This window comes from Medicago truncatula, chromosome 7 (assembly GCF_003473485.1).
Source record: "Medicago truncatula cultivar Jemalong A17 chromosome 7, MtrunA17r5.0-ANR, whole genome shotgun sequence".
NCBI lineage: Eukaryota > Viridiplantae > Streptophyta > Magnoliopsida > Fabales > Fabaceae > Medicago > Medicago truncatula.
Window position 1 is genome coordinate 23,206,813 of NC_053048.1, and position 144,179 is coordinate 23,350,991.

Consider the following 144,179-nt stretch of genomic DNA (forward strand, 5'->3'; position numbering starts at 1 on the left):
AAAAAAACAAAAAAAACTTGAAAAAGTTTCTTTCAAAACCGCGAAAAGAAATGTAGATCTACGTTGATTCGAGCTTTGCATGCAAAATTCAGTGCCATATTCGTGTTCAGAACAAAAAAGGATATCTAAAAATGTAAAAATTCTCGAAATCGGAGAAGTTTGTTCAACTCCGGCGGCGGCGCCGCCGCCCTTGGGCGGCCGGCCACCACGCCGGAGGAACAAACTTCACCGGAGAAGATGAAGATCATCTTCCATTTCCGGTTTCCGGCGAGAGAGAGGGAGGAGAGAAGTGAGAGAAGAGAGAGAAAGGAGAGGAAGAAATGAAAAAAACAGGTCCATAAGCCTTTTTATAAACAACTGAACCGGTCCGGTTTATTTCTGGTTCTTTCCCTTCATTCTGAGCCTTTAGATCTAGGGTTTGGTTTCCTAGATCAATCCAACGCTCCCTGTGCATCCGGATCCATGGGTTTTGGGCTTGGGTTTTCAGTTTGTTTATTTCTGCATTTTTTTTCTTATTTCATGTTATTTGCACCCTGTTTTCTTGCTATCCGAACCCTCTGCTTGTCCAATTTTCTTGCAAAAAAATCCTAAAAATTCCTATATGTTTCTTGATGTATTTTTGATACTTTTGTGATGTTTTCATGTGTTAAAAAATAATAAAAATGTATGTAATATTTTCTTGTTGATTTGTTCATTTTTTGATTAAACTTGTGAATTTTCTTGCTATAATCCGTTCATGGGGTTTTGGCATGATATGAGTGATTAATATGCAATTTCATGTTGAATATGCTACTGATTGTGTGATTGTTTTACTGTTTTAGTGTGATTTGTTAATTTCTTTTGTTACAAGTTATGTGTATTTTTTACATTTTGGTTATTGTTGTCATTTTTACCGTTTCGGCTCGTAATTCTTTGCTTACTTTTCTTACCATTTTATGCCTTATATTACTAACCATTTCATTTCTTGTTTCATTCACCTCATGAGCATCTTACCTCTTTCATCTCAATTTCTCATAGTTTAGGCATTATTTTTCTTTTAATTTCTATGTTAAAATGTCATGTAATATTTTAGGTAGTTTAAATTTCTTGCAAGACCATAGAATGTAAACTAGGGCCAATGTAACGGACAATGAACTCTCTAATGATGTACACCGACACGAGCACCGACACGCACACACGTTGTATGTTTACCGCTTTAGATGTATGCTTAGGAAACGCGATACTTAGAAAAATGTCAATTTTCCAAAAAATAAGCAAATTCTATCACTTGAAAATTTTTCCGAATAAACCTTGGAGTCAAAACTCCATTGCATTTTCTTTTATTTTCTTAATCAAACTCAAATGAACTCTAATTCCAACTTAGACATTTTCTTTTTAATAATTGAACCAACTCTTCACTACTTTTTCTCATGCCTTTACGGCTTCTTTCTCTTCTTCAAAACCATTTTCCAAAAAAAAAACTAAAATCAATCAAACACGCAAAAAAACATTTTTTGAAAGAGAACTACATGGCTTTTTGATCCCTTAAAAGGGTATGTAGGCAAGAGGTCAAAACCTCTCCAAGTCCAATAAAATAAAACTTCAAACATTTTCCTCCCTCCATTCTTAACATAATCAACTTCTTTTTAATAAATAGCATTAAAAATAAAGCGTAGACATAAAACTAAGAAAACGGCTCCTACAGAGTACTATAGTCATTGCGGGTGCCTAACACCTTCCCGTAACGAAAACGACCCCCGAACTTAGAATTTCTAAGGGTTTTCTCAATTTTGCTCTTCCCAAGAAAAAATAGAGAATATCAAAGATTGAAAGGTTCAAGCCTAATTAATGACTTGATACCCCAAAATCGTGATAACACCTACAATTCAATCTTAATCAATCATGTAGTCAAGGACTTAAGCCACTTACAAACTATTAGAAATTAGTTCAAAGAATAGCTTAAGTTCGTATGAGAAATTCCAAGACAAAACAACATTTAGCTCAAAACCCGTTTTCACCGATTCAACTCCGCCCAAAATATTTCTTAAACCATCAACACATTCACATTCCCAAATACATAAATGCATACTCAATTATTCACTCTAAGTACTTCATTAGACCCGATATCAAGTTTGGAAAAGTTCCACGGCTCAAAGAAAAAGTTATGATAAGTTTTCACAAAAATCCACATGACCCATGTGTAGTAATTTAATTATATCTCAAGTTCTAAAAATCATTTGGACATCAAACCAAAGCCATTAGAAAGATAACATAATTTTCTACAACTTTCATGTTTACCAAAAAGTCCAAATCAAAACAGAAATATGCGAAAAAGATGCAAGAACGCGAAACAGGGGGTGTTGTCACTGTGCAACTCGTCCCGCGAGTGAATCACTCGCCATGGCGAGTTGACATAGTAGCCACTCGCCCCCAACTCGCCTCCAGCTCGCCATGGCGAGTTATGACAATATGCAAAAGTTCTGTTACGGGAAAAAAAATCCATTTTTCACCCCAAAATTTCAATTTTGACTTACCAATGTCGAAATTGATCCCAAAGTTCGTCTAAACGCTTCTAAACATGAAAAGGCACTCAAATCCATATAAAAACTTGAATTAAACTTCATTTTAAACAAAATCACCATTTGACCCATTTTCACAAAACAACAACAACATCTCATTTCTCATCATCAATCCATAATTATGTATACCCAAGTCATAATTCACTCACAATAGCATCAGTTAACAGCAACGACATCAATGGAATATGAATTACATCTCATTTCAATCAAAACATATCAAATTTCATCAATTAAGTATAATTTCATAACTTAACATTTATACATACTTTGAAACATGTAATTTCACCCACAAACATATCATAATCATCAATTCATGCACAAGAAAATAGCATCACAGCAAGAGCACGAATTTAGCAAGAATTGTTCATCAACCCATTTTCATACAACATGAGAAAATGCAAAAATTATACATGATTATGATAATAACTAACCCCCTTACCTTAGGTTATGATCAATTCAAACTTGAGCTTCAACTTAACTCCTAATTCTCCAATCTTCAAGTTTTCCCCCTTTGCTAACCCTTGTTCTTCTCTTCACCTCTTTCTCTCTCTACCTCTCTCTCTAGGAAAATTTTTTGTGAAGTGAATGAATGATATTTTCTATGACAACCCTAATGTTATCTCCCTTAATGGGCTCAATCTTAGACCCTGATGGGCTTAACCCATTCTAACACAATTCTAAAAAGTTTATATACACTCAACGGTAATTACCAACACAGTAAAATATGACCAACGGTCACTAAACGGTAAAAACTAATCACTACACTGATAACTTAGTAAAATAAGGGTTCTTACTAAATATTAAAAAAAAAAAAAAATCTCACCAAAATTACCACTTTACCCTTACCCGCCAAATGACCAAAATACCCTTATAATATGATAATCTATGTAAATGCACCCAATGACAATTAAATACATACAAGCTCAAATAATCGCACACAAACACATAATAAAAGTAATTAAAATAAATCTAGCTAAAAATCGGACTGTTACACACCATATTGAGCAATCTCCATAAATTTTGAATATACTTCCCAACAATAGTCCACATTCAAGAAACCAATCTTCGCCTTGTTTGTCCAATGCGGCATAATCAGGCATTCTGGAATGTGTTCAGCACATTCTTCGTTCAACACAAAAAAATATGGGAGCATAGAACACCTCGAGATTCAAATTTCTTGCACAAACACTGAACTGCTGAAATCCACTCAACGTATAGAATTTCATAAACACCTTCCTCAAGATATTTTGTCAAGTTCATTATTCTCAAGTCATATTTCACTTGTTTTTCCTCTATACTCAGTGCAACACCTTTCATAATCTCTTCTTTCACTTCTTGAAATATCTCTACCGTATAGATTTCAGCAGCCTCACTTTTAAGACAACGCAGATGATTTGTAAGCACGGGAAATGAAAGCTTGGATTTAAAGATCTCTTATTATTTATGTAGCCTCTCATTGCCTCATCAAAATTATGCAGAAATACAAAGATGCTTCCTTTCTTCCTAACAGAACTCTTTATGATTTTATTAATAGACTCACATTGAGACGTAGTTCTTATACCACCAAAGAAATCGTCACGCAGGTATGCAGTTGCCCACAGTTCCTTGTTCTCATATGTTTTGGTAACCCAGGGGTTGTTCTCAAGGCCATTTTCCCTCACCAAGTCTCCCCAAAACTCTTTGAATTCCTCTTCCGTAAAATTAGAGTACATTGCTTTTTTAAAACCATCCAAAAAATAACCTGAATTCTTCATTATCAATAGCATTCTTGTTCATATGCCAAGCACATAGACGATGACGCGTACTTGGGAAAACTTCCTTTATCGCCTCCCTCATAGAACACTCACCATCTATTACAACTGCTTTTGGAATTTTTTTCGCATACAATCTAGAAAACTGGTCAACACCCAATTATAAGTTTATATTGTTTTATCCATCACCAATGCAGCACCAAATATAACAGTCTGTGAGTGGTGGTTGCAGCCAGAAAAAATCACCAACAGATATTTGTATTTTTTTCTTTTTGTACGTTGTGTCAAATGCAACCACAACGCCAAAACAGAAATAACTTGATTTGCTTGTGCCATCTTCCCAAAATAGACATTTCAAACGTCCGTCATCAGTGGAAGAATATACACCAAAGGAATGTGGATCAGTTGAGGACTTAACATTCAGATAGTTTAAAGCAGCATAAACATCACCATCCTTAATAACAACATGCATCTTTTTGTCAAAACAATTGTACAAATATTTCTTAGTGAACCCAACACTAGGATATCCACCCTTCTGAGCCACCAGGTATCCCATTATATGACAAGTTCTTATTCCGTGTGACTGAAGACCGTCAATTTGTGCTTTATCTACCTCGGATATTTTCCGAGAAACAGGGTGTAAATGCACAACACTGGATGGAGTAAGTTCATGGTTGTGACCTTCTTCAAAAATAAACACAACATATCTGCCCTTTTTGGGTCTGTAGTGAACACGGAGCCTAACTGGACACTTTGTATGAGTGAGAAATCAGTGATCTCTTTGCCTATCTGACCTTGATAAATGCTTCTTCTCTCTGAACCCCTGCTTGTTGCATACATACTGCCTCATTACAATACCATCGTTAACATCGCGCCTAATATCACTCTTCCTAACAGCAAAACATTTACACTTACCGTATTTAAAATAAAAATCGTAAGCTTTATCAACACTCGCAAATTCGATTTCCCTTATTCCTTCAGCAGTTAATGAATTTATCTTTACCATTTCCTCACCAACAACTGCATCATCATTTTCATCTAAATTCTTATTACCTTCACTTCCATGACCTTCACTTTCATCACCAGCACTATAATCACCAGAACAACCACCATCATCACTTTCATTGTCTCCACTTTCATCAAAACAATCAGCACCTGTATTCCCTTTAGAATTCTGAGAAAAATTACCATGGCTCCTGTAACACCCCAAATTTCTATTTAATTAATTTTGTAAGGTTAAATAGGTGGAGTCGTGTTTATTATGATTATAATGTTGATTAGTGACGTACTATGTGGGCTAATAGGATGAAGATAAGAATTAAGTAAATATAATACAAAGTCGGGGGTGTAGAATATAAGTTTTAAATAAAGGAGAAGAAAGTTATAACATGTGATTGACCCAAGTATAAATAGAAACATTAGGAGTTAGAAGAGTCACTTTTGTTGAACGTGAAAAAAAAAAAAAAAAAGAGGAGCATAGGAGAAGAAACCCTAGTTGCAACGGGATCAAACCAAGCTAGAAATTTCAGAAGAAATCGAGGTAAGGGGGAGAATCTCTTCATCTCTTTGTTGTAGGGTTGTAAAGAGGTTAGAGTATGAGTGTTGTTATGATGGTGATGAGGACGTTGTTGAGGTTAATTAATTCTTAAGTTATGATTGTTGTTATGAGGAAGAGTTCCACTTAAAAATTATGATGAATGAATGTAGAATTGTTGTTGAAAGAGTAATATCAAGGGAACCTAGTTTAGAGATTAGAGTTCGGAATTAGACCCTGAAATAGTGTAAAATTGGATACTTTGAGAGGGAATTAACACTCAAAGAGTAGGTAAACCTAGAGTGATGATTAGGGACAATTTGGGTGTGTTGGGATTGAGTTAAGTGATTCAAAAGTGATTAATTGGGGAAAAATGAATTTCTGAGTGTTTTGATTCGACAAAAATTGGGCCCCGATTTTGTCAGAACAACTTAACAAACAAAAACGGTTGTTTTTAACCATTTTTCGTTCCGAACTGGATTTCGGTCGAAACATGAAAGTTTTCGGTATGTGTGTTAGCTTTCCGATGGCTTTGGTTTCACCTCAACCAGACCTCTACAACTTGAGTTATGGTCAAATTACCATACCTGGGTCATGCTTTGTTTTTCGTGAAGCTTCAGCATAATCTTTTCAATGAGCCTTAAAGGAGTGGGTTTAAGAAGGTTGTTAAAGAGAAAGGTAAGAGTAAGGGTCCTAAACTATATAACTTAATGAAGGAGTGGGTTTAAGCGTAATTAAAAGTGATTAACTCAGGATAATAACAAGCTTAAGTAGGAACCGAGGATAGTAACCTATGAGAATCTAATGGTGTCAAGATGGCTTGAAAATAGAAAGTGAAAGATAAATATGGGAGATGCTATAAGGAATATTAATCGAGAGGTTAATACTTAAATTAGTAGGGATAATGGGATATACTATTAGAATGAAAGACGTGGTAATGGAGAGAACAAATGACGAGAGAAGATTCTAAAATTGCAGTAATGACTAACGAAGGAATATGATGTGTACATATGCTCGTATAAGATGTCGATTAATGGTGAGAAGTTATTGTCGTGTGATGAGGATCTATATTGAGATAATAATTGTTGAATGGTGAGGATGAATGATATCATAATTAATGATGTTTTGTGAATGACGAGTAATGACGATGACATGTCTTGTTTAGGGTGACGAGTAAATGATGAAGTGGGTTATGTTATGAGTAGGGGTTAAAGCATTGGGTATGTTAGGGGATGATAATAACATTGAGAAAAGATATCAAGTTGATTAAGGGTAATAAGACGAGAAATTACTAGAGCAAATAGTGTGGGTATGTGGTGAGTCTAAAAACACACGATTTAGTAAAAAGGGTATAAGACGATGATAACATGGGATGTGAAGTAGGTTCTTTTCCGAATAACTAATGAGGTGAAATATGATCTCCTTAAACCAATAATGAGTCTAAGAATACCTTTGAGTGAAAGAGTGAATGAACCAAGGTAGTTAAAGAACTTAAGATGAGTGTTAGACAATAACGTATAAGGTGTAAAAATGAATAAAGAATATGATCGTAAACGATGAGAATGTCGTTAAGACGAAATATAAGGGAAGGTAAGGTGTTGTATATTAAGGACTGAAAACATAATGGGAATGATGATAACGATGAATAAGAAGAGGATCGATTAGAAGGGAGCAAGATGCATAGGAAAGACGATAAGAGGTAGTAGTTGTAATGAGTGACGAATATAATAACGACCGGTATCAAGAGAATGAAACCTCAAATTATAATTAAGTATTAGGTTAGATAATAACTTTAAAATTAAATTGAAGTTAAGATTAGGGGGACGGACGATGCATAGATGACGACGAACGTGAGAACAAGTAATAAGATATAAAGTCGTTTTATTGAGGTGAATAAGTAGGAAAGAGTTAATAACAATTGTGAGGAAAAACCTAGGTATATAGAGAGGAGACTTTGTATATAATGATAGCGAATAAAAAAACAACTTGAGACCAAGAATGAGGAATACAGTTACGTCATATGCACATTCATATTACAAAATAATAACGAATACCAACGGAAAAATGAGGAGATTACGATTGTAACCCCTGGTTATGGGTGGCCATAATCCTTACTATAAAATGTACTACTATTCAACATTTTACCCACTTGCATTACTATTGAACGACATCTAAGTAAACTATGTCTTGTAAGGCTTGAATGCATCAACCTCTGATTCAAAATCTTCACAAATCTCCAAGATCATTCTTACAAATGGAAAATAAGTAAATAAATAATAGTAAAAAAAGCTTAATAGCATTTTTTTACCACTTAAATTATAAAAAGTTGCAGTTCTAACCCCCTAACAAAGAAAAATAACAATATTACCCCCTAACTTTACAAAACGTTCAAGTGGCTGAGGAGACGCCACGTGTCTCAATACAGGGGGCCAAAATCAAAACTTTTTCAGAAATAAAGGGCAAAAATAACATATTTCTCTTAAGACAAAAGGGCAAAAGATCATATTTCTCTAAAGATAGAGGGTCAAAAGAGCATATTTTCCTAAAGGTAGGGGATAAAAAAAATTGTTAGGAGGTCAAAATCACAACTTTTTAAAAGTTAAGAGGTGGAAAATGCATTTAAGCGCAGTAAAGATGTCTTATAGACTTAATAAAACAACAAGAAACAAGTAAAATAATTATAAATAAGATTTATCGGTCATCTCTTTCACCCTATTTTTGTTTCTTAGTTTCATCACTTGTTCTTTACCCTTCATAACCCTTTGTTTCTTCAATGTTTCTTTGTTCATCATTTTCTTGATCTTCTCCAAAGTATGCCTAAGCGGCTAAGCCTAAACTTTGATAACACTTTGGACTCTCGATGGCTAAATCTCAGGTTATAGTTCATAAGTTCCATAACCTATAGTACAAACATCAATTCCACAAAGGTTTCTTATTTCATTAACCCTCTTCAATAGACCCTTATTCCTTTTCTTTTATGTTGCTTTCCTTACAACATTATTCACATTGAATGAAAGTTTTACCATTTTTATAATCATTTTTGTGACTAGAAAAAAGTTTCAACTTGACTTCAAATATGAATGATACTGCAAAGGAAGCAACCTACAAGAAAAGGAAGAACGATATATTGAAGAAGGTTAATGAAATAAGCACCCTTTGCGAAATTGAAGCTTGTGATATAGTTTATACACCTTATAGAAAACCATAACCTGAGATTTAGCCATCACTTTGGAAAGTCCAGAGGAAAAAACCTTACGGAGTTGAAGCATGTGCTATATAAAAATCTGTTGCAAGAAAATAAGATAAATGACCAATATATTATAAAAACAAGATAATAGATAAAATTAAATTAGTCTTATTTATATCTCTTCAACTTCTATCTCAGTGTATTTTATCTTCTTTATGGATGCTCATAGGTGGGGTCGGGACAATTTTGGTCAAATTCATTACACAATCCAATTAAATTCATTAGTTTGAATTGGGGGAACAAAACTTTTTTTTTTACCACAAACTCAAACCAACCCAACCCGATGATGATTGAGTTGATTTGATTAAGGTTATCATGTCCATGAAAAAGAATTGTTCATTACGGTAATAAAACAAATATAAATGTACAACATTAAAAGAAAAAAATAAAGGCTATACCTCTTAAAAAATCTGCTACGATGGAAGAGGACTTATAATTTTTATTAGAATTACATTCACTCTCTATGCTCCTCTTTTTATAGTATAGTGGCGAGAAGATGAGCACTGACGTTCTCGTCTATCCTCATTTTAAAATTATAACTTTATTAGTCAAATTACGGTCACTCTTTATGGTACTTTAATTAAGTCTCATTTTTCGGTCAAAAAAATTAAATATTTCACTTTCTGGTCAAAAAGATTAAAGATTTCAGTTTCAATAATCAAATTATATTGTTAAGTAAAAATTTGTAACACAAAAAACTACAACTAAAAAGAGAGTTAGTTTGTGGATTCTCTAATGGTGTTGATTTAGATTTAAAATTGAAAAAGAATTGAGTTGTGAAGGGTAAATCCATCCAAAAAAATAATAATATAACATTTCCATTAAATTAGTGGTAATCTTAACTTAAATATTCATTACAATAAATTTGAAAAACTTATAAAAATGTTTAATACTTCATCTATTGCATAATTAGTGTCCATTTGTAATTTTTTTTCTATTCTTTCTAGTGAGCTGTCACTTATAATTCTACTTTACTCTCGGTCATCTACACTAAAGAGGAGTGATTTATGGTCAATTTATTTACCTACATTCACCCCCTCAAAATCATTTTTCCACCTTGCCTTTTATTTAAATAAGTGATTTTCAGATATATTTAACTTTTCCTTTTGTGATTTCATCGTCTTAGTGCGACATTATTTTATCATCTTTATGGGGACTTGTTTTGATTTCCCGTCTTGTTACGATGTATGTTCAGTTCAGATTTGTCAGATCAACTTCAATCAAGTGCACTGATTGTTGGATTAGGCAAGTGTATCAAATCGTTTACCAAGTAATAAAGTGATAAGTAGAGTATCGTATCCGCAAGGATTTTTGTTTTGTCTAAATAGTCTGCGTTACTTATTTTAAGTTGACGATATAAAATAAAATAGATAAGGGTTTGAGATTGCAATTTTATCTGTTTGCAATAGAAAAAGTTACCTGTTTTTGGTTGCATAAAAGTAAACAACGGTTAGGACTCTTTGAATCCCCCCTGTTTATATTGTTGGATAATAAATAAAATTAACGTCGTGTTTAGTTATCTTAAGTAGACTATGCAAGTGATGAGGTCGTTGGAACGTTCTAAACTAGACAGGTGTCAAGATGCACCTGCTGATCGCATGGTGATCCTTACGTGTTGGGTCTATACTATCTCGTTTGATCTAGGAATATCCCTCCGATGGCTAATTGTACCTATTGATCGTACGGTGATCCTTACGTGCGGAGTCTTGCTAATTCAAAGGTAATTGAAAACATAGACTTAAATTGGAGTTCCAAGATTTCCAATGGCAATCAAGGTAAATCTTCCTGTAGGTCGGCCCATTTTTGAATATTAGGACACTCATAGCACACTCTTCTTCCCCCTAAGTAGTCCTATAAACGGGAAGCCCTATCAGAGTATACCTTACCTATAGGTCGAGGACAGTGGTCTTACTTAGTTCCGCTTAGTGCTTGTTTCCCTAATTAATAAACTAATTACATCCTAGGTTCAACATATTTTACTCAATATTAGTAATGTCACCTCCTAAATACTTACTATTAGGGTCAACCTTCTTTCGGTATCTTTCAGCATATTTTACTCAATATTATTTACTAATCCCTTACTTCTTAGACAGGTAGTTATTAGTATAAGGACATAAATATCAAGATATAAGCATTCAAATAGTAATAACATTATTAAGTTTTGTCACTAGCTAAGTACCTAATCTAGGGTTGTATTTCTCGAGAATAAATTAATCCTAAATAAAACATAATAGTGAACAGAAAATAAACTTAAACAAAATGATATTAAATTAAATAATTATCCAACCAAAATAAACAGAGGTTTATCTTAGAACCTTAGCCTATAGATATCTAGTTAAACATGACAACTAAGACAAAAAGACTTAAAGATAAAAATATACCCTAGAAAAGAAAGGAGAAGATAGAACTTTTCATTGGCTTCCTAGAATCGGTTGTTGGAACAAAATTAGTTTAATACTGCCTCTTTGAGTTTTGATGATAAGAAGGTATTAAAAGTTAAATTGGATAAGCTAATATTTAGTCAAGTGTGAACGACCATAAGCTAATATTTATAAGTCTTAAAACAAAGTATTTGTTCTGGAAGTACAAATTAGAGCAAAGGAATTTACAAGGGAAGCTTAGTTGCAAGTCAGAGTCTAAAGGCATCAGAGTGTGAAGACAATCCAGAAGCTAACTGTCAGAGACTGAAGATCACCTAGAGTCTGAATTTCATCAAAGTCTGAAGTGAAGAACCTGAAGTTAGTTATTATGGATATTTTAAGTAACCAATGTGCAGAAGGAATAGAAGACTGGAGCAACAAATTTTTCTGAAGAATTAGAAGGCATTGGATGCTTATCCACATAGGAAGGACATTGAAGGACAATAGTACAATTGTACAACCACTACTCCAACATTTTTTGTGCATAGTACAAGATATGGTTGTGCCTCTACTGGTTAATTCTCTATACAAAGAATAATTTTCAAATTATTCCCTCCTAGGACATTAATCATATCAAGCAACAAATCAATGATGATTGATCAAGCTTTTACAACGACTCTTTGATGTGATGGCACCTCTACAACATCTCTTTCATACCTCTATATAAAGGAATGGAGACTTGAATATTAGTAGAGACTCTACAACATTTAAACTGTGTCAAAACTCTGCTGAAATTGTTGTGCATCACACACTTAGAATTTCTTATAAACTTTCATATCCTATAAATTTTTAAGTCTTAAAGTCTGAATTATTTTGTATTGAGAACATCACTGATTGTATATCAAGTGTTCAACCCAAACTTATTTCTTTGTGATTTGATTGTTGGGACGTCTCTTGCTTTTGGGCTTAAGCATAGGAAATCTCTTGCATGGGTGCTTGTGTATTTGAAGTATCTTGCTTGTGTACTTGAGCATAATCAGATTGGATTATAGTGAAAATATCCTTGGAAGTACAAAGGGGACTGGACTACTTCCAGATTGTGGAAGGAACCAGGATAATTGCTCTGTATCTCTCTCTCTCTCTCTCTCTCTCTCTCTCTCTCTCTCTCTCTCTTATCTTTTATTGTAAGATCGATGGTTCTTAATATTGACAATATATCTGATGATGAATTACCAGATATTTTTTCAACCACTCAAGGTATATCATAGTAAAATTAGGTATCAACACATGGACTAAGTAATGTTATATGTTGTGATGCTTGGTTTTAAATTTGAACTCAAAATGTTAGAGATTTTCCCTACTTACAAACTAATTTTTTATCATATGCATTTTTTTTTATTACATTAGGGGATCTATCAACAACACAAAATCACTCATGTACGAAATGGCCGAGTCTGAATGTATAAGTTTCAATTTCTATTATTTTAGATATGGTTATTATTTACATATTATTTTACTTTTGTTTTAAAAAAACAAAAGCGATTAGTAACATCGAATTTTCTCAATTGTACGGTATTGTTTGATGTTGGAGACCCTGTTATGTGTTGTCGTTGGTGTGGTGCAAAGATGTGGTTGGATGAATGTGTTGAAAGAAGCGGAAGTGAAGGTAAGGTTGAATTTTCTTTATGTTGCATGAAGGGAAAAGTGCACCTTCCCCTCCTTCAGAAAGCTCCAGAACTTTTATATAATTTGTTTTGCAGCGATCATCCAAAGAGTAAATACTATTTGGATAATATTAGAGCTTACAATAGCATGTTGTTGTTCACATAAATAGCGGGTAAGATCGATCACACAATAAATGATGGAGGTGGACCTACAAATTTTGTTCTTAGTCAAAACTATCATCGCATGGGTATAGTATGATGCTGAAGTCAGATTCTACGCTGAAATTTTCACAACTCTATATATGTGACATGCAAAATGAGTTTAAGAATCGATATAAGCATTTAGGGCATGACATTGTTTAAATTTATTTATGTATTTTTCGTTATATATCAAACAAATATTTTTACCGTGAATATATATATATATATATATATATATATATATATATATATATATATATATATATTTCATTATACAGTGCCCGCTGACTTTATGTTACGACAAGTGAGGGATCATGCGGAAAGTGGTGGTACATCAAGTATGTCTCCTTATATAGAAGGAGGAGACAGTTCCGCTGTCTTTGTGTTTCACAATAACGATAAATAAAAGTCAAGGCCAATCGTCCTCTCATGTTGGAATCTTTCTTCCCAAACCGGTATTCACTCAAGAGTCACTTCGAAAAAGGGATTGAAAATACTTATGCTGGATGAAGAAGACCATTGTGCACTGAGACCACTAATATTGTAACGCCCCGGATTTTGGTCCAAGACATTACGCCTAAATCATTTTCCTTTTCTGAAAAACACTACTATTTATTTACTTCATCTATATTATATTCTAGCAAAACCTATACAAAATTCTTAACATAATGTAATTAAAACTCTTAAACTAATATCCTTCAAAAATTTCTACTAAAGTTACAATTCAATCAAAAACCCAATTTCGTCCCCCGTATACACTTCCAGCAAAAACTTCAAAGCATATATCATCTCTTCTTTGGTACCTAAAATGTTAGTGCAAGGGTCAATTTCCTTATCCAAATTGGTTCATACTCAAAGCACAAGAACAATGCCACAAAATAGATAGTATCAAAACTTCTCAATCAAAAAGAAATAAGAAAAATACATTTAAGTCTTAAGGTAAAGTTCATACACATTTCTTTTGTATATATAACAGTTTAATCACTTATCAACACACAAATGTATAACAGACCCAATGCAATGCAATGATATGCAAAATGCATGCTCTTAAATACTACATGATCCGGATATATCCCGCCACACAGGCACCACACGGAAATATAATTGCAATTCCCGCCACTAAGGCATCCACAGAGAATATAATTGCAAATCCCGCCACTAAGGCACCACACAGATGCATATGCCATGCACGAACATGAAAATGCACACTAAAACCCGCCACTAAGGCACAATAATGCAATATGATGTTATCCCCACAAAGAAATATATTATTAACCCGCCACGAAGGCAAACTCATAGACAAATACAGTCAGATATTAACACATCATCATCCACATGGACCAAACTGAAATATTTTCATTTATTTAGTTTATCAGCAAAGTCTAACACTTCTTTACAATACCACAAAAACATATATGAATAGAAAAAATGCCATTCCACAAAACATTATCATACAGATATCATATAAAATATAATTAAACTAATAACTTTTATAAAAGGTTAAATTTTACCATATGAATTCATATTTTAGTTGTTTTGTTCTTTTCAACATACAAGAATCTCTACCTCTAATTCATAACATAATCCTAGTACTTAGTAAGAACGTATGGGGAAAAAGCCCTTACCCGAGACACTTTTCTTCCTCACAAGACATTCCTAAGGTTGTATTGAACCGAAAGCACGAGCAAGTTTCTTGACCCCAAACTCACCAATAAAACGAGTTGGACTAGAGTGGGAGACTTGGAATGAAACCTGGTAATAGTACTTTGAGACAAGACCAACTCTGAAAGACTATGTACAAAGATGAGGTGGTTCCAAGAACAAGAAGGTGGGTGATGTTGATGCTTGGCGTGAAAAGGTTTTTTTAGTAGTGGTTCCTTTGGAAATTCTTAGGCTTAGGCACGGTGGTTTGGAAATAGCTGCTAGATGAGATTTAAAAATGACAAGGCTACTGCAATAGAAGGAATTGATTCAACCAACAATTGTATAATAGGAGAACGTAGTCAAGAAATCAATTCTTATATGAAACGATCTATTGAACAGGGAGTAGAGGAAGCATACTTGTTTTTCTTCAACCACAAAATTAATTAGTAGCTTTATAGAGCTTATTATTCCACTAAACCAACCCCATTAACCGAACGTGGGATGTAGAGAAGAAATCAATTCCTAAATAGTGGAAGTTGTTATTACTTCTCTCAAGTAATGCCACTACACCCAAGTAATTAGGAGATATTTTGAAGCATTTTGATTAGGAAATTAGACCAAGAAAAACGTGTGGTATGACCATATCAAAATAGAAAATCAATTAATAAAATAATTAATTTAATCCAAATTACTAACTATAAAATAGATTACAAATAAAAATAAAAAAATAAATGATTTGAATAAAAATAAATTATGTAAGGAATGATAGCCTATTTTTGTCATACCAAATTGATTAATAAAAATGAAATAGATGAAATCAGATTCAATTAATAAACCAAAGTAAAGAATGTCAAGATTTTGTAAAGTTTCTCGCACATAAAATAAATTAATGAACAATCAAATGGCAAGTCAAGAAAATTATTTTAAAAAAATACATATATAAAATATCGGGATGTTACAAATATTATGTACCGTGATGTTTTTCGCAACGTTTAACTGGTAGTTTCAGCTGATATAGGTTTTTTTATGCGTCGAACATACATATTATAATTTATGGAGTATTATTTTAACCCATTTTTGACGATATTTTGTTGGTCTTAAATAGTTGATGTCTTTATCATTATTTGTTATACTTATTTTTTTTACGATTGAATAATTACAAATTCAAGTTAAATGTTAAGTTGAATCCAGTTTATGCATGAAATAAATCATGGAGTTTGAAAGAAACTATATATAAGGGTATCTGGTACGGAGATCAATTCACAAAAAATATAGAATATTTTTTTTGAATGGAAAAGTTTATTAAGTTTTTGTGAGCTTAACTCAATTGGTATAGATGATTCATTATATATGCAGTGGTTATTTGAGACCCAACACCCCAATTATAGGAAGAACACACAAAAATATACTCATATCTCCATAATCAATTTTGCTTTGTTTTTGCATCCATATATTATCGATATACATATTAAAAATAACTGCTTAATTTTATTTAGCGTGTGAGATCTTCCAGCATTAAAGATTACTATTTAAGTGTTACATGCGTTAAATTATTGTTGTTTTGCGATTTGAAAATCCAAATAAATATACACGTTAGAATTAATATACAATGTTTAATTAATAAAACAATAACGATACGTGCTTTTGATATATTATGTATAAAAGTAATGAATTTTTCATTTAATTAATGTTTAATTATATTTTTGTTTATGTTTTTAAAAAATATAAAACAAACATAAATGTGTCTCATTGCAAATTACACACAAAAGATTATCGATATATAAGAACGGGTCAATTTTTTTTGTCAAATAACCTTTTTAAAATGAATAAATAAGGTGTCTGGAATTCGAACCCCAACTTTTATATATAACAATATATCGTCTCTATCACTTGAGCTATGCTAACAGAACTGGTCAAATTTTAAAGTAAAGCAAATTGAAAACTATTAAACCAAAGTGAATTAATGTAATATTATTTTCACTATTATTTCAATAAAACCCATCTACAAAAGTTAGTTCAAGTAGTAATTTGGAGACAATGATGACTCATTCTTGTAACAACAGCAAATCTTATCTTCATGATTGTTATGAAATAAACAATCACCACCTCTATTGAAGCCCTCTTCTATGCAAGATTTATAGCAGACTCCATCACCCTTTGCACATGTTGTTTCTCCACAGTTTGTCATTCCTTGAGGCTCTTGAAAAGTCTCAGTTGCTACAATCAAAAGAAAGTTAATCAATATCATTGATCTTAGACATATTATCCTTGTGAGTATAGCTCAATTGATAAGGACGTTGCAGTATACAAGGATCGGGATTCGAACCCTCAAAATTTCACTTATTCGTTTTAAGGGTGACTTTTATCCACCAAACTAGTTCAAAATAAATGTGTACTACTATTTTGCAAAAACTTGAAGAAAACATGAATATATTGATGAAACGTAATCAATTTCTATGTTGTTTTAGTAAATTTCATATTGAAAAGAAAACTAAAAATATAAAACTAGAATTATTTCATTACCTGCTGGAACCAAAACTAAAGCAATGCACAAAATGCAGAAAAGAAAAAGTTGATGAAAACGAGAAGCCATTGTGTATAATTTCACCTTATAGAGTTGTTAAGATCCAGGACTTGCTTGTGTATTATATAGATTTTTTGAAACCTCAGTCCATAAATATAAGTTTCTTTTTACAAAATATTAAAGTAAATTAACTTTTGATAAATATATCCACAGTTACCGAAAATCAAACATTTTTCACGCATATAAATCTTTTTCGAAGAACTGTGTATCCCAAATATAATACTGATTCCATTTATAAAAAGAATTTCAAATGTGTTGACTCTTGACATTTCATATTACAATAAGGCAATTTCTATGGTACATTCGAAAAATTTGAGTGTACCGGTACACCTATATTTAAATTAATAGTTTAATGAGTTATATTTTTTTAGGAAAAAATATTTTCTATCATTTACAATTATAATAACAATATTTTATTTCTCAAAAATGTTGGCGAAGCAAAATTCAACTTTTTTTTAATTTTTTATTACTTATAATAGTGAATATTTATTATTTTTTCAATAAAATGTAAAATAATTAGTATGATTCTTATAAACAAATGAAATGATATTTTTTCTTATGAAATAATATTTTATAAAATATAAAAGTCAACAAATAGCTCTTTTTTACATAAAAATGATCGTTAACTTATTAATTTATGAAACAGGTGTACCGGTACACCTTAATTTAAGGGTGTACCGGTACACCTTAATTTAAGGGTGTACCGTAAAAACTCCCTTACAATAATATTGATTTTACTTGTTTTAAATATATAATAAATGACTTTTTCTAGATTACCTTTGAAGAATGGTGGGTAATTTACCCACTAACAAATGAAAATGAGCAATTTGTTGGTGGGGTCAAGATAGTTCATGGATACCACTTAAAAATGTGCTTATGTGGCTAATATGTATTGGTTGGGATAAATTACCCACCATTCTTCCATGGGTACCCTAATTATCCACCTTAAAAAACATATAAACGTAAAATAAAACTAGCTAGTTGCAGTTGTTGTTAATAATTGCTTTATTACTATTTTAATTTTAATTTTTTCTTTTTAAATAGTCAATGTTGATAGTGTATATTGTGAGTATTATGTTAGTAATGGAGATCGAAACATCAACCTCCTTATGTTTTCGTTCATTCAATCTCGTATCGAACTAAACCTATGAAGCCTGGATACGAGATACGATACTGCACCGATACGGAAGAATTTCAAAAATCAAGATACAATACAACTGAGATACGTTAATAAAAAATATTATATAAATAAATGTACAATATAATTATACCATTTTTTTAATATGAAAATATATTAACAAACAACATAAATCAGTCATAGGCTCGTAGCACATCAACATAAATATAAATAATATTGACGATTAAGAGAGTGATTATTAGCCAATTACATACACAATATATCCCAAAAAGAGCATCATCAGTGTTATACTATATCCAAAATGAACATTGTTAGTGTTATACTATATCGATCTAAAAAAGAAACACTATATTAAAAAAAGAACACATCAATACTCAAGAGTTAAGTTATTTTAGTTAATATTAATTGGGAAGTATCGGGGCAGATACCGGTGTAGGATAATGATCGGATACTCTCCTGATACGTATCGGAAAGTATCGGTATAGGATACGTAGGGGATACGGTACATCATCCGTTTTGAAGTATCGGGGCTTCATAAAACTAAACCCATGGCAACTCTATGAATTTCTCATTGTTAAATTTATCTAATGATATTTGATATAATAATTATTCATGAGCTTATTAACAATATTAATTCCTCCTCCTTAAAAAAAACAATATTAATAAAATTTCTTTAAAAAAAACAATAGTAATAAAATAAAGGGTTAAATATGTTTTTAATCATTACATTTTACGCCCTTCGAAAAATAATCTATACATTTTATTGATCACATGACCAAATAAAAAGTGTTTGGTCACACACAAATCAAGAAATATTTTTTTAATAATAAAGACTAAATTGATAAAACAATAATTGAATATTTTAAGGATGTGTATCCAAACGCTATTGATTTGGTCTTGTGACAATAGAAGAATATCTCTTTATTAAATGTGTTTAGTCCGTGAATTTCCACCCACTCACTAAAGTCAAGACGGAATGTTGATGTGACATTTTTTTTTTGTCCTTTTAAATAAATTGGGCCAAACGAAATTGGTAAAATAATCCGATCCATGGATCCAACCCATTTATTTATTTACTTATTTATTTATTTCTTCCCCTCCTGTTATGTATCCCAGTAATTTACAAATTTATGAAGAAAAGTATATAGAAATTGCAAGCATGTATGTATGTATGAATGAATATGATGATGACAATTTGTGAAACAAAACATAGTAACTTGTGAACAAAGGGTATAACACACACAATTCCAAATCCAAATAACAAAACAAAAAGAGAATATAAAGAAAGAAGAAGATCCCAACAAGTGCATTGTGTGAAGTGATGATTTCCAATTCCACACTCCACTAATCAATGTAACTTAGCCAAACCCATAACTTTTTCTATAAGTCTTCGCTTTCGCTTTGATTTCCAATTCCACATTCCACTAATCAATGTAACTTATGCTTTCATCGGATCTAATGGGCAACCGATGGTGGAGGAAGATGGAAGAAGAAAGGGGTATTTTTGTTTTTTCACATGGATCTAAAGTCGTTAAGGGCAAAATGGTCACATCACCATTCTGTTTGGTGAGTGGATGGAAATTTGATAACAAGGACTAATTATATGGTAACGGAGAAAAAATATGAGGATTTTAAAAATATTTAATGAAATATAGAGACTATTCTTCAAAGTGGCGCAAAATATAGGATTAAAAACATATTTAACCCTAAAATTAAACTAATTATATTTTTGTTATGTTCTTAGTTATGATTGTTGTCTTTTTTTGAGGAAATTATGATTATTGTCTTGTTGTTAATAGTGTCGGTATGAGTGGTGGATTGACCCTCTTCTGAAAAAATTCATTTAATTCTTGGCTAAATTAATTTAATGGTCCCTCAACTAATTCTCAGTTTTTGTTTTGGTCCCATAAGTTTAAAAATCATCATTTTGATCCCTCAACGTTTGCTCCGTTATTCAAAAAAGTCTTTGGCTGTTAACTTTAACCTCAAATGTCTATGGTGAAACAACCTTAAAAGTTGTCTACCATAGATCCTATTAATTATTTTAATTTTAACCATTTGATTTTTTTTAAAAGGAGGACCATTAGATTACGCAAGTGTATTTTATCTTACAGTGAGTCAACAACAACTAATTAATTCCCCATTCCTTCATATTCTTCCTCACTTTTTTCATCATCTTCAACATCACATTCATCATCTTCATCAATTTTTTCCAGAAAAATTCAAAAACATCAACCATCATCAACAACAACAACATCATCATCATCACCATTGATTTCTATTAATAATAAACCCACAAAAAATTCAAACAACCAACAAACAAAAAAAAATCCACAAAAAAATGGTTTATCTCTCATCTTCTTCCTCATATCTATATCAGCGTTGCCAAAAAAAAAATTCAGAATTCCTTCATCACCAACAATTCCTTCATCTCCATGAATCTTCATATCTTCTTCTCCCAAATTCATAAATTCATCACACACCACCATCATAAATTCATGAAAAAAAAAATCATAAATTCATAAAACCCATAAACCCATTAAAAAAAATTGGTTCCTTTTAGAATCAAGATTTGTATTTACGATTAACCCATAAAAAATATTATTATTAATTTTGGTTGTTATTAACTATTGTTCATCGATCTACAACCCTTTCACAAAACCAATTCATGTTTTCTCTCTCAACAAACAGTATATAATTTCTCTTATCACTCACTATCGTTGTTTCCTTCCTGCTTCTTCCCTTCCTTCTCTCTGTCGAGCACAAAATCATCAATAACATCCTCTTTCATCGTCCTTTATTTAATTTACAAGGGTCATATAATGTTTAAAATCCATTGTCCCTTATATGTATTTTCATCATCCTTTATTTTTCCCTGTTGGAGTTCTAAGAATTGATGATGATGTTTTTGTTGTTGAATTGATTTGATGATGATGTCAGGGTTGTTATTTGAGGAGGCAGGGTAACAGGGGAAAAAGAGAGTGATGCATCCATTGTTCTTGTGTATCACGAGGTATAACAGCAAAACTTTGAATAGCAACAATAATACATGTTAGTGGAGATGTAAATCTCTTCCTTATTGTTGTTAATGTTTTGATGGGTTGAATCTGGATTTTAGGTGGTTGTTGGTAGGGATGAGGAACAATGGGTTTTGATGGAGAATAATTAATGGTGTTGTTCATAAAATGGTTTTGAATTTATGTTAGATATGCAATTTCGAATGGATCTGCAATTGTTCTAGTGATGTTTATAGATGAAAATTTGAGATTTAAGTGAAGTATTCAATCAATTCTAGCATTTTTTTGGTCTGACTGTTAAAAAAATCAGGGTTTATGTGAACATAATGATGAAGATGATGAAGATCAAGAAGAGGAAAGATTGAAGGAGCTGAATTTTTTAGACTTTATGGGATCAAAACGAAAATTGAGAATTAGTTGAGGGACCATTTGATTAATTTAGCCTTTAATTGTTCTATTCTTAATTATTCTCGTTAATATACCATATTGTTGTCTTGAAGAAAGAAATTGGATGAAGATTGGTTCGAGGGAGTTGAGTGTGATTTTGTGTTTGAAACAAAACCGGGGGTTGTTGTTGTTGTTGTGTAATAAGAACAAAACACAACGATATTTAAGTGCCACTGGAAAAAGAGCGAACAACAATTAATTGTTGTTAAAGATAGAATGACAGTTAACTTTCGATGAAGATATTAAGGTCATTTTGAGGTGCCTGTGAGCAATTTCGTAAGCCTAAATAGAAATTTTTGGCCCATATTTTTTGGTTGTTCACCTCTTGAGAGATACCTTATCGGGCCTTTATGTCTTAGGATTGGCCCTAAAGAATTCATAGTGAACCAAACTATATTTTCTCTTGAAAATTACTCTTCTCCCTTTTAAAATTGCTCATTCCCTTAGTTCAACGTGGGTTAATTCACGTTCGATATTTTTCAATGTTATAGATTTGTTAATATCCAGGATTTTCATGTGCATTATATAGATTTTTTTTAGGGAACATTATACATATTTTTTGAAACCTCGGTCCATAAATATAAGTTTCTTTTTGCAAAATTTTATTATCTTTTTTTTATAAGATCTTTTTCAAATATCAAAGTACATTAATTAACTTTTGATAAATATATCCACAATTACAAAAAGATCAAACATTTTTCACGCTTATAAATCTTTTTAGAAGAATTGTGTGTCCCAAAGTTATGAAATTTTCCAGATGGTAATCGATTACCACTCCTAAAAAATTAGTTTTTCTTCGTTTTAAAGGCTTGCTTTACATGGACAGTTATATTTAACTTAGAAAATGATTTGTAATGAATTCAAAAGAATTTCTTGAGCATTCAAAATTATATATATGTTGAAAATAAAAAATCAAAGATAAAGACATACTTACAATGATTTACACCATAGTTACAAAGTTTCACACCAAATTTACAATGATTTACAAAAATTTCTTTATCTTCATCTTGTTGCATCTTGTGCCTCCAACGTCTTTCTTTTTTGCGATGTGTAATACCCAGTCAAGTCCAAGAAGGAAATATTCTTCACACTATTGTCTAACTTTGAGTCAAATTTTCCAAGGTTATCCTTATGATTAAGGATATAACAATAACATCCAAAAATATGGAAATAAAATAAATTTAGTTTTTTGAATTTCTCATTCTAAAGTGTTTCTGATGTCTTTATAGAAATTCCTTTTTATTGAAGAATTTAATTCATGAGATTGATATGGATCAACTTCTGATCTCATATTCCTTAGTCAATCTTGTTCTTTAATTTTATTGTTCCCTTTAGAATGCTTCTCATCTCATTCTGAAGTAGTTCTGATCATTTTGAAGTTCTTATTAGCCCTCGGTGTTGTTAAGATTCATGTTTCTTGATATTAGAGCATTTATAATATATTGTTTTAAAAACACACAAAGAAACTAGTAAGATTACAACACATATCAAAATCGTATAGTTCTCTTTAATTCAATATAGTTTGTTATCATTAAAAAAACAACTTAAGTAGGATTTTGTGTTTTATCTAAACAACATATTGTCACCATTATTAATAGTCATTCTAATATGACCCGTCAATTTAATTTCTTTATGAAAAATGTTAATCAGTGCTTTAAGGAATCAAATATGGTAGTATTTACATTGCAAGTTGTGCAATCAATACATCAAAAGTTTAAAAAGTGTATTTTTCAACTTAATTTTTTTTCTTTTGACTTCCTAAATAAGTGCCCTGAGGGAACTAGTTAGCATGACCATTTCGTTATTCATAGATGTTTTTGTTGGTGGAGTTTCTTCATTTCTAACTTTGACTTGGATTTGAGTTGTCCTGTGATGAGATAAAACCGCAAGTGCACGGTCTTACCGAAGTAGTATGAAAAGAGTATCGTTCCGACAAGGAGTAGTTTAATTCAATTAACCTTTGAAAATGATTAGAGGAGAAAAGAATTGTAAGTTGGGGTTTTCAAGCGTTTGAAAGATAATAATAAAACGGGCCGTGCCAAGCTTCTGACTTGGGGGAGACGTATTTTTGTCTCCGAATCTTCGTATTTTCGCATTCAATCAGCTCCAAGTCCCTTTCTTTTGCTCCAAGACTCAATCCATCCAATATTCATTCCTGAAATAAAATAAAATGCAATTTGTAGTAAACTATCCTAAAAAGGAAATAATACTAATATAAAATAAAATAAAATCTAATTAAAATTAAACTAAAAAGCATATAAAAGTAAGCAATAAATGACTCATCAAACTCCCCCATACTTGAATCTTTGCTTGTCCTCAAGCAAAAGGCATAAACATGGTAGCATAAAATAACATTATCATATGACAATTACATTGAAGCACATGTCTCCTCAAAGGCTTTTATTTCAAATTGTACACTAATCACAAACTCAAGCATTTCGTATAATCATTTTTCACCCCAACAATCAAGTCTTAAGTGAGTGTGTGTGTGTGTGTAGTCCAACCCTTTTCTTGTTCCTGTATAAGATAGATATAATGAGGAATATGTTCTAAGCCTAGTACTAAATTAACCAAGAAAAATTCTTCTTTCAATTCATATAAGAGAGATGGGGTTTTTGTGATCTTTTTGATCTTTTGCCAATTACATTTTGGATACTTTATTTAAGGAACAACACCTTCACGTAGGAGGTTGGAGGGCCTACCCCCTTCCCCAATCTAGATTCAATGGTGCCCCTTAAAAACATCATCTTCACGTAGGAAGTCGGAGGGCCTACCCCCTTCCCCAATCTAGATTCAATGATGCCTTTTAAAGTTTTTTTTTTTTTCTAAGATAACATTACCTTCACGTAGGAAGTCGGAGGGCCTGCCTCCTTGCCCAATCTAGATTCAATAATGCAACCTTGAAATAAATTTTAAGCTTGGCTTTTTATAAACTCCTTTATAATAACTTATATTATTTTTACTTTGAGAATTTTTAAAGGTTAACGTACCACTAAAATTAGAACGCATTTCCTTAAAATATCTATTCATACATTTACTCAAGGGAAGCAACTTGTGCATTTTTTTTTCACTTTTAAAACAAGATGTGGGTATAGAAGGAGAACTTAAAACACAAGAGTTTACTTTCATGTACAAGAAACGACCAATAAGAGGAGACAATAAAAATTTATGTCATGATTTTTCAATAAAAATAAGCTACTTAATCATGCCTTTCACAATAAAACAAAACAAAAAGAATAAAGTTCAAGGGAGTTTGGAAACACTACGACTAAAGACACTTTATTAGGCTCCCCTCACACTTAGGAGAAGCATTGTCCTCAATGATTCAAGATAGAAAAATAAAAGAGAAGGAGAAGAAGAAGAAGAAGAAGAAGAAGAAGAAGAAGAAGAAGAAGAAGAAGAAGAAGAAGAAGCAGAAGGAGGAGGAGGAGAAGGAGGAGGAGGAGGAGGAGGAGGAGAAAGAAGGGAAGAGAGGAAGAGGAAAGCTCACATTTATATCATTGAGGTCCATAGGGAGGACCTTGGAGGTGAAAGTGGTGCATCATGTTCCGAAGTATTTGGTTATTTTCTTCGGATATGCGGTTGCCCCGTAGGACATCATTCCTTAGTCTCATCAATTCAACACCTTGCCTTTGTTGCTCGGTGCTTATCCTCTCGACCTCGGTATGCATCCATGCCCATCTTGCATTTACGTTTGTTTCACCTTCATCATGGTCATGGTGCAATTGTGCACCTTCCTCCTCTTGGTGCAAGTGTGCACCTTCCACGTCTTCATTATTCTGTTCTACATGCACCTGTGGGTCATCATTAACATACAACAAATTTTCTTCCACCTCGGTGTTAGTCCGAGATGGGTTAGGCAGTAATATCAAAATGGGCACGTTGAGTTTGAGTGTATAAACAAAGGGGAGTCGAGGTTTTATGAAATTCATAGAGATAAGGGTGTTTATGTTTAGCCTATTGTTTCCCTTAATCTTGTTTATCTCTTGGTCTTCACTCACTCCTAGTTGCCTAGCTATGTATGTTATGATACCACCAACTACTATTTCTCCCCTACTATCGGACCTATTTTCTATATGGGAAAGGTAGTCAAGTAAGTAAAAACAAGTGTTAACGGGGTGGTTGTGCAGCATAGCCCAAAACATGAAGAGTTCATCGCTCCTAGTGTTCCCTAATTCACTCCTTCCCCAAGTGCAAGCCATAACCATTTGAAGGTACCTAAGTACAGGGTTGTGAATGTTGCTAGCTTTGTTGGCACGTGTGTTAAACTGGTCAAGACCGGTAATTCGCACCCAAAAGGCGGCAGGTTGATAATCAACCGGCTTTAAATCTTGATTCCAAGAGTCGTGGATGAACCCCGCATTTGCGAAGCCCATCTCATCACAGAAGTGTTGAAGAGACATCTCATAATCAATATTCATAAGCCGGAAAGAAACTCTATGGTTAGGGGTTATCAAAATTCATCCTATCTTTCGCAAAGACAATAGAACTTAAAAATTTGTAGGTGAAATTCTCATACCCTCTCATAGGTCTCAACAAATCAACTCATCCTAACCTTTCTAGCAGATAAAACACATTGTCTTTAAGTCCTAGCTTATTCAAGTCATGATTATCAGGGTACCTGCAAGGATGTAAAGGTTTAGAGATTAGAATTTTGTACCTATCTCTTTGCTTGTTGTCCTTGAAGGTGATGCCATGATTCTTGGCTTGTATTTTCTTCTTTGGAGGAGGGCCCCCTGATGAGCTTGCAACTTCTTTTCCACTTCTCTTTGAAGCCATTGCCTTGACCTTGCTTTTGATTTGGTGTGGTGGTGGTGATGGTGTGTTTTTGGGTTGTTTTGGTGGAGAAGGTTGGTTTAGTGGTGTGGTGAAGGTTTAAGTGAGTTTTAGGGGTTGGGTTATGGAAATTGGTGAAGAATTTTTGGTTTTTGGGTTAGGTTAATGAGGGTTACGAATTTGGGTGATGTTGGTTTGGATGGATGAAAGTTGTTTCTAAATGGATGTTTATGAGTGGAATGGTGTTTGTGATTGATTGGGTGGAGAAATTTTGTGAATTGGTGAAGTTTTGAGGTAGAAATGGAGGTTTAAGCTTTTGTGGTTATGGAGGTTTTAGAGAGAAGTTTGAAGGTGGAGAGATGTTTATGGTTGAGAGTGAAGGAAGAAGAAGGCCAAAAGATGTTGATATTCATACCTGATGGTCGGGCACGGCTGTGCCAACCTTAGCACGGGCCGTGCCAACTTCCTGGAATGTGGGGGGATTTGGCTTTGGCAAGATCTGGCACGGCCGTGCCAGTGTGAGCACGGGCCGTGCCAAGGTTCTGGATAGATTGGCTTCAATATTTTTCATTTTCTCGAATCATACTCGGATAATTACCTACAAAATAATTATATATAAAACAACAAAATAAAACAAAAGCAGTTAAATGCGTGGGTTACCTCCCACGAAGCGCTTCTTTATAGTCATTAGCTTGACGTTTAAGAAAGTGTCCATTAGAAAGGGTCAAAGATATTGTATTGTGTAGATGACGCTAAAAAGCATTCTTTCACATCATGTTCTTTGACCATATTGCAATAATAAAGGGCGGAACCTTTCCTAACATTCTCGAACTCAAATCCTACCATGTCATCACTCACTTGAAAAACTATCCTACCACTCTTAACATCAACTATAGCACCTGCAGTGGCGAGGAAGGGTCTTCCTAGAATCATAGGGCAATCATGTTTTTCCTCGATGTCAGCAACCACAAAGTCAGTCGGGATGTATATCCCTTCTATCTTAACGGGGATGTCCTCAACATATCCAACTATGGGGATAACAGAACGATCGGCTAACTTTAATGTCATCTCGGTAGGTTTCAACTCTCCTATTCCCATCTTTTTAAAGATGGATAGAGGCAACAAACTAACACTGGCTCCTAAGTCGCACAAGGCTTTGTCTACGGTTTCTTTCCCTATCACACAAGGGATGGCAAAACTACCTGGATCTCTAAGCTTTTGGGGCTGCTTCTTGATGATTGCACTACTTTCCTTAGTTAAAGCTATTGTCTCTTTGTGATCTATAGCCTTTTTCTTTGAAAAAATTCTTTTATAAACTTGGCATATAGAGGCATTCGAGAGAAAGCTTCCGCAAGGGGAATCTTAATGCAGATCTTCTTAAGGGTGTTGACGAACTTATCGAATTGAGCCTCCAAGTTAAGCTTAGTAAGCCTTAATGGGTTAAGGGCTTTGTTCTTATCAAGCGGTTTCTCACTTTCTATCACACCTTTCTTACCAAAAATCCTAACACTCTCTCCCTTAATTCTTTTGGCTTTAGCAATGGTCTCTTCCAACTTACTACCCCCACAAGAAATGGTATTGACATGAGCTTTGGGGTTTGTTACGGATTGACCGGGAAATACTCCCGATGTTTGGGAAGAGGTGGCTACTTGTTGGGCCACTTGGGAGATTTGGGTCTCAAGCATTTTAGTGTGTGTGGCGATAGAATCAACCTTGGTAGTGAGTTTGGAGAGAGAGTCGTTCAGAAATCTCGTTTGGTTTTTCAGTTCTTGAAGTTGTTTATTTTGATTCATCATACAATTTTCCAACAAAATTTCCAAACTTGATTTCTGAGCCACCTTTTGGTTGTTTGTATAGCCAGGTGGTGCTCCTTGTCCATAGGAACCTTGAGGGTTTTTATAAAAGTTTTGATTTGGCCTCGTTCCTTGGTTGTATTGAGCATAGTTTAATTGCTCAATACTGTTAGCAGCACTACCTAGCTGACAATCAACACCAATATGACCAAATATACCACATATTTCACAAGGAGGAAATGTAGGAGAAGGTGTGACAGTATTAACATTAAGTTTTTCAAATTTTTGAGTTAAGGCATCAACCTTAGCAGCGAGGTGATCATAATCAGAGACCTCGTACATACCTGCCTCCTTTTTGGAGGGTGTAGAGGCGGTGATGGCTCTTTCGTTGGTCTATTGGTAGTGATTCTGAGCCATATCTTCAATCAATGAGTAAGCCTCCGTATAATTCTTGTTCATTAGTGCTCCACCTGCAGCTGCATAAACAGACATCTTAGTGGTATATGTTAGGCCATTATAAAAAGTGTGGACTATGAGCCACTTTTCCAAACCATGGTGGGGACAAAGTCTAAGCATTTCCTTGAAACGCTCCCACGCATCATAGAGAGACTCCCCATCTTTTTGGTTGAACCGCGTGATTTGGTCTCTTAGTTTGGCGGTTTTAGAAGAGGGAAAGAATCAGGCAAGGAATGCTCGCTTCATTTGATCCCATGAAGTGATGGAACCGACTTCTAGGGAATGGAACCAAGCGCTAGCTCTATCCCTTAAGGAAAAGGGAAAAAGATGAAGTCTTACGGCTTCTTGGTTCTCTTTTATAGTGCCACTGAGTCTAAGGAAGGAAGAAATATGGAGATTTGAATCCTCAGTGGGTGATCCAGAAAACTGATTTTGCTGCACCAAATTGAGTAGTGCAGGTTTGATCTCGAAGTTGTTACCCTCAACCGTTGGGTACACGATAATAGCTTGTGGCTCTTCCGTTGAAGGAGTAGCATACTCTTTGAGAGTGCGTTCAGCCATAGCAGTATTATTTTGTGCCTCTCTCTTTTTCTTATGCAAATATCTTTCGATCTCAGGAATAAATTCTCCGAGACTTTTACTTCTTCGCATAAGAAATCGAGAACCCAAGAAGTTAATGGTAATACAAAGAAAGAAGTAGAAGAAAAGAGGAAGAAGAAGGAGTTCTAATCACAAAAGAAAGAGTTCATTAAATTAGTTTACTCCCCGGCAACGGCGCCAAAAACTTGATGAGATAAAACCGCAAGTGCACAGTCTTACCGAAGTAGTATGAAAAGAGTATCGTTCCGACAGGGAGTAGTTTAATTCAATTAACCTTTGAAAATGATTAGAGGAGAAAAGAATTGTAAGTTGGGGTTTTCAAGCGTTTGAAAGATAATAATAAAAGGAGCCTTGGGATCGTTGGTTCATCTAAATGACAAGTCCTTCACAAACCAAACTAAAAGCTTATAACTTTATGTTAGACCTAATTTCTCAAGACAGTTTCTCTTATGTTCCTCTAGCAACCAAGCCTTTGTCGCTGACTTGATTACTATTAGATTTTGGTTCCTCTAACAACCAAGTCTATTTCGCTGACTTGATTATTATTAGTTCCCTTGAAATCGAAACTATATGTCTCAAAGATTGCAAAGACTATTTCGCTGCCTTTGCAATCCTTGTCTAAATTCACTTGTTCGAATATCAAAGCTCCACTTTCGTTTTATGAATTGATATTTGGAATAATGGATAAACAATTATCAAACCCTCCACTTTCGTTTCCACAGTTTGATAATGGTTGATCCATGTTAAAGCGGTGAATTTAGATAAGAAATTAGGGTTACATAAGATTAAGGCTTAGAGCTTGGTTTGATTAGGATTATATCATTTAGACTTATCCAACAATCCCAAGACAAGGATAAGTCTACTCACTCATGTTCATCGTAGACATGGGGGAGAAGAGAGAAAGCATAAAAGTAAATGACAAGAAAATAAAGGAACAGAAAAGAACTTTAATTAGAAAAGGAATTGTCACTTATTGAATTTCAAGTAAAGATGAATATTTGTGATGGATGGCTACTCTATTTATAGCATACATTCGACTTAAAATCTAAGCAATTACATTCGGACTAAAAATAGAGTAGCTTAAAATCTAAGCAAAAGCAGCAAAAGCGACTCTGGAGGGTGGCACGGTCGTGCCAATGATGGCATGGGCCGTGCCAAGCTTCTGACTTGGGGGAGACGTATTTTTGTCTCCGAATCTTCGTATTTTCGCATTCAATCAGCTCCAAGTCCCTTTCTTTTGTTCCAAGACTCAATCCATCAAATATTCATTCCTGAAATAAAATAAAATGCAATTTGTAGTAAACTATCCTAAAAAGGAAATAATACTAATATAAAATAAAATAAAATCTAATTAAAATTAAACTAAAAAGCATATAATAGTAAGCAATAAATGACTCATCATCCTGATTTTAATTTAACTTTAAATTTGACCATTATCATCTCACTACTGCATATGTCCCTTTTAGTAACACCACCTTGTAACACTCATTAAAAATGTAACTAATTGTAGTGTTTTTGTAACATTTGTTGGGCTTTGTTGCGTTTCGTGTTGCAACGTTTATTTATTTTTTTGTTACAAGGCTAAAACAAAGCAGAAAAAAAACAAAACAGATAAAAAGGAAAGAGGCTAGCGCCTCATAAAGAGGACTCCTAATTCATCCGTCCTAAGCAGAGGCAGCAGGTCCTCTGGAGGAGAAGAGTGGAGAGTCAATTCAACATCGCTCGATGCTCCAAGTTTAGCCATAAAGTCTGCACACTAATTTCCCTCTCTGAGTGAGTGATGAAGGTTGAAATTACGAGAAACCATGATGTCTTTGATATTTTGAATGAGAACAGCATAGACATGAAAATGATTTAAATCATCTTTGATCAGATTGACTGCAAGAAGGGAGTCTGAATAGCACGCCAATTCCTCACAATTTAAGTTGACCGCCAACCTTAACCCTTGATAAAGAGCTGTGAGCTCTGCAAACAGAATGTCCTGAGAATGACTGATGTAGCCCAAATAACCTGCTATGTATGTTCTTGTGTTGTCGCGAAAGACACCTCCAAACCCTGCGCGAATGGGAACACCGAGACAGCTGCCATCAACATTCAAAATAGTGCACCGACAGTTGTTATTGTTCCAACGGATCAGACTAGGTGAAGGAGCAGCGCCTTCAGCTTTATAGAAAGCATTAGTGATGGAATCTGCCAAATTGAAGATGTTATTACTGAGCTGGAATTTTGACATGGTTGTATTGCCTAGACACATGTTGTTACTGTGCCGCCAAATCCACCATAAACCAGCAAGAAAAACCGTTGAACGCGTGCATCTAGATCCTTCCCTCAACCAATCTGACATCGAAATGGAGGAGAAGAAAGGTTGGTAGGAGAAACCGATTTTGTTCCAAATTGCAGCAGAAAAATTACAGTCCCTTAAACAGTGAAATAAACTTTCTTCATGGACACCGCATCTAGAGCAAATTGTTGAATTTACCATGTTCCGGTGATGGAGCAATGATAAAGTGGGGACAACGTTGTGACAAGCCAACCAAATCAAGAATTTGAATTTTTCAGGTACTTTTAATCTCCAAATCCAGCACCATGAATCAGTAACTTGAGTATCAGGATTGTGATGAGAAATTAGCCAATCGTATCCGCTTTTAGTAGAGTAAATACCCTTTTTTTGATGAGGCCAAATATAAGCATCCATAAGAGATGGATTGAAATTTAACCGGGTGTTGTTGATGGTTTCTACTATGTCTGTGGGAAGGATGGTGTAGAGAGATTGAGAGTGCTGACCATTATTTGTGATAACATCATGAACAGTGAGGTGAATATCATGAATGTCCACAAATGGTACCTGAGTGCCAATAACACCAAGAGGACTCCAGTTGCTATACCAAAAAGAAGAGTTACCTGAACCTGCTCTCCAAATATAACCGGTTTTTAGGACTTTTTAGCACGGATTATAGAGGACCAAGAAAGAGAGCTATTGGGACGGGCTGAAGCGTTAAAAAGGAAATTAGAGCCACTAGAATAATTGCTGGAAAGAAGATTCACCCAAAGTTTATCCGTTTTTTGCACCATATTCCAAACTAACTTCCCTAGAAGGCAGATGTTCACTTCTCTAGCTGCTCTAATACCAAGACCCCCTGAATTCTTCGGACTAGCAATCTTTTTCCAATTAACAAGATGAACCCCTTTATTATTACTCCCTTTCCAAATAAAATTGCGAGTAGTTTGGTCAATGTTGTCGCAAATATTTTGAGGGAGCCAATTAATCTGCATGTAGTAAGTTGGAATGGAAGATAACACAGATGAAGCAAGAGTCAGCCTCCCTGCTTTGTTGAGAAGTTTCCCTTTCCAAGATGCCAACCTATTTTGTATTTTCTCAATAATGAATAGAAAATCACTTCTCTTTGACCACCCCTTAAGGATAGGGAAACCTAGGTATTTATCAAGAGAGGTAGTGCTGCGGATTCCTGAGATAGCGGTGAGCTTGCGAATTTCAGCTTGCGGAGTACCTGAAGAGAAGAAGGCTCTAGATTTTGATATATTTATTTTCAAACCTGAAGCTTTGCTGAACTTATCAAAAATCTCTGAAACAACCTTGAATTGGGAGCTTTTGGCTTTGATAAAAAGAAGTACGTCATCCGCAAAAAGGAGATGAGAAAGGTGTGGTCCTGTGTTATTGATTCTGATAGGTTCCCACTTCCCTTAACTGACAACATTGTTGATGGCTGCTGAGAGTTTTTCCATACACAAGATGAAGAGATAAGGTGAAAGAGGATCACCTTGTCGAAGACCATGAGTAGGTTTGAAATGCGGCAATTTGTTACCATTCCATAAAATAGAGAAAGTGGAAGAAGAAACACAGTGCATAATAAGTTTGATGGTAATGTCTGGGAATCCAAAATCATGCAGACAATTATGAAGAAAATCTCAGTTGACATTATCAAAAGCTTTTTCAAGGTCAAGCTTAAAAGCCACATAACCTTCTTTTTTTTTTATCTTCTCAAGAAATGAAAAATTTCCTGCAAAACAATTGAGTTGTCAGTAGTGCCCCTACCAGGCAGAAAACTGCTCTGATAAGGACCAATAATAATATTAAGGAGTGGTCTGAGACGGTTAACCAAGACTTTGGTGATAAGCTTGTAAACAACATTGCAAAGGCTGATGGGTCTAAAGTCTTTGTAGGTATTGGGAAGGTCGGTTTTAGGAATGAGAGCAACGAGGGTGTCAGAAATTCCAGGATCAAAGGCACCTGTTTGGAAAGCCGAATGCACCATATTGAAAATATCATCTCCAATAATGTGCCAGTATTGTTTGAAAAAAATGCATTGGAAACCATCCGGACCTGGTGCTTTGTAAGGTTTCATAGAGTTAAGGGCAGCAAGGACTTCTTTTTTGGTTACCGGCTTAGTTAGGGAAATGGCGCCTAGATCATCAATGAGAGGGTGGCTACCAAGGTTGAATTTATGGCTATGGTGAGGTTGGTTGCTGGTAAAGAAGTTTTTGAAATATTTGTGAGCTTCATCTTGAAGGATGTCACTATCTGTGGTCCAGATGCCATCGGGTAGTTGGAGGGTGTGAATTTTATTTTTTTTCCTACGGATAATGGTTTGGGTGTGGAAGAAAGAACTGTTTTTGTCACCAAATTTAACCCACATATCTCTTGATTTTTGGAACCAAAGCATCTCTTCTTGAAAAAGAATATGATTATATTCATGTTGAAGTTCTTTTTCTAGAAGAGTTTGTCTAACAGAATCCACTCGTTCAAGGTAATTTTGGATGCCTTTAAGCCTACTCTCCACATGCTTTTTTCTTTTAAAAATATTGCCAAAGACTTCATTATTAAAAGTAATAGAATTTTCTTTGACAATACTTAAAGCTTTGATAGTGTTATGATTAGAAGATTTCCAAGAATTTCTTACCAAGTTCTCATAATCTTTGTGGTCAATCCAGGCAGCTTCAAAGCGGAACGGTCTAGGGCCTCTAGCTAGAGGAAGGCCACCAAAGCGGAGAAGAAGAGGATTATGATCAGAGTACAATCTACAAAGCACCTCCACAAAGGCTTCCGGGAAAGAAATGCGCCAATCAACATTAGAAAGACCTCTATCAAGTTTTTTGGAAAGAATTCTAATACCATTATGATTGCGATGGCAAGTGAAACGACCACCAGTTGCTGTAATGTCAAGAAGATTGCATTTGTCCATGAAAGTTGCGAATTGAGCTGCTCTGTTGTGCTGGAAAATGCCCCCTCTTTGATCACTAGGTAGAAGAGTTTCATTAAAATCACCAATAAGCATCCAGGGTCCGATAATGGTGTGACTGGTAGTGGCTAGATAATTCCAAAAATTGGTCCGCATGGTGGGGTTAGGACTCGCGTAAACGCAAGTACAAGTGGTGATAACATTATTACGGTTTATGGTGAAGGTGATGGAGTACTGGTTAGAGTCTAGGACAGAAGAGGTATTGGTACTAGCAGTGTGCATCAAAAGCCAAATGCCTCCTGAGTGACCGTTGGCTTCAATAACATGAATAGGGGTGTAACCATTGTTAATCCAAAAAGAGGAAAGGTTAGCAAAAGGAGTGTGAGTTTCGAATATGGCAAAGTAAGTAGGACTATACTTCCTTATTAAATCTTTCAGCTGTCTTCTTGCATTATTATTGTGTGCCCCTATGATATTCCAAGAGAGGATTGAAGTATCTAAGAGAGCTTCCATAATAAATAATGAAAGATTGAATGTATGTCAGGAAAAAAACTAGGTGACCATATCCTCCTTGCAATCATTGGAGGCTTCATGGTGTCCTTCATTTGCTGTTAAATTCACTTGGATTGTCTCTGTGGTGGCCTGACCAATCATTGTATCATCATCCAATTGCTCAAGAATGAGCTCGTTATTACTGTTACTGTTATTCTCATGGGTTTGGAAGGTACTTGTATGAGAAGTGGCAGTTTTGTAATTAGTGCTTTGGTTGGGGTTATTTTGGTTCGGTTGGCTTATGTGTGGTGGGGCCAAATTATTTTTTGTTTGGTTTATATTGGTGGGGTCGGTTTCTATCACGTTGTTGTATGTGACCTTATCAATTGGCATATTGAAAACTTGGTTCACATTCTTTGGTGGGGACAATATACTTTTAGTAGGTGACATAATGATTTTCTCATCACCAGCATCATCATGACGTCGGCGCTTTAGGTCATAGGTATTTTTGTTTGTTTTCTTTATTTGGTCACCTTTTGGCCTAGGTGGCATGTCACTATGTGGTGGATCGGTTTTGGATTTTTGGGCCATGCTAGACAAGATATTAAACCTATTTTTATTAGTGGTGGTTTTTGATGTTGGTGGGGTAGGGTTGTTCACAGGTTTTTTCTTTCTAGTAACTAAAAGCCAATCACCAAGAAGCTCATTATTGGCGTCATTATTACCAATTATTGGCATTAAATCAGCTTGAAGATTGGATGAAGATACGTTACCTTTCTCTTGACCGGTGCTAGGGGAGGGTTGACTGGCCGTTGACTTTTGCTGGGTGGGTTGTTAACTCGTGGGTTCCGTTGCCGACGCCGTATTTTTGGTGTTGGATTGACAGTTCCGACCTATGTGTCCGTAGCATCCACAATTTGTGAAAATTAGGTGAAGACCTTCATACTGGACTTTGTACCAATGACAGTTCACCCATATCTTTCCCACCACTGGTACCGTAAGATCAACTTCTACACAGACTCTAGCAAATCTTCCTCTCTCGACCTTCAGGGTATTGGTGTCAACTTTGATTGGGCGTCCAATTGCTGAAGCCATTGCTAGGAGGAAACTTTCGTCATAGTATACCAAATTTAGACCGAGAAAGCGAACCCAAACAACGGTATGGTCAATTTTTGCATTAGGCGAAGCAAATTCCGGCGACCAATGATAAACTGCGAGGCAATGATCGTAGATTAACCACGGGCCACCAGTAATGATTTTTTCCTTATCAGCGGCTTGATCAAGCTTTACCATGTAGAAACCTTTGTCGTTATCCATAATGTCAAAGCCACCTTGTAGTTTCCATACTTTTTGGAGCCTTTCCTTCATGGTATTGTAGCCAAGATTTTTCCCTAGAAGCTTCACCACTAATGCATCTTTCTAGGGGGTGCAGAGTTCTTGAAAAGTTGAAGGTTCCAAATACACTTTTGGTAAGAGACGGTTTCCATTTTCTAATTCTATTCGGACAAGTTTCTTCTCAATCATATCTTCTTTTTCACGAACAAGGATCTCTTGACTCCCTCTCATGAGTTTTTCGCGGAAGGAAGGTTTTGGAGGCGGTGGTTTATCAATGTCGGGTGGTTTTTTGGACGGTGGCTGCTGGTGGTTAGTATGGGCAGCGAAAACAAAATCAGCGCTCATTGTAACAGCCCGATTTTTTAGCTAGATTTATTTTAATTATTTTTATTATGTGTTTGTGTGTGATTATTTGTGCTTGTGTGTAATTAATTGTCATCGGGTGCATTTACGTGGGTTTTCGTATTAGAAGGGTATTTTGGTAATTTTGTGAGGATGGGTAAAATTATAATTTTAGTGGAATTGCTTTTAGTAATTAGTGATAATGGTTATTTCATTAAGTTACTAGAGAAAGTCGAGATTTTACCGTTAGTGAAATTTTACCGTTATTAATTAAAATATCGTTTGGAGTGTAGTAATATTTTTGGTTTGAATAGAAACGGGTTAAGCCCACTAGAAACTAAGTTAAGCCCATTAGTAGAGATAACACTAGGGTAGTGTTAGAAGAACCAAATCATTTTCATTTCACAAAACATTTCTAGAGAGAGAAAGTGGGAAGAGAAGATAAAGGTTTGGAGAGAAGAACTTGAAGAATCCATTGGGAAAGCTTAGGAGCTAAATTGAAGCCTAGGTTTGGTCTAATCTTCATCTAAGGTAAGGGGGTTAGTCTTTATCATAATCATGTTCATTCTTTGCAATTTTTCATGATTTGGATGAAATGGGTTGAAATGAATGAATGGATAATTGTTGCTAAATTCGTGCTCCAACTTTGATGATATGTTTGTATGCATGAATTGATAATAATTGTATGATTGTTGGTTAAATTACATGTTTGAATATGTGAAAATGAAAAGTTATGAAAATTGTGCAAAATGGATGAATTTGACATGTTGTTGTTGAATTATGATGGAGGGTATGATTATATGTTATGATTGTAGTTGATTGATGATGTTGATCTCATTTCATGACTTGGGTATGATTTATGTTGAGATGTTGTTGAGAATTATGTTGAATTTGAAGAGATGAATTGTGGTTGTTTGAGAACTTATTGTTTTGAGAAAAATTACTTTAAACAATTTCATAACTTGTACAAATGCCCCGAAACGAGCGAGTTTGGTGTGTTAGAGCCTCGGGTTATGCCTCGGATCACTTTTGATGATTGAGGATTTTAAACGTTCGATTTTTGATCGAAATTGGCGAAAACCCGCGGCCGAGACACGCGAAAACGCGCGTTTACGGAGCGTTGCGCCTGTAGTAGAGCGCTGGGCGCTGCACCTCTAGCGCCAGGCGCCCATGGCAGGACAACGGGAACGTTGTTCCGTGTCCGGGTGCTTGGGGGTAGTCGTGCAGGGGTCCTAGGCGATCGTTTTGAAGTGTTCTTTTGTTGTTTTCACCTACTTTTCTACTGGAACACATTTGGCTTTGTCGAAACTTTAATTTTCTAAATGGTTTGAAACTTGAGTTTGTGTCGTTTCGGTTTTTCGGAAATTGTTGGAACTTGGTCTTGGTGAACAAAAGGAGTTGCAAGCTTAGTCTACAGTTCTTATGGGCTTAGGCAATGCTTGTAAGGTTCGTACAATGTCTTAATCATGTCAAAATTGATTTTCGGGGGGGAATGTGGAATGTTTAAACTTGGGATTTTCTCATACGAACTTAGGCTAACCTTTGAACTAATGATCGATAGTTCGTAAGTGGCCTATGCTCATACTTATATGATTGATTAAGATTGAATTGTAGGATTTCAAACTTGAATAAGTTGCCTAGCTTTGAAAATTATCAATGTTGGCCGTTTACCACATGATTTGGATTTTTTGTCGGAAATGTTTCTTTAGCAAATTGTTTTGTGAGTTATTGAGATTATTCTTGTATGACTAAGTGAAGTTGTATGAAGGAGTGATTATATTTTGGATATGATGTTTATCATGAGATGTTGTTTTTCCCTATTACTTGGAATATGAGAATGCTTGAAATGGTGAAACTATATGATATAGTTAATGTTGCATGATATTGTTGATTATTGATAATTATGTTGAAGTGTGATGGTGAATACTATGATTTAATTGTGTATGGGCATGTTTTCTTGATAATGCAATGTTGTGGAGATAATCAATATAATTGGGTGTTGTCCTATATATTGAGTTTGAAATGGTGATTGTTGTCGCATTATCGAGTCCTTACACATGTCCATGCATCATAGTCGTTGTTGCTGTAAAAGGGATGACTCTTTTACTTCGAGATTATTGTAAGGCAGAGGTGAGCCTTACATGCGATGTTGACTTGTCCATCGGAGGTGACGACCTTGTTGAGATTTGGTACCGCATGCATTTATGTGTCCATAAGTGCATATCATAGCATGAGTCCTATGTGAATTATGTGATTGGTGATGAATTGAGATGAATGAATGTTGATAATGATTGTCTATGAATGATGTTGTGAATGAATATTTATGATTGGATAATTATTCATGTGATTGATATATGTGGATATGAACTAGCAAGTTGTGATATAAGTATTTGTGCATGACTATTATTATTCAAGTACATGATATTATTGAATTTGATTATTATCTGGATTATGATAATGTAATGCTTACCCCCAGTGGTTTTAACCGTCTACTTGCCTGTATGGGTGAGTAGACGTTGTGCAGGAGTAGTCTCGGTGAGTCTTTGCTTGGGATATCGGGAGCTTCCTCCGATATCGGTGTCGTGTCGGCTCTGATCTAGGCTTGTCGTGTCGGTCTAGATTAGGTTGTTTATATTTTCGTTTGGATTATTATTTTGTTGATGACTACCCGATGTTTGGGTTTTGAGATTTATCTTTTGGATATGATTTATTTGCTCATGGCATGTATATATTTGATCACTCTGATTTATATTCCGCTGTAACTGTTGAGGTTTACATACATGTCTATCGGTTTTTGAATTTTGAATAAGACGTAATCTCTATTTCTTGAATAAATGTATTATTCGCATGTTTAATTGCTTTAATAGAAATAGGAGCGTTACACTCATCATTCAAAATCTTTAAATATTTTACTTGAGTGTTTTTTTAGAAGATTTTTTAACTAGTTTGTTAGTACTATATAAAAAACTCAATAATAAATTTACTTTACAAAATATTAGAAACCCATTCTTGTTACTTTCCTCGTATTCCAACGTTTGTCTCTCTCTCTCGTCACTCCAATCAACTTCACCACCGTATCTCTCTCACTTCGCCGCCATATCTCTCACGTTGCAGTCGTATCACAACCTTGCGCCTCTCATCTCGCCGCTGCATCTCTCACCTCGCCGCCGTATCTCTCCCTCTCGCAGATTCTGGCATCTTCGTCGCCGTATCTCTCATGATTCAGTCAGGTAGATTCCATCACATATCTATCTAACACCATTCATTCTAGCCCATCATGTTGTTGTATTTAGGGTTCTGATTTCCCTCTGTTTCATTCTTAAATGCTTGATTAATTGGATTTTAGGGGAAAATAGGAAAAATGATAATAAATCTGGATCAGTTTATGTCTTATTCTATCTTTCTCCATCCTCAATTGCAGGTATAAGTGTTTGATTTTGTTATATGTTTCTGATATATATGCCAAGTTGATGATTATGTATGCTAAATGTGGGTGTTTGGAGAAAGACACATAAAGTATTTGATGAAATGCTTGTGAGGGATTTGTTTACTTGGTCTGCTTGTGAGGGATTTGTTTACTTGGTCTGTTTACTTGGTCTGCCATAACCCCGGTGATGATTGGGTTGATTTGATTAAGGTTATCTTGTCCATGAAAAAGAATTGTTCATTACGGTAATAAAACAAATATAAATCTACAAGATTAAAAGAAAAAATAATAAATTACAATAACAGATATACCTCTTAAAATAATAATTTATAGTAGTTCGCTCTTTCTCGTCCTCTCTAGAGCCACGTCTACTCTTCTTGATGAAGTACACATTCACCAAGGTCATCCACTAAGTAACAAATGTTGATTACAATGTGTTTACAAGAGTTTCTTGAAATTAAACCTAATTCTTCAACCCCTATGCAAACACTCCCCCAAACTTCAAATAACCTTTGAATTTGGTGGTCCTTGAATCTTCGAATCCTTGATTACCCGTGCACCCCTTCGAACTCTTCACTCAAGTCTTTGATGCTACGTCCGGTAAATGAATCCCCTTCGACTTCAAGAACGGTTAGAAAGACCCCGAAGACCTTTGGAGGTGGAATGAGATTATTCACTTCACTTTGGAAACTTGATTAAGCCTAACCAATTTTCTTGAAAGGAACAACTTACAATCCCTACTAGCACCCTAGCAAATTAATGTGACTCAAAGAACAAAGTGATTCTAAGAAAAAGTGTTTAATCTTGTAGAATTTATGTGCAATGAGTTTTTGAGACCTAGAGAGAATAGTTGCAAATGATTCAATAGTTTGGGTGTTATGAGGAAGTTTATATATATATAGAAAAGGGTGGCAAGAGCAAAATAGTTGAATCTAGTTTGCTGGTCTTAAATAGTTGGTGTCTTTATCATTATTTGTTATACTTATTTTTTACACGATTGAATAATTATAATTTCAAGTTAGATGTTAAGTTGAATCCAGTATATGCATGAAAGAAATCATGGAGTTTGAAAGAAACTAAAGATAAGAGTATACGGTATGGAGATCAATTGACCAAAAAAATAGAATTTTTTTTTGAACGGAAAAATTTATTAAGTTTATCTGAGTTTAACTCAATTGGTAGAGATGATTTATTGTATATGCATTGGTTGAGTTTGAGACCCCAACACCCCAATTATAGGAAGAAAACAAAAAAATACTCATATCTCCGTCATCAATTTTTTTTTTTTTTGGATTAATCTATTTATTATCAATAACATCCATATTAAAAATAACTGCTTGATTTTATTTATCCGTGTCAGATCTTCCGGCATTAAAGATTACTATTTAAGTGTTACATTATTGTTGTTTAGCAATACGAAAATCCAAATAAATATATACGCGTTAGAATTAATATACAATGTTTAATTAATAAAACAATAACAATACATGCTATTGATATATTGTGTATAATAATAATGAATTTTTCATTTAATTAATGTTTATTAAATAAAAATAAATAATCATCAGTCTAGTCCGTGTTTGACACGGGTGTCCTAACTAGTTTACATATATTTTTGTTTGTGTTTTTAAAAAATATAAAACAAACGTAAACGTGCCTCATTGCAAATTACACACAAAAGATTATCGATATGCAAGAACGAGTCAAAAAAAATGTTAAGTAATCTAGGGATTAAAATTCACTTTTTAAAATGAATAAATAAGGTGTTAGGAGTTCGAACCCCAACTCTTTTATATAACAATGTATCGTCTCTATCAGTTGAGTTATGCTTACGAGTACAGAAAGTGAATTAATGTAATATTATTTTCACTATTATTTCAATAAAACCATCTACAAAAGTTAGTTCAAGTTGTAATTTGGAGAGAATGATGACTCATTCTTGTAACAACAGCAAATCTCATCTTCATGATTGTTATGAAATAAACATTCACCACCTCTATTGAAGCCCTCTTCTATGCAAGATTTATAGCAGACTCCATCACCCTTTGCACATGTTGTTTCTCCACAGTTTGTCATTCCTGGAGGCTCTTGAAAAGTCTCAGTTGCTACAATCAAAAGAAAGTTAATCAATATCATTGATCTTAGAAATAGTGACAATAGTCCTTGTGAGTATAGCTCAATTGACAAGGACGTTGCAGTATACAAGGACTGGGATTCGAACCCTCAAAATTTCACTTATTCGTTTTAAGGGTGACTTTTATTCACCAAACTAGTTCAAAAAAAAATGTGTACTACTATTTTGCAAAAACTTGAAGAAAACATGAATATATTGATGAAACGTAATCAATTTCTATGTTGGTTTGGTAAATTTCAAATTGAAAAGAAAACTAAAAATATAAAACTAGAATTATTTCATTACCTGCTGGAACCAAAACTAAAGCAATGCACAAAATGCAGAAAAGAAGAAAAAGTTGATGCAAACGTGAAGCCATTGTGTATAATTTCACCTTATAGAGTTTTTTTTTTTTTTTTTTTAAAAAAGAATTTCACCTTATATAGTTGTTAAGATCCAGGACTTGCATGTGTATTATATAGATTTTTTGAAACCTGAGTCCATAAATATAAATAAGTTTCTTTTTGCAAAATACACCCTCCGGTCACTAATATAAGCAAAAGTTTAATTTTTAGATTCATTTATTAAATGATGTATGTAGTCTATAATAAAGACTACATACATCATTTAATAAATGAATCTAACCAGAGGGTGTATTAAAGTAAATTAACTTTTGATAAATATATCCACAGTTACAAAAAATCAAACATTTTTCACGCATATAAATCTTTGTCGAACAACTGTGTGTTCCAAAAAAATAGGATACTTTATAAATTTAAGGGCAATGATCAACTAATAAGATACTCCCTCCCGTTGTCCTATTTATAAGGAAATTTTCGGAAAATATAAATCAATCAATATTAGTATTTTTTTTTTAAGTGTGAAATATTATAATTATTATATATGATTCCGCCATGCGGTTCAAAGAATGAACTCATGGTTCGACTAATGAATCCTTGACCCCATAAGCTACCAGGTCTATGACTAATCCGCTTGAAAAAGGCATGACTCAAAAAGTTATTTATTTTCTTTTGAAAGACCAAAAAGTTATTTATTGATAATCATATACAAATTACGCACATTAATTATCGTGCAGATTTTTCTTTTCTTAAAGAGTCTCGTTAATAAGGATATAAAGAGCCGTACCTAATACTCCCTCCGTTTCAAAATACATGTCCAACTTTTGCAATGTGCACTATTCACTTGACTTACTTTGACCATATTTTTTAACTAATGTATAAATACAAATATTAGCATGTAAGATGTTGTTTGATTTGTCTCGACAAATATTTTCAAAATATTAAATTTTTATAATCTTTTACTTTAGATAATTAAAGATATTAACGGTCAAAATTGTGCATTGGCATATGTGAAGTGGTTGACTTGGACATGTATTTTGAAACGGAGGAAGTAAATGTGACCTTATTAGTCAAAATAATTATTAACTTTATTAAAATAATTATTAATTCTATTGGGGTAATTAACTACCCCGTCTTTTTGGTCAATAAAAAAACTACTCTAATTAAATTTCGGTCAAAGTATATTGGTCAAACTTTTTTTGAAAGAAAGATGGTCAAAATATAATACTGGTTCCATTTATAAAAAGAATTTCAAATGTGTTGACTGTTGACATTTCATATTACAATAATATTGATTTTACTTGTTTTAAATATAAAATAAATCCACCTTAAAAAACATATAAACGTAAAATAAAGGCTTAAATATCATTTTTGTCCCTGCAATTTGGGTCCGTTCTGATTTTCGTCCCTGTAAAAAAAAAAGTTTGAAAAACATCCCTGTAAAAAAAATTTTGTTTGAAAAAGATCCCTGGCCCCACATTTTTGATGACGTGGCATGGGTTTTGCCACGTGGCAGTTGCTAACTGTGCGCCTTATGCCACGTAATTAAAAAATTATTTTTAAAGTTTTGAAAATTATTTTTTTAAGATAAAAAAATCTGAAAATAAATTCAAAAATCATTTAAAAAAATCGAAAAAAAAAAACTGTTAAAATTAAATTTTTTACCATTAATTTTTTTTAATTTGAAAATTATATTTTTTACTTCATATTTTAAAAAAATTAAAAAAAGCATTTCATTTTTTTTTTCAGAAATTTCAGATTTTATAATTTTAAAAAAATATTTTTTTTTGAAAATTATATGATAAAAATAATTTCAGAAAATTATTTTAATATTTTTAAATTTTTTTCAGATTTTTTAATTATTTTTATATTTTAAAATTTTAAAAACAATTTTTAGAATTTAAAAATTATTTTTAAAAATTTAATATTATGTGGCATGCCACGTCAGCACCACATGGCATAAGTTGCACAGTCAGCAACTGCCACGTGGCAAAAACCATGCCACATCAAAAAAATGTGGGGCCAGGGACCTTTTTCAATCAAAAAAATTTTTACAGGGATGTAATTCAAAGTTTTTTTTTACAGGGACGAAATTCAAAACCGACCCAAATTACAAGGACTAATATCATATTTAATCCTAAAATAAAACTAGTTTTAGTTGTTGTTAATAATTGCTTTATTACTATTTAAATTTATTTATTTTTTCTTTATAAATAGTCAATGTTGATAGTGTATATTGTGAGTATTATGTTAGAAGTGGAGATCGAAACATCGAACTAAACCCATGGCAACTCTATGAATTTCTCATTGTTAAATTTATCTAATGATATTTCATATAATAATTATTGATCAGTTAATTAACAATATTAATAAAATTTCATTACAAAAACAATATTAATGAAATAAAACTAATGATATTTTTTTAAGTTCCTGGTTATGATTGTTGTCTTGTTGTTAATAGTATCGGTACGAGTGGTGGATTGAACCTCTTCTTAAAAAATTAATTTAATTGTTCTATTCTTAATTATTCATCTAATATACCATATTAGTGCTTGTATTAATGATCTCTTTAAAGGTACATGACAATTTCTCTTTAATATACCATATTGTTGTCTTGAAGAAAGAAATTGGATGGAGATTGGTTTGAGGGAGTTGGGTGTGATTTTGTGTTTGAAATAGAATTGCGGGTTGTTGTTATTATGGTGTAATAAGACCAAAACGCAACGACACTTAAGTGTCATAGAAAAAAGAGCAAACGATAATTAATTATCGTTGAAGACAGAATGACAGTTAACTTCCGATGGTGATATTAAGGGTATTTTGAGATGTCTGTGAGCAATTTCAGAAGTCTAAATATCAATTTTTGGCCCATGTTTTTTTGTCGTCCACCTCTAGAGTAGATATCTTATTGGGCTTTTTTGTCTTAGGATTTGGCCCTAAAGAATCCATAGTGAATCAAACTATATTTTCTCTTGAAAATTACTCTTCTCCCTTTCAAAATTGCTCCTTCCCTTAATTCAATGTGGGTTAACTCACGCTCGGCATTTTTCAGCGTTGACACTTTTAAGATCGGTTGAATCGACTTAAAAAGTGATTGAACCGATCTTAAAAGTGCCCGCGTAAGTTAACTCATGCTGAAAAATGTCGAGCATGAGTTAACTCATGTTGAATTAAGGAAATGAGCAAAAACGAAAGGGAGAAGAGCAACTCTATTTTCGCTTTACATATTTGAACTTCAAAATTACTCTATATGCTTCTAATTTTTCTCCCAACCACCCTGAAACTACCTTAATATCCCCAATGATAATTAGTTCGCTCTTTTTCTAGCTGCAATTAACTTTCGTTGCATTCTGGTCTTATTCTAGAACAGTAACTACCTTTTTTTCAAACACAAAAACACACCAAACTCCCTCTAAACTTGCTCAAACGGATCTCCATTCATTTTGCTTCTTCTAAGGCAAGAAAGTTATCAAGAATATAAAGAGTAAATGTCCATAATCCCTTGTATTCACATTGTTAATTTTATATGATCTTTTTTTTTCTTCAAAATTTGGACAAATGTTAGTGTTTAATGTTGAAGACATTAATGAATTTTTTGGCAATTTGTGATCGAATATTGACATTTTTGACTTGGAATGTTATTTAGACTTGGTTTAAGTTCAATGTGATAGTTTAAAAGTTGAAATAACACAATGAATAGAGATTATATATTTTGCACTCAAAGTGTTTGATGAAATGCTTGAATGAGTTTATCATTGATTTTTTTTTCATTTTTTTATGTTGCGTAGACATGGCTGACAAGCGCATGCTGGGAAAGGAGACCGTGACTGGTAGCTTACGCAGAGAGAGAGAGGCAAGAAGTGAACCCTATGCCTAAACGGGGACATGGGCGTAGGAATGATGGGGAGAGGACCTCACAGACGGGTACGTCTCAGGACCAATATTATGTGATTTAAGATCAGTACTATGATCCCACTAAGGAGCACTACCAAGACCCTACTCAGAAGGAGTATTACTAGATTGAGCATCATCATGAGGATCCTAAACAACATGATGCACCAACACCCTCACCGGCACCTAATGCTATTCTAAGGGGGATTCCGATTTGTCGGTTGCCTTCATTCACTAAATATGTCTCTTACAAGATTTTGAATGACATTGATGTAAGTATAATTATATCATTACTTTATCGTTCAAATGTTTATTTTTGTTAATATATTTTTAACAGATTTTTTTTTTTTTGGTATTTCATAGTTACACTCTTCATAGTTACACTCATACATGGGATAAAGATTACTAGACTTACACACCCAGAAGTCCATTTTGAATGATTTTGGAATCCATATATAGAATTGGGTCTTTTACTACTTCTTTATACTAGGTTTTCTATCCTTAATGGTTTCATGCTTTCTGCTTTGTTAGAGAGGTGGCATGATGAGACCAACAACTTTCATCTATATGTTGGGGAGATGACCTCAACGCTGGATCATGTGGTGTGTCTTATAAATATCCATATCAAAGAGAATATGATGGATCACGAGGAAAAGATCTCCGAGGAGACAGGTGTCCTGCTGACAAATCCTTTACTTGGTGTTGTCGAGCATCGTGCAATTGATGAGTGTGATCACCAGTTTGGGGATTTTATAAATATTCCACTCCTAAAGGGAATATATGACGAGCACCTCAATATGGAAACTCAGTTGGAGAATGTAGCTGAGAGGGAGGAAGAGAGAAATAACCAGAGCCAATGGTGTGTGGGGGCTTTCTTGCTCTTTCTGGTTGGATGTACCATATTCACCGACAAGGTTAACAAGCATATTGACCTAGTATGGCTTGATGCGATGTGAGATCCGGATAGGATACATGAGTGGTCATGGGGTGGGATGACCCTGGCTTATACTTGACCTTACTTGAGGTAGTAATTTATTTCACTTTTATCTTTGTTGTATATCTTATAATAATATGTTAATGTACATGTATGTTTGAACTCTCATGCATGGGCTATGGAGCATTTCAAAAACTTATTTGCATGATCGTCTAATCCCCTTTATACTCCAGACCTGACACGCGTTGCCCACTTTACTCCAAAGAAGAGGCATGCTTTATTGGGGACCTATAGAGGCATTCTTGATCGCCTGACCGAGAACGATGTCAAAATGGATCCCCTATGATGATCATTTGTAGGTGCATCCCTTCAAGGAGATATATTGCTACTCTAGTTGGCTTATGACCGATAGAGGGAAGAAGTACAGACACTTTCCAGAGCAGGTGAAGAGGCAGTACAGTCATGTCCAGGACATTCCCAGACATCTGGACGTGCCTCCTCGTGGTGTACCTACCTATCAGGATTTCATTGACTTCATGTTGCACGTCATACCTAAGACTTAGTGGTGTCTGATTGTGGTGGATCCAAGGTAGTATGCACTAGGGTATGTGTCTTGGTTCAGTGAGGTATTTCACCTGCAGTTATTGTCACCTATCGAGGGGCTTAAGGCACCACCCCCTAGGCTGGCTAATAAGGAGGTAATCATTGAGGATCATGTCAGAGATATACCTGACTCACTTAGTATCATACGGGACTTTAACAACATAGCAAATCAAGGGTTACATGATGGTGATACAGTCAATGACTTTTGTGATGTCATGACGAGGATTGAGGATGCGATAATCGCAACCACTACATACCAAGGTAGTATGCACTACATACCAAATTTATTAGTTGATGATTAGCTCGTTTTGAACTTTTGGTTGTAAATAATAAATTTGTTTTGGATTATGCTAACATTCAGTTTCATGTAATTGAATGATTTTGTTTTTAATTTTTTTTTTTTTTTTTTTTGGAAAGAATGACTTTACCGTATGAATGAAGAATGATTTTGATTTTAGGGTTAAATATGTTTTTTGTTCCTATAAATATACCAACTTTTCGTTTTAGTCCTTCTAAAATTTTCCTTCAACTTTTAGTCCCTGAAAAAAATTTCATCTTCACTTTTGATCCCTCCTTTAAAGTAAACTCGTATGTAAAATTCATATTTTTGAATAAAAATTTGCAGAAAAATTCATAATATTATAAGAATCTCGCCCAAACAAGATTATAATTTTTTAACAAAACATGAATTTAATATGAATTTTTATATTTTTTATGGTTAAAAATTCATATAAAAGTTATGTTTTGTCAAAAAATTCTAATTTTTTTTTTGGAAATATTTTTACAATATTCTACACATTTTTGCACAATTTCATTAAAAAAAATACTAAAATTAACTTAAAAATAGTGATTGAAAATTTTATATGGACTAAAAGTTCAAGGAAAATTTTAGAGGGACTAAAACGAAAAGTTGGTATATTTATAGGGACCATAAACATATTTAACCCTGGATTTTATTTTGTTTCTTTTATAATTGATTTGAATGAAGGCATAATGAATGTACAAAGGCGGAATGAATGATTGAATGGATGTATTTGGTGGAAAAAAATGGTACATATGAAAATTGTTGTTCTCCCCTCAAAAAGAAAAAAAAAAAAAAAGAATTTTTTTTCGTGCTTTGCCTTACCAGAGCGCAACAGAGTAATTTTCTTTCAACATTGGAACTTTGAACTCAAGATTCTCTTGAAAGTTGCTCAATAGATAATTCATTTACACTTCCGATAAGGTCGTAATTCATGTTTGGTTGTTTTTGTGTTTGAAATTCGATCGGATGGTACCTCTCGATCGACTATTTTTGTGTAAAAAATCTGATTGAATCATGACTCTCAATCTGCTTTTTTCAGCCAAGTGAGCAGTTTTGGTGTGCCTATTGAGCAACCATCAATTTTCTTTGCTATGAATTTCAGTGAATCAGGCCATATTTTGTCAACCCAGATTTTACTATGGTTCTTACCCAGTTCATAATGTTGATACCTCTCCTAAGCAGCAAAGCATCACTAAGGATTTTGGTTGAATGTTCCTATTCTCTCTCTTTGTTGAAATTGAAAATCATGAAGCACCACAGTTCATTCTTTAATTTCTTTTGCATGTTAATTTTTTTTTTTTTTTTTAATGTAAAATATGTATGTTAATTGATTTTATGTTGTTGCAGAATGCAGCATTAAGAAAACTTACTAGACAATAGAGACAGTAAATAATATTCTAGAGATTTTGATAGTTTATCCCATAGAGTTTGTTTCGTCTCCTGATATTGGTTTCTTGAGGAGTAACGCTGGAAAATCAAACAAGGCAACTAAGGTCATTTTTCAACTTCTTAACGCGATGGATGTCGAACAAACACCCAAACAACCAAACAGCCATATGGCACTATAGTAAAGGATCTCATGACAATCAATGAGTTGCATCAGACATCATAGCCCCTAAACAATTCATATTGCTGCCGGTTAAACATGACAAATATTTAGGACTTCATGCAACATAAGTTAGGACTAAAAGTATATGCTTTTGGTTTTGCTAATGATTTTACTGCTGGTTTTACTGATGGGGTTGTCACAGATTTCCCATCTACAATATCAAATGTCATTGGCGAGATTACAAACCGGAAATCTCCAACTCTTAGTTCATGATCTATTTCTAAAATACGAAAACCACTCTTCTAACCTTTCTCACAATTTTGTTATTTTATTATAGAGTGCTTTGCGCACAAGAAAAAACAAAAAAAAATAAACAAGTCTTGTAACCTTTTGGTTTCTTCTGCAGGACCAACTTCAACCAGAGCCAACAGCGGAGCAAGCGGTGTTACCTAGGCAGCGCCGATCTTGCATATCAGCAAACTATAACCAATGGCACTGACATCATAGATTTCTCACTTCAAATGACAAAAGATGGAATTGTCTTCCGCGCGAATACCGCATATCTAATAGCAGAAACCACTGTAGTGACTAAATTCATATCACGAACTTCAAATGTCCCAGAACTTCAACCAAAAAATGGATTTTTCTCTTTGACCTAACATGGACCGAGATTAAAAAGTTAAAACGTAAATACTTCATTAGAGCAATAGTTCATTTTCAAATTACAAACTTTTAAGAGTTCAATAATAAACTCAAATGGTCAAGCCTACAGGCAACGACTTTCAAAGAAACCCGGTAAATAAGAAGAACGTTTAATTTGTTATACTTCCTCAATTTTTGGAATTGGTCAAGACAAAGGCAGTTTTGATCAACATACATGTGAGCAACATCGCAAATTCCCTGTAATACTTGTATTTGAAATTGAAAATTTCCTACTGATGCTAAATGCTAACTCTATTTGCTTCACAGGATGTTGCTTACGTTGCATCCAATAAGGGTCTTGACATTGTAGGTGATGTCACCACTGCTTTGAGAAAGCTACCTTTGACAAGAAATCCCATCCAATCAGACGACACTTCAGTACTATCCAAGTTTAAAAAAATCCCATCTTACAAAAGGGTGTTGTTCATTCAAGATAAAATAGACAATATACCAAAACAAACATTGGAAGAAATTAAGAAGTACACAGAAGCAGTGAATCTTCCCAAAAACTCTTATCAAATCAGCTGATTCCTAGTTGATAGGATTAACAAATGTTGTTTTAGAGTTGAAAGATGCAAACCTAACCGTATTCGTCAATACTCTTAAAAATGAATGCATGTCATTGGCATTCAATTATTGGTGAGATCCCAATGTTGATATTGCTACTTACATTGAAACTGCGAAGGTTGGTGGAATTGTGGCCGATTTTCCAGCCACTGCAAGCAGATTTATGAGTAAGTAATAATATCATTATGTTTACCTTACTTAATTTGATCAAAGCAACTACGATCTTCCTGCACATTGTACCAGTAACTACGACATTATTTTTCAAAAGCAAAAGTTGAAACTTTATTTACGGTTTTACAATTTGCAGGAAGCCCATGTAGCGATACGAACCACGTGTCTTCCATCTTACCAGCTAATCCTGGTGATGTATTGAGTATTGTTCCAGTTGAATTGAAACCACCGGCACATGCTTTTGTACCTCTACAGGTTGCAATCGTTGTTGATCCACCTACTTCTCCAAACACAATTATTGGGATGAAAAAGAATGAATGCTTTTCTTTTTGGATTGAGAGAATCTGAAATATTCATCAAAACCAATTGATACAAACAAATCCAGGCTAAACTAAATCTTAAAGGTTGTGCAAGAATTTCTATTCTACTCAGTTCAGTACAACAAATGCGAAAATTTATAACAAGAAACTTAAAATCAGATTCAAGTGAATCACTAAAAATATGTAATTGAAATATATATACATACTATTTATCAAGCTACAATGAATCACGGACCATTTTTGTCATTATAATCTTATCTTAGCGAAAATATTAAACAATTAAAAATGAATATGAATACAATCCTTACAACAAAGCAAATCCATCATTGTTATCATCCTTGTTGGAAGAAGGATAGCTTAAATCTTTGTCCTCCATCAAAGGTTTGAAGGAACCACAATTCTTCCCGGTTTCTCATGCTATGCAATAACATAATATGTAACTACCTTCATAGTAAAGTGAAACTAAAAGCTGATCTAACAACAATACAAGGCAATCAATGTTAAAATGCTTAAAATTTCCATCACAAAGCTTTTATTTCTTGCAAAGTTCACACAACTAAATTAAGCATTGTTTATATACGTTTATATGTTAACACATTAAATAAAGGTGGCTTTCAAATTGGAGTCGGAACATGATCAACACAGGTTTAACCACGAACCAACATTATACTTTAGTTACAAAAAGTTTAGATGAGTTTGACTCGAGAGCTCACGAGAGTACTCACAGATCACCTACTAAAGAGGTCCCCGCACCCATGCAGAGTTAAGTCAATTCATTATCAACTGAGTCATTATTCATTAGCCCCAATGTATAACAGTGAAAAACAAATATCATAAAATGGCAAATGTCAGAAAAAGCTCAAATAAGTCAATCCAAACGGGCTCGTGTGTAATTAACATAACAAATTTTCACCTAATCATAATTAACTTGAAACTACCTTAAACAGTTTCTAACAAATCTCTAACTATATATATATTACAAGAATAAAAATTCATGGAAAAAAGTATACATAATAATTAACACTTTGTTGATTAGACGATATATGGAACGAGAGAGAGAAAATTAAATGAATAGAATTCAAAAAGAAATTCACATCTTTCATTCCATATAACTCTACCCAACATCGCATCAAAGATAACTCCAAGAACAAGAAAATAGTTAATTCAATTCAATTCAGAGGCTCAGATCTGGAACAAAGATGGGATCGATCGTTGAAAAGAAGCACCGCCATGAATGGCTGCAATTGGATGCTTCCCGATCCAAAGAATACCACGCCACCGGCGGCGAGAATTCTTCGACGGCGATCGATCCATCCCGATTCACAATCCAAAACCAATGTCATCATTGCCTCTTGAGAGAGAAAAGGAGGAGCAAAGAAGAAAGAAGAAAGGAAAAAAAAAATAACAGATAAGAACGATTTGGATTCATATAGTGGTCAAAAGAGGGGGAGTGTGTTAATAACAAATACGGGGGTGCGAACAGCATTATTATCAAACAAGTTGATGAGATGATACTAGTCCGTTTTAACGCGTGCCATCGCCCGGGACATAAAAAGAACGATATCAATAGCAATCGCAGAATAGTAGTCGATTCAGTAGGAAAAATATAATTATAGTAAGACACGCATTTGATTGAAAGGAAAGAACATTTACAGCAGAATAAAACAGATCGACATAATGACTTTAGTGTCAGTCACATTTAAATGATACAATCTACATAACATTTTCGAAAATTTCCTTGTAAACCACATTTGAGGTGGAATCAATATCGTCGCCGTCTTCGGACAACAATAGTATCTTTAACCCCTCCCTTGAAGTCACTCTAGACATTGCTACATACAGTTGGCCATGTGAGAACACTGGTCGTGTTAGATAAATTCCTACATGATTTAGAGACTGACCCTGGCTTTTGTAATGGTCATGGCAAATGAAAGGGCTAATGGAAACTATCTTCGTTGGAAATTGATAGGGATCTTGTTATCAGATGGAGTTAATGATAGTCGAGGGATGAAAACCTTTTGTCCCACATTAGTTCCAGATAAGACCTTTGCCTCTAATACATAAGTCCCCATTTTTGTGATTATCAAACGTGTTCCGTTGCATAAACCCAAATTCTGATCGATATTCCGCAACAGCATCACAGGTGCCCCCACTTTCAATCTCAGTTTGTGAGATGGGAAACCTGAAGTTGTAATTGTGTTCAAAAACTCAGGAGTATGAACATCATCTGGACCTCCGACATTAGGGGTATCATTGCAAGGAGAATCACAACTCAAATATGTCTTCTCCTCACCCGGGATAAGATCTAACACATACTCATTGATAGCATCAACAATAGAATTTTTAGGAGCTAGTATAGCCCTATTTTTGAAGAAGGATGGATCATTAAGACTAAGAAGAAGGTTTGGATATGTATGGCTAACAATAGCTGCAATTGGATCACCACAACTTTGTATAAGTAGATCAGCGGGTATGGTAAGCGATATATCAACATCGTTGCTCTCACCAACCCTGCCATCACCTATTGCAAGTATCCATTCTGAAAAGACCCTAACCTCCTCAAAATTAGATGTCGTAGTGTTAGACAGCAGTCTCATATTTGTTGTTAGTGTAAGGACTTCACAATAATCCCAAAGATAGGAAGAATTAATAGTGGCATGCACAATATCTTGTCTTGTACCCTTTGAAATAACAAGAAGAATTTGGCGAAAATCCCCACCTAAGACAATTACTTTTCCACCAAAAGGGATATCCAGACGCCCGTTGTTATGAGATTGGAGAACATCCCTAAAAGCACGATCCAGAGACTCGAAACAATGTTTATGCAACATCGGTGCTTTGTCCCATATTATTAACTTTGCTCTTGCAATTAAGCCAGCTAAGTCATTATCTGGGGTTATATTGCATGAAGAAGCTTCATGAATTATCAAAGGAATGTGAAACCTTGAGTGTGCAGTCCAACCTCCTGGAATAAGCAACGCCGCTATACCGCTAGACGCAACGGCGATCACAATCTCACCCCTGGATCGTAATCCAGCAGCCAGTGATCTCCAAATAAAAGTTTTCCCGATACCCCCGTACCCATATAAGAAAAAAAAAAAGCAAGGCAATTTCCCCTCACCAAGTTAAGTTAACCAACATTATGGCCTAAACCTTTGGTTACCCAATGTAAAATGCATGCCTACTTAGCCAGTTTTAATTTTTGTACAACAACAACATTGAGATTTTAATAACTACAGGTTGAAAACCATACAACTATAGCTCACCGAACCCTTTCACTTTCATTTTCAAAGTCATTAAAACATACTATTATTTCAATTTGGCCTATTAGTGGAATAATAAGTGACTAAGTCTCTGCTTGCATAAAAATGAAGCCTTAACCACAGAACATAATTCAAAAGATATAAGATCCTCTTACATGAGAGATCAAAACCTTCCTCACAAAACTTAATTTATGGGATGACACACTACATTCATCACTAACACGAGGAGATGGTGCTTATTTTGAAGAAAATAACTTGTTTTACCTTGAAGAGGCTGGACCTTTTTTAATGATATTAAACTTTGACAGATGGAATTTATGTGGGTAGTTACATTGCCTTAATGCCACAATTAAGTTTAAAGATGGTTTAACTTTAATCTTCTCTCCATGACATAGTATTAATAATGTAGCAGTAAAGAGATTGTCACAATTAAAATTGAAACCACCCACAACCCGACATGGTGGACTTGTTCAATAAGAACTTTGGAATCGACATCATTGCATAGGAAAACAAACAATAGCTATGATGACATTTACAAAGTGGAGGCCAAAGATCCAAATGAAGATGTCAGTTTTTCCCAATGCCCTAAAATGTTTACACCTGTAAAATTTGCAGCATAGGAGGTTCTTTCTATCCAACCACTTTTCTACATGCATCATTCAAATAAGAAGTTCAACTATCATCATTGAGATCATGTGAGGATCTTTCAACACTGACAGAAAAAACTTCTTATGTGACATTTAACCATTTCATTGAATCGTTACTCTTAACTTTTTCTATGGAAGAACAAATGGTAGAGGTGATATATCATGACATCTTACATGAAGGACACATCCTATCAATGCATGCAAATTATTTATTACATGTTCTCTTGTTTAATCTGTAATACTGATAACAACCAAGACCTTCCACAACTTAGTAAAATCCACATGATAAATAACAATAAACAAAGACGACCACAACACTACATTCCCTTTGACGATGAAACGATGCCAACAGGAAGAACACTCAGTTTCTCCAGAAAAACTCAACAACTTGATATGTTGCACCCCCTTCAGCTGCACCAGCAGAAGGCTGTATTGTTTTCCTCAATACCAACATCGGAGGAGCACAAAGATACATTACCCTGTTGTTAGCCTCACCAGTTACACCCAACCTTATAACATGACGCGGAGTAAACTTGCTTGCTTCAGCAAGAGCTTGCCATTGTCCAGTAAAAATGCCGAAGACACCTTCGTCATGTTAGAAATTCATGGTTATCTTCCAGGTATAACCAAGGTAATCAACAATGGTCAATTCAGTGCGCTGAGATGGTAAAGCAGCTTGACAAAATCCTAGCCACCCCAACTTCTATAAACATAAATCAAACATTACAAATGATAATCTATATTAAAAAGTACAAACTACACTAAGGAATAACAAACATAAACATACCAATCTTCCTGCTATTACATCAACCTGTGATAACTCCTTCACAATCAGATGACTAAACACTGTGGGAAGAAAATGAGTCGTGGATCCGTAGCGTACGAATGAATTTCTATAGTCTTGGGCACTTTGGGTTTGAAGAAGAATGTGTTGTGGAGGGCTAAAGTGAGGATATCTCAGCTCTTCACCGTGCATGCTTTGAAGCTCAACCAAAAAGAGGTGGCGATTTGCATAACAAAGGTAACCCATGTACCGTCGTCGATCTTGCAAAACCGCTGCAGCACTTCCCACCCAAGTCCAAAATAAACCTTCCCATTCTTTTTCTCCACAGCAAGCTCAATCTCATTATCATTTCGATCACGAAACATCACATACGGTGCAACTTCTAAACCAAACAGCCTTGAGAAGCAAGCAGGAAGTCTTCCTTTTTTCTACATAAACATTAGACGACATTGAATTATAACATGTATAGAGATACTCACAGAGCAGATAAATTAATATGCACTTGAAACTGATAACAACTTACATTGCATGTATCATATTCCATATGAAATGTCCTAAGATTCACCAAATCCTTGCGAACAGCAACGTCAACATCTGGCCCAGCATTGCCTTGCACTGTCATCAAATCGTCAAGCAGACTCAAAAAATATGTTGATAATTTTATTTAACCTCGTGGATAAACGAATTTAACCAAAAAAAATCGACCAAAAGATGTTGTTTTTCCATACCTTTTACAGAAACCAATCCACTGGCATAAGAACGATCCTTTGCGTACATGTCATAGTTCTCCAAACGCGTCATTCCTAGAACCCCAAAGTCAAGTAAGAATGAAAAGTGCTTTTTTGATTAAAACTGTAATGTAGTTGTGTTTGGCCAAATCTTTCCACTGCACACTTATATAGAAGAAAGAGATTGACAAAGGAGTGTAATCATGACCTCCCTTGTGAAACAACACGCTGCACCTTGTTTTTCAGTTCACACCACCACCATGGCAGCCTATGAATAGAATTGGGGATATTTCAAACACAAGGGTAATTTAGTAATTAACACCTCCAAAATCACACTTTAGTTTTTTCCCGCTTTGGACCTTGCAGTTTTAAATGTTGGAGTTTACATGGGAAAATTTTAGGGCGAACCTGCAGCTTAGTATTGCATTAGTAATATTATGATATAGGGATCTTTTCCATTTTTTTTTTAAGGGAGGGGATCTTTTCTACTTAAAGTTATAGAAAATTGTTGTTCTTACTATCAAAAGTTCCTAATAACACATGTAAATTTTAGAAAAGTTTCCAGCAGTAGTTAACTACTGTTCAAGTAACTGGAAGTCGTTAACTATCGATGAAGTCAGCGGCAGTTAACTGCCATTCACACTAATAAAAGATGCAACAGCGGATTGGGCTTGGGTTAACACCGGTTCGATTCAAGCATGGGTCGGTTTCAAGAGAACCGAACCAGTTCAAAGGGGCTTATATATATGTTGTGGGATTTTTTCATTCATTTTCAATGTTGTTTCTCTCTCTTCCCTTTATTTTCTCTCATCTCTCACTCTTTATTCTATTTTCTTCTCCAACGGGAGATGGGATGGTGGAGGGAGCTACGATGCGGCGGTCGACCGTCATGGGCGGCGGCGCAACCGTTGTAAACACCCCAAACAACTTTCGATTTTCGGCTTTTGATTTTTAATTTTCAGCTTATTTTTCATGTCGTTCACACCAATAAAAAAAAAACCAGTGCAGTCTGCACTGATTTTTCCAGCCATTTTGGCTTGTTTTTACCTGTAATTTCAAAAGGCAATTTCGCATGAAATCAAACCGAAACAACAACATCCAGCAATCACACATCAACATTTCATAGTTTATCAATTATTCGGTAACATTACAGAAAACCGATAATGCATTAACGTTACACAATTGTTTGAAATTCGTCAAATTTTCCACATTATGCAACACATTACACATAAAGTACATTAATTTATAATAAATGCGAAACTCAAATATAGTGATATATATATATATATATATATATAGTTAACGGTTAGTTACATCTTGGCCACAAAAATGGTCATTACATTATATATCCAAAAAAATACGTCGGTGCATATCGACCCAAAAACGGATGAACACCGATCAAAAAGTGTCATATTTTATATTTCATCTATTGAAATTAAATCATCTAAATGTTCCACATTCAAATTCTTCATTTGCTTTAACCGAAGTGTCTCCACAAAAAATAGGATTGTCATGATTTGTTGGATTTTTGGGTGGAACCAATCTCTCTCCTTTCTCAATCTATATGATTGTTCGGAAACGATCGTGTTGATCCAAAAATTCATCCTCCCATGTTGCCGCCTCTTCGCTCCTTACAAGCATCTTGGAATTCCATTAGAATACCTGCATATAACTCTTGAGTAGGAGATTCAACCAATTTTTCGCATGCATCAAATATGGTATCAACTATCTTATTATGCTTCACCTCGTCGACAATCTTCTTTTGCCCATCCACTACCACAACATTTTGTTTAACTTTACAGTCGGTGATGATTTTTCTCTAACATTTTTTCCAACATGGAAATAACAAAGTATTGCACTACTATCAGGGAAAACATTTGCTACGACATTCATCATAGTCGTGTCCCTGTCGGTCACTACCACCTTAGGCATATCACTATTTCGGTTACGAAGTTTCAGCAACATTTGCAAAGCCCAAGTAAAGTTATTCTCCTTCTTCGACGTCATAAATGAAAAACCAACCGAATATGTCAAATAGGTTGAGGTGACTCCAACTATTTCAAACAATGGCATCATGTACAAGTTTGTTTTGTACGTGGAATCCATTATCAAAACAGTCGGAAAATTGTTAAACAACTTTACTGATGTTTGATGAGTCCAAAATATGTCTTGAACATATTTACTTTCACATTTTTCTCTTATGTAATAAACATATTAATTCTCTACCAACTTTGAGATTAGAAATTGCATCTCCGTCAAGTCATCCCTTTTTGCCTTTTTGAATTTATGATGTTCATTGTAGACTTGCTTGATATTTGTCATGGACTCTTTCCTTTTCTTCTTCAAATTTGTCAAAATATTTTTTGGTTTCACCAAACTATTGGTCAAGTCATGTACAATCTTCTTGTCGTCCTCCATTAATCTTGTGGCAAGAAGGTTCCCTGCAACATAAGGCACCATCTCATGGTTGTGAACACCATTAAGAATAGCAATTTCCAAGCATTGTCTTCCCTTACGACATATCCACGCACCTTGAACAAACACCCACATTTTCTTGATCCCGTTGTTTCATGCTTCACTTTTCTCTTCGCTACTTTGTGCTCACCACTACGTTTCATGTCGTTCACACCAATAAAAAAACCAGTGCAGCCTGCACTGGTTTTTCCATCCATTTTGGCATGTTTTTACCTGTAATTTCAAACGGCAATTCCGCATGAAATCAAACCGAAACAACAACATCCAGCAATCACAAACATCAACATTTCATAGTTTATCAATTATTCGATAACATTACAGAAAACCGATAATACGTTAACGTTACACAATTGTTTGAAATTCATCAAATTTTCCACATTATGTAACACATTACACATAAAGTACATTAATTTATAATAAATGCGAAACTCAAAAATAGTGATATATATATATTATATTTCATTAATGGTTAGTTACATCTTGGCCACAATAATGGTCGTTACATTATATATCCTAAAAAATACGTCGACGCATATCGACCAAAAAACGGATGAACACCGATCGAAAAGTGTCATATTTCATCTATTGAAATTAAATCATCTAAATGTTCCACATTCAAATTCTTCATTTGCTTTAACCGGAGTGTCTCCACACAAAATAGGATTGTCTTGATTTGTTGGTATTTTTGGTGTAACCGGTCTATTTCCTTTCTCAATCTCTATGAGTGTTTGGAAACGGTTGTGTTGATCCAAAAATTCATCCTCCCATGTTGTCCATCCATTACCACAACATTTTGTTTAACTTTACAATCGGTGATGATTTTTTCTCTAACATTTTTCCCAACATGAAAATAACAAAGTATTACACTACTATCAGGGAAAACATTTTCTACGACATTCATCATAGTCGTGTCCCTATCGGTCACTACCACCTTAGGCATATCATTATTTCGGTTACGAAGTTTCAGCAACATTTGCAAAGCCCAAGTAAAGTTATCCTCCTTCTCCGACATCATAAATGCAAAACCAACCGAATATGTCAAATAGGTTGAAGTGAGTTCAACTATTTCAAACAATGGCATCATGTACAAGTTTGTTTTGTACATGGAATCCATTATCAAAACAGTTGGAAAATTGTTAAACAATTTTACCGATGTTGGATGAGTCCAAAATAAGTCTTGAACAGTTTTACTTTCACATTTTTCTCTTATGTAATAAGCATATCCATTCTCTTTCAACTTTGAGATTAGAAATTTCATCTCCGTCAAGTCATCCCTTTTTGAATTCATGACGTTCATTGTAGACTTTCTTGATATTTGTCGGATCTGGATCCTCTCATGCCTTCTTCTCTCCTACCATCCCTCCTGCTCTATTCCCAGCGGTTGGATCAATCCATTGGTTAAAAGAGAATTAATTAGAAAGACGAAAACATCTCGGGACAATCAAGGTGGTCTGTTTACATCACTTTCTCTCACAAGAGTACAAGACCTCTCAATTTCATCTCTACTATTTAACCTCAGGCTAATTCATTACGAGGAAACAATTTACATCTATACATCCTTTCTTGATGTTTTTTGAAAGCAGCGTTCTTATAAAAGTTTATAATGGATGATGAAAGTATAAATTATATGCTAAATTAGATTATATATGTTTTTTTTTTAAGAAGATTATATATGTTTTATATTCCAGATCTGCAAAACATTACCACTTTCTTGGTTTAGTACGGGGTGTAAAAGAGTTGCAGTATGAATTGGTATGTTCTTAATTGGGATGTGAACATTTGAAACTGTGAAGAGAACAAATCATAAAATGTTATAATCCTTTTATTTATTATGATAGAATTGGTGTAGCTGCTTAGAAAAAGAACATAGAGATATGAAATGTTAGAGATGAAAAAGAAAAGTGGAGAGCAGATAGGTTATGAGCAGCAGGACGGTGAAGAAGAAAACAAATCTCACATATTTCTCTCTCTTAACATGTTTTGCCATTATTTTTAGAGTTTTATTTCTCTTCCGTTGGATTAATCGAAGGGACAAGAATAGTGCAGGAGGGACCGCATGAGGGAAAAAAGCAGGACGGGATCCATTTCCATATTTGTCATGGACTCTTTCCTTTTCTTCTTCAAATTTGTCAAAATATTTTTTGGTTTCACCGAACTATTGGTCAAGTCATGTACAATCTTCTTGTCGTCCGACAAGAAGGTTCCCTGCTACATACGGCACCATCTCATGGTTGTGAACACCATTAAGAATAGCCAATTTCCAAGCATTGTCTTCCTTGACGACATATCCACGCACCTTGAACAAACACCCACATTTTCTTGATCCCGTTGTTTCATGCTTCACTTTTCTCTTTGATACTTTGTGCTCGCCACTACGTTCATAAACCAACTCCAACATAGCATTTCCACCTTCACAAGATATTTTAATGACAACCGTAAATCCAGCCCTATTTGCTTGTCGACGAACCCAACCGAGCAATTTGTCTTTATCTTTCCATGTACCTCGGGTCGAAAAGAAATGAGTTGTGTCCAATTTGTTGTCACAAAGTTTCCACACATCGGAATTGACGCTTGAAGCCTCAACTTTAACGAAAGCTTCAACCTTCACGGAAGCTTCGACCTTAATGGGAGCTTCAACCTTAATAGAAATCGATCACCCCGCATTCTACCATTTCTATAAATAAACAACCTATAATTTCTAAAATAATTAATAAACATGTATCTAATATCATAAAAGAACATAAACAAGGGTGCCTCTAACATGGTCCCTATTTTTAAGGGTGCACTCATGGTCCCTTTAAAATGACTTTTAATTGGAGGTTACAAAAACAAAAATTGTTCCATGGTCCCACATAACAAAAAATTATTTTTTTTAAAGTGAACATGAGTAATTACTTTTACGCCCTCCGATATAAGACAAAAATTTCCAAGTGGAAAAGCATTTTCCTCCTCTCTTTCTCTCTCTTCAAGACTGCAGTTCTTCCTCTTCTTCTTTTATCTCTCATTCACCTTCATTAAACCTTAAATCTTAGAATCCCATTTATTATCCTTCTTTATCTCTATTTAATTGCTCCAGAATCATTCCTCCTTCATATACGCACTTGCGATTCTCGAAGCAATTTCTCCTCTCGTCTGAATTCGCGATTCAATCACCTCCAACATCAAATTACTAATTCATCAAATTCTTAACCACCAATATTGCACCCATATGGAATTGACTGGTTCTAGACTATCACAACTATCCAATCAGGTCATACTAGTTTCATGGACACTTGGGAGTGTTTTATTTATTCAGTTTGCAGGAGGCTCAAAGTTTTAACCTCTACGTCAGTATTCCTTTAATTACCACCATTGGAGGATTTATTTCAAAAGCATTAACATCTTGTTCCTTACATTTATTTGCAGCTTATTGTTATCCCACTCCAGCAACCATCCTACGGTCTTGAAGGGAGAGAAATAGAGGAGACAAATGCTTCTCCATTTGGGGATTTTAGGGTATAAAAGTAGTTACTCATGTTATGTGCGACCATGAAAAAAAAAATTGTTGAGTCATTTTTGTTTGTGTAACCTGCAATTGAAGGTCATTTTGAAGGGACCATGGGTGCACCCTTAAAAATAGGGACCATATTAGGGGCACCCCATAAACAAACCAAAAAAAAAAAAAAACCAAAAAAAAATTATTTTGAAAATTCAAAATTTTCTAAATGTTGAGCGGCAGTTAAAAGCCGCTGGCTCCCAGCGGTAGTTAACTGCCGCTAACATTCGTGTCAGACAAAAAAAACCAGCAAAAGGCAATCAAATGTAAACGAGTTTTTTGATGCAATACCTGTTTTTTTATTTTTTTATGTATGTTTTGCGTGGAAACGTCCTAGCAATCCATCAACAACGATTTGGAACCAAGATTTTTGAAATGAGGATTTTTTTAGTTTAGGTAATGGTGAGGTAAGGTGATGAGTGAATAGGAGGTAGGGTTTTCTGATTTGGGGGGAAAACTCAACGACAGTTAACTACCGTTGACCCCAGCGGCAGTTAACTGATGCCGGTTTGCCCAACAGTAGTTAACTATTGCTGAGGGCTTTTTAGTAAATTTATTAGGAAGATATGTATTTCAGAAAAGCAATATAATTTTCAAAGTTATATTGTTTTGTGAAACATTCTCAAATTACTTCCTCATATATTTGAAAGTATTCCACGTCTTTGTTAAAAAATTTCAATTAGTTTTGTTTTATTGAAAAACTTTTGATAAAAACATATACAAGTAAAAGGTATTAATAGAGTTAAAGAATAATAGAGTTGAACAATATTATTCTTTAGACAAATTTTGACGAAAATTTCCAAATTGTTTCAAGTAATAAAGCAGTAAGTAAAATCATCTCCAGCGGGATTGCCGTTTCAACTGGGCAACTGGCTAAATGCTAATAGGTCATCTTATATTATTTTTAACATCATTCATATTTATTTAGTTTTGATCCATGTTAGAGGAGTTTTAGAACAAATTTTGAGACATTTTGTAATGTTTTCATTTCGAATCATGTAATTCTAGTTTTCTCGAAACCAAACAGTTTTAGGGTGTTTTTGATGTGATTTAAGGCAAAATCATGCAAATCGTCAAAGCAAAGCATCTTGTGAAGATTTAGGAAGACAATGAATGAGATTCAAAAGGCCTCTGAACACATTACAAGACGGAGAAATTCCATTCCAAGTCCCAAGACAAGTTATATGGAAGAAAACACCCAAAAGATGAAGAAACAACCGATTAAGCGCTAGAAATTGCACTCATGCGCCCCCTGGTTAGAGCCATGAGCCCCATGATATATGTTTTCCATGCACCCCTCGGCACATAAGAAAACACTTGTGCGCCCTCTCGTGTATTATGTGCACCCTGTACTGTGCTATTTTGGTGTAGTCTATATCAATATAGCTTGCCATCATCATGATGTAACTTGGAATATAGATCATAAGGAGTGGAGACAAGTTTGGAACCTAAAGAAGCATAATCATATAAGAGATCCAGACAATATTTCCATTGAGATGATAAAATGACTTATTAGTTTACAAACCTGATTAGATTTGGAAGGAGTGATGTCAAGTGGTATGGGCATATATACATCTTCCTACAAATCACCATACATGAACAATTCAGTTGCGATTATGCTGCAAACCTTATTGTCAAAAAAAGCAGAAAAATGTGGTTGATATGGTCGAAATTGAAGTTATTGTCATTGCGGAGACCTCAAAATCCTATTGTTGACATTTCTACTTACATTGAAATTGCCAAGGTTGATGAGATTATGACGATTGTCCAACCACTTTAAAGTAGATTTAGGAGCAAGCAATACCATTATCTTTAGCTTTCTTATTTGATCAAAGCAACTATAATCTTCCTACTCATTGTACTGGTAACTATGAGATTATTTTTAAGGGTTTGTCTAACATGTACAATCTTTACACGTTAAAAAACTAAGAGCCAAGAAAATAATATTATTTAAGTGGAAACATGAAGACTCTCTCCAATATAAATAGAAGGTCCTAACAAGCAAGAACTCAACAATTTTTTAAGAGAACACATACGATTTCAAAATCCTCTCAAGGCATAACAAAAGCTCTATTTACAAATTTTACTCAAAATATCAAATACAAAGCTTAAGCAAGCTCTATTTTTCTTTGAGCTTTCAAGCAAGATCGATACATAAAGCATTCAAGCAATTGTAAAAGTCTCTCATTCATAGAAAGATAGAAGTTTATAAAAGTTTGCTCATAAAAACGAGTTGGTGAACCCAAAGTGGTGAAAGAAGGTTGTTTGTAAAAGATCTAATGTGGTATAAGATTAGAAGAGTTGAGATTAAGTTATAACTTAACTACCTAACGGAAAATCTTAAGTAATGTTAAATTGAAACTTATGAATTTTGTATTAAATATAAAAAATTTAATAAATAATTGTTGTTTTTCAATAAAAAGATGTTACTTTTATTTCTTTAACATGTATATTACACATGTTTGACAAACCCGAGATATAAAATCTATAAAGTATTTAGTTTTTTTTTTTATTAAATATATTTCAATTTATCTTAAAGTGTATAATTTTATTACATTTGTTCTTAAATATAAGACCCTCGAGATATTACTTTGTCTCTTTAAATTGTATATTTATCTACTCAATTCACATGCAACGTAAATTTTGAATGTGGACAATGTTGTTCCTCACGAAAAATTGCATCCCCAAAATATTACGAGATAAATTGGAATTTACAATAAGTAATTATTTTACTAACACCACCCCCATGTATGGTTAGTGGGGGTGGTTTTTAACGGCTGTTCTTAGTTCGGGATAAATTCGTTGGATATTTCTTCGCTGTATATTGCAATGGCCCTTACGCAAAGGAAAAAAAAAGAATAAGAAGACAAAAAAAATGTCACAACATTGATTTTTTTCTTCGACCAATAACAAGGTATATTTTTTAGGGAACAAATAGTGTGAACACATCGTTACACGGTCATTCAATAAAAAATCAAATTTTTTTCACATTATATTAATCGAATTTAATTTAAATAACAGTGTATTGTTTAAGTAAGAAACAATATAACACATATGGAAAGAAAGAAAAAAAAGTGTAACATTTTTTTATGATTATCAACTTAATATGTTTTTTGACAAGATCATATATATTTTATCTTAAACTCTCTAAAGAAAAACCTTATTTATATCTAATTTTTTTTCTTTTTTGAAAAAGTTATAACAAACATACCCATTATAGATTACATATATGCTAGAATCGGCTGAATGTATTTGTACCTACAGTTGCGTACAGATGATACTCTCACACCAAGGATTATAGATATGCAAGAACCAATCAAATTTAAATGTAAAGCAAATCGGACAAAAAAAAAAAGTAAATTAATATAATAATCTTTTTATTATTATTTCTATAATGTCGCCTACAAGAGCCGGTACAAGTTCATAATATATCTAAACAAAATATTACATAGACACCCAAGTCTTATTTTACAAAGAGAAATGAAGATAAAATAGATAGAAGAGAGGGGAGTAATGAAATAATAGATCTACGATTGATAAAGATTGAGAAAACAAAAGACGTTAAATGAGTGTTGATTTTTGTAGGGTGTTCAAATATCATCGGTGTTTATGTCTTCAGATTATTGCGACAACAACAAGCATCTTCTTTTATACAATCGCCACCTCTTACAAAGCCCTGTGCGATGCACATTTTATGGCAAACTCCTTGTCCTCCGTTTCCACATTTTCTTTCTTTTTCTCCACAACTATATCCTGCAGGATCTTGATTTGCTGCAATCAAAAGAAAATTAAATCCATGTGGATTAGAGAGATTAAAATTTTATACAATTTCATTACAATAGATCGCTAGTATATGGTTTTAACAAAAATATGAAACAAACAACCAAGTTGCCTGGGCTCCAGTGGCAATGAGCTCCTTCCAAGGACGTACCCGGGGAATACCGGATTCGATTCTTAGGAGGAACAACGATTGGCCAGTGCGTATGCCTCTACGCACGAGCCGGATTAGTCGCTCACCATTGGTGGGTCGAAAACTGGTGCAAAAGCCAAAAAAAAAAAAAAATATATATATATATATATGAAACAAACATTATTTCATTACCTGCTGCAACCGAAACTAAAGCAATGCAAACAATGCATAAAAGAAAAAGTTGGTTATAACGAGAAGCCATTGTATACTATTTCACCTTATATTTTCTTTTTCAAGATTGATAACTTACATGTTTATTATATAGTTGAAGAAATATGCTATTTATAGAGAAACTAATTTTTTTTTGAGAAAATAGAGATACTAATTATAACGAGAATTCATTGTATAAGAATGAATTATGAACATTGGATTTGAAACTTAACGGAAAATATGGCTAGTGGAAGTAAAAATGGACAATGCTAAGTATAGCGAACAAAATCATCCTAAAACTTCCGTTCATAAATATAAGATCCTTTTACAGAATTAGTGTCCTTTTTTTTTATAAGATCATCTTCACAAGTCAAAGGTTCAATAATTAACTTTTCATAAAAATATCCATAATTGAATGAAAAAATAGACAAGATCAATAATTTCTCTCTCTTAATAATTGAAAGATATATAATTTTGAAAAATGAATGTATGTTATTGACAGATATATCCAAACAATTTTTACCCTTCAAAGTTAAGTATTTATTGGTGAAGCCGAACACTCAAGAGGATTAGTGTGCACTTTTTACCCTTCCTCACGAGGTGATGAAGGAAGAAAGGTTAGCCTCTAATGGTGTCGGCTCTTCTTCCGGGCAAGTTAGTCGGAGGGCGCATAGGTCAATTTCCAAATATTGGTCGGAGGACCATTCTTTCGTCCTTCCAAGTACTTACACTTTTAAACATGGTGACTGATAACCAAAAAAATAGTTGGTTATCACGTTGCACTTATCCTCCATAATGAACGATAAATTGAGTGAATGCAAGGCCTAAGGAATCTAATGGGTTACATTTAGGAACTTGTAGTTTTAATTAGTTTTTAGTGTTATTTAATAATTTTGAACTAATGCTTGTTGTGGATGTTTGATGAAACATGATGAGGATTAGAACTAGAGATTTGGGAAGCTGCAACATGGATTAGGATGCTTCGTTGAGGATATGAAAAGATTCAGCACCCTGGATCGCAAGCCATGTTGTACAAATAGTACGAACTTAGGGGACCACTTCTGGCCTTTGCTTGATATGAGTTGGCCAACTTGAAGTGATTGTCCTTGTACTATGAAAGGACAACCACATGTTAGTGCCAAGGGTCCGAAATTTTGATTGTGATTTGAGAGGCCAAGTTCCAACTAGGGTTAGCAGCTTTAGAGTTCTCACTACATCTCATCTTCTCCATAGATGAGCATGAGGGATAGTTTTTAGTTAATTATAGTTAGGATTACTTGGTGATGCTTTTAGCTCACCAATTTCATTCAAGGATTGTAATCTCGTATCATCTCTATTTATCTATCAATTTAGCTTTTCATGTTTTCATTTTGTTTTACTTCAACTTCACCTTTGTGGTTCATCTCACTATGAGCTAAATCCCTTTTTGTGGTTTAGACATGGCGAGGTTATGATATTCTTCGCTTAAGATTTATAAAGCTATAGCTTCGCGCTTCTTTCAAACAAACTGAATTAACTCAAAATCTTTGAAAGTAAAACTTGATCTCTTTTACTTTCAATGCTATATTTCCTTGATACCAAGAGGGTATTGGAATGGAACATTTTGTTTGATATGACTTAGTCCATATGCATCGAGAGGTGAAAGGATCAAGAGAAACTAATTTTAAATGATTAAACAATGCAAGGGTAAATTGCTAGGATTGGCGATTACAGGGACCAATTTTTAAACGACCCCTAATTGCAAGGAGAATGGCAAGGATAGGTTCATCAGGGAGTATGCAGTGTTTAATCCAAATACCCTTCATACTAGCGTAGTGATGCCAAAAGTTACTACTGCTTAGTTTAAATACATGCATATAAACCATTGTCCAATTCTCAAGAACAATCACAGATGATCCTCATCTACATTTGAAGCAGTTCATTGAAATAGCAAAAAAAAATGCTTTCAAGCTCAGGCTGTTCTTTTACTTTCTTACTGGTATAGCCAAATCATACTTTCTTCTAGTCCTTAATGTAAGAAAGAGGAATGATATTACATTTTTTTTAAGCAGACTAATGAAGAAACTCTTTTTGAAGCTTGGGAAAGGTTTAAGGAATTATTGATAAGGTGTCCTCATCGTGGGATACTTGTGCTAGATGCCTATTCAGGGGGTGCATTGTTGAGAGTCCTACCAAGAATGTTATGATATGCGATAATCTATAGTTGCTTATAGCTACCAGTGGCCAACTGATTGCATGCAAGTGCAGTGCAAAGCTACCTCAACAGAGAAGAAAACACGAGGTCCTTTTAATGTGTCTGAAGTTACAACTTTCACTGCTCGGAAGGCTCAGCTGACACACTAAGAGTCCTAGTTAGTCCCTATGCATCGAGAGGTGAAAGGATCAAGAGAAACTAATTTGCGCAAGCGCAAGCACAAGATCTTGGAAGAGCTTTTTAAGCGCTGAGATCTAACTAGGACTCTTATCATAGGCCAAAGGGTCAGCAGAATAACACTTTAGTGGGAAATGTTGATGACCTAACCTAGTAACGTTACATGTTAAGATTATGTGATTGTACTCTAAACGGTAGTTTTCACGTGCTTAACATGAAGGATGTGTGCACATCACTCCATGTAGCCACTGCAATTCCTATCCTTATAGGGAGACCTTTATTAGCAACTAGAAGGACTTTTATTGATGTGTTGAAATGATAACTGACCATGACAGTGAACGATCAGCAAGTAAAGTTCAACATACCAATATCAATGGGAAGGAAGTAGTGAAAAGAAATTATTAAATGGTTGGATGGAGGAATCAAAGGCGTTAAATATATGTGGTTTTAATGTGGGATATGTAAATAGACTAACTTTTTGTCTCTATTCCCAAATTTACTAATTTTTTTGGTGAATTTGGAGAATCCATAGTAAAGCATGTGGATAGGTATCAAATTGAATGTGGTGATATTGGAAATGATGAATTGGATGATATAATTCCTTAGTTACTTAACTAATGATGTTTTTATATGGTTCACCACCCTATTGCCCAATTTCATCCTAAATTGTGGACAGTTGGAAATCGTTATTCATGGACAATTCCTTAGGCTTTGTTTGGGAGTTTGGAGGGGAAGGAAAAGAAAGACTTTGAGGGGTGCAAAATATGAGGAAAAATAGAGAAATTTTTTAAAAAAATTAAAAGAGTAGTTTTTTAGAGAATGATAAATTAATGCATATGATTACTTTATTTTTAATTTTAAAAATATTATAACAACATAAATTAAATTTTAAGAATTCTTATTAACCCTCCAAAACCCCCCAAAACCCTCCTCCAATACAATTTTTTAGTTCCTCCAAATGAAGAAGGTTTTGTATTATGAAGAAAAGTTAAACCCCCAAAGCCCTCCTCTCCCATTTTCCTCTCTTTCTTCCACTTACTTATTCCTTTTTTCCCAAGTCTTCCCCTCCCTTCCCCTCCAAACTCGCAAACAAAGCCTTAGAGAAGAAACGAAAGTGGATGTTATTGGTTTGACAAGGATTCAAAGAATAGATGATGAATCATTATATGATTACATTAGTTGATTTAGATTGATGAAGGCTAGATGTATTACAATGATTCCTTAGTATGCATTAGTTGAAATGGCATGCCACTCAAAAAACATATGCTTTTGATATAAATTAGATCGCGCGACCCGTGCTATCGCACGGGTCAATATTGAGCACAATATATATATTAACAATTTAGAATTGCAACATCACATGAAAATAAACTAAAACAATGTGAAATATATAATAATTTAAACTTTATTGCAAGATCACATAGAATATTTTAGAACACTTCTTTGTAAACTACTTTAGATATAACATTTATATTTTCGTCTTCCTCGTCAGTTAACAATATCTCTAACCTTTTTCTTGAAGTAACTATGGACTTTTGATCCGTGGATATTAAAAATCATTCTGTCTTTCATGGAAAAATATCAACAAACTTTTTTTTAATTTTTTTTATATGATTAGCATTTCTATTAAAAACTTCTTAAATTGAATTTATTCAATCAGCCAAACTTATAAGCAAATAATATGGAAGTTAATAAAATGATTAGTATGCAACAAAGTATAAAATCATATATTGCAATATATTCTTACCTCTTTTAGACATATTGATCAAAGCTTAGTATTAGACAAAGTATAAAAGATAACTTCTGAGGTCTTAGAAAAATAGGGAAGCTTGCATTTATAGGGTAGTACATAAACGCTTATGGTAGTGCTGCTGCACCTTACTTTTCTACCAATTCAATATCAAAGATATCTTCTACCAGACTCCAAATCTGTACCGTATTAAAAAATAATGATTATACCCTTATTGATTGGTTCAATTGGTGTAAAAAGTATCTAGTAAGTAGACTGAGAGGGTAAATAAAATAAATTGAGCAGACCTGAATGTGGCACAGTAAAAGATAGCTTGTGGAAGAGGGTTAAGTAAGATGTGAGTACTTTAAAGGCTAGACACGTTTAGTGCATATCAGTGCATGTAATTATGCATAACTTGTAAGGTGAAGTCTAATGGATAGATGAAATATTGACAATGTATAAAAAGATCATGATGATCATAAAAGAAACACACATTCATCTACGTAGTTATATATATTTACCATAAATTCTTGTGCTATACTCCCTCCGTCACTTAATAAGTGACACAGTTGACCCAATTACGCATACCAATGCATAATTTTGAGTTTAAATATCTTGAATAATATATTGGAAAAAATTATGAAAATTAGATATTTTGAAAATACTCATCGAGACGAATCTAACGACATCTTATATGATATTATTTATCTTTGTATATTAGTAGAAAAATATGGTCAAAGTAAGTTAGGTCAAAATTGCACATTTTCAAACAGGTCATTTATTACGGGACGGAGGGAGTAGTCACTACTCCATATAGGACAGCTTGGTAGTGTGTTAGTTGAAAAAATGTTGAAGGACCTATTTGGACAATATCTCATATTATATAGAGCAATTAGGTAAGGTCTAACAATACAATGCAAAGTTAATTATGAGAAGACCATTGCAAAAGAGGTCGAAACCAACATGTTAATTGTAAATGACATTAATCTCGCCAAATTTTTTTTACAAGACATTTTCGACAACTTCGAATAGCAAAACTTATGGCAGCATTCAAACTTCTGCTATAATGATGCCGACAACATAAACCAAACGGACAATATTTCGGATCATGGAAGTCAGTCCTTTACATTGAAGTTACATGTACTTCTTATTCTGTTTAACTGGAATAATCTCTTGTGATAATAAGGACCTATTATGACATAAAATCACTATTACATACGTGATTTTGTCATCCACTCGGAAGAAAAAGGGACATAAAACCTGTCTGGAATAGATGTACTTCATAATGACTAATCTGTCAAGCAAGCTGAATAACAACATTAGCTATAACACTTAACACAGAACCGCACCTGCTAACTGCCACTGCTGCAGCCACAAACCGCACCAAAGGACAGGCCACCACCAGCACTGCAACAGCAAAATTGCAGCCATGACAGGACCCAAAAAACCAGTCCCTTCAGCATCAAGACACCAGCAGGCCACATTTACACACAGCAAGAAGCCCAAAACCCCCGGCCCCCCACCGCTGCACTCCAAAAACAACACTCCACACCCAAAACCCCCGGCCCCCCAATATTTCCATGAACGACAAGTAAAAAATAAAAATTTCAAACAAATAACGAGTAAACGATCAAATTTGTCCCTATCTTTGTAAGTAACTCTCAAATTAGTCCTCGATTCTATTAATAGTCTCTCTCTTTGTCAAAAGTTTCTCAACTAGGTCTTCATCATGTGGCAAAAACATAGAGACATGAACCCAATTGAGCAGTGTTTGATAAAGACAGAGACTAGTTTAAAATAATAAGAGTCGGGACTAATTTGAAAATAGCTTACAAAAATAGAGACCATTTTCATTGTTTAGTCAACAAATAAAACAAACACGAAAAAATAAAAATTCGTGAATATAAAAAAATAAAAAATAAAGGGGTTTGTCAGATTATGAGTGCACTGCTCTCTAGATCTCGGATTTGAATCCTTCGGGTATCAGAGATTATTGGTTTGGGATAGTCTGCACATAACTTATATGTTGCTGCTCTGACTTCAATTGAATCTGCCAGCGGATGGTGGAACCGGACTCCAGATTAACAGTTTGTTGGTTAGATGATGTATGGAACGAAAGAGAGAAAATTGAATGAATAGAATCCAAAAATAAATTCACATCTTTCATTCCATACAACTCTAAGCAACATTGCATTAATGCCACGACGATCGATCCATCTTGATCCACGCTCCAAAACCAATATCATCATTGCCTCTTGAGAGAGAGAGAGAGAGAGAGAGAGAGAATCAAAGAAGAAAGAAATAAAAAAGAACAGATAAGAGCAAGCCATAATTTTGCACTTTATCTACCACAAAATCCTTTCTAAATGAAGAAAGAGCCACAACATACTTTCCTTCACCTGCAAAGGTTTAATTCAAATCACATACTAAATACAAGGTTCCTCGCTGATTCATTTAACAAATATCACAACTAAAAAAGTGCACTATTAATCATAGTTTCAAACTGTGGCTGTGGTTAGGGTTACGTTGTGAACCTTGAAGTAAAAAAATGTTGCCAATGTGGTCGAAATTACAGTAACAATGTCATTGCGGAGACCTCAAAATCCTAATGTTGTGATTGCTACTTACCTTGAAACTGCTAAGGTTGGTGGCATTGCGGCCGATTTTCCAGCACTGCAAGCAAATTTACTGAGTAAGTAACACCATTATGCTTAGTATTCTTATTTGATCAAAGAAACTATAATATAATATTTCTACTCATTGTACGAATAACTGACTTCATTTTCAAAAGCAAAAGTTGAAACTATATGCACCGTTTTACAATTTGCAGGAAGCCCATGTAGTGATCCAAACCATGTGTCTTCTGTCTTACTGCTAATCCTAATGATCTTCTGAGTACTGTGGCGGCTGAATTGAAACCACCAGCTCCTGTACTTCTTTGAAACATCGTTGATCGACCACTTCCTCTGGCCTCCGATGATAACCTGACTAAAGCTAAGCCTGCAGCTGCACCTACTCCTCCACCCTCTTCATTTGCAAGGGTATATGGTGTCAACTCTGTTGGCATTTTATTATATTTCAATTTGTACTATCGAACGCACATGGCACAACTTCTCCAAACACAATTATTGGGACAACACAGAAAGAGTGCGTTTCTGTTTGGATTGTGAGAATATTCATTAAAACCAATTGATATAGATATAAATCCAGGCTAAATCATAAAGGTTGTAAAAGAACTTCTATTCTATCCAGTTCAATATAACAAATGCGAAAATTTACAGGACAAATAAGAAACTTAGAATCACATTCAAGTGAACCACTAAAATTATGTAATTGAAATATATATACACTATTTATCAGGCTACAATGAATCATGAACCGCTTTCATCAGAATAATCTTATCTGGACGAAAATGTCAAACTATGAAGCATTGACCCTAACATGTCGCCACAAATAATAATTTGAGAAAATGATAAAATTCAATGTGATCATATGATCGGTGTTGAACAACAACACTTGTCAGACAACGGAAATACCTTCATCAAAAGTGTCGATACTATAGAGATGTTAAACAATTAAAAGAAATTTGAATATAACCCAAACAACAAAGCAAATCCATCATTGTTATCATCTTTGTTACAATTGTTGGAAACATGACAGCTTGAATCTTTGTCCTCAAAAGGGTTTGCTTTGAAACACAATTCTTCCCAGTTTCCCATGTTCTGCAATAACATAATAATCATGTAACTACACCTTCGTGTAAAGTGAAACTGAAAGCTCATCTAATAACAAAACAAGGCAATCAATGTTATGATGCTTGAAATTGCCATCACAAAGCTTTTATTTATTGCAAAGTTCAAATTAAATTAAGCATTGGTCATATATGTTTCAAACACATCAAATAAAGTGACTTTCAAATTGGAGTAGGAACATGATCAACACATGTTTCACCACGAAACCAATATATTACCATGAACAACCGATAAAAAAAATAAAACAATTCTAACAAATAACGAGCAAACGATCAAATTGGTCTCGGTCTTTGTAAGTCACTCTCAAATTAGTCCCCGACTATATTAATATTTATTTCAAACTGGTCCCTCTATTTGTCAAAAGTTTCTCAATTAGGTCATCGTCATGTGACAAAAACATAAAAACACAAACCTGATTGTGAAACTTTCTGTCAGAGACTAGTTTGAAATATTAAGAGTCCGGACTTATTTGAAAATAGCTTACAAAAACAGAGACCAATTTAATTGTTTGGTCAACAAATAGCACAACGACGAAAAAATAAAAATTCATGAATATAAAAAATTAAAAATAAAGAGGTTTGTCAGATGTTATGAGTGAACTGCTCTCTAGATCTCGGATTTGAATCCTTCTGGTACCAGAGATTATTGTGTTGGACTAGTCTATACTCCCTCCGTTTCGTTTCAAAATATAAGTAAAATTCACTTTTTAGGTTCATTCATTCAATGATGTATGTGGTTCAGAATTGAATGAACCTAAAAAATGAATTTTGCTTATATTTTAAAACGGAGGGAGTACATAACTTATATGTTGCTGCTCTGACTTCAATTGGATCTGCCAGCAAATGGTGGAACGGACTCCAGATTAGTCCGTTCTTAAATCGGATAGAAAATAAAATAAAATATACAAAAAGAAAGAATAATAATCAACAGTTTGTTGGTTAGATGATGTATGGAAAAAAAGAGAGAAAATTGAATGAATAGAATCTAAAAAGAAATTCACATCTTTCATTCCATATAACTCTACCCAACATCGCATTAAAGATAACTCCAAAAACAAGAACATGGTTAATTCAATCCAATTCAGAGGCTCAGATCTGAAACAAAGATGGGATCAATCGTTGAGAAAAACCACCGCCATGAATGACGGCACTGCATTTTGATTCAATCTCAGTGAATGCCACGCCATCGGCAAGTATTCTTCCACGACGATCGATCCATCTCGATCCACACTCCGAAACTATCGTCATCATTGCCTCTTGAGAGAGAGAGAGAAAAAGAGGATCAAAGAAACAAAGAAAGAAAAGGAACAGTTGAGAACGATGTAGATTCATAAAGTGGTCAAAAGAAGGCGTGTGTACGTGTTGATAGCAAAAACTTTACGACATCTCAAAAGACTTTGAGCATTGCCGCCCTACAAACTAACACGAGTCTCTTCAGGTCATGTTTAAGTGTGGAGTTCGTTGTTCTTATGGAGTTGATCTTTTAAATATCAATGGTAGTTTTTATTAACATGGCAATTATCAAACAAAATAACATAATATATCAACATAAAGTAATTTTTTACATTTGGGACGGCTTTGGGTATGGGTTCGGGTGGGTATCTATATACCCATTATCCGTCTCATACCCGTGTTTTGAGATCGGGGAAAATCCAAACTCAGTCAAAATGGAGAAAACCTGTCAAATTGAGTTAGGTTCGGGCGAGTAACCACGAGTATGGTTTTGTTGCCATGCCTAATAGATAGTACAAAACAATTCTTATAAGCATTCCTTCAACCATGTAGTCTCATACCTACACGGCATCTCTCATTCTGATGTGATTCGGTTTCTTTAGAAGCCGTCGGGAGCCGCTCATTGGCGTGTCTTGTGCACCGGCAACCACTCCCCGCCCTAGTCAGCCTTGGATGTTACATGCCCACCAGCTTCTGCCTGGTTTGTCCCCGAACCACATCGTACTCGGAGAGTCTGTTCTGATACCATTTGTAACATCCAAGGTTGACTAGGGCGGGGAGTGGTTGCCGGTGCACAAGGCGCGCCAATGAGTGGCTCCCGAAGGTGCGAATAACATTATTTGAATGTGAGGAAAACGCAAAAAGGAGAGGTTGAATTGTGTTAGCTTTTTCTTCTTTTTAACTAAGTTCAAAGTTCAGCCTTTAACAAAATTCAAAGTCTGAAGCAATATTTAGAGTTAAATACAGCGGATTATAGAGAGTTAGAGAGAGAAGGAACATACAAAAATAATTATGTTTCTTCCACAATCAGGAAGTAGTTCAGGTCTCTTGTCACTTACAAGAGATTTTTCACTATAATCATACAAGGATTACAATTGCTCAAACACACAAGCCAAGAGACTTCTAACAAACAAGAATTACAAATAAATAATTGTTTGGTTGAACACTTGATATACAATGGTGTTCATAATACAAATCAGTTTAGACTCTAGACTTAGAGTTTTTAATATATGAAAGTTTATAAGAAATTCTAAGTGTTTTATGCGTCGTGAAATTGATAGTTTTGCAGAGTCTTGTAATATCTTCAAGTCTTCAATCATTATACATAGGTAGAAAAGAGACGTTGATAGGTGTCAGCGCATCAAATAGTCATTTAAGAAGCTTGATCATTCAACATTGATTTATTGCTTGATTTGGTTAATGTCATATGAAGGAATGTATTTGAATCATTTCATTGATAACGAATTAACCGTTCTTTTCCAATATAAACACAATTGTAGTTAGTACAATGCACATGGGAATGTTGGAGGTAGTGGAGTAGTGGTCGTACAAATTGTCCTTCTTGTACTATCACTTGACAATGACATCCATTGACCTTTTGATATATTCAGAACCATTGTGCATAATCTTCAGAACAATTTTGGTTTGATCTTTAAAGCTTCGGCTCCTTTCTCCTTTAGCTTGATCAGAGTATGACCTTCAGAGTCTAGGAGATCTTCAGAGTCCGACTTTCTTCAGAGCCTGGATGACTTTCAGAGTCTGACTTTCTTCAGAGTTTGGATGCAACGTAGCTTCTCATGAAAAGTTTTGCTCTTTGATTTGTTCTTCCACAACCAATTCTTTGATTAAGACATAATAAATTTTAGTCTATGGTGCTGCACTCTTGAACAAATATTAGCATATTCAATTGAACTTGTAATACATTGTTATCATCAAAACTCAAGAGGCGTTCTTTAAACTTATTTTGTTCCAAACATTATTAAGTATTCAAAATAAATGGTAACTAATTATGGACACCGGTTAAAAAAAACAAGTATTAAATAATTAAATAAATAGTCCTTATAAATATTTAAAATTTTGTTTTTAAGTTTTACAAAATAAAATCATACTTTTTAATCTCTATAAAAAATTTCGTCAATAAGTAAAAAAATTCATCATCAATTTTAATCCTTGTAAAAAAATTCAGTCAACATTTTTAATCTCTTAAATGCTAAAGAAAATTGTTACAAAGACTAAATAATATGATTTTTAATTGTAGGGACTAGGAGACAAAATGTTGGATATTTATAGCATGTACCTAATTATCCCTAGAATTTTTTAAAACTTGTGTAATAAGATTAGGAATGGCAAAATAAATGGATTTGATAGATATGAATCTGAATCCTATTAATGGATGGATCAAAACAATCTGTTCAAAATGCAAACAGTTCTGTTCAGTTATTTTAAATTTAGCAAACAGTTCAGTTCGGTTCAGTTTTTCATCCCGAACTGAATCATATCCACCCCTATCGATGGTTTGCCAAAGCGATAAAATATTTTTTATACAAAATATGATTAAAAACCATCCTTACAATTGAATCCCCCACTTTGTTTCCACATTCCATCTAATTTAATTACACAATAAAATAAAAGATTATAAACTTGATATGGTTTTGAACTTTGCTTGATATCTTTACTGAGAAGCTTTATGAGGAAACATAGGTCACCCCACTTTGACCACTATGAGTTAGTACATTAAACTTTCCACCAATAAGGGAGTGATCTCTTTCAAAAATAGGACGTTTAAGTTGTACATAACCACAATATTGCACTTTATCTACCACAACATCTTTTTTGAATGAAGAAAGAGCCACTTCAATTCCTTCACCTGGAAAAGGTTCAATTTAATTACAAATCACATACTAAACAAATATATCAATCATAGTTTCAAATCGTGGTTGTGTTTGTGGTTGCGGTTACGATGTCATTGTAGTGTCCTCAAAATTCTTAACATTGCAATCGCAGATCACAATTTAAAACCATGTTTTCAAATCAACGCGGATTTCTCTAAAAGTTAAATGGACAAGAATTGAATAATTTTTACCATGTGTAACAAACAACAAGTTCTGAGTAGGATATTTATCTGCAAGGTTGTTAATTGTTTGTTGATATCTTGCCCTAGCTTGCAAAACTGATTCTTCCCACTTAGGTAGCTGAGGTTTATCAAGCAAAATTAGTTTTCATTAGCACCAATAATATTTAATTGCAAGCATATTTATCTTTGACAAATTTCATAATAATAAAATTAAGATGGAAATGTCCCTGTGAACATAGCTCAGTTGGCAAGAACATGCATTATTATATGTAGGGGTCGGGGTTCGAACCCCAGACACTCCACTTATTCACTTTGAAAAATGTGAATTCTAACCATCAGACTACGACAAAAAACATTAAGATGGAAATCGTATTTATATGTACCTCTTTATAGACCATTTCTACATTATTATCCACTGTCCCAGCTGGGAGCATGGCTGCAAGTTCTGATATATCAAAACTCAAATTTCCATCTTTAGGAGCAACATTGAGACGTATAGCTATGCTGTTTATCATTTCACATAATCCATACTCAAGAGAGACCTGCAAATTGTGGAAGTGAGAAAGAAGTTTTAGCAAATTAATTAAAAACTTCGTGTGTTTGATTATGTGGGGGTGATAAAAATTGTTTCTTAATGAATTGATCATTTAAATGTAAAGTAGTTGATGTTTAGATACATATCTATAAAAGTGGGTTAAACAATATAGTTGAATGTAAAAATCCGATCAAAAACTACAAATCTAATCCGAATCAATTCAACAAAAAAAACATTTGATCATGACAAAATCAATTAAACACATAAATCAATTTTTAAACCTTCATTTATCTTTTTTTTTTATATACCTTCATTTATCTAATTGTCAAGAAAATAAAAAATTTACGCAAACAATAAATAAACACAGGATTTTAACTAGAAATTTTAATCAATTTCCTAAGCAAATAAATGAAACAATATCTGACCTTTACTTTTAAAGGATCAATGAGAATATTGTCACTAATGTCACTTTCACGAACATCGTTAACGGCAGAGAGAGCAATAACAAGTTCGGCAGCAGTCTGGATGCAGCGAAGAAATGGAGAGACAATGAGTCGATGTATCGGAAGACCAAGACTTTGTCGGATACTTTGTCCTATTTGAAATGCTCGAACCTGGCCCGGTTGGGTCAACGGAGGATCCCACGGCCGTGCTGCCGTGGATGTCCATGAGGGTACAAAGTTATCCATACGTTCACCATGCCTCATCACGATGATATTCTGGTACATAATTGGGTGTTGATTTTCCAAACTATGGTTTCCTCTTAAATTCATTTTCACTGTCACGTATATAAAGAGACTTAGCAAAAGTTTTATATATATGGGTCATGTGTGTGTCACGTAGTATAATAAGAATGCAATGGAAAATTTTAAATGAATTTACGAAATTTCGTGCGAAGGATCAATGTTTACTTCAAATTTCAACAAGGAAAATGTATATTAATGCAGGGAACATTTTTTATAGAATAATAATAAATCAGACATTTTTTTTTTTCTAAGAATGCGTGGTGTGTATTTTATAATATATGCTTTCATGCCAAAATAAAATCTCAACTAAGAATTTAACGTACAAGTCTAAAAAACTAAGAATTTGACGTAATGATATTTCAATATTAGAGTCGCTTTCTTCATTATTTACTATTACTTGATAAATGTCATAGAACTACGTAAGATATATTAATATAGGTTGGCAATGTTTCTTTCACCAAAAAAAATGGTTGGCAATGTTATATTTTTTTTAGGGAGGTTGGCAATAATTTAATTTAAAAAGTGAAAATGAAATATATTAAAAACTATAAAGAACCTTAATATACAACACAAGTACGGATAGAATACGAGTCTAAAAATAACAACATACATCATGATAAAAATAAAAAAATCAACTAGAGGCTTTAGGCTCGAGCTAAGTGACTAAACTCATACAGTGAAACGGACTATGCCACCAAAATTGAAGATTAAAAGATAAATTATTGCTCTTCGTTTTAAACCACGAAAAAAACGTGCATGTTTTTTTCAACCAAGATTTGAACTCTAATTATTGTATTAATATATGTCAAGAAAAATGTCTTGTTGAAATAAAAATGTTAAGAAAAATATAATAATACAATAATTCGTCACCCTATCCTAAATATAAAATATTATTGAAAGAACAACAAAGAAATAATATATAAAATGATTAAGATAAGAGATTTAAACAAACCTAGTTCAACTGGCAAAATGCCGAAATTGTTAGGCCGGATGCCATGACCGGGGTTCGAACCGCGGTACCTCCACTTGTGTGTGTGAGTTTATAATGGCTTTGCCATTTCGTCTATCTACCAAAAAAAAAAAAAAAGATAAGAGATTTAAACAAACCTGTATGTAATGATCGAAAGCCAGCTACTTTACTCCTCTGAATAGCATGAAATGGTTGAAGAGAGCAGAAACGAAGCATGTTTGTATGAACAAAGAAGAAAATATAGAAATACAAATATTTTTGAATCAGAGAGCTCAAAGAAGAAGAGGTTGGAGAAAGAAGAACAACTAATATTAAATAATATTGAACGTTCAAAATATGTGAATTTATGAACAAATGGGTCCAAAAGATTTGTTCTAGGAAACTTCGTTAAAGTATAGTGTCATTAAATATAATTGAAATTGCAAAGAAAGTGTAGTACAAATGGGTCCAAGAGAGTCTTCGTTTAACTTTTTTCATGAGATTTGAATTTGAGTAAGTTGCAGATGAATTTAACCAAAGTTATATCATTGACTTTAATCAATTATGATGATTTCTTCTGCGCGTACACATCACTACATATTTAATTGACTAAAGTTTTCATTGTTTTTGGTATGCTCATATTTTTATTTGAGAGGGTATTTTTTATTTATTTATAAGAAAATGTTAACCCAAAATGATTTTGTTCTTATAGAAAGAGCCTAAAGGAACAGGTATAAATTTTTACTAGATATCGTTATTGTGTGTATGACCCTTATTTTTCTTCCCCTTACATGTCTCTTTCTTCTATTTGAGGTTGTAGTTTTCTCTTGAAGAATTTCATATTTGTGTTGTTTTATGGGTAGTTTCTGTGTCTTTAGTTTTTGAGGTTGTGACATAACAATACAATGGTTATAAAACTATTTTACATTGTCGATATGGTACATAACTATGAAGCCTGTATACTCTAATATAGAAACGTACTTGCATCGGATACTGATACTCTACGGTACGGATATCCACGGATACGTACCTACAGAGTATCAAAATTAGTTATTTTAATTTAAAAATATGTATTTTATCGGATACTTATAGGATACTCGACAAATACACAAATACTTATATGATACTTCACAAATACGTATCCTGGAAAAAACGATGGGTAAATAAGTAAGATTGTACTGTGAAAATCAATGGAGATGTATATGATTTAATTTAAGATTGAATCAGTATAATTGTTTTTCGATTAATCAATTTAAATTTATGTTTTGTGAGAATGAAGTGACGAGAGAAGATTCAATCAATCAACATTAAACAATATTTCTTTTGAGTTCTTTTATAAATGCTCTTTTTTTTAGAGAAGATGCATTTGTTAATTTCATAATATATGAATGAAAATAAAAAATATATATAATTTATACCAAAACTTCACATTTTTATTTTATCACATGTATTATTTTTTATAAACTTTGACTTTTATGATTATATATACTAATGATCATTTATTCTTAAATTGCGGTGTTTTTGCTCAGCTTTGGCAATTGGTTCGGAATTGGTTAAAGGTTTATACAGCTTTGCCGTCAAATACAGAGGATCACTTCCTTCAGTTTGGATCGGCTTCTGGTTATGCAAGATCGCGGTGCTCTTTAATGTTTATGATTTGGTTTGCGACTTCTAGGGTTATCTGGAAGAAAAGAAACAACAGAATTTTTCGGGGCCAAGAGAACACAACTCTTAAACTTTTGGAAAATATAAAACTTCTTTCCTTTTGGTGGCCTAAAGCAAATTGTGCTTATTTCCCTTATTTTCATGATTGGTGCCAAAATCCTTTATTATGTTTGGGTGGTACTTAATTGTTATTTTATTTTTGTTTGAACCTTTATTATGCTGGTGGGATAGTCTGTTGGTGTTAATATATTCCATTTTGATTTCTTCAACAAAAAAATAAGAGTAATAAATGTTTTTTTTTTCAAGTATTTTACATGCATAAAATTTTGATATTCATTAACGTATTTTAACTATATCGTATCCTAAATTTTAAATTTTAATAATGAAAATATTGATTGATGTACTAAAACTGACTGATGGATTGATTGGCTTCACAAATCACAATTTACACTATCCAAACCACTCAATTGCTACCTATATTTGGTGTGATAGATTGGGATGTTTGACAGCACACCTTAGTATAGGTGACAGTGAGGGATTGATGAAGAATCCAGTGTCAGTGTCTCTCTCTGTTACTCCATAATCTATCTAGTCCAATTCTCACTACAACATGTAACAACTAAAGATACTGGACCTTTTAACAGCAAATATCTCTCAAATGACAAAGCTAAACCTGTCACCTATTTTCATTTTAAATTTTATTTTTTTATTAATTTATTAAAGTTGTTCTCATGCGACTTAAAGTTTATGAGTTCAAATCTTCGAAATGATATGTTGTATAAAAAATTGACAAGACTACATATAATACACTATGATGAGACGTCTTCTCAAACTCTATGTATGTGAAAACTTTACTGCACGAAATTTGTCTTGTAGTAGTGTGTTAGAGTGAAATTAAATAAACTATGTAATAGCAATGATAGTAACTAGATAGAAAGAAAGTCCTCTCATATCAATATCAACACCATGCTGAAAAACAAAGAAAATGAATGTAGTGTAGCAGCAAATCCCTCATTGAAATTCTAACTCTACCAAATATTAGCCACTTCTTTAACTGAAACTTCTCACTGAAGTTCAACATTTACATTATTTAACAATTTTCAATTAATGTTGGTTGCAAGGAGGGTATATGTTATAAAATTTGAACCAATTTATGCTTATTCTAAAGATTAAATTGTATAAATAGATAAAAGTAGAGAAAAAGGACTGTGATTGTTCCAAATTATATGATTTCAGATTTAAAGTTAAGTGTTCCAATAAAATTTTAGCCACCATGAATTTTCTATTTAAACATTTAAAGAGTGAACTTTTATTCAACTAGTAAACATAATTTTAAAAATAATTCTGTAATTATCAATTTTCTTTCTTCGAAGTATAATTATTAATTGATGAGACCCCGTCCCAGACCATATATATGCGGAAGTTTTAGTGCATCAGATTGCCTCAAAGTTTAAACCAAATTACCTCCAACTACAGTTAAGATATTCTTAATCAAAGCATAACTGATATGCATTAGGAACAATGACAATATTTGCGTTACTGGCACATAAATCTATTTTCCAAGTCACAGCAAGAGAATCACATTATTTGCAGGTAAGTAACAAATATAAGCACTGAGACCAAAAGAGATTACAATAGCTTTAATCTGTTTAATTATGAAACCTTTTTTCTTTAATTAACCAGCCTGCTTTAAATTTTGCATAGTGATCAATGTTGAAGAATCTGAGAAACCAAATAAAAAGCTGCATTAGAAGCATGAACTGAATAATGACAATTAAAGCTAATCAAAATGGTATAAGATAAACTGTATTAAGAAATAACATCAGAAACATTACAGTGCAGTAGGGACTTGATATGGGACAGACCCCATCCAAGTTTTGGACAACCTAGCAAGGTTATGAGCTACAACCTTCAAATGTCTCCTAACATGGCATGCATTGACACTGCCTAATTCTTACATAGATTGGTATTCAAACATTTAACCATAGTTTGTAGGTTAAGATAGAAAAGTTATAATTCTTGAGTCAATTTTCGCTGTTGTTTGATCATCTAAACTCTAAAGTTTAATCAAGAGCCGAAACTCTCAACCAAATCTCGCTCCTTTGACTGAACTGTAACAAACACGTCTTTGAACGTTTCGTGCTGTTTCAACTGATCAAGAATTCTATCTTCAAAGTTAACAGCACAACTCTTGGACTTATCTTTATCAGCATTTTTAGCCGAAAAAACCAGTTCAGATAACCTGTGCTTTTCGGCCTGTTTGCGATGTTTTATTTTCTCAGCAGTCCCTTCGGTGAGCAGATGGTAAGTGTATACAACCTTCTTTTGGCCAATCCTATATGCTCTACTGATAGCCTGTCGATCGACTGATGGATTCCATACAACATCGAGCAGCACAACCCTTGATGCTCCGACTAAGCTAATTCCCTCGGAACAAGCATTTGTCGATGCAAGGAGGATCTTTGCTTGGCTGTTAGCATCATTGAAGCTATGGATTAAGGATTGTCTGTCCTTTAGACTAACCTCTCCATGCATGAAGAGGATTTCCTTCCCCACTGTCCAGTTTAAAGAAATGTGCGATAATTGGTCTATGATTAAGCATAAGGGACGGATTAATTGGCTGAACACAAGAACTTTCTCTTTAACAGCATCACAAAGTCTAACAAACTCAACCAGAAATTTGGTTTTCACACCTACATATGGATTCAATCGAAGCTTTTCTAGCTGGTCCTTGTCGACAACAGATTCCTCTTCTTTCAAAAGATCGCATTCGAGGAAAAGATACGGATGGATTGATGCCATTGTCAGCTTACGCTCAAAGATCAACGCGTTCTGACGACTTTGAATGCTGTCAAGAATTTGCTTCTGCAAACTGTCCGGCTTCAAAGTCAGCTTACAATTTCTTATCCCAGGGAGCTTCTTTTGAAGGATCGCACCTTTATGAACATGAACAAATGGATCCATAAGCAATTTTAACTGTTTGATCTTATGGTCGGAAGGATTACAGGTTGAGTTGCCATAATCGGCTTCCCAACTCCATTCTTCAGATACTTTTTTATATTCCTGCTTCAGGCAAAACTTTTTCAGCTCATGCGGTATCGTGTTAGGAAACGAAGGCTTCACTAGGCTCAAAATGTTGTACAGTTCCAAGAAATTGTTCTGGAAAGGAGTTCCAGAAAGGATGATCCGCTTGCGGGTTTGAATTTTCGACAATACCTTCCAAATAAGACTTCTTTCATTTCTCGGTATGTGTCCTTCATCTAGCACTAACAAACCAGGAGATTCAAGTAAAGCGTTTCTCATATCGCCATTTTGTTTCCTCTTCTCCACATTTGTATGTTTTCTCTTTTTCCTGCGTTTGGATCCCCCTTCTCCGGCTAGCTTCTCGTACAAATTGTAACTGATTCCCAGAATGCTCTTTTCTTTGTACCAAGAAATCAGTTTCACCATCCGTGTTGTATCCTTACTAAGCCGCTTATTAGACCAATTAACAAAATCAACAGCATCATCATGCTCTTTACCGGATAATTTGAGATTGTTCAAATTGTGAAATGGAACTCCAATGTCCCATTTTTTGAACTCATCTTCCCAAGTAAGTAACAAACTCGCAGGAGCAACAATAACCGGCAAGCATTTAGGAAACACTTTCAGATATGACATGAGAAACATTATAGTCAACCTTGTCTTTCCGGTTCCGGGAGCATGGGAGATAATGCAGCCACCCTCCCTGCGAGGATTGGTTTTACTTAACTTGTGAAGATCGATGTGTCCTGTCAAGTTTTTCCAAATGAACTCAAAGCCTTCTAGTTGATGAGGATACAAGGTTTCTTTCACATCATCAGGAATTAGGTCCCAAACAGTGCCTTCATTATGAGAGAAATTAGTCTCTGGTTCACCATCAGAAACATTGAACTGAGAGCCATCAAAGTGTGAGACATTTACTGAATCATCAAATGAAGCCCTTTTTCCAGAACCTTCAGAGGGAAATCTATCCATCTATGTCATGAACAACATGAGTATGCAAAAGTTAGTGCCTCTTATCAAAATATCGCAGTGTCAAATCACAGCTAACATAGTAATAACTAAGATACTTCTCTACTACTGCAGGAGAATTATTGAGAACATGATGCCATAATGAAATCAAAGCAAACTCAAATTAATGGAAACTATATGAATCTCATAGAAATCAATATCTGTTTTACTCATTAATTTTTAAATAACGTGAGAAAAAACAGAAAAAATCAAACATACTGAACTACTACTATTTTGCTCTTCAGTTTTTACACATCTTGAGAAAAACAAAACAATGCATGTGAATCAGTTTGTCAATCGCGGGTTGCAAAAAATAGCGATTTCTTCAAATTATGCTATGCCTCTGCTTTAGCCGCAGTTAGACAACACTTAGCATTGAATCGCGTATTGTGGAACAATAGCGGTTTGTTCAAACTTCTCTAATAAATGTCATAATCAAAACATTCACCAAGTTATTTTACATAAATCAATATGTAACTGTGCTTACCACCAGTTGTGAGACATATTTGATCTCAGTGACAACCACACCACACCATCTGCAATATACACCAATCTGATCGTCGAAACAAGTGTCGTGTTCACAAAGAGTGGATGGATTTCTCATGTCATTTGTCCCTAAATTTCCAATCTGCAGATAGTAACACACTAAGTTAATCACTGATTTCTCCTTAAAAATACCATTGATTATAAACAGTTTAAATTAAAAATCAAAATCAGCTTAAGCACTAGTCCTATAGTTCACAAATTAAAATGGAATGTTCAAATTTAAATGTTCTTAAAGAGCAGGATTACCATGGATTCAGCTTCTGATTCTCTAAGGGCTGTATCCATTTGATCCCATAACGGTTCCTGCTCCAACTCCTCTTTGGTCTTTTGCACTTCTTCCACCTTTTTAAGGCTCCATATCTGTGGAGGTGTCTCAACACAAACCGGCGGTGACCGTGTATCTCTATCTCGCCAATCATCGTTGCCATCCTTCACCTCCAACACAATTGAATCCTTCTTCATTGTATTCTTGTTGCCCCAAAAGCATTCTGCAAGGAGTTTAGCTAAACACAGCTCCTTCGGCACAAACATTTTAGTCAAACCATTGTTGTTCATAGATTCCTTCTTCTCACCATTACGGATCCTAAATCTGCTTTTACAGTCCCCCCCTTTATTCTCTGTCATTTTTGGTTTATCTGAATCCCTCATCTTTTCTTGTTTTGCTTGAGGGGAAGAAACTCCTCCAACACCTAAACCTTTGACATGTTTCTGTTTTCCTTCATCAGAATCACCAACATTCACATTCACATTCTCATAAACTTTAGCATCATCTTTGGATTTTGCTTTGGCATTGGCATTATTTGACTCACCCTTGTGAACCTTAGAATGAACAAAACTTATAGGTTGATCAGCAACAAATTGAAAATCATATTTATTACTGACATTTTGCATTTTTATGCCTACACTCTTTGATTCACGTTTCTTCGATTCTCCATTCCCTTTGGAAGAAGAACAACCCTTCACTGGATCAAAATAATCCTTTTTCTCAAAGGTTATTAAATTGGAATGATCTGCATGTTCTGATACATCATTGCAAACAGAAGAAGGACTATTTTCAATGTTTACCTCCACATTATTCGTCTCAGAAATTACACATTTTTGATCCTCCACCTCTCTCACCATCTCCAGTAACCCATTGGAAAATTCTTCCCAAATCTTACTCAAATCCTCCCCTTTGTCCTCCTCCTCCTCCTCCTCCTCCTCCTCCTCACCATCATCAACATCAACATCAACATCAACATAAGAGGATTCACTGTGTTTATTGTTCGCCTCTCTCGCTAACTCCTCCATCACATTGAAGTATTTTTGCCTACCCTTTTTCTCCTCCTCCACCTCCTCCTCCTCCTCCTCCTCCTCCTCCTCCTCAGCATCATCATCATCAACAGAAGAGGATCCAGAAGAACTTTCATCATCACTTTCAGAAATCTCATTCACCTCATCCACCATAAAATCCTCATCACTAGTCTCATTTTCTTCACTTTCATCATCATCATCATCTTCTTCTTCAGAATCATCTTCATCAGAACCATCTACATCTTCATCATCATCAACAATGTTTCGATCCTTAGCATCAATTTCATCACATCCTCCTCCACTTTCCTCAGTCTGTACTTCTTTTTCAACATCAACACAACCCTCAAACATCTTCTCATCACATTGCAACAACCCTTCTTCATCTTTATCATCATCATCAATGGAAATAACCTCACCATTTTTCGGAACCACAAAAGATTCTTCTTTAACTTCCCTTTCATCTTTTTCTCCAATTTCATCACTTTCAACTTTCTTTTCAAAATCAACACTTCTCTCATCACAATGCTCTGACCCTTTTTCATCTCCATCATCATAATCAAGGGAAATAACCTCAACATTCTTAGGAACAACAAAAGGCTCTTCTTCTTCTTCTTCTTCTTCTTCTACCTTTCTTTTCTTAGAACCAGAAACAGAGTTCAAAACATTCTTTCTCCGTTTTGATGACCCAACAAGTGGAACACAACTAAACAATGGAACATTTTTGCTACGAGTTCTGCTAGAAACACCAAGTAAGAAAACATTTCTGCTACGAGTTCTACTAGAAACACCAGCCATAAGGAAAAACAAAACAAACAGAACAAGAAAAAAGGGTTGTGTTCTGTGCTAGGAATGTGATGTGATAAGTGAAAGAAGATCTTAATGGAAGAATGAAAAGAGAGAGAGAGAGAGAGAGAGAGAGAGAGACGCCACTGAAGACGCAGTGTTATTATGGCGCCAGAGTAGATTACTGAACACCAAACTAATTAGTCTCTAAGATCTTCTTCCCATGTTGTTGATTGATGTTGACTCCTTTTATTATAAGCTTTTTGTAAATATCAACATAATAAATGATAAAAATAAATAAATATAGGAAATAGGAAAATTTTAACAAAATCTTAGGGTGTGTTTGTTTCAAGTTATAATTGTTAATTCCTAGGAATAAAATGATAGAAATGTATATGCCTATGTTTGTTACAAGTTTACTAAAATTTATTCCTTGGTATAAAATGTTCCTGGGAATAGAAAAAATTTCCCAAGGAAAAGGGTGGGAATAAAGTTCCCATGGAGATGGGAATAAATTCATAAATAGTTTACCTATTATAATCCCTATTTTTATGGTTCCTAGAAATATTATAAAGTTAACCAAACATATTTTTCCTAAATTCCTTGGAATAAAATTCCCATCTTTATATTTCAAGGAATGTTATTCCTAGGAATAAATTTGGTAAACTTGAAACAAACACACCCTTAGGGTAATAGTCATTTTGGAAACGGCCAACTATAATAGTTTTTAATGTACCGAAATTTTAAAATAATCTTTGATTGTATATTATGTTGGTTAAAATAGTTTCAGATATTAAAATGTTATATTCATGTAATAATTAAATACATCATCGTTATAATAAGAATCGAAGAATGTATCTTGTAAAAACACTTTCTATTGTATTAATATCACTACATGTTGGTCCTTGTGAGTATACATCAGTTGGTAGGGACTTGCATTGCTATATGTAGGGGTCGGGGTTCGAACTTCGGACACCTCACTTATTCAGCTTAAAAAAGATAAATTTTAGCCACTAAGCTACTTGACAAAAAAAATATTACAACGTATTGGTTAAAAAGAAGTCATTATGTACTTGTTCATGGTTTTCAATGGATTTGTTTTCTTAGGTTGTTTTTGATGGTCTTTTTGAGTGAATTTTATGTGAAAAGAAAATTTGTATATATTGAATTGATGCTCTTTGCATTTGTTTAAAAAAAAAAAAAATTGTATATAATAAGTTATGTTAATGTTTGTGGAGGGATGTAAATATAAATATTATTCTCTTACCTTAAATAATTATTAGCAAAAATAAACTATATTGTATAAAAGAAGTAAAAATTGTGTCATTGGAGAAAGAATTTTGAAGCATCAGTTGATTTGTGTTGATAATGACTAAAGATACTGAATACTTTATCTTTGAGAAAAAGAAAAGAAAAAAGTGGATAATGCTACTTTTAATGACAACTTATCTTAAAAGTTAAAACAAGTTTTTTTTTTTTTTTTTTTAAATAAATATCATTTGGATGGAATTCCAAGGCATGCTTTACAAGTATGTATAAAGTAGAGGTCACATGCTTGCACATCTACCATTGTAAAGAATCTACACTTTAAAAACTTATTAATCACTACATGACAACTAAAAACCAAAAATATGTCCAATGGTAAAAAAACAGGGAAACTGTCTTCACTTTATTAGTTGGCTTTATGACAACCATGTGACAAAAGGACACCAAAATGTTTCCAATGACATCAAAAGTCATAAAAAGTTATAAGTGAATTTTTTAAATTATATTTCTTAATAAATACTCCTTTCGTCGCAAAATGTAAGAGAAAAAACCTCACTTTCTTTGTCCCAAGTTATAAGAAAAATAAATAAACTTTTATCCTATTTAATCTTGTCTTTTTAAAAAACCATCTTTTTAATTATCTTTTTTTACTTATTTTCATTAAATTAAATGCAAATTACTTTCAATTTTCTCTATTTCCCATTTTCACATAACCAATAGTTAATGAAAATTGTTTTTACATCTTCCCATGAAACTTATTCCAAAGAAAAAACAAAATGTTATATTTCAAATTTTTATGTTTTAATTTTCTTAATAAGTGTGATTTTAGTTTTTTTTGCTAATAATTTGGGAGGGGGGGTGCATTGATAAGATAAAGAAGTACATAATATATTTTAGGCTTAATTACACTTTTGGTCCTACCATTTTGACCAACTCACGAAAATGGTCATATCTTTTTTAAATCGAACAAAATCCTCCTTAAACTATATGTTTTTTGCAGTTTTAGTCATATCTCCCTATTTCCTACTCCAGAAACGCACAAAAATGACAGTTTTAGTCCAACCACCTATGCTCAACCATGAAATAAACAAAGAATAAAACATGTGGGTACAAGGAATCTACTTTATTCAGCACACTAACCTAATTTCCGAGACATGTTACATACCTGAAACATGTCTTAGAAATTAGGGTTTTTCTTGGTTTGTGTGCTGAACAAAGTAGATTCCTGGTACCTACATGATTTATTCCTTGTTTATTTCATGGTTGAGCATAGGTGGTTGAACTAAAACTGTCATTTCTCTGCGTTTCTAGAGTTGAAAATAGGGAGATAGGACTAAAACTGCAAAAAAAAAATATTTATTTTTGGGGTAGCTATGGCTACCTCTCCCTTATACCAGCAACCGCCCCTGACTGCCATAGCATTTTCCTTTGGCCATGTGAGACAGCGACTACTCAGATGCAAACTACAACACCACGTTCATTTTCTCAGGCCCTTAGTGGCAACCGTAATATTGATGACAACAAAATTTTATTGGATGCATCCCTAGATCTGAATTCAACAAGACTTGATTTGTCTAATGATGCTCGAAAGGGCTAGGTGTGTATAGATGCTTCGTGTTGACGTTAGTAATGGTTCATCTGTTGGAACAAAATGTGTTTAACATTAACCCTTAAGAGTTTTGATGATAACAAAGTATTTAAAATTGTCAATTGGATATGCTAATATTCGTTCAAGTGTACAGTACTATAGACAAAATTTGATATCTTAAAAAGGTCTTGGAAGAACAATAAAGAGCAAAGGAATCAACAAAAAGGGAAGCTTAAAGCGTCTCAAGAAAACTGCTCCTGAAGATAAAGCGCTCCTAGAGACAAATTGCTCCTGAAGTAATGACGTCATCAGAAGCTAAATATCACCAAAAGCTGCAGTTCATCAAAGGATGCAATTTAAAGCTTCAAAAAGCTGTTTAATGGGATTCAACTTCGTCTAAGGATTGCATAAGACTAGAAAAGTGAAGCAACGGCTACTTTGAAAGGATTTGAACGCATTGGATGCTTGTTCCTCAAAAGAGCGTTGACAAAGTACGTTTGTACGAAGTGTACAACCACTACCTCCACTACTCTGTTTTTTCTCTGCTACAAGACAAGAAAAACAGCTCTGCCTGCAACAATGTTCCTTTACAATGGGAATGCATTTGAAATTGATCCTTCATAGGACAATAACCATATCAGGCAAAGGACCATTAGTGATTGATCAAAAGCTTCAAACGACTCTATTTTGAATGTGCTGGCAATTCAACGTCTCTTTCACACCTCTATATAAAGGAGTGAAGACTCAGAGTTTTAAGAGAACAATACCAAGAATTAACTGTGCCAAATCTCTGTTGAAATTGTTCTGCATTCAGAGTTTCACTTAGAATTTCTTATCAAAGCTCATATCTTAGAAATTCTAGAGTCTTTAGATTCTGTATCTGATATGTATTGTGAACACCACTGATTGTATATCAAGTGTTCAACTTCAAACAATTTTCTTTGTAATTCTGTTTGAATTCAGAAGTCTCTTGCAGTTGTGCTTGAGCAATAGAAGTCTCTTGATTGTGTTCAGGAGCATAGGAAGTTTCTTGTTGTTGTGCTTGAGCAATTTGAAGTCTCTTACTAAGTTTAGTAGTGGGGATTTGTAATCAGATATTACATAGTGAACTCTCCTTGGAAGTGCAAGGGGGACATGACTGACTTCCGATTTATGGAAGGAACCTGTATAAATTGATTGTCTCTCTCTCTCTCTCTCTCTCTCTCTCTCTCTCTCTCTGTTTCATCCGCTGCAACTAGTTCTGAACATCACTTCAGAAGTAGAAACTGCTCCTGATCAGTGTTATCAGCTTAGGAGAAAAAGAAGAAAAAGCAACCCCCCCCCCTCTTGTGTTTTGCTCACCTTCATTTGGTATCAGAGCCTTGGTCTGTTGTCAAACACTTAACAGTGTAACAGAAAAAGATGTCCGGTGCCGGTGCAGAACCTGAATCCATTACGAGAAATGCTATTCCATATGATTATGGTAGCAACAAGAAATCTGACTATGGAAAAGTTCCAAAGTTCAATGGAGATCCTGAGTAGTGGTTGTTTTAGGGTTTTTTTATAATCTTTTTTGTACTGACTTGTCTGTATCACTAGTTTGGGGTCGAGTATGTGGTTTATTGGATCAGGTCCTTCGCTCCCCAATCTTGTACTTCCCTTTCATTTTAATTTAACTTTTGTTTTGCTTAAAAAAATAATATATTTTCTTATACTATTATATATAGTGCATGTAGAGTTAGTAACATCAAACTAGCACCATTTAACGAGTAAAACAAAATTAACTTATATTTATGCAAATATTTGAATATTTTTTAAATAAATTGATTTTTCACATGCACAATAGCAAATAGCTGGTCACCTAACGATTGGTTAAAAATAAATCATTACGTATTTGTTAATGGTTTTGGAGGTATGATAAAGATCAGTTGGAGGTCATGGGTTCTAACTTGAATGAAAGAGAAAAAATTAATCTAACAATTAATTACTAACAATTTATCATTCAAAAAAATTGTTAATGGTTTGGAAGACTTTGTTTTTTAGTTTGCTTTTGATGGTTTTTTAAGTGAATATTATGTGTAATGTAAAACTTGTGCAATTCAAGCTTTGTTTTCATGGAAGGATGTAAATGCAAATACTTTTATAACTGTTATTTGAGTTTGAAAGTATTTCATGTCTTAGACCAATGCACTATTCACTCACCCTAAATTTCTATTACAAAAAATAAATGATATTGTATAAAAAAAATGGAATCGTGCCATTGAGAAAATAAATTTGGAGCATTTGTTGTTTTGCGTTAAATATGATTAGAGATGCCAAATATAAAAAAGTGGATGATGCTACTTTTAATGACACATTATCTTAAAAACTCAATAATTATTATTTTTTACTAAACATTTGAATGGAATACGAATGCATGTTTTAGAAATATGTATAAAAAGTAGCTTTTGAGGTCACACACTTGCATATATACTATTGCAAAGAATCTACACTTCAAGAGCTTACTTACATGACAAATGAAAACCAAAAATATCTCCAATTGGATGAAAATAATGAAAATTGTCTTCCCTTTATTAGGTAGCTTTATGACCACTATATGACAAAATGAAACCAAAAAGTTTCCAATAACATCAAAATTTATAAAAGTCAAAAGTGAACTTTGAAAATTATATTTCTAAATTAATGTGTTAATAAGATAAAGAAGAGACATAATATATTTTGTGAAAGTAATATCACGAGTCTTCAAGTAAATTGAGTCAAATTGTGTTTATGTATTATTATATAAAGTAATAGTTAAATAGGAATCAAAATATAATTCATCACGTGGTCAATGTAGTAACAATATATTACAGAGTTTTCAATAGTTAATTTTGATAAAATGTCATTGATTTGTGTGGTATATTTATTAAAAGATTTATATATATACTAATATTCTCTTGGATTAAAAATTGGTTTGGTAATTTCATTTTAAATGACATGACGTGAAGTGAAGTGAAAAGATAATGAAAGAATGACATGACAATATAAAGTTTTATTTTGAGAAAAATGAATAAAATCTTATCGAAACTAAACTAAATGATGTGATGTAAAAAAAATGACATAAAAAATGACAATACAAATTTTTAATTGATATATAATCATTGATTTGCATTATTTTAAGGAATATGGTGCAAAGAAAATGAGAGAATGATATCAGAATTAATAACAATTAATCACACAAGGCATGTTCAATACACACAACTTATAAACTTGAGCATGAATATAAACATCGAGAACACACAAAATCTTGATACAATTTAGAATCTGCAACATGTTGATTTATTAAGCATATTATGAATATTTGGATTCCTTGCGTAGTCTTCCATGACAGTGATCTAGAACATAAAAGAGATAAGCGGATAATGAGCATCCGTTGGTTTGTGTTTCTTTCTCAATTTAGACTCTTTATACATTCGAAACTATTCATATGAGGAAAGAGGAAATGTGTGTTATGTCCAACAAATTGGAGACACAAGTCAATATATAGTGTGATTTTCAATTAAGGTTCTCATTATTCTAGCATGCAATATTTTGAGTTCATATCAATTAATTAAATATATAATTAATTATTCAATTAGAAATTTAATCATTGATAAGTGCCAAAATATAGTTAATTTCTCTAGCACTTTTCGACTTGCTTTGCAAGTAATCAAGTATAAAAACCCACGATTATATTTAAAATAGTTGTTTTCATAAAATATGCCAAAAATATACTACGTTCTATTTTTGTAGGTTTTTTTTATGTGATTACACTAGAACAGAAAAATGTGATGCAAGTACAATCATTGGAAGTCAAGCTAGAGCATATGTAACAAACCGATTTTCGCTAGATTTATTTTTAATTGTTTTATTATGTGTTTATTTGTGCTTGTACGTGATTAATTATCATTGAGTGCATTTTCATGGGTTTTCATGCTAGAGGGGTAAATTAGTAATTTTGGTGAGAATTAATTTTAGTGTTTAGTGAGAACCATTATTTTTACTAAGTTACTAGTGTGGTTATTAGTATTTTACCGTTAAGTGACTGTTGTTAGTATTTTACCGTTAAGAGTGTAGAAACATTTTAGAATTGTGTTTGAGTGGGTTAAGTCCACTAAGGAATTAGGATTAAGCCCATTAGAGGAATAGCCTATATAAGTATTGTCTTAAGAGAAAATATCGTTCATTTTTCATTACATAAGATATTTTGAGAGAGGTAGAGAGAGAAAGTGCAAGAGAACAGGAAAAAGGGTTAGAGGAGAAGAAGCTTGAAGATTGAAGAAGTGGTAGAGATCCTAGGAGCTAAAGTGAAGTTTGGGCTAGGAATTTGTCCTAATTAAGGTAAAGGGGTTAGAATTCAATCACAATCATTTAGTGTAACTTTTCAATTATTGTATGATTAAGTGCTTAATTGAGTAAGTGATTAATTGTTCATAGTTGTTAAAATTCGTGCTCTAATTATGATGATATGTTTGAATGCATGAAATTGATGATAATTGAATTGTTGTTGGTGAAATTGCATGTTCAAAGTATGTGAAAGTGTTATATGTTGAATTATGCTCTAAACGTTGAATTGTGCTATGTTGTTGTTGAATTATGATGAGATTCATGTTCAATTGATGTTGTTGTTGCTAAGTCATATTGTTGTTGATGATTCATGGCTTGGGTGTTCATAAATCATGATTTGATGAAGAGAATTGAGTTGTTGTTGTTGGTTTTGTAAAATGGGTTGAATTGGTGAATTATGTTCAAATGTCATTTATTTTCATGTTTGTTATGTTCTTGTGAACCTTGTTAGTTGTATTGACCTGTAAACAAACTCTGGAAACACATTTGGACATTGGGAGATCAAAATTAGGGATTTTTGGGTGAAAAGGGGTTGAGACCCGTAATATTTTTCTGCAGAACTATGATTGTTAGCTTAAGCGAACGCGTAAGCGAACTAGCATAGCAAGTTCTGGAACCTGATCCCTTAAGCGAACCGATAAGCGACCAGTAAGCGTACATTACTGATAGCTACTGGAACTTGTTCTCTTAAGCGAACCAGGTGGTCTTGTAACGCCCTATTTCTATTAAAGCGGTAAAACATGCGAATAATACATATATTCAAGAAATAGACGCTACGTCATCTTACAAAATCCAAAACAACATGCATGTATAAAAAAACTCAACAGTCGCAGCGGATATATAAACCATATACTTCAAAACATACATGCCATGATATAAAAAATACATCAACATAAATGTTCTCCAAGTCCCGATAAATGGGTAAACCTCCAACATGAGTAAATCCAAACAAATAATCTAGACCGACATAAACAAACGCCTAGATCAGAGCCTATCCTAGACCCTACTAAAGCGATACCGGAGATAACTCCCGATATCCGACCAAACATCAATTAACTCACCGGAGCAACTAATCCTGCACAACGTCTACCCATCCATACAGACAGGTAGGCGGTCAAAACCACTGGGGGTAAGTATTACATCAATCATAATCCACATAAACAGTTAATTATCAATAATTCAATTCCAAGTACTTAGCATAAACAGTCAATTCAGTATGTACATTTACATAACATTTCAAAATAATACAATCAAGTATTCCCCAAGCACATTTATCAACAATTCACATCATTCACAATCTCATCACAACTTCAACAAATATTCATTCACAAACTTCAACAATTATCATTCACATTCAACAAATCAACTCATGTTAATTATGCAATGCGCCTAACTCCGACACCTAAATGCATGTGGTACCAAGCACAACAACGTCTAGGCCGTTACCCCATGATGTCAACCGCACATCATATGTAAGAGTACATCTTCTCTTATGCACAACTGTGTAAAAGTACACCTCCTTTTACATTTCTCATATGACAATGATGCATGGACGTAGCAAACACCAAATAATGCAACTCCACAACTTACAACAACACAATGTAAAATTACACCTCCAATTACATTTTACAACTTCAACAACAATTGCATTATCAAGCATTTACATCCACACAACCAATATGTCCTTATTCAATTAAGAGTCACCACCAAAATATCACAATTCATCAACACACATTCATTAATCAACTACTTCATATAGTTTCACCAATCCAATTGTCTCATATGCCAAGTAAGAGAACATACAACATATGATGATAAATATCATATCAACATTTCACCATTCATTCATACATCTTCATTTAGTCATATGAAGCTAGTCACAATAGATCATATACCATTGGCTTAAAGAACTATTCCGATAAAGTCCATATCAAGTGGCAAACGGCCAACATTGATAATTCCCAAACAAGGTAACAATATAAAGTTTAAAAACTCTCAAAAGAATCTTAATCAAGAGCTTAAGCCACTTACAAACTATTAGACATTAGTTCAAAGAATAGCTTAACTTCGTATGATAGAACCTAAATTAACATTTTCCCACATTCCCACCCGAAATCTAAGTTTAACATGATTAAGATGTTTGACCAACTTTACAAGTCTTACCTAAGTCTATATGAGTTGTAGGCTCAACTTGTAATCTCATTTAATTCATGAAAGTTCATTTCAACAAAATCCGGAATTCCCGAAAATATCCAAGTTATAACCAAAAATGGAAAATCTCAAATTTGAGTGAGCTAAACATGTTCCAGTAGGTTTAGGGGTTCAAACTGTAGTTAAACAAGTTGAAAGAATCATTTTACAAAGCTCGAATTGGCCCCCCTAAGACCCGGAACGAAAAATCAAAGTTGTTGGAACTGGACGTGTTCCCTTAAGCGACCACCTTGTTCGCTTAAGCGAACAAGTTCCAGTAACTACCTGTAATGTACGCTTACTGGTCAATTACCGGTTCACTTAAGCGACCACCTGGTTCGCTTAAGCGAACAAGTTCCAGTAGCTACCACTAATGTACGCTTACGGGTCGCTTACCGGTTCGCTTAAGCGACCGGGTTCCAGAACTTGCTATGCATGTTCGCTTACGCGTTCGCTTAGCGTTCTCTTAGCGTTCGCATAAGCAAACAGTCATAGTTCTGCAGAAAATATTACGGGTTTTAACCCATTTTCACCTAAAATCCCCAATTTTGATTTCCCAAGGCCCAAACGTGTTTCCAGAGTTTGTTTACAGGTCAATATAACTAAATTGATTCACAAGAACACAACAAACATGAAAACCATTGACATTTGGACCAATTCACTAACTTTACAAAACCATCAACAACAATATTACTTAGCAACAACAACATCAATTAAACACGATTCTTATCACAATTCAACAACAACATAGCATAATTCATCAATTTGAGCATAATTCAACATATATCACTTTCTCATATTTTGAACATGAAATTTCACCAATAACAATTCGATTATCAACAATTTCATGCATTCAAAGATTATTAACAATTTCATGCATTCACCAAATATAAGCACTTATTCATACAACAATTGAAAAAATTACACTAAAATGATTATGATTGAATTTTAACCCCCTTATCTTAATTATCACCAATTCCTAGCCCAAGCTTCACTTTAGCTCCTAGGATCTCTACCAATTCTTGTATCTTCAAACTTCTTCTTCTCTAACCCCTTTTTTCCTCTTCTCCTACACTTTCTCTCTCTACCTCTCTCAAAATATCTTATGTAATGAAAAATGAAGTGATATTTTCTCTTAAGACAAGATTTATATAGGTTATTCCTCTAACGGGCTTAACCCTAAATCCTTAGTGGACTTAACCCACTCAAATACAATTCTAAAATGTTTCTACACTCACAACGGTAAAATACTATTAATGATCACTTGACGGTAAAATACTAACAACGGTCACTTAACGGTAAAATACTAATTACTACCCTAGTAACTTAGTAAAATAATGGTTCTCACTAAACACTAAAAATAATTCTCACCAAAATTACTAATTTGACCCCTCTAGCACGAAAACCTATGAAATTGCACCAAATGATAATTAATCACACATAAGCACAAATAAACACACAATAAAATAATTAAAAATAATTTAAACGAAAATCGGGCAGTTACAGTCGCGTAAACGAACGTTAAGAGAACCGGTAAGCGATCGGTAAGCGTACATTACTGGTAGTTACTGAAACTTGTTCGCTCAAGCGAACCTGCCCAGTTTCAGCCACTTTGATTTTTCGTTCCGGGCTTTAGGGGGCCAATCCGAGCTTTGTAAAATGATTTTTTCAACTTGTTTAACTACTGTTTGAACCCCTAAACCTACTGGAACATGTTTAGCTCACTTAAACTTGAGATTTTCTGTTTTAGGTTGAAACTTGTATATTTTTGGGAAATTCGGATTTTTGTCGAAACGAACTTTTGCGAACTAATTGAGATTACAAGTTTAACCTACAGTTCATATAGATTTAGGTGAGACTTGTAAAGTTGGTCAAATATGTAATTCATGTTAAACTTGATATTTCAGGTGGGAATGTGGAAAATGTGAACTTGGGTTTTCTCATACGAACTTGAGCTATTCTTTGAACTAATGTTTAATAGTTTGTAAGTGGCTTAAGCTCATGACTACATGATTGATTAAGATTGTTTTGAGAGTTTTCAAACTTTATATTGTTACCTTGTCTTGGGAATTATCAATGTTGGCCGTTTGCCACTTGATATGGATTTTATCGGTAATGATTCTTTTAAGCCAATTATCTTATGATCTTTCGTGACTGGCCTTATATGACTAAATGAAGATGTGTGAATGAATTGTTCTATGTTGATATGATATTTATCTTAAGATGTTGTATGTTCTCTTACTTTAAATATGAGAAGTATTTAGAGTGGTGAAACTATATGATGTAGTTGAAGTTGATTAATGAATACATGTTGATGAATTATGATATTTGGTGATGACTCTTAATTGAATAATGACATGTTGATAGTGTGGATGTAAATGCTTGATAATGCAATTGTTGTTGAAGTTGAGCAATGTAATTGGAGGTGTACTTTTACATTGTGTTGTTGTATGTTGAGTATTTGCATTATTTGGTCTTTGCTTATGTCCATGCATCATTGTCATATCGAGTCATAAGAGAAATGTAAAAGGATGTGTTCTTTTACATAGTTGTGCGTAAGAGGAGGTGTACTCTTACATACGATGTGTGGTTGGCATCATGGGGTAACGACCTAGACATTGTTGTGCTTGGTACCACATGCATGTAGGTGTCGGAGTTAGGCGCATTGCATAATTAACATGAGTTGATTTGTTGCATGTGAATGATAATTGTTGAAGTTGTGAATGGTGTTGTTGATGATAAGTGTGCTTGGTGAATGCTTGATCGTATTATTTTGGAATGTTATGTAAATGTACATATTGAATTAATTGTTTATGTTAAGTGCTTGGAATTGATTTTAATTCATATAAGCTCAAATCTATTTTTGGATTATGATTGATGTAATGCTTACCCCCAGTGGTTTTGACCACATACCTGTAACGCCCCAATTTTATTTAATTATTTTTAGTTGATTTAAAGTCTTTTATATGATTTTTAAATGATTTATGTTGATTTTGTGGTGTGGTGTATTTTATTAAATGACTATTTTTATTATTTAATAGAATAAGTGAGAATTAGGAATTATTTTGGAGTTTGGGGTTAAATCAGAATTAATAGAATTAAGAGGAGTTAAGGAATATTGGGAGGTTATATTTATTAAAGAATTAGAAAATAGAAGTTAGAAGCAGTTTTCACGTATAACAGAGAAAAGGGAGAAAAGTCAAGAAAAGGGAAGAGGACCTAGAAGGGCTGCGATTTCGATTATCTAAGGTAAGGGTGAGGCTAACTTACATTAATTTTAGTGTATATGATTCTGATTATGTTTTAACAAAAGTTATGAATAAATTTGGAGAATTGGGAATTAGGGTTATGATGAGAATGGATGATTAAATGATGGGATTAGGGTGAACTGATGTAGAAATGATGAACAGGCCTTAGATGTTCCATATATTGATGTTTAGAATCAGTTTTAAGGTTAGAACAATGGGTTTGGGTGAATTTTTGAGAAAAACCGTAATCTGGCCGTACTGATATTCATCGCTCGCCTCCTGAGTGACGATCCTCGCCATAGCGAGTGATGAAGATCATCGCTCGCCTCGCGAGCAGGAGTTGTTCGCCTCGCGAGTTGCACTACGCAGTTCGTCATAGCGAGCAAGTCTACTCGCCATAGCGAGTGTGGGCAGAAAGCTTGCACGATTTCGCATTTTTGAGCTGTGAGTTTAACCTTGGATGTTTATGAGGGCCTGAACATGTACCATAATGATTAGGCAAAGTTTTAGAATGAGATTGAACTCGGAAATGAGTCAGAATGGATTCTCTAGCGTTTTACCCTAACTCGCCGTGGCGAGTAAAGGCTCTCGCCTCGCGAGCTAGTGCTTGACAGACTGCCGTGTTTAGGTTTCTTGTGGATTTGTCGCACGAGTAGTTGTGAGTTGAACTTTGGGATAACAATGAAAGATGTATAGGATATAAATGATGATCTAAGAAGCTGGTTATGACGAATTGAGGTTATTAATATGATAAAATTGTATAAGTATTACTTGGATTATGTGAAAATGTTAGACATCGTTGAATTGCATAAGATACTGTTATATCACGCTGTTGTATACTGTTGTGTTGCTGTTGATTGAATTATGATTGTTGATGAATGCTGGTTTATACTTAACTGCATTCAATTAGAATATACAAGGTGTTGGTTCGGGTTGTAAGTTGTGAGTTGTCGTTATAAGAAACGGAGTCATAGGTTGTTGATGTTGACCAAGTTGGGGAGTGAGTCATAGTTATTGTGCACGGTCGTTGTCGTTGCCTATGTTGTCGTTGTCGTAGTTGAGTTGTATGCTGATATACACAAGCTGAGTCCTTCATGATTAGGGAACTGTTGAGGGCTCATGCCCTGGAATGCTATGTCATTCAACCATTGAGGGCTCATGCCCTTGAATGCCTTGTCATTCAAATTGTTGGGGGCTTATGCCCCGGAATGCTTAAGCATTCAACCCTTTGAAAATAGTACCACGTAGTTGTTGTTGAGAGAGTTGTTGTTGTAGATGTTGTTGAGTGTTGTTGAATGAGTTGTTGTCGTAGATGTTGTCGAATGAAGTGTTGTTGGATGAGCTGTTGTAGTTGTTGTTAAATACTGATGTGTCGTTGTTGTTGATTGGATTAGTAAGTGTTATTAAAATTGAAGAAGTAGGAATATTATTATTGGATAAATGTTGTTAATTATGTTATTTAATTAAGTTGATGATTTATATACCTATTATTATTGTTTGTGAATCTCACCCTTTCTGCTTGGAATTGTTGCCCTTCGCATGGGTAACTTGCAGGTATTGAAAAGTATTTGAAGTGGTGGCTCATGTAACGCCCTAGTATTATTTTATTTTATTTTGAATTATGTGGAGTCTCAAATGTGATTTTATATGATTTTTGGTGATTTATGTGGTGTGTGCATTTTATTATATAGTTTAATATAATAATAATTAAAATAAGTGGAAATTAATATTATTTTAGAAATTAGGGAGTTAATTAGAATTTAATAAAAATTAAGGGAGTTTAATGTAATAGGGGGAGTTATAGTTTTGGGGAGTTAGGAAAAGGAATAGTCAGAAAACAGTTTCACGTACAACAGACAAGTTTTAGGAAAAGGGAGAAGAAGAGCAAGAGCTAGAGAGGAGAGCCTAGAAATTGATCCTTGCTGTCTAATTTTCTGCAAAACTAAGGTAAGGGTGAGACTATCTCTCAATAATCATAATCTATAATTTCTGAAATTGACCTAATTGAATAGTTTTGGAAAATAAGATGAAAGTTAGGGTTTGATGATGATTCTGATGGAATGAGTAAAGATGATGTTAGTTTCTTGGAATTTAATGTTAAGAACGAAATCTTAATCCATGTTGTTGCTGTAATCCATGAATTGATTGAATTTTGGATGAATTGTATGAATTGATGAAATATTGTGTGATGGTGGAATGATTCTATAATTGTTGTTGTTGATGGCTGATTTGTGTTTCTTTGTAATGCCTAGTTGTATATAGGACCTGTAAACATCTGTTGGAAAACATTTTGGGTGATCAGGGGATTAAAATGGGGTTTTTGGAGTGAGAAGAGGTCTGAAACCGTAGGTTTTGCACTGCCCAGATGAGTGGTCGCTTAAGCGAAGCATCCGTCGCTTAAGCGAGCATTCAAGCAAGCTGCCCAGAATGCGATTTTACCCGTTCGCTTAAGCGAACCGTGAGCGAACTGGTAAGCGAAAATTAAGTTTGGTTCTGCCAAGATTTCGCTTAAGCGAATGGTAAGCGACCCTGTGAGCGAAAAACCATTTTCATTCTGTCCAAAGTTCGCTCAAGCGAACCGTGAGCGACCCGTAAGCGAACTGAACCCAGAACCTACTGTAAGCTGGTCGCTTAAGCGAACTAGCCGTCGCTTAAGCGAAGTGAACCTTAATCAGCCTTTTCTGAACTGTTGCTTAGTGCATGAGGGGACTTCTTGAGCGTTCTTTAACTTCCTCTTTAACTAATATAACCCTGGTATAGGTGACCAAATCCTATTTAAACTAGCCAGTGATTGGATTGATTGGTGTTAGTGAATGTCGGAGATGATTGATGTATGTGCATAATTATAAATAATTGTGTAAGTCTGGATTGTTTGAGTTGTGGAGTAGTAAGTCATATGATACATATGTAGTGGTCGAGTTGTATGTAGATATACACAGGTGGGGTAGTTGCATAAACATCAAAGTGGGAGAGCTTCGGCTCTGGAACGCCTTGTCGTTCAAAGCGGTGGAACACTAGTTGTTCAAAGCGGTGTGGAGCGGTGAGGACTTAGGTCCTGCTGAGAATGCTTTAACCATTCGACAGTGGTGTGGGTCATGGCCCTGAATTATGGTACCACATGCATAGTTGCATTTATTGAGGAGTATTAAAGGGGGGTGTCATGTCATATCATGAGTTGCATTGTTGATTGAATTCTATATTTGAATGATTGTTGTCGATTATGAAATACCTATGCTTTTTGAATAATCATTGATGTTGTAAGGTGCTAGATTTTCAATTGATGTTATTATATTTTATTTTTATTGATTGAAAATCTCACCCCTTCTGCTTGGAAATGTTGCCCTTCCTATGGGTAACTTGCAGGTGATCCTGAGTAGTAGGTGGTGGCTCAAAGTGTCTAGGGCTCTGATACGTGGGATGGGATTTTATTGTTTTCTTTCATTCTATGTATCAAATTTTGGTTAATGTTGTTGTAGCCCTATGGTTGATGAATTATTCTGGTTGAGGCTTTTTATGCCGAGATATTATTTTGGAGGTTTAAACAGTTGTTGACGTTTCGTTGATAATATTCCGCTGCATATTAAATGATGATTTCATTGGATGTTTAATAAATAGATTTTTTATATTCTATTTCAGAAATTTGAAAATGTAGTGTGACATGCCCATTTGGATTTATTACTCTGATGTGTGTTTATTTTATTTAAATAAATTATATTTGGAAATGGGGTGTTATAATTGGTATCAGAGCAGGTTGGTCCGTCCGACCGTGTAGTAGAGTCGTATTGAGCCACCTAGGATAGAGTGTCAAACTCTAATGTTGTTTTGTCGTGTTCTGAACTGTTATCTCTTATGTAGAATTCTGAAAATGGCTGGTCGTAATGATGCTGCTATCGCTGCTGCACTTGAGGCTGTCGCTCAAGCTGTAGGAAAGCAACCAGCTGCTGGTAACGGGGAGGTGAGAATGCTGGAGACCTTCTTGAGGAATCATCCACCGGCATTTAAGGGGAGGTATGATCCAGATGGTGCTCAGACTTGGCTGAAGGAGGTGGAGAGGATCTTCAGGGTCATGCAGTGCTCTGAAATTCAAAAGGTGCGGTTTAGGACGCACATGCTACCGGAGGAGGCTGATGATTGGTGGGTAAGTCTGTTACCTGTGCTTGAGCAGGATGGTGCAGTGGTAACCTGGGCTGTGTTCAGGAGGGAATTCCTGAATAGGTACTTTCCGGAAGATGTCCGTGGCAAGAAAGAAATTGAATTCCTAGAGTTGAAACAAGGTGACATGTCTGTCACAGAATACGCTGCAAGGTTCACGGAGCTGGCCAAGTTTTATCCTCACTATACTGCGGAGACGGCTGAATTCTCCAAATGTATTAAGTTCGAGAATGGGTTGAGGGCTGATATCAAGAGGGCCATTGGTTATCAGAAGATCAGAACCCTTTCCGAGTTGATAAGTAGCTGCAGAATCTATGAAGAAGATTCAAAGGCTCATTACAAGGTGATGAGTGAACGGAGGGGCAAGGGACAACAGAGTCGTCCTAAGCCGTACAGCGCCCCTGCTGGTAAGGGAAAGCAACGACTGAATGATGAGAGAAGACCCAAGGGAAGAGACACTCCTGCTGAGATAGTTTGCTTTAAGTGTGGGGAGAAGGGCCACAAAAGTAATGTTTGTACCAAAGATGAGAAGAAGTGCTTTAGGTGCGGACAGAAGGGTCACGTGTTAGCTGATTGCAAGCGTGGTGATATAGTATGCTATAACTGCAATGGGGAGGGTCATATCAGTTCTCAGTGCACTCAACCGAAGAAGGTTAGGACCGGTGGGAAAGTGTTTGCTTTGGCTGGTACGCAAACCGCGAATGAAGATAGACTTATCAGAGGTACTTGTTTCTTTAATAGTATCCCTTTAATTGCTATTATAGACACTGGTGCTACACATTGTTTCATTGCTTTAGAGTGTGCATATAAATTGAGTTTGATTGTATCTGATATGAAAGGACAAATGGTCGTTGAAACTCCAGCTAAGGGTTCAGTGACTACTTCTCTTGTTTGTTCGAGATGTCCTATATCTATGTTTGGTAGGGATTTTGAAGTAGACTTAGTTTGCTTACCACTGACGGGGATGGATGTTATATTTGGGATGAATTGGTTAGAATATAACCGAGTTCATATCAACTGCTTTAACAAGACTGTGCATTTTTCTTCTGCTGAAGAAGAGAGTGGAGTTGAGATTTTATCTTCGAAAGAGATGAAGCAACTAGAACGAGATGGGATTCCGATGTATTCTCTAATGGCATGTTTGTCGTTAGAAAACCAAGCTGTGATCGACGGGTTACCAGTGGTGAACGAGTTTCCTGAAGTTTTTCCAGATGAGATTCCAGATGTACCACCAGAAAGGGAGGTTGAGTTCTCCATCGATCTAGTACCAGGAACGAAGCCGGTGTCGATGGCACCTTATCGTATGTCGGCATCCGAACTTACTGAGTTGAAGAAACAGTTGGAGGATTTACTCGACAAGAAGTTTGTAAGACCAAGTGTTTCACCGTGGGGAGCGCCTGTGTTGTTGGTAAAGAAGAAGGATGGTAGTATGAGGTTATGCATTGACTACCGTCAGTTGAATAAAGTTACGATAAAGAATAGATATCCGCTTCCGAGGATTGACGACCTGATGGATCAGTTGGTTGGTGCAAAGATTTTTAGTAAAATTGACTTGAGGTCAGGTTACCATCAGATCAAGGTGAAAGATGAAGACATGCAGAAGACTATCTTTAGGACAGGATATGGTCATTACGAATATAAGGTGATGCCTTTCGGTGTTACTAATGCGCCTGGTGTGTTCATGGAGTATATGAATAGGATTTTCCATGCTTACCTGGATAAATTTGTGGTTGTGTTCATTGATGACATTTTGATCTATTCGAGAACTGAGGAAGAGCATGCAGAACATCTGAGGATTGTATTGCAAGTATTGAAAGAGAAGAAACTGTATGCCAAATTGTCAAAGTGCGAGTTCTGGTTAAGTGAAGTGAGTTTTCTTGGCCATATTATTTTTGGTAGTGGTATTGCAGTGGATCCTTCAAAGGTTGATGCAGTATCACAATGGGAGACTCCAAAGTCGATGACAGAGATCAGAAGTTTCTTGGGTTTGGCCGGTTATTACCGCAGGTTTATTGAGGGATTCTCAAAGTTAGGTTTGTCGTTGACTCAGTTAACTTGTAAGGGTAAGTCTTTTGTATGGGATGCTCAATGTGAGAGTAGCTTCAATGAGTTGAAGAGAAAGTTGACAACTGCCCCTGTTTTAATTTTACCTAAGCCGGATGAACCGTTTGTTGTTTACTGTGATGCGTCTAAACTGGGTCTAGGAGGTGTGTTGATGCAAGATGGTAAGGTGGTAGCGTATGCTTCTAGACAGCTGAGGGTACATGAAAAGAATTATCCTACTCACGATTTAGAGTTGGTTGCGGTGGTTTTTGTCTTAAAGATTTGGAGGCACTACTTGTATGGTTCCAGGTTCGAAGTGTTTAGTGACCATAAGAGCTTGAAATATTTATTTGACCAGAAGGAGTTGAACATGAGACAGAGGAGATGGTTAGAGCTATTGAAGGATTATGATTTTGGGTTGAACTATCATCCGGGTAAAGCCAACGTAGTTGCAGATGCTTTGAGTAGAAAGACGTTGCACATGTCGGCCATGATGGTGAAGGAATTTGAGTTGCTTGAACAGTTTAGAGACTTGAGCCTTGTTTGTGAATTGTCACCCCAGAGTGTGCAGTTGGGCATGTTGAAAATCAATAATGAATTCTTGAGTAGTATCAGAGAAGCACAACAGGTTGATGTCAAGTTTGTGGATTTAATGGTTGATAGTAATCAGACTGAAGATAGTGATTTCAAAGTTGATGAACAAGGTGTGTTGAGGTTCAGAGGCAGAATTTGTATTCCTGACAACGATGAGATGAAAAGGTTGATTTTGGAAGAAAGTCACAAGAGTAGCTTGAGTATCCATCCGGGAGCTACGAAGATGTATCACGACTTGAAAAAGTTGTTTTGGTGGTCTGGTTTGAAGCGCGATGTTGCTCAATTTGTGTATGCCTGTTTGGCTTGCCAGAAGTCTAAAGTTGAACATCAGAAGCCTGCAGGGTTGTTGACACCATTGGATGTACCAGAGTGGAAATGGGATAGCATTTCTATGGATTTCGTGACGAGTCTACCAAACACTCCGAGGGGATATGATTCAATATGGGTTGTGGTCGATAGATTGACGAAGTCGGCGCACTTTATTCCGATAAATATCAGTTTTCCGGTGGCGCAGTTGGCGGAGATTTATATCCGGGACATTGTGAAGTTGCATGGTGTTCCGTCGAGTATTGTATCAGATAGAGATCCGAGGTTCACATCTAGATTCTGGAAGAGTTTGCAAGATGCTTTGGGCTCGAAGTTGAGGCTGAGTTCGGCTTATCATCCTCAGACAGATGGACAGTCAGAGAGGACGATACAATCCTTAGAGGATCTATTGAGGGTGTGTGTACTTGAGCAAGGTGGAGCTTGGGATAGTCACCTACCGTTGATAGAGTTTACTTACAACAATAGTTACCATTCGAGTATTGGTATGACACCGTTTGAAGCATTGTATGGACGAAGGTGCAGAACTCCTTTGCGTTGGTTTGAATCGGGAGAAAGTGTGATGTTGGGGCCAGACATAGTTCAACAAACTACAGAAAAGGTTAAGTTAATAAGAGAACAGATGAAAGCGTCGCAGAGTCGACATAAGAGCTATCATGACAAGCGTAGGAAGGATCTTGAGTTTCAAGAGGGAGATCATGTGTTCTTGAGAGTCACTCCTATGACAGGTGTAGGCCGTGCATTGAAATCTAAGAAGTTGACTCCAAAGTTTATTGGCCCATATCAGATATCTGAGAGAGTTGGAACAGTGGCTTATAGGGTGGGTTTACCCCCTCATCTTTCGAATTTGCATGACGTGTTCCATGTGTCACAGTTGCGGAAGTATGTACCGGATCCTTCACATGTTATTCCAAGAGATGATGTGCAAGTTAGAGATAACCTGACGGTGGAGACCGTACCGTTGAGAATTGATGATCGAAAGGTGAAGTCTTTGAGAGGTAAAGAGATACCTCTTGTAAGAGTTGTTTGGGGTGGAGCAACTGGTGAAAGTCTAACTTGGGAGTTGGAGAGTAAGATGCAAGAGTCGTACCCCGAGTTGTTTGTTTGAGGTAAGATTTCGAGGACGAAATCCTCTAAGTTGGGGAGAGTTGTAACGCCCTAGTATTATTTTATTTTATTTTGAATTATGTGGAGTCTCAAATGTGATTTTATATGATTTTTGGTGATTTATGTGGTGTGTGCATTTTATTATATAGTTTAATATAATAATAATTAAAATAAGTGGAAATTAATATTATTTTAGAAATTAGGGAGTTAATTAGAATTTAATAAAAATTAAGGGAGTTTAATGTAATAGGGGGAGTTATAGTTTTGGGGAGTTAGGAAAAGGAATAGTCAGAAAACAGTTTCACGTACAACAGACAAGTTTTGGGAAAAGGGAGAAGAAGAGCAAGAGCTAGAGAGGAGAGCCTAGAAATCGATCCTTGTTGTCTAATTTTCTGCAAAACTAAGGTAAGGGTGAGACTATCTCTCAATAATCATAATCTATAATTTCTGAAATTGACATAATTGAATAGTTTTGGAAAATAAGATGAAAGTTAGGGTTTGATGATGATTCTGATGGAATGAGTAAAGATGATGTTAGTTTCTTGGAATTTAATGTTAAGAACGAAATCTTAATCCATGTTGTTGCTGTAATCCATGAATTGATTGAATTTTGGATGAATTGTATGAATTGATGAAATATTGTGTGATGGTGGAATGATTCTATAATTGTTGTTGTTGATGGCTGATTTGTGTTTCTTTGTAATGCCTAGTTGTATATAGGACCTGTAAACATCTGTTGGAAAACATTTTGGGTGATCAGGGGATTAAAATGGGGTTTTTGGAGTGAGAAGAGGTCTGAAACCGTAGGTTTTGCACTGCCCAGATGAGTGGTCGCTTAAGCGAAGCATCCGTCGCTTAAGCGAGCATTCAAGCAAGCTGCCCAGAATGCGATTTTACCCGTTCGCTTAAGCGAACCGTGAGCGAACTGGTAAGCGAAAATTAAGTTTGGTTCTGCCAAGATTTCGCTTAAGCGAATGGTAAGCGACCCTGTGAGCGAAAAACCATTTTCATTCTGTCCAAAGTTCGCTCAAGCGAACCGTGAGCGACCCGTAAGCGAACTGAACCCAGAACCTACTGTAAGCTGGTCGCTTAAGCGAACTAGCCGTCGCTTAAGCGAAGTGAACCTTAATCAGCCTTTTCTGAACTGTTGCTTAGTGCATGAGGGGACTTCTTGAGCGTTCTTTAACTTCCTCTTTAACTAATATAACCCTGGTATAGGTGACTAAATCCTATTTAAACTAGCCAGTGATTGGATTGATTGGTGTTAGTGAATGTCGGAGATGATTGATGTATGTGCATAATTATAAATAATTGTGTAAGTCTGGATTGTTTGAGTTGTGGAGTAGTAAGTCATATGATACATATGTAGTGGTCGAGTTGTATGTAGATATACACAGGTGGGGTAGTTGCATAAACATCAAAGTGGGAGAGCTTCGGCTCTGGAACACCTTGTCGTTCAAAGCGGTGGAACACTAGTTGTTCAAAGCGGTGTGGAGCGGTGAGGACTTAGGTCCTGCTGAGAATGCTTTAACCATTCGACAGTGGTGTGGGTCATGGCCCTGAATTATGGTACCACGTGCATAGTTGCATTTATTGAGAAGTATTAAAGGGGGTGTCATGTCATATCATGAGTTGCATTGTTGATTGAATTCTATATTTGAATGATTGTTGTCGATTATGAAATACCTATGCTTTTTGAATAATCATTGATGTTGTAAGGTGCTAGATTTTCAATTGATGTTATTATATTTTATTTTTATTGATTGAGAATCTCACCCCTTCTGCTTGGAAATGTTGCCCTTCCTATGGGTAACTTGCAGGTGATCCTGAGTAGTAGGTGGTGGCTCAGAGTGTCTAGGGCTCTGATACGTGGGATGAGATTTTATTGTTTTCTTTCATTCTATGTATCAAATTTTGGTTAATGTTGTTGTAGCCCTATGGTTGATGAATTATTCTGGTTGAGGCTTTTTATGCCGAGATATTATTTTGGAGGTTTAAACAGTTGTTGACGTTTCGTTGATAATATTCCGCTGCATATTAAATGATGATTTCAATGGATGTTTAATAAATAGATTTTTTATATTCTATTTCAGAAATTTGAAAATGTAGTGTGACATGCCCATTTGGATTTATTACTCTGATGTGTGTTTATTTTATTTAAATAAATTATATTTGGAAATGGGGTGTTATAGCTCATGTGTCCTAGGGCTCTGATACGTAACGGGGTGGGAATTTGTTGTCATGTTTTCATTCCTTATGTATCATTATGAACTTGTTGAATGTGGATTCTAATCTTTAAAGATATTTTGTTGAGGCCATGTGCCAAGGGTTATTGGAAGTTGTTTTAACATTGAAAGATATTTTCCGCTGGAAATTATTGTCTTTTAAGAAGGATGTTTATTAAATAGTTTTATATTCTATTTAAGAAATTTTGAAATGCAGTGCAACACCCCGTTGTTGATTTAAACTCTGATTTTATTTATTAATATAATTGTTGGGAAGTCGGGGTGGTACAATTGGTATCAGAGCAGGTTGGTCCGTCCGACCATGTAGTAGAGTCGTGTTGAGCCACGTAGTGTAGTGTGTCAACTTTAAACTGTCTTTTGTTGTTCTGATTGTTGTTTGTGGTGCAGAGTTATGTTTTCCAAGTATATTTTCGAGGACGAAAATTCTTTAAGTTGGGGAGAGTTGTAACGCCCCAATTTTATTTAATTATTTTTAGTTGATTTAAAGTCTTTTATATGATTTTTAAATGATTTATATTGATTTTGTGGTGTGGTGTATTTTATTAAATGGCCATTTTTATTATTTAATAGAATAAGTGAGAATTAGGAATTATTTTGGAGTTTGGGGTTAAATCAGAATTAATAGAATTAAGAGGAGTTAAAGAATATTGGGAGGTTATATTTATTAAAGAATTAGAAAATAGAAGTTAGAAGCAGTTTTCACGTATAACAGAGAAAAGGGAGAAAAGTCAAGAAAAGGGAAGAGGACCTAGAAGGACTGCGATTTTGATTATCTAAGGTAAGGGTGAGGCTAACTTACATTAATTTTAGTGTATATGATTCTGATTATGTTTTAACAAAAGTTATGAATAAATTTGGAGAATTGGGAATTAGGGTTATGATGAGAATTGATTATTAATGATGGGATTAGTGTGAATTGATGTAGAAATGATGAACAGACCTTAGATGTTCCATATATTGATGTTTAGAATCAGTTTTAAGGTTAGAACAATGGGTTTGGGTGAATTTTTGAGAAAAACCGTAATCTGGCCGTACTGATATTCATCGCTCGCCTCCTGAGTGACGATCCTCGCCATAGCGAGTGATGAAGATCATCGCTCGCCTCGCGAGCAGGAGTTGTTGAATGTGGATTCTAATCTTTAAAGATATTTTGTTGAGGCCATGTGCCAAGGGTTATTGGAAGTTGTTTTAACATTGAAAGATATTTTCCGCTGCAAATTATTGTCTTTTAAGAAGGATGTTTATTAAATAGTTTTATATTCTATTTAAGAAATTTTGAAAGGCAATGTAACACTCTGTTGTTGATTTAAACTCTGATTTTATTTATTAATATAATTGTTGGGAAGTCGGGGTGTTACAATACCTGTCTGTATGGATGGGTAGACGTTGTGCAGGATTAGTTTCTTCGGTGAGTTAATTGATGCTTGGTCGGAAATCGGGAGCTATCTCCGGTATCGGTTTCGTAGAGTCTATGATAGGCTCTAATCTAGGCGTCTGTTTATGTTTATCTAGATTATCTGTTTTGAATTTATTCATGTTGGAGATTTACCCATTTTTCGGGACTTGGAGAACTTTTATGTTGATGTATTTTTGATATCATGGCATGTATGCTTTGAAGTATATGGTTTATATACGCTGCGACTGTTGAGAGTTTTATGCATGCATGATGAATTTGAATTTTGTTTGATGACGTAGCGTCTATTTCTTGAATATATGCTTTATTCACGAGTTTTATCGCTTTAATAGAAATAGGACGTCACAACATCTAAAAGGCATTTGGGGATAGCCCAATTTGCTACGTGAGCTGCAATGAAGTGAAAGCAAGCAAAAACAGAAAATCCTGAGAGAAAATCTAGAGTGTGTTCATGAGGCGAGAAACAACTCACTCGACGAACTAAGATGGTTTCAGAAATAGATAGTTGTCATTTTCGTTCATGATTCATTGGGCGATCATCACTTTCACCCAACGAATATACACTGTCAGAAACATTATAAATAGGAGTGTGATCATATTTTAATTTAATTCAATTGTAACTTAAGATACTTTAGAGAGAGGAAGGCCAGTGTTCCACCATTGGAGGGTTAGGGAGCTTGGAAGCAAGCTTGTTGATGTATCTCCTTCAGATATCAACCTTTCTTTGTTAGTTATGCTCACAATGGGTAATTAAATTTTCTTTTGTGTTACGATTATATTTAAATAGCTAGCATTTTAATGGATTACTATTAATACGACTGTTTGTTAGTTATGCTCACAATGGGTCGGAAACCGGTTCGAAAGCCAAAAAAAAAAAGTCACTTTGGTAAGTTTATTGTCTTTGGTTTTGGATTGGACCATTATCTAATCATATCAAGAAATAACGTTTCTGATGGAAATCATTCACTAGACAATCATCTTCCTTGTATTGAGAATATATGCATCTTCCATTTTCTGTCCTTTTCCATCATTCTTAATTTTGTTATTTCTAAAGTTCCATTTTCTGCCCTACCCACACTTTACACAAAAATTCATCGTATTTCCAACAAATATCATCAGCCATAAAAATCACAAGCATACAAAGTCATTCAAACAACCAAGAATTGAAAGAAAATCAAAGAAATGACCAAGTGCCCAAACTGGTCATCAAGTGGTAATAAGAGCAAGGTTCAAAATTGATGTAGGCAAATTGGCGGCGCGTATCGAAGATTAAGTGGCATGCAAGAAATGCTCACTTGGAATAGTGCAGATTTTGGCATCCGGTGTCGGATTGGCTCGAATTATAACTTTTTGAAAAGCCCAGACCTCATGAGCATTACACATGGCTTCACCATGACGTATGGGTGAATTTAGTCATTCAAAATCATCCGAAGGCCCAAAGTTGCATTTTACTATTTCAGCATATTTATTATTTTTATGTTTTATTTCAATTTGTTATTTTTCGGTCCATTCGATTTTGTTATTTCCCCAAGAGAGAGAGTTATAAGAAACTTCCTTAAAGTAATGTCATTATAATTTAATTTGAAATTGCAGAGAAACATAGAAAACTAACTCTTTTTAGTGGACAAGAGTTTTACTACCATTGCACAACACTTGTCCGATCTAGTACAATGGTGTGGGAAAAAAGCTCTTACCTTCACAACAACACCTCCTAACCTTCTTACGCAACGACCTTTGTTCCACTACCTCTATACCTTCACATTTAAATATTTACTAGTTTAGTTTTAAATTTCACTTACATATAATCTTTACAAGCCTTGAGGTTTGGTTAAGGTATAACTCAGTGGAACTCTTAATTAATATATTTTTTTTTATCTAAAATAAGACTTTCCAATAAATATAATTATCATATATGGGTCTTTAACAAGAATACATATATGGGTCTTGCTAACCAGTGTCCTCGAAATAATGGTTAAGAAAACCAAAAATAGTATATTTACATTAAATTCAACAATATTTTGACTTTTAAAAAGTTAAATTATTCACTTTTACTATTTTCCAATAATAATAATTTTATTAAAAACTATTACACAATTATCTTGGTTTCAATCAAAACCATTAAACCATACTTATGGTCGGTAATCCATACCCTAAAGTTTGTTTCAATTCATCAAAACTATCAATCGCAGTAAACATAAATCCAAGTTTACGTTTCTTTTCCTGAAATAAATTACAGCAAACACTCTGTATGAATTATCGATCATGAAAGAAAAGTTCATACCAGAAAGAAATATGTAATACGCTATAATGAGAATTCAAGATAGCGCTATAATGAGAATTGTCTTTACAATACAATATGCTTCAATTCGTCCTACTGAAAATGAAATAGAACCCAACTTATCTGATTTACTATTTACTATTTTCGACGGACAAATCAGATATCTACATCAAAAACCAATCTCACAACAACAAGTTGTAAGCATGGAATTGTTTGTTCTGCATCCAATAATCAGTGCAAGGTAGCATGGAGAGAAAAAAACACTAGCAACTCACGATGACGGTGGTGATGATGATGATTCCGGTACGGTGAAGATTCGTTTTGTTTCCGCGGTTGGTTGTTTTGTTTCCGGTACCGTTTTGTTTCGTTTGGTTTCCTTTAGTGGTGTAGGAAGCAATTATGTTGGGCTACCGGTTAATGGGTTGAGACTTATGCAGAGTGCATAAGGATTCCTTATGCATGATAACCGCATCCCAAGAATGGGGTTATTAAGATTTGATATCAAGTACAAAGCTTATGTGCAAAGTCAACTACATCTAAAACGTCAAATCTAGATTGGTTGATTAGACAATCCAAATTTTATTTGTAAAATTTGATTTATTTTATTAAATATAAATACTTATTTTCTTAAAAAAAATTATAAATACTTAGTTTGAAATCTGTCTAAGGCCATGTTTGGTTTGAGCTTATGAAAAATAGCTTATGTATATAAATAAGCTTTTATTTTAATTTATAAGCTTTTACTAACGAAAATTGTATCTTCATAAATGGTTTTTTCATAAACTACCTTAAAAACTTATAAATAATACATAAAAATTTATTTAGTTGCATAAGTTATTTTATATAAGCTCAAAAATAAGCTAATCCAAACGAGCCCTAAATATGTTTGGTATATGTAGCCACAAAATTGTTGCGGCACACACACTATCGAACTTGATTACACACTAGGGATGAGAGTGGTTATGGTGCATAAGGAAATCCTTATGCACCGTGCATAAATCTCAACATAATTGCTTCCTACACCCCCCAAAGTGAGCCAAAACCATTTTTGTTCAAAATCAAAGAAATCTGATGGTTGTGATGTGTTTATGCACGGTGCATAAGGAAATGACTTATGCACCATAACTTTTGCCCCATTCTTGGTCATAACCTTTGTACTTGATATCAAAGCATACTGCATAGATACCGTTTGGCTAGGTTTTTTTTTTTTTTTTTTTTTTTTTTCGGTCTAAAAGCTATTTTAAAACAAAGTTAAAATAAAGCTCTTTAAGAAAAAAAAACTAAAGTTGTTTGGTTTCTTTATTTTTTTTAGTTCTAAAGTTATTTGACAAAATATTGTACAAAACATTGAATTTATTATTTTTTTGGTGGTGTTCGGGGTTCGAACCCACGACCTTACATATATTTATACATTGCCTATATCAACTGAGCTAAGCTAGAGAATAGTTTTTTTTTTTTTTTTTCCAATTTAAAATTTTGTTATAAGAATATCATATTTTTGGTGTCATTTAAAAAGATAAGAATTTATATTATATAGTATTATATTTGTTACATTGTTGGTGTCATTGAAAAAGATATGTTTAGTTTTTTTAATAAGAAAAAGATATGCATAGTTTGTTACAATATAAATGTGTATAATATATATAAGTATAATTTTTTTAGGCAGCTATAATTGTACTTTTAATTAAAATCAAAATTTTATAAAAATAATAATTGTACGCATTACGGAACACAAAAAATTATACGCATTAGCGTAACAAAAAAAACGGACATACGGACATAAGATATTACTCTAAACGCTAATGTGCGTGTGTGTGTGTATTTGTGAGGTTGAAGAAAGAGAATAAAAATATTTGATGTCATTCAATGACAGCATGAATAAAAATATTTGTGAGGTTGTGATAATTAAACGATATTAAAATTAAATATATAAGTGATAAAAAGATAATAAAATTAAATTGATCCTCCTTTAAAAAAATTATATGGACCAGTTAAAAAAATGGAAGACAAAAAAAATTGAAAAATAATATTAAAAAATAAAAGAAAAGGTTGCCTGCGTGAGTTGAAGAGAGGTGCTTGTAAAATAAATTACGGAGAAGTAGTTTTTTGAAGTAGCATTCAACAACTTTTTGTTAAAGCTCATTCCATTCAATTTTATGCATTCTAAAAAAAGTACTTTTTTTCGAAGGTACTTTATTGATATTGTGTTTGGCCTAGCTTCTTAAAAATGTAGAGAAGCTGAAAAAAAGCCGGGCCAAACGGTACGATAGAAAATATCTGACTCTTGTAAAGCGCAAGTGAAATTTTTCTCTTTCTCATTAGTTAAAAAAGCAAACTTGACTGTTCCAGTAAACTTAATTCAGTTGGTAGGAACAATGCATAATTTATGTTGGACAGAGGTTCGAACTCCTGACCCCCATTTCTCCATATTTAAAATGTGAGTTTCAGCTACTAATCTACTTGATAAAAAAAAAAAAAAAACCATATTATATGTCATCTCAGTTGAGGTCAACAATTTGCGTTGATAAGAATTTCTTGCTTCTTCTTTGTGTTGTATCTTTGACTCAATCTCGAGTATTCCTTATACATGAGTTGGTTTTAATGAAATCATTAGCTGTTAAAAAGTTGGTTGCAGGTCTTTTTTTAGTATTCACTTTAGAATACGGATGGAAAGCAAAGTTATTTTCACACTCTTTTCTTTAGAATACCGATGGAAAGCAAAGTTATTTTCACACTTTTGTGTACATATGACGGTAGCAGTTTTTTTTTTTTTTTTTTTTTTTATTCAGAAACTTTTGGTAGGGTGCACATAATTTACAGAAATAAAAAGGATCAAACTTTTTATTGAATATGCTATAACTCTATAAAAAAATTATGCAGGAACAAAACGAGAGAGGAAGAAGTAAAGTTTACCTGCTAATTTGCTTGCAATTGAGTGAAGTTGACGACGCTATTTGTTTTATTGATTGTGATGAAAACACAACAAAATTGCCCAAAAAATGCAGGGTTTAGAACAATATTAAAGCTGAGTGCACAATAGAAAATAACTGCTAAAATATAACTACTATCTGGAGTATGGTATGTATATACCAGAGGTGTAAAATAGAAATTTCAAAATGTTCCTCCGAACTGTAACTACCGTATGTGCTAAACGTGCAGCCGGTATGTATAGACCGAAGGTGCAAAATGTGAAAAAATAAAAGGCTAACATATGGTTTTGGTCCCTGCAAATATGCCTCGGTTTGGTTTTAGTCCCTGTAAAAAACAATTGTTGTTTTTGGTCCTTGCAAATATGCCTCATTTTGGTTTTGGTCCCTGGCTCCACTTTTGTGATGATTTGCACACGTGGCACATGATGACTGAACTCATTTATTAGAGAAATAGTCCCTGCAAAATCTTTTGATTTTGTAGGGACCAAAAACAACAAATTTTTTTTACAGGGACTAAAACCAAAATGAGGCATATTTGCAGGGACCAAAACCATATTTTATCCAAAATAAAATGATCTACCGGTATTTAAGTATCGTCTTATAAAAGTTATTTTCATATTTTTAGGGAGCCTAAAGAGATACTGGGGGCGTAAAAAGCAATCCTCCTCCACATCTAAGAAAATGAGACCATTTCGTTCAGGCCCCAAGTCCAACCCATGTAACGCTATTTTATTTAATTTTTGCACCCTATTTTAATGGATATTTGCACCCTAATTGTTTATGTCTGTGTATTTTAATTATTGTTATTAATATCAATGGGAAAAATGTAACCGAAAAAAATATCAATGGGAAAAAATAATATTAAGGGTCAAATACCTCTTGTCGTCATTTTTTTTTTTGGTTACACCTCTTGTCGTCATTTAAGTTAGATGTTTCTTAAAATTTAGTAATTTAATTTTGTTTATTAGGAAACTAGTCCATTAATTTTCTTTTTATAATAAATTAGTTTTTAAGTCATGAAATATTTACATTATTACACTTTTTCATTCAATTTCCTCAACAAGTACTTACGTTACCATTTAACATTGAGGTGACAGATCCATAAACTATTTATGATATCAAAGATGATACCTACACATATTTTCTCCTTTTTTTTCTAAATTCAATCATAATTTTCACATAAATGTTTCATAAACAACATTATAAATCAAGTAATTGATTGGTTTCGTTTAAAACCAAGATTGAATACTAGCCTTATGAACCTTAATTTTGAGAGAGGAGTGAATTTGGATCCACCAACTTAGCATTGGATATCGACATCAGTACTTTTTAACTGAATTTGAAGAAAATAGGGTGATGGTGTAGTAATCGTTCCCTTGTGTTCTTTAAGCGGCTATAACGCTGCTATAGCACTTTTTCATAGGAGAGTTTTATTTAACCATGTTTATATAACTAGAGTTAGTTAAGTTAATTACAGTCAGTTAGATTTTAACTAGAGTTTGTTAAGTTATATGGAAGGGTTATATATAAATAAGACGGAGCCCTCTTCTTCCACCATACCAATCAAGAAGGAAAGTTAACTGTTGCTAATTAATCACCCAGCCATATACACTTTTGCAATCAAGAAACCCACCATACCAATCACTAAATGACCAAGACTAAGCCCTCCTCTTCCACTACGAACCCAAAACACAAACCATTTCAAGTCTCCAACAGGAACTTTAATGAAAGAGCATTGTTGTTCAAGAATGTCAGCACCAGGAGACTATTGTCAAAGGTTCAAAGTAACACTGAAACACCAATCAAGAAACTGCATTTAAAACGTCGTTGTGAAGATGCAACTTCAGGTAACATGCCGTCTTTGACTTCCGATGACTCCAGAAGAAAGAAAGTAAAAACTACATTAGGTAATTTCCGTGCTCTCTGTGGAAAACTCGGTAACGAATTTACCGGTGACGCGCTTCCTATCAAAGTGTCAGGGATTCTAAGACAAAGAGGCAAATTCATTCACGATGGAAAAAAAATTATCGGAAAAGTCTCTGGAATTGAAGTGGGTGACAAGTTTCTTTATTGGCAAGAACTCAATGTTGTTGGTCTTCATCGTCAGAATTTAAGTCTCATTGATCACGTGTTAAAGAATCAGAATTTGATTGCAACTAGCGTTGTTTCTTGTCATTTTGATGATATGGATGATACAAACGTGTTCGTTTATACAGGGGAAGGAAGTAAAGTTAGTAATTTTGGGAAACTTGCTCTGATGAATAGTTATCATGTTAAGAATCCCATTAGAGTTATTATAAATTTTAATTCAAAGAACGGTGGTGATGGTGAGGTGTATTGTTACTATGGTCTTTATAAAGTTGAATCAATTTGGAAAAAAAAAAAAGGGAAATTAGATTTTAAATTTTGTTTGCTTAGATTGCCGGATCAGAAATCTTTTGTTAAAGATATTTCCAATGGAAAAGAAGCTATTCCTATATGTGTGGTTAATCATATAGATTCCGGCAAGGTTCCATATTTTCAATACATTACTCGTAACATTTACCCTGAATGTGTTTTCAATGATTCCTCTGTTGGGCATAAATGTGCTGATCAATGTTCTGATTCATTGAAATGTTCCTGTGCTCTTAAGAGTGGAGGTAAAATTACTAGAGTAAAGAAAAATGAGATTAAATTTAAGCTTCAAATTTTCAAAACTAAGGCGAAAGGATGGGGTGTAAGGTCAGAGAATGCAATTCCTTCTGGAAATTTTATTTGTGAGTATATAGGTGAGATTATTGAAGATGAGGAAGCTTTGAAGATAGTTGATGATGATGAGTAATTATTTAATATTGTCGATTATATTCACAAGGTCTATAGTTCAAGGGAAGAGGATTCATATATGGTTGATAGTAAGGAGATGAGTTCATATCAACCCGTAGAAGCTTCAGGCAGTAAAGAGGTCATTGATGATCGATGTGATAGTGGTAGGTTTAACATTGATGCCGCTAAGTATGGTAACGTGGGAAGGTTTATCAACCATAGTTGCTCTCCCAATTTGTTTGCTCGAAATGTTCTTTACGATGATGATGTTCCAAGGATTCCACATATCATGCTGTATGCAGCTGAGAACATTCCGAGCATGAAAGAGCTGACTTTAGATTACAATTACAAGATCAATCAAGTGACTGATTCAAATGGAAATTTAAAGACGAAAGTATGTTATTGTGAAGCTTCTGCATGCATCCATCGACTGTATTGATGAGTTAATTCTTTTTTACTTTGGCCCTCTCATTTTGTCTTGCTCATAAATTCGTTTTCTTCTGTCTTGCTCATATTTTTTGAATTATAACTCTAATAGGTGATATTCAAGCCGTGCTGTTTCAGTAGATGAAGGGGAAGGAAAAATAAATGTAGAAGCAATTAAGCCTCCATCTATGATCTTTTTCTTGCAGACAAATATTACTTTATATAGTTTTTAGTTCCCTTGCGACTGCAATGTTATTCAACAGAAACAATAGATTGGTACAGAGTAATTACTTGAGTAATACATTTTTTTTGGATGAAGTTGAACATGTCTTGTTTAGATTTTTGCTACTACATGATTTTCAGTGTATATCAGTACTGATGAATTATTGTATTTCTCATTGCCTCATTCTTCATTTAGATCAATAATGATTTCTGTTGATCAAATAATGATTTCTGTCGATCTAAATTTCATGTGTTGAGCATCTTTGAATGTAGTTATGTTTGTATGCAATATTACTATGAGATGAAAAGCTGAATGGGGGAGCACGATAGAGCACAAAAGCGAGGAAATTTAATAAGAATTTGCAGAAGAAAATACAGATTTTAGAAAAACTCTCAATTAATAAGGTCAAATAATGAAAATGGATGAATTGTGTACTAGAATGAGAACATTGTACTAACTGATTGTTATATGAATATTATGCATGAGTTCATTAAGTATTGAAATCAAAATTGATCATGGGAATTAGTGTCATGAACGGTTGTAAAATGGCTATTAGTGTCTTGAACGCAAATTTCTACATGAAATTGTGATGAAATGCAATATAGAGCTTTCTGAATAATTAGGACCTTATTTGACTCATGGTTGACCCTGTGATATTTATTCAAGACCAATATTATGTTTATGTCAGTAAGAGTAACTGACATTTGTTATTCCCGTTTCTGGCGCTTTGAGGGTGTTGGTTGTTTATGTCTTTATCCTTCTTTTATTGCATTTTGCTATTTCATTTGGTCCTGAATCTGAGTACTTTGTACTGAATCTGAATTACTACCCTGTCATGAAATGAAATAGTCACGAAACTAACTCCTTTCACTTCCTCTATGCGTACTAGTTCCTCTTGTATTTGGTAAGCCATATACATATGCTAGTTAGCGAATTTTTCACTACTTTATCCCAACTCATGCTTAAATATCTTTTCCAAAATGGAATTCAGACTTGTAGCCATCTGCCAACACAAATTCCTGCACCAATTCAAACCAAAATCAGATGATACCTGAGTATTGTTAAATAATAAATACTAGTTGTAGCGGCCTGAGGATAGAGAGCTTTTACCTATATCTGATGAAGAAGAGGAATCTGAATTGGAATGGGAGTCGTTGACGTAGGTCAATCATTCATAGTGAAAGGGAGACGGAGAAATGCTAACTAGTTTTACTAAGTATAAGTGGTTACAGACAAAATAGGAATAGAAACACAATCACTAGAGTGAAAACAATCTTCTAACTCTTCATGAATTTTGCCATCTGTCTTGTAACACTTTTCTGTCATAGAATCATCCGGTCATTAATGCATCATCATCTGCAAGGACACAAATCTAAAGAGAGGATTATTTTGTTATTCAGTCATAGATTCGAAAGTATTTCAGAAAATCTATCATTAAAACTCACCTGCTTCTCTGTATCGGTAACTAAAACCAGGTGGTCATGCTGATCCACCTTCACAACAAAGCCAGTTTCACCTTCTTTAGTACCAGAAACAACTTTAACTCTGTCTCCCTCTTTAAAATGTTTACGAATTTGCGATGTTGTCACCTTATAAGATCCCTAAAAAAAGGAAAAAAAACATGTTATGAAAATTAGTTGTTCTGAAACTGACTGACTGACTTTAGACTGGATACTTACAGAAAGATGATCTATTGCTCTTATTAGAACATGACCTTCCTCTACTTTATCCACCACACTTTGATTTGTCCTTCTGTTTCTCCATCTGTTACCATAACAATGTCTCCTGTCCTAAATTTCTGTTTCTTTCCATTCTCACCCGATTGAGTAAAGTTTTGATCCTCCTTGTTAGATTTGCTTGCTAGTGTCATTAGATCATTCATCTCATTCATTGGAACAGCTATTATTTTCTTGCAATATAAAGTTTGAACCCCTTTGCAAGCCTGAAACACGTGTAAAAAAAGTTGGCAAGTATCAAAGTAAGAAAAATTGAATAAATTACTAATTGGTTGTTGATTTTGTAGAGTGCCTTCAAATAGGTCTCTAAGATTATAAATATTTTAAAAATGTCATTGACTCGATCTAATCTTCTTATATATTAAAGTTAACAAGTAAGCCCTAATTTTAACCTAAACCCTATTGCATAATTTTACTGTTTTAACCCTAATGTTCACACCTAATCTCCTATTTTCATGAACAATCTTCTTATATATTAAAGTTAACATGTAAGCCCTAATTTAAACCTAAATCCTATTGCATAATTTTACTGTTTTAACCCTAATGTTCACACCTAATCTCCTATTTTCATGAACAATCCTAATGCTCTCTCCTAATCTTCTTATATATTAAAGTTAACAAGTAAGCCCTAATTTTAACCTAAACCCTATTGCATAATTTTACTGTTTTAACCCTAATGTTCACACCTAATCTCCTATTTTCATGAACAATCCTATTGCTCTCACCTAATCTTCTTATATATTAAAGGTAACCCGTAAGCCCTAATTTTAACCTAAATCCTATTGCATAATTTTACCGTTTTAACCCTAATGCTCACACCTAATCTTATATTTTCATGAACAACCCTAATGCTCACACCTAATCTCATATTTTCATGAGCCCTAATTTTAACCTAAACCCTGTTGCATAATTTTACCGTTTTAACCCTAATGCTCACACCTAATCTTATATTTTCATGAACAGCCCTAATGCTCACACCTAATCTCATATTTTCATGAGCCCTAATTTTAACCTAAACCCTGTTGCATAATTTTACCGTTTTAACCCTAATGCTCACACCTAATCTTATATTTTCATGAACAACCCTAATGCTCACACCTAATCTCATATTTTCATGAGCCCTAATTTTAACCTAAACCCTGTTGCATAATTTTACCGTTTTAACGCTAATGCTCACACCTAATCTCCTATTTTCATGAACAAAGCAAATCGGCATCGCTTTATTTCCCCTATTTCTTCAAAACAAATCGCCCTATTTCTTCAACAAAACAAATCGCCCTATTGGAATAAAAGGGTTTTGAAAGATTATAGCAACATTTTTTTTTGTTAATATTACACTTTTCATCCAAATTAGAACTGAACTCTCTTTGTTAAATATTTACCACAAAATGCACCTGAATTTTGCAATCTATATAAACAGGTGGAAGAAACATTTCAACAAACAGTTAAAGGGTATCATTTACGGTAAAGGCCAAATATTCGATAAAAGGAAAATTATTTAAATAAAACATTTTACATCTTCTTATATATTAAAGTAACATGTAAGCCCTAATTTTAACCTAAATCCTATTGCATAATTTTACTGTTTTAACCCTAATGCTCACACCTAATCTCCTCTTTTCATGAACAACTCTAATGCACACACCTATCCATCTTATATATCATCTTATCATCTTATATATTAAAGTTAACATGTAAGCCCTAATTTTAACCTAAACCCTATTGCATAATTTTACTGTTTTAACCCTAATGCTCACACCTAATCTCCTATTTTCATGAACAACCCTAATGCTCTCTCCTAATCTTCTTATATATTAAAGTTAACAAGTAAGCCCTAATTTTAACCTAAACCCTATTGCATAATTTTACTGTTTTAACCCTAATGTTCACACCTAATCTCCTATTTTCATGAACAATCTTCTTATATATTAAAGTTAACATGTAAGCCCTAATTTAAACCTAAATCCTATTGCATAATTTTACTGTTTTAACCCTAATGTTCACACCTAATCTCCTATTTTCATGAACAATCCTAATGCTCTCTCCTAATCTTCTTATATATTAAAGTTAACAAGTAAGCCCTAATTTTAACCTAAACCCTATTGCATAATTTTACTGTTTTAACCCTAATGTTCACACCTAATCTCCTATTTTCATGAACAATCCTATTGCTCTCACCTAATCTTCTTATTATATATTAAAGGTAAGCCGTAAGCCCTAATTTTAACCTAAATCCTATTGCATAATTTTACCGTTTTAACCCTAATGCTCACACCTAATCTTATATTTTCATGAACAACCCTAATGCTCACACCTAATCTCATATTTTCATGAGCCCTAATTTTAACCTAAACCCTGTTGCATAATTTTACCGTTTTAACCCTAATGCTCACACCTAATCTTATATTTTCACGAACAGCCCTAATGCTCACACCTAATCTCATATTTTCATGAGCCCTAATTTTAACCTAAACCCTGTTGCATAATTTTACCGTTTTAACCCTAATGCTCACACCTAATCTTCTATTTTCATGAACACCGCTAATGCTCACACCTAATCTCCTATTTTCATGAACAAAGCAAATCGGCATCGCTTTATTTCCCCTATTTCTTCAAAACAAATCGCCCTATTTCTTCAACAAAACAAATCGCCCTATTGGAATAAAAGGGTTTTGAAAGATTATAGCAACATTTTTTTTTGTTAATATTACACTTTTCATCCAAATTAGAACTGAACTCTCTTTGTTAAATATTTACCACAAAATGCACCTGAATTTTGCAATCTATATAAACAGGTGGAAGAAACATTTCAACAAACAGTTAAAGGGTATCATTTACGGTAAAGGCCAAATATTCGATAAAAGGAAAATTATTTAAATAAAACATTTTACATCTTCTTATATATTAAAGTAACATGTAAGCCCTAATTTTAACCTAAATCCTATTGCATAATTTTACTGTTTTAACCCTAATGCTCACACCTAATCTCCTCTTTTCATGAACAACTCTAATGCACACACCTATCCATCTTATATATCATCTTATATATTAAAGTTAACATGTAAGCCCTAATTTTAACCTAAACCCTATTGCATAATTTTACTGTTTTAACCCTAATGCTCACACCTAATCTCCTATTTTCATGAACAGGTGGAAGAAACATTTCAACAGACAGTTAAAGGGTATCATTTACGGTAAAGGCCAAATATTCGATAAAAGGAAAATTATTTAAATAAAACATTTTACATGTTGAGGTTAAGAATGAACTATTTTTAGGTACATAATATAACATTAACATATAATTTTTACAAAAGAATGAAGTAACATTTTTTCAAAAAAAGAAAAGAAAAATATGAAGTAACATACCAATAATATAATATTGACATATAATTTTAACAAAAGAATGAAGTAACACACGATTGATAAAAATTAATATTTTTTTGGTGAATAAGCGTGGTGTCTGAGGTTCGAATTCCAACATCTGCATATATTTGGGACCACATATTTCATTCTCTTTGATATGTATTGAGATTTGTTTTTGTCTACTATATCTACAATGTATATGACCCATGCGGCAGCACGGGTGGAAAGTCTAGTTTTACTTATTAATCCCTCTGAGAGTAATGTTAGGGTTAAATTTAAAGTAAATTGTTAAATATATCGACCAAATTGATTGATCAACTTAACTCTTTAATAGAATCATAAATCTTTTTGAAATAATCATAATCTCATTGACCTATTTTGTAGTACTTTACAAAGTTATAGCGATTAATTTTGTTGTTTACTTACATAAACAAAGACATAATCACAAGTACATCGTTTGACGTTTAAGATTCTATTAAGCATGGTTGGGTTTGTGTGTATGAACGAATAAAATGACTTTTAAGATCCTATTTTTACTTTTTGTTCTTTAATTGATTTAATCTTTGTGATGATACAAGTAGTTGATGTAACGCCCTAGTCGTTATATTAATTATTTTGATTTATTTAGAGTCTTTTATATGATTTTAAATAATATTGGTGATTTATGTGGTGTGTTATATTTTATTATATAGTTTATTTTAATAATAATTAGATTAGGTGAGAAATTAGTATTATTTTGGAGTGTGGGGAGTTAATTAATATTTGATAGAATTAAGGGGAGTTTAATGATAAGAAAGGGAAGTTACTTTTTGGGAGTTAAGAAAATAGAAAACTCATAGAACTGCTTTTACGTGAAATCAACTTTTGGGAGAAAAGGGAGAGAAGAGCAAGTAGAGCCAAGGAACCAAATTGTTGTGCATTTCTTTCAATTGAATTAAGGTAAGGGTGAGTTTTACTTCAATAGTGTAGGTATAGAATTCTGATTTGAGTTTAACAGGTTTTTGGTGAGAATTGGGAATTATGAGTTGAAAAAGTTGATTTTAGAAGAAAGTCACAAGAGTAGCTTGAGTATTCACCCGGGAGCTACAAAGATGTACCACAATTTGAAAAACTGTTTTGGTGGTCCGGTTTGAAGCGTGATGTTGCTCATTTTGTGTATGCATGCTTGACTATTCAGAAGTCTAAGGTTGAGCATCAGAAGCCTGCAGGGTTGTTGACACCGTTAGATGTACCGGAGTGGAAGTGGGAAAGTATTTCTATGGATTTCGTGACGAGTTTACCGAGCACTCCGAGAGGGCATGATGCCATTTGGGTTATTGTCGACAGGTTGACGAAGTCGACACACTTCATTCCGATTAATATCAGTTATCCGGTAGCACAGTTGGCGGAGATTTCTGTTCATAACATTGTGAAGCTACATGGAGTACCGTCGAGTATTGTGTCGGATAGAGATTCGAGGTTCACTTCTAGATTCTGGAAGAGTTTGCAAGATGCTTTGGCATCGAAGTTGAAGTTGAGTTCGGCTTATCATCCTCAGACAGATGGTTAGTCGGAGAGGACGATCCAATCATTAGAGGATTTGTTGAGAGTGTGTGTGCTTGAGCAAGGTGGAGCTTGGGATAGTCACCTACCATTGATAGAGTTCACATACAACAACAGTTACCATTCGAGTATTAGTATGGCACCGTTCGAAGCTTTGTATGGTCGGAGGTGCAGGACTCCTTTATGCTGGTTTGAGTCAGGTGAGAGTGTTGTGTTGGGACCGGACTTGGTTCATCAGACTACTGAGAAAGTCAAGATGATAAGGGAAAAGATGAAAACGTCGCAGAGTCGACAAAAGAGTTACCATGACAAGCGGAGAAAGGCCCTTGAGTTTCAGGAGGGTGATCATGTTTTTCTGAAAGTTACTCCTATGACGGGTGTAGGACGTGCATTGAAGTCGAGGAAGTTGATTCCAAAGTTCATTGGTCCGTATCAGATTTCAGAAAGGGTTGGAACAGTGGCATATAGAGTTGGTTTGCCACCACATCTTTCGAACTTGCATGATGTGTTTCATGTGTCGCAGCTTCGGAAAAATGTAGCGGATCCTTCGCATGTTATTCCAAAAGATGATGTGCAGGTTAGAGACAACCTTACAGTTGAGACTTCACCGTTGAGAATTGAGGACCGTGAGGTGAAGAAGTTGAGAGGCAAGGACATACCTCTAGTGAAAGTTGTTTGGGGTGGAGTAACTGGTGAAAGTTTCACTTGGGAGCTGGAGAGTAAGATACGGGAGTCGTACCCAGAGTTGTTTGTTTGAGGTAAGATTTCGAGGACGAAATTCTACAATTTGGGGAGAGTTGTAACGCCCTAGTCGTTATATTAATTATTTTGATTTATTTAGAGTCTTTTATATGATTTTAAATAATATTGGTGATTTATGTGGTGTGGTATATTTTATTATATAGTTTATTTTAATAATAATTAGATTAGGTGAGAAATTAGTATTATTTTGGAGTGTGGGAAGTTAATTAATATTTGATAGAATTAAGGGGAGTTTAATGATAAGAAAGGGAAGTTACTTTTTGGGAGTTAAGAAAATAGAAAAGTCAGAGAACTGCTTTTACGTGAAATCAACTTTTGGGAGAAAAGGGAGAGAAGAGCAAGTAGAGCCAAGGAACCAAATTGCTGTGATTTCTTTCAATTGAATTAAGGTAAGGGTGAGTTTTACTTCAGTAGTATAGGTATTGAATTCTGATTTGAATCTAACAGGTTTTTGGTGAGAATTGGGAATTATGGGTTTGTGTTAAATTACTGATTTTGGGGTAGAGATTGTTGTTCTTGTGTTAGAATTAGTTTCTGGTTGCATATGGTACTTAGTTCTGCATCTGTAAACCAATTTGGGGAGTGAATTGGAGGAAAATTAGATTTTCTGGAAAAACCTGCATTCTGCCCGTACAGAAGTTCATCGCTCGCCTCGCGAGTAGCCTTGTTCGCCAAGGCGAGTGAGCAACTTCATGGCTCGCCTCGCGAGTGAGACAACTCGCCATGGCGAGTACCTGTGAGGAATTCTGGATTTTCAAATTGTTGTTATAAGCTGTATTTTGGTTAGTTTAATGTACCTAAATGATTTTAGAGAGGACTGGAGCAAGTTTTAGATTAAAAAGATGAATAGGGAGCTTAGAATTGAAGTTTTAGTGAGAAAATGTCAAAACTCCCGAGAGCAGCCTTTTTTTGTTCTCCTCGAGTTCGCCCTGAAATCGCCATGGCGAGTAACCCGTTTCCTGTGTTCACCATAGCGAGCAGATGTGCTCGGGAGGCGAGTTGCCTAGTATTTTGAATTGTTGATTCTGTTTTGGCATTGTAACACCCTGTTTTCCGAATATAAAAATTTCTTAAAATATTTATCAGAGTAAGCATCATAAACAACTGGATATCACATATAACATAATCCAAAACAGTTAAATAATAATTTAACCAAATATCTTAAACATTGCAGCGGAAATTATAGTATAATCCATAAAACGTGTTGGCACGCAGGCCCCATCAATATAATCTCAAAAGAGTTAGTTCAATATCACAAAATAGCATATTATTCACGTAATAGAACGAAGCATGCATAACATATAGCCCCATCCCGTTACGTATCAGAGCGACCTATACGACATAGTGAAGGCAAGGCCACTCACGACGGAAACTGCACACTAAGCACGATCACCTACAAGTTACCCATACGAAGGGCAACATTTTCAAGCAGAAGGGGTGAGATTTCATAAGAAAATAATATTAATCAATGTAATTCGAATCATAAATTAACATTAACATCATGATCAGTCTTAAACAACTTTGCATATTTGATAAACATTTATCACGTAATCACATATTCAATCGTCATCAACAACATAGCATATTAGACATGACAATGCGACAATGCTCTTAGACTCCTTATATGCATGTGGTACCAATCGTCATCATAAGTATTAATATACTTTAAACGTGCGGAGGACAAAGCGCCTAATAAATCGTGCGGAGGACAAAGCTCCTAATAATCGTGGTGAGGACTAAGCTCAATGAGTGCTAATGCATGGACTCTATCAACAAAATATCGTAATCATCATATCAATATGCATCCAATAATTTGGAGCTAAGCGTCATCTTATTCATCATATATAGACATTATGCACTTAGTTAAATAATAGCAGCAGCATAGTCAAGTCACACAACAACAGGATGATATCATTATATCAATTGCAATTCAATGGCATCATAATATTTCATTCATATCTTACATAATGTATAACACATTAATTCATGCTCAATTAATATCAACATATCTTAAACAGCTTTACAGATTGCATTAAACGTAATCATTAGGTCTCATTACCATTAGGGGTTCACTCTTGATCAAAACGTGCGACACAGATCGCACAAACACTCAAGGCACTCCAATCTGGAAGTGCTCGAGAGGCGAGAGTATCTACTCGCCATGGCGAGTACAAGCCAACTCCCCAACTAATGTTGTTCTGGGTTTAATCTTGTCCTACATTCATTCCTAATCATTACTAGGTATGTTTAGGCACTCAAAGGCACTCAAGGTCCAACTTAAAAGTCGAAATTGCAAAATCTTACATGCTCTCTGCCTTAGCTCGCTATGGCGAGTAAGGTTGCTCGATGTGGCGAGCTGTACCAAAAGGACTCGCGAGGTGAAGGGAAGGGCTCGTGTGGTGACCGATGAAGTTCATCACTCGCGAGGCGAGGTTCATAGCTCGCCATGGCGAGCGATGAATTTAGGCTCGGACATGATGCACTTTCTACACGAAAATCATCATCTAACAAGGTTCTAAGCCTAATTTCAGTCTCAGAATTCATCCTAAGCATATTCTAAGGTTGTAGGATGGTTTCTACATCAACCTAACATCATTTTACCGTTTGATCATCAATTTTTAGGGTTCTGACCTAGTTTTCGTTTTCTCCAATTCAATCCTAATTCTTGCTAACTAATCATCAGAATTACAATCAATTACCATTACTGAGTTATTAGTCTCACCCTTACCTGGTTATGAAGAAATCGCAGCTCTCTCTTTGATTCCCCATTCTCTTAGCTTTTTCTCCCTTTTCCAAAAGTTTTCACGTACAATAGTTTTTCCAACAATTAGGTCTTCCCTTATTTATATCTCTTCCTAATAACTTATCTTATCTCACTTTCTCCCCCAAAACTCTCTAAAATCTCAAAATAACCCTTAACTAAATATTTTATATTATTTTCAAATCTTTATTTTATTTAACAATAAAATAAGTCCCTTAATCTTATCAAATCTTCCAAAACTCATAACTTATCACAATATCAACCAAACCATCAAGATAGTCGTAAATCATTCAAATCATACCAAAATCATGCATATATTATATAAATATAATATAATCGCCGAAACTCGATTAAATAAACAATTAACGAAAGTGGGCGTTACAGGCATGCTGATGAAAGATGTTGATGTTTAACCATGATTAAGATTAATTGTGCAATTTTCTAGAATTACTGAATTGACTATGATGGTTGTTGTTGATTGGGATGTATGCTTTTTATTGAATTAAGTCATACATGGGTTGCATTATGGAGTTGTGAGTCATATACATATATATGCATTTGGTCGAGTTGTATGTAGATATACACAAGTGAGTCAGTCGCATATGCATAAAAGCGAGAGGGCTTCTACCCTGGAACGCCTTGTCGTTCAAAGCAGGAGGACTTATGTCATGGAACACCTTGTTGTTCAAAGCGGTGAGGACTTATGTCCTGAAGAATGCTTTAACCATTCAAACAGCGGTGAGGTCTTCGGCCCTGAATATGGTACCGCATGCATATTTGCTTTTATTGAGAAGTCTAAGGTGTTGTCTTAGCAGTGTTGTCATGTCAGTTGCATGAGTCGGAGTTGTCGTGTCATTTGCATGAGTCGGTGTTGTTGGTTGTAATCGCCATTGATGATGATGATGTTGTTTGATGAGTATATATTTATACATATATTATGATGAATTGATTTGATGATGATGATCTGATTCTATTAGGGTGTTAGATTCAATTGATGAATTTTAATATCTATATTTTATTGTTGTGAATCTCACCCCTTCTGCTTGAAAATGTTGCCCTTCCTATGGGTAACTTGCAGGTGACCCTGGGTAGTCGGTGGTAGCTCAAGTGTCGTGTCTAGGGCTTTGATATATTCAGGATGGGTTTACCTTATTTGAATTTCATTCCTTATGTATCATATTTTGAGACTTGATGATGTAGCCCTATGTTGTTTGAATTTATGTTGTTGAGGTTTTATGCCAAGATTTTATTATGGAGATTAAAACAGTTATTGTTGTTTTGTTGAGAATATTCCACTGCTAAATAAATGATGATTTCGATGGATGTTTACTAAATAGATTTTATATTCTATTTAAGAAATTTTGAAAATGTAGTGTAACATGCCCGTTGGGTTTTACTCTGATGTTGAATTAATTAGTATTTAATTAAATTTGGGTAACGGGGTGTTAGAATTTGGTATCAGAGCCTGGTTGGTCCGTCCGGCCAAGTAGTAGAGTCGTGTTGAGCCACCTAGGATAGAGTGTCAACTCTAATGTTGTTTTTGTTGATTGTTCTGAGTTGTTGTTTCTTATGTAGAACCTCGAGATGACTGGTAGTAGTGATGCTGCTCTTGTTGCTGCGCTTGAGGTTGTAGCTCAAGCTATTCAACAGCAAATGAAAGCTGAAGCTGGTAACGATGGAAATAGGATGTTGGAGACTTTCTTGAGGAATCATCAACCAACATTCAAAGGTAGATATGATCCTGATGGTGCCCAAAAGTGGCTTAAGGAGGTTGAAAGAATTTTCAGGGTCATGCAGTGTTCAGAGGTGCAAAAGGTGCGGTTTGGGACGCACATGTTAGTAGAAGAGGTTGATGACTGGTGGATAAGTATGTTGCATGTGCTGGAACAGGATGGGGATGTGGTAACTTGGGCTGTGTTCAGGAAAGAGTTCCTGAGTAGGTACTTCCCGGAAGATGTCCGAGGTAAGAAAGAAATTGAGTTTCTGGAATTGAAGCAGGAAGATATGTCTGTTACGGAGTATGCTGCAAAGTTCGTGGAACTTTCTAAGTTCTACCCCCATTACAGTGCGGAGACAGCTGAGTTCTCCAAGTGTATTAAGTTCGAGAATGGGTTGAGGGCTGATATCAAAAGAGCCATTGGGTATCAGAAGATTAGAATTTTCTCTGAATTGGTGAGTAGCTGCAGAATCTATGAAGAGGATACGAAAGCTCATTACAAGGTGATGAGTGAGAGAAGGGGTAAGGGACAGCAGAGTCGTCCTAAACCATACAGTGCCCCTGCTGACAAGGGAAAGCAGAGAATGAATGATGAGAGAAGGCCCAAGAGGAGAGATGCTCCAGTTGAAATTGTTTGTTACAAGTGTGGTGAAAAAGGCCACAAGAGTAATGCTTGTGGTAGAGATGAGAGGAAGTGTGTTAGGTGTGGTCAGAAAGGACACACACTAGCTGAATGTAAGCGTGGAGACATTGTTTGCTACAACTGCAACGAAGAGGGTCATATCAGTTCACAGTGTATTCAGCTGAAGAAGGCTAGAACCGGTGGGAAAGTGTTTGCATTGATTGGTACGCAGACTACTAATGAGGACCGACTTATCAGAGGTACTTGTTTCTTTAATAGTACTCCTTTAATTGCTATTATAGATACTGGTGCTACTCATTGTTTCATTGCTATTGAATGTGCTTATAAGTTGGGTTTGGATGTATCTGATATGAAAGGAGAAATGGTTGTTGAAACTCCAGCTAAGGGTTCAGTAACTACTTCTCTTGTTTGCTTGAGATGTCCATTGTCTATGTTTGGTAGAGACTTTGTAGTCGACTTAGTTTGCTTGCCGTTGACGGGTATGGATGTTATTTTTGGAATGAATTGGTTAGAGTATAACCGAGTTCATATCAATTGCTTTAGTAAGACGGTGCATTTTTCTTCTGCTGAAGAAGAAGGTGAAGTTTAGCTCTTGTCTACAAAATAGATGAAACAGCTAGAACGTGATGGAATTCTGATGTATTCTTTAATGGCAAACTTGTCGTTAGAAAATCAAGCTGTGATTGACAAGTTGCTAGTGGTGAATGAATTTCCAGAAGTGTTTCCTGATGAGATTTCTGATGTGCCACCAGAGAGGGAGGTTGAATTTTCAATTGACCTTGTTCCAGGAACAAAGCCGGTGTCGATGGCACCTTATCGTATGTCAGCTTCTGAGTTAGCTAAATTGAAGAAACAGTTGGAAGACCTGCTTGATAAGAAGTTTGTAAGACCAAGTTTTTCACCTTGGGGAGCGCTGGTGTTGTTAGTTAAGAAGAAGGATGGTAGCATGAGATTGTGCATTGATTACCGTCAGTTGAATAAAGTTATGATAAAGAATAGGTATCCACTCCCGAGAATTGATGACTTAATGGATCAGTTAGTGGGTGCAAAGGTGTTCAGCAAGATTGACTTGAGGTCAGGTTACCATCAAATTAAGGTGAAGGATGAGGATATGCAGAAGACGGCCTTTAGGACACGATATGGACATTACGAATACAAGGTGATGCCTTTCGGTGTTACTAATGCGCCTGGCGTGTTTATGGAGTATATGAACCGAATTTTCCATGCTTTTCTGGATAAATTTGTGGTTGTGTTTATTGATGATATTCTGATTTATTCTAAAATCGAAGAGGAGCACGCAGAGCATCTGAAGATTGTGTTGCAAGTCTTGAAAGAAAAGAAGTTGTATGCTAAGCTGTCAAAGTGTGAGTTTTGGTTAAGTGAAGTGAGTTTTCTGGGCCACATTATTTCTGGTAGTGGTATTGCAGTTGATCCATCAAAAGTTTATGTAGTATCACAATGGGAGACTCCGAAGTCAGTGACTGAAATCAGAAGCTTCTTGGGTTTGGCTGGTTATCACCGTAGGTTTATTGAGGGATTTTCGAAGTTGGCACTTCCGTTGACTCAGTTGACCTGTAAGGGTAAGTCTTATGTGTGGGATGCTCAGTGTGAGAGTGGTTTCAATGAGTTGAAGCGAAGATTGACAACTGCTCCTATCTTGATTTTACCTAAGCCGGAAGAACCATTTGTTGTTTATTGTGATGCATCTAAGCTGGGCTTAGGTGGTGTTTTGATGCAAGATGGTAAGGTGGTAGCTCATGCTTCTAGGCAGTTGAGAGTTCATGAGAAGAATTATCCCACTCATGATTTGGAGTTGGCTACGGTGGTGTTTGTTTTAAAAATCTAGAGGCATTATTTGTACGGTTCCAGATTTGAGGTGTTCAGTGATCATAAAAGCTTGAAATATTTATTTTATCAGAAGGAATTGAACATGAGGCAGAGAAGGTGGTTAGAGCTGTTGAAGGATTATGATTTTGGCTTGAATTACCATCCTGGTAAAACCAATGTGGTTGCTGATGCGTTGAGCAGGAAGACATTGCATATGTCTGCTCTGATGGTGAAGGAATTTGAATTGCTAGAACAGTTTAGGGACTTGAGTCTTGTCTGTGAATTGACACCTCAGAGTATACAGTTGGGGATGCTGAGGATTAATAGTGACTTCTAGAATAGTATCTGAGAAGCTCAGCAAGTGGATTTGAAGTTTGTTGATTTAATGATTATTGGTAATGACACTGAGGATAGTGACTTCAAGGTTGATGATCAGGGTGTTTTGAGATTTAGAGGAAGAATTTGTATTCCTAACAATGATGAGTTGAAAAAGTTGATTTTAGAAGAAAGTCACAAGAGTAGCTTGAGTATTCACCCGGGAGCTACAAAGATGTACCACGATTTGAGAAACTGTTTTGGTGGTCCGGTTTCAAGCGTGATGTTGCTCATTTTGTGTATGCATGCTTGACTTGTCAGAAGTCTAAGGTTGAGCATCAGAAGCCTGCAGGGTTGTTAACACCGTTAGATGTACCGGAGTGGAAGTGGGACAGTATTTCTATGGATTTCGTGACGAGTCTACCGAGCACTCCGAGAGGGCATGATGCCATTTGGGTTATTGTCGACAGGTTGACGAAGTCGGCACACTTCATTCCGATTAATATCAGTTATCCGGTAGCACAGTTGGCGGAGATTTATGTTCATAACATTGTGAAGCTACATGGAGTACTGTCGAGTATTGTGTCGGATAGAGATTCGAGGTTCACTTCTAGATTCTGGAAGAGTTTGCAAGATGCTTTGGGATCGAAGTTGAGGTTGAGTTCGGGTTATCATCCTCAGACAGATGGTCAGTCGGAGAGGACGATCCAATCATTGGAGGATTTGTTGAGAGTGTGTGTGCTTGAGCAAGGTGGAGTATGGAATAGTCACCTACCATTGATAGAGTTCACATACAACAACAGTTACCATTCGAGTATTGGTATGGCCCCGTTCGAAGCTTTGTATGGTCGGAGGTGCAGGACTCCTTTATGCTGGTTTGAGTCAGGTGAGAGTGTTGTGTTGGGACTGGACTTGGTTCATCAGACTACTGAGAAAGTCAAGATGATAAGGGAAAAGATGAAAGTGTCGCAGAGTCGACAGAAGAGTTACCATGACAAGCGGAGAAAGGCCCATGAGTTTCAGGAGGGTGATCATGTTTTTCTGAGAGTTACTCCTATGACGGGTGTAGGACGTGCATTGAAGTCGAGGAAGTTGACTCCAAAGTTCATTGGTCCGTATCAGATTTCAGAAAGGGTTGGAACAGTGGCATATAGAGTTGGTTTGGCACCACATCTTTCGAACTTGCATGATGTGTTTTATGTGTCGCAGCTTCGGAAGTATGTAGCGGATCATTTGCATGTTATTGCAAGTGACGATGTGCAAGTTAGAGACAACCTTACAGTTGAGACTTCACCGTTGAGAATTGAGGACCGTGAGGTGAAGAAGTTGAGAGGCAAGGACATGCCTCTAGTGAAAGTTGTTTGGGGTGGAGTAACTGGTGAAAGTTTCACTTGGGAGCTGGAGAGTAAGATGCGGGAGTCGTACCCAGAGTTGTTTGTTTGAGGTAAGATTTCGAGGACGAAACTCTACAATTTGGGGAGATTTGTAACGCCCTAGTCGTTATATTAATTATTTTGATTTATTTAGAGTCCTTTATATGATTTTAAATAATATTGGTGATTTATGTGGTGTGTTATATTTTATTATATAGTTTATTTTAATAATAATTAGATTAGGTGAGAAATTAGTATTATTTTGGAGTGTGGGGAGTTAATTAATATTTGATAGAATTAAGGGGAGTTTAATGATAAGAAAGGGAAGTTACTTTTTGGGAGTTAAGAAAATAGAAAAGTCAGAGAACTGCTTTTACGTGAAATCAACTTTTGGGAGAAAAGGGAGAGAAGAGCAAGTAGAGCCAAGGAACCAAATTGTTGTGCATTTCTTTCAATTGAATTAAGGTAAGGGTGAGTTTTACTTCAGTAGTATAGGTATTGAATTCTGATTTGAGTTTAACAGGTTTTTGGTGAGAATTGGGAATTATGGGTTTGTGTTAAATTAATGATTTTGGGGTAGAGATTGTTGTTCTTGTGTTAGAATTAGTTTCTGGTTGCATATGGTACTTAGTTCTGTATTTGTAAACCAATTTGGGGAGTGAATTGGAGGAAAATGAGATTTTATGGAAAAACCTGCATTCTGCCCGTAAAGAAGTTCATCGCTCGCCTCGCGAGTAGCCTTGTTCGCCAAGGCGAGTGAGCAACTTCATGGCTCGCCTCACGAGTGAGACAACTCGCCATGGCGAGTACCTGTGAGGAATTCTGGATTTTCAAATTGTTGTTATAAGCTGTATTTTGGTTAGTTAAATGTACCTAAATGATTTTAGAGAGGACTGGAGCAAGTTTTAGATTAAAAAGATGAATAGGGAGCTTAGAATTGAAGTTTTAGTGAGAAAATGTCAAAACGCCGAGAGCAGCCTTTTTTTTGTTCGCCTCGAGTTCGCCCTGAACTCGCCATGGCGAGTAACCCGTTTCATGTGTTCGCCATAGCGAGCAAATGTGGTCGCGAGGCGAGTTGCCTAGTATTTTGAATTGTTGATTCTGTTTTGGCATGCTGATGAAAGATGTTGATGTTTAAGCATGATTAAGATTAATTGTGCAATTTTCTAGAATTACTGAATTGACTATGATGGTTGTTGTTGATTGGAATGTATGCTTTTTATTGAATTAAGTCATACATGGGTTGCATTATGGAGTTGTGAGTCATATACATACATATGCATTTGGTCAAGTTGTATGTAGATATACACAAGTGAGTCAGTCGCATATGCATAAAAGCGGGAGGGCTTCTGCCCTGGAACGCCTTGTCGTTCAAAGCGGGAGGACATATGTCCTGGAACACCTTGTTCAAAGCGGTGAGGACTTATGTCCTGAAGAATGCTTTAACCTTTCAAACAGCGGTGAGGGCTTTGGCCCTGAATATGGTACCACATGCATATTTGCATTTATTGAGAAGTCTAAGGTGTTGTCTTAGCAGTGTTGTCATGTTAGTTGCATGAGTCAGTGTTGTTGGTTGTAATCGCCATTGATGATGATTATGTTGTTTGATGAGTATATATTTATACATATATTATGATGAACTGATTTGATGATGATGATTTGATTCCATTAGGGTGTTAGATTCAATTGATGAATTTTAATATCTATATTTTATTGTTGTGAATCTCACCCATTCTGCTTGAAAATGTTGCCCTTCCTATGGGTAACTTGCAGGTGACCCTGATTAGTCGGTGGTGGCTCAAGTGTCGTGTCTAGGGCTCTGATATATTCGGGATCGGTTTACCTTATTTGAATTTCATTCCTTATGTATTATATTTTGAGACTTGATGATGTAGCCCTATGTTGTTTGAATTTATGTTGTTGAGGTTTTATGCCAAGATTTTATTATGGAGATTAAAACAGTTATTGTTGTTTTGATGAGAATATTCTGCTGCTACATAAATGATGATTTCGATGGATATTTATTAAATAGATTTTATATTCTATTTAAGAAATTTTGAAAATGTAGTGTGACATGCCCGTTAGGTTTTACTCTGATGTTGAATTAATTAGTATTTAATTACTTTTGGGTAACGGGGTGTTACAGTTGATCTTTAAATTGGTCCCTGTCTTTGTAAGTCATTCTCAAATTAGTTCAAGACTCTATTAATATTTCAAACTATTATATGTCTTTGGTTTATTAATATTTCAAACTAATATATGTCTTTGGTTTCTCAATAGTATCTGTCTTTGTCAAAAGTTTGTCAATTAGATTCATGTCTTTATGTTTTTGTTACATGACGATGGACTTAATTGAGAAACTTATGGCAAAGACATGCACTAGTTTGGAATATTAATAGAATATGACACTAATTTGGGAGTGACTTACAAAGACTGAGACCAGTTTGAAAGTTTACTCAAATGATAAAATAGTTAAAATCATATAAATTAGGGTTAAATATGTTTTTTTATCCTTATATTTTTATTTTTTTTTTTCAAATTTTAAGTTTTATTCCTAATATAAAATTTCATCATTTGGTTTCTCTAAAATTTTCTACCACCACTTATGATTCCTGTTTTAAATCAAATCAGTTGTATACTTCATTTTTTTTTTAATGAATGTTTATAGAGATATTTATAATATTATAAAAATCTCTTCTTCAAAAAATTTGAAATTTTTTAACAAAATATTAATTAAATGTGAATTTATAAGCGTTAAAAACTTAAAAATTCATATTTAATTCATCACTTGTTAAAAAAAAAAAAACTTTTGCAATATAGATTTTTATAACGTACTAAAGACGACCACATAAAATTATACAAAAAACTTGTGATGGAATTTTTTTGAGAAACAAAAATTTGATGAAGTTTTTTACATGAACTTAAACTTAAAAATTGAAAATTTTAAAGGAACTAAAAACATATTTAACCATATAAATAAAGAAAAATGATATTTACACAACCATTTTCTAACAACTTATGTGTTTTTCTTCTCTCTCTTCTTCTTTCTCTCTTCATTGTTTTTATCCAATCACAAAAGGAGAAAAGTGGTTGTCACCAAAGTTGTTTAATATTAGTTGTACAAATATCACTCCTCAATAAATTAATAAAGTCTACTAGTCCATCTTATACATTTTTGCTTAAGATCCAACATAATGGTGTTGCGTGGTGGTGGGGATTTTCGGTTGAGGTGGTGGCGGTTTTGTGTGGCAGATTGTGGGGCTGTCTTGGTGAGGTTTTGGATGGGTTGTCGTGGTTGTTTTGGACTCGGATTTGGTGTCGGGACGGTTTGTGGAGTTGAGCTTTATTAGGGGTTGGTGGGTGTTGTTTATGTGAGGAGGAGAGTGTTTGTTGGGGGTGATTTCGTCTGGAGGCAGTCTTTGTTACTCGGGTACTTGTTTGTCGTCACTATCTCTAGTTTGCATTTTTCGATTGTTAAGGTGTTTAGGGTTTTTGGAGGTAGCGGGTCTCGTTGAGTTGAGCCTTTTCCTTTGGATATGTTTGTTGTTTGCACCACTGCATATCTTGTCGTTTGTCATACTTACTGTGTGCTGGTTTCCGATGGGCCGATTACTTTTGCTTCCAGATCGAGAGTTGGTGTCTAGCTGCAATCTTGGTTGGCGCGATTTGGTCTTTCTCTGGTGTATCAGAGGTGAGGGGTGCCCTTCTGATTTGGTCCTAAAGTCTGGTTGACCGATCACTTTTGTTTCGAGATCGAAAGTCAGTTCTTTGACTCAAGTTTTGGTTTTGGGCTTTTTATGGTTTCTCAGTGGTTGTTTTCTTGAAGATGTCTGTTTTAGGTGGTGACGTGTATTTTTGTGGTTGTTTTCTTCAGGGGTGTTTTTAGCGTGTTTATTTTCGGATGTTCCGCCTATATACGGTGCCTTTTATTTGTATCTCAGTTTCACCGGTCTTTGTTTGTCTTGAACAGAGATGAGGATGTTTAATAATATTTGTTGTTTCAAAAAAAAAAAAATCCACCATAAAGAAATCAAATTGACAAACAAAAGATGGAATTAAAAGACCTTAATCTAGTCTAGAAGTCTTAGGTCAACTAGCAAATGACAAAATTGCAAAGGCGGACATTGTAACCTAAGTTCGAACCCAAAACTTCATAATTGTGTGTGAATTTAATTTCAAATACTTACCACTAAGATTGAAAAAAAAAAAAAAAAAAAAAAAAAAAAACCTGGCCTAAAATATACTAATTCGAGGACCAAAACATTGCTTCACTTACATGAGCATTACACATGGCTTCACCATGACGTAGGGGTGAATTTAGTCATTCAAAATCATCCGAAGGCCCAAAGCCGCATTTTACTATTTCAGTTTGTTATTTTTCGGCCCATTTGAGTTTGTTATTTCCCCAAGAGAGAGAGTTATAAGAAACTTCCTTAAAGTAATGTCATTATAATTTAATTTGAAATTGCAGAGAAACACAGAAAACTAACTCTTTTTAGTAGACAAGAATTTTACTAGCATTTCACAACACTTGTCCGATCTAATATGATGGTGTGGGAAAAAAGCTCTTACCTTCACAACAGCATCTCCTAAACTTCTTATGCAACGACCTTTGTTCCATTACCTC

General features: G+C 34.5%; 5 protein-coding genes, 4 long non-coding RNA genes and 2 other non-coding genes across 12 annotated transcripts; 4 read left to right on the forward strand and 7 right to left on the reverse strand.

Annotated features, from left to right (window-relative positions):
* The first annotated feature begins 29,261 nt into the window (after positions 1-29,261).
* Positions 29,262-29,368, forward strand: LOC112419572 (small nucleolar RNA R71). The gene has a single exon (XR_003009699.2). It is a non-coding gene; the product is annotated as a small nucleolar RNA R71 (small nucleolar RNA).
* A 10,776-nt stretch (positions 29,369-40,144) lies between these two features.
* Positions 40,145-40,715, forward strand: LOC112416418 (uncharacterized). The gene is made up of 2 exons (XR_005642941.1): positions 40,145-40,367; positions 40,559-40,715. It is a non-coding gene; the product is annotated as an uncharacterized lncRNA (long non-coding RNA).
* A 5,665-nt stretch (positions 40,716-46,380) lies between these two features.
* On the forward strand, positions 46,381-48,868 carry LOC120576887 (uncharacterized). Its single transcript, XR_005642965.1, has 3 exons — positions 46,381-46,520; positions 46,825-47,199; positions 47,291-48,868. It is a non-coding gene; the product is annotated as an uncharacterized lncRNA (long non-coding RNA).
* A 1,477-nt stretch (positions 48,869-50,345) lies between these two features.
* On the reverse strand, positions 50,346-53,496 carry LOC112416412 (uncharacterized). 2 transcript variants are annotated; one of them, XR_005642891.1, is made up of 3 exons: positions 51,877-53,496; positions 51,299-51,735; positions 50,346-50,972 (listed from the first exon to the last, which is right to left on the reverse strand). It is a non-coding gene; the product is annotated as an uncharacterized lncRNA (long non-coding RNA). The 2 variants fall into 2 exon arrangements; XR_005642890.1 differs by having other exon boundaries at positions 51,299-53,496.
* Positions 53,497-60,692: 7,196 nt separating this feature from the next.
* LOC112416611 (protein FAR1-RELATED SEQUENCE 5-like) lies at positions 60,693-61,271 on the reverse strand. Its single transcript, XM_024770866.1, has one exon. The coding sequence runs from the start codon at positions 61,269-61,271 to the stop codon at positions 60,693-60,695; it is 579 nt and encodes a 192-aa protein (XP_024626634.1).
* Positions 61,272-62,141: 870 nt separating this feature from the next.
* LOC120577028 (uncharacterized) lies at positions 62,142-62,989 on the reverse strand. The gene is made up of 2 exons (XM_039827920.1): positions 62,984-62,989; positions 62,142-62,612 (listed from the first exon to the last, which is right to left on the reverse strand). Exons 1-2 carry the CDS (start codon positions 62,987-62,989, stop codon positions 62,142-62,144), a joined length of 477 nt encoding a protein of 158 aa, XP_039683854.1.
* Positions 62,990-69,645: 6,656 nt separating this feature from the next.
* On the reverse strand, positions 69,646-69,754 carry LOC112416828 (small nucleolar RNA R71). Its single transcript, XR_003007343.1, has one exon. It is a non-coding gene; the product is annotated as a small nucleolar RNA R71 (small nucleolar RNA).
* A 2,930-nt stretch (positions 69,755-72,684) lies between these two features.
* Positions 72,685-76,825, reverse strand: LOC25498155 (uncharacterized). The gene is made up of 2 exons (XR_005643266.1): positions 74,546-76,825; positions 72,685-74,405 (listed from the first exon to the last, which is right to left on the reverse strand). It is a non-coding gene; the product is annotated as an uncharacterized lncRNA (long non-coding RNA).
* Positions 76,826-79,126: 2,301 nt separating this feature from the next.
* On the reverse strand, positions 79,127-82,360 carry LOC25498157 (uncharacterized). The gene is made up of 5 exons (XM_024769676.2): positions 82,178-82,360; positions 80,750-81,102; positions 80,173-80,331; positions 79,799-79,907; positions 79,127-79,582 (listed from the first exon to the last, which is right to left on the reverse strand). The coding sequence occupies exons 1-5, from the start codon at positions 82,254-82,256 to the stop codon at positions 79,401-79,403; spliced, it is 882 nt and encodes a 293-aa protein (XP_024625444.1). The 5' UTR covers positions 82,257-82,360; the 3' UTR covers positions 79,127-79,400.
* Positions 82,361-85,452: 3,092 nt separating this feature from the next.
* Positions 85,453-89,563, reverse strand: LOC25498158 (SNF2 domain-containing protein CLASSY 3). The gene is made up of 3 exons (XM_013592972.3): positions 88,509-89,563; positions 88,204-88,344; positions 85,453-87,680 (listed from the first exon to the last, which is right to left on the reverse strand). Exons 1-3 carry the CDS (start codon positions 89,550-89,552, stop codon positions 85,752-85,754), a joined length of 3,114 nt encoding a protein of 1,037 aa, XP_013448426.2. The 5' UTR covers positions 89,553-89,563; the 3' UTR covers positions 85,453-85,751.
* Positions 89,564-121,710: 32,147 nt separating this feature from the next.
* Positions 121,711-123,303, forward strand: LOC120577029 (histone-lysine N-methyltransferase, H3 lysine-9 specific SUVH5). The gene is made up of 2 exons (XM_039827921.1): positions 121,711-122,879; positions 122,922-123,303. The coding sequence occupies exons 1-2, from the start codon at positions 121,711-121,713 to the stop codon at positions 123,301-123,303; spliced, it is 1,551 nt and encodes a 516-aa protein (XP_039683855.1).
* The last annotated feature ends 20,876 nt before the right edge of the window (positions 123,304-144,179 follow it).

Excerpts from the sequence above, each read along its gene's own strand:
- LOC112416611 (XM_024770866.1), bottom strand. The coding sequence starts at position 61,271 with ATGAACGTCATGAATTCAAAAAGGGATGACTTGACGGAGATGAAATTT.
- LOC25498157 (XM_024769676.2), bottom strand. The coding sequence starts at position 82,256 with ATGCTTCGTTTCTGCTCTCTTCAACCATTTCATGCTATTCAGAGGAGT. Across the intron at positions 80,332-80,749 it reads TTGATCCTTTAAAAGTAAAG|GTCTCTCTTGAGTATGGATT; the intron begins GTCAGATATTGT and ends CACAATTTGCAG. Across the intron at positions 79,908-80,172 it reads TAGAAATGGTCTATAAAGAG|CTACCTAAGTGGGAAGAATC; the intron begins GTACATATAAAT and ends GATAAACCTCAG.
- LOC25498158 (XM_013592972.3), bottom strand. The coding sequence starts at position 89,552 with ATGGAGGAGTTAGCGAGAGAGGCGAACAATAAACACAGTGAATCCTCT. Across the intron at positions 88,345-88,508 it reads AATCAGAAGCTGAATCCATG|ATTGGAAATTTAGGGACAAA; the intron begins GTAATCCTGCTC and ends TACTATCTGCAG. Across the intron at positions 87,681-88,203 it reads AATATGTCTCACAACTGGTG|ATGGATAGATTTCCCTCTGA; the intron begins GTAAGCACAGTT and ends TTCATGACATAG.
- LOC120577029 (XM_039827921.1), top strand. The coding sequence starts at position 121,711 with ATGACCAAGACTAAGCCCTCCTCTTCCACTACGAACCCAAAACACAAA. Across the intron at positions 122,880-122,921 it reads AAGATAGTTGATGATGATGA|TTCAAGGGAAGAGGATTCAT; the intron begins GTAATTATTTAA and ends CAAGGTCTATAG.